The sequence below is a fragment of the Phocoena phocoena genome, chromosome 8 (genome assembly GCF_963924675.1).
Source record: "Phocoena phocoena chromosome 8, mPhoPho1.1, whole genome shotgun sequence".
Classification (NCBI taxonomy): domain Eukaryota; kingdom Metazoa; phylum Chordata; class Mammalia; order Artiodactyla; family Phocoenidae; genus Phocoena; species Phocoena phocoena.
The window spans coordinates 99,094,066-99,211,371 of NC_089226.1; the positions used below are offsets into that span (position 1 = coordinate 99,094,066).

Consider the following 117,306-nt stretch of genomic DNA (forward strand, 5'->3'; position numbering starts at 1 on the left):
GGAATAAACCCCACTTGATCATGGTGTATGATCCGTTTAATGTGCTGTTGGATTCTGTTTGCTAGTATTTTGTTGAGGATTTTTGCATCTATGTTAACCAGTGATATTGGCCTGTAGTTTTCTTTCTTTGTGATATTCTTGTCTGGTTCTGGTATCAGGGTGATGGTGGCCTCGTAGAATGAGTTTGGGAGTGTTCCTCTCTCTGCTATATTTTGGAAGAGTTTGAGAAGGATAGGTGTTAGCTCTTCTCTAAATGTTTGATAGAATTCGCCTGTGAAGCCATCTGGTGCTGGGCTTTTGTTTGTTGGAAGATTTTTAATCACAGTTTCAATTTCAGTGCTTGTGATTGGTCTGTTCATATTTTCTATTTCTTCCTGATTCAGTCTTGGCAGGTTGTGCCTTTCTAAGAATTTGTCCATTTCTTCCAGGTTGTCCATTTTATTGGCATAGAGTTGCTTGTAGGAATCTCTCATGATCTTTTGTGTTTCTGCAGTGTCAGTTGTTACTTATCCTTTTTCATTTCTAATTCTATTGATTTGAATCTTCTCCCTTTTTTTCTTGATGAGTCTAGCTAGTGGTTTATCAATTTTGTTGATCTTCTCAAAGAAAATGCTTTTAGTTTTATTGATCTTTGCTATCATTTCCTTTGTTTCTTTTTCATTTATTTCTGATCTGATCTTTATGATTTCTTTCCTTCTGCTAACTTTGGGGTTTTTTTGTTCTTCTCTCTCTAATTGCTTTAGGTGCAAGGTTAGGTTATTTATTCGAGATGTTTCCTGTTTCTTAAGGTAGGATTGTATTGCTATAAACTTCCCTCTTAGAACTGCTTTTGCTGCATTCCATAGGTTTTGGGTCGTCGTGTCTCCATTGTCATTTGTTTCTAGGTATTTTTTGATTTCCTCTTTGATTTCTTCAATGATCACTTCGTTATTAAGTAGTGTATTGTTTAGCCTCCAATGTGTTTGTATTTTTTAACAGATCTTTTCCTGTAATTGATATCTAGTCTCATAGTGTTGTGATCGGGAAAGATACTTGATATGATTTCAATTTTCTTAAATTTACCAAGGCTTGATTTGTGACCCAAGATATGATCTATCCTGGAGAATGTTCCATGAGCACTTGAGAAAAATGTGTATTCTGTTGTGTTTGGATGGAATGTCCTGTAAATATCAATTAAGTCCATCTTGTTTAATGTATCATTTAAAGCTTGTGTTTCCTTATTTATTTTCATTTTGGATGATCTGTCCATTGGTGAAAGTGAGGTGTTAAAGTCCCCTACTATGAATGTGTTACTGTCGATTTCCCCTTTTATGGCTGTTAGTATTTGCCTTATGTATTGAGGTGCTCCTATGTTGGGTGCATAAATATTTACAATTGTTATATCTTCTTGGATCAATCCCTTGATCATTATGTAGTGTCCTTCTTTGGCTCTTCTAATAATCTTTATTTTAAAGTGTATTTTGTCTGATATAAGAATTGCTACTCCAGCTTTCTTTTGGTTTCCATTTGCATGGAATATCTTTTTCCATCCCCTCACTTTCAGTCTGTATGTGTCTCTAGGTCTGAAGTCGGTCTCTTGTAGACATCATATATATGGGTCTTGTTTTTGTATCCATTCAGCCAGTCTGTGTCTTTTGGTGGGAACATTTAATCCATTTACATTTAAGGTAATTATTGATATGTATGTTCCTATTCCCATTTTCTTAATTGTTTTGGGTTTGTTATTATAGGTCTTTTCCTTCTCTTGTGCTTCTTGCTTAGAGAAGATCCTTTAGCATTTGTTGTAAAGCTGGTTTCGTGGTGCTGAACTCTCTCAGCTTTTGCCTGTCTGTAAAGGTTTTAATTTCTCCATCTAATCTGAATGAGATCCTTGCTGGGTAAAGTAATCTTGGTTGTTAAGTTTTTCTCCCTCATCACTTTAAATATGTCCTGCCAGTCCCTTCTGGCTTGCAGAGATTCTGCTGAAAGGTCAGATGTTAACCTTATGGGGACTCCCTTGTTTGTTACTTGTTGTTTTTCCCTTGCTGCTTTTAATATGTTTTCTCTGTATTTAATTTTCGACAGTTTGATTAATATGTGTCTTGGCATGTTTCTCCTTGGATTTATCCTGTATGGGACTCTATGTGCTTCCTGGATTTGATTAACTATTTCCTTTCCCATATTAGGGAAGTTTTCAACTATAATCTCTTCAAATATTTTCTCAGTCCCTTTCTTTTCCTCTTCTTCTTCTGGAACCCCTACAATTTGAATGTTGCTGTGTTTAATGTTGTCCCAGAGGTCTCTGAGACTGTCCTCAGTTCTTTTCATTCTTTTTTCTTTATTCTGCTCTGCAGTAGTTATTTCCACTATTTTTTCTTCCAAGTCACTTATCTGTTCTTCTGCCTCAGTTATTCTGCTATTGATCCCTTCTAGAGTATTTTTAATTTCATTTAGTGTGTTGTTCATCATTGCTGGTTTCATCTTTAGTTCTTCTAGGTCCTTGTTAAATGTTTCTTGCATTTTCTCTATTCTATTTCCAAGATTTTGTATCATCTTTACTATCATTATTCTGAATTCTTTTTCAGGTAGACTGCCTATTTCCTATTCATTTGTTAGGTCTGCTGGGTTTTTATCTTGCTCCTTCATCTGTGGTGTGTTTTTCTGTCTTCTCATTTTGCTTATCTTACTGTGTTTGGGGTCTCCTTTTTGCAGGCTGCAGGTTCATAGTTCCCGTTGTTTTTGGTGTCTGTCCCCAGTGGCTAAAGTTGGTTCAGTGGGTTGTGTAGGCTTCCTGGTGGAGGGGACTAGTGCCTGTGTTCTGGTGGATGAGGCTGGATCTTGTCTTTCTGGTGGGCAGGTCCACGTCTGGTGGTGTATTTTGGGGTGTCTGTGGACTTGTTATGATTTTAGGCAGCCTCTCTGCTAATGGGTGGGGTTGTGTTCCTGTCTTGCTAGTTGTTTGGCATAGGTGTCCAGCACTGTAGCTTGCTGGTCGTTGAGTGAAGCTGGGTGCTGGTGTTGAGATGGAGATCTCCGGGAGATTTTTGCCGTTTGATATTACGTGGAGCTGGGAGGTCTCTTGGTGACCAGTGTCCTGAAGTTGGCTCTCCCACCTCAGAGGCAGCACCAAGAGCCTTTCATCCACACAACTCAGAATAAAAGGGAGAAAAAAGTAGAAAGAAAGAAGATAAAAGAAAATAAAATAAAGTAAGGTAAAATAAAATTAATAAAATAAAAAAATAATTATTAAGAAAAAAATTTTTTTAAGTAAAAAGAACCAAAAAACGGACGGATAGACCCCTAGGACAAATGGTGAAAGCAAAGCTATACAGACAAAATCTCACAAAGAAGCATACACATACACACTCACAAAAAGAGGAAAAGGGTAAAAAATCATAAATCTTCTCCCAAAGTCCACCTCCTCAATTTGGGATGATTCGTTGTCTATTCAGGTATTCCACAGATGCAGGGTACATCAAGTTGATTGTGGAGATTTAATCCGCTGCTCCCGAGGGTGCTGGGAGAGATTTCCCTTTCTCTTCTTTGTTCTCACAGCTCCCGGGGTTCAGCTTTGGATTTGGCCCTGCCTCTGCGTGTAGGTCGCCGGAGGGCGTCTGTGCTTCACTCAGACAGGACGGGCTTAAAGGAGCGGCTGATTCGGGGGCTCTGGCTCACTCAGGCCGGGGTGGGGGGGAGGGAGGGGCACGTTGTGTGGGGCGGGCCTGCGGCGGTAGAGGCCGGCGTGACGTTGCACCAGCCTGAGGCGCGTGCAACTTCCCCGGGGAAGTTGTCCCTGGATCACAGGACCCTGGCAGTGGCGGGCTGCACAGGCTCCCCGGAAGGGGGGTGTGGATAGTGACCTGTGCTCGCACACAGGCTTCCTGGTGGCGGCAGCAGCAGCCTTAGCGTCTCATGCCCGTCTCTGGGGTCCGCGCTGTTGGCCGCGGCTTGCACCCGTCCCTGGAGTTCCCTTAAGCAGCGCTCTTAATCCCCTCTCCTCGCGCACCAGATAACAAAGAGGGAAGAAAAAGTCTCTTGCCTCTTTGCAGCTCCAGACTTTTTCCCAACTCCCTGTGTCTGATTCTTTACAGCAGAGTGAGTCTCAACTCTCCTATCTTGAATGAGTTTTTGGTTTTTGTTTTTTACTTTGAGATGGAACTCCATAGATGGATCATGTTCAGAAAGACCTTACAGAGATTTGGAATCGGGAATAAGAAACATAAATAGTTCTCTTCTCTCCCATGGATCCAACTGTTTGGTTTAAAGGCGTGAAAGAGAAGGAAAGGGAGAATGAGAGGGTAGAGGCAAGGGTAGAGACAAGGGTAGAGACAAGGGTAGAGACAAGGGTAGAGACAAGGAGGAAAAAACAGGGAGAACTGGGCGAAGTGTGTAGGAAACTTTGAAAAGATAATAAACTGATCTCCCCAAAACACACACCGAGGAGTCCTTCCACCTTCCTTCACCCCACTTTGCTGTCTTATCTCTCAAAATGTACAAGAAGAGAAGTAATTTTTGTTTTGTAGCCAAGACACTAAGGTAGACTCAGCCATTGTCCTTTGATCCTCAAGGTCTGGTTTTTCTCTCCCCAGACACTACATGGGAAGGACATCTTAGAAGGGATAGAAAAGGCCAGGCTATTTTTAATATATTAGTTGTGATGTATTAGAAATAAGGTCTACTCATGCTTCTAACATGTCTTTAATCTGTTTATTCCCATCCAACCCTCTTTTTAAATTTTGCACTTAGCTGTATGTGACAGCTTAAAGAGAATATTTTTGAAATATTTTCAAAGTTTTACCTAATATATTCTTCCCCACATATCTAACCATTCCCTTCTTTCAAGCAGATAAGTTGTTATGTTTTTGAGCCTCAGAGAAGAGATGTGACAGCAAAAGGAGTTTGAAGCAGAGGTGATGAGGTCAAAACCATGCGTGAGTCTTCAGGATGGCTTATAGACACAGCCCAAGGGCAATAGCACAGCTATCAAATAAGTTTAGAGACACCAAGAACAGAGAGACCCTAACCAAAAGATGGATAGAGTCTGGGTCGGCAGGCAGAAACTTAAGAGAATATAATCATAGTGGTTCAGGTCCACTGGGCAGTGACGGCTTGGGTTCTACAGAGTCTCCTCAGCAGCCATAGTCAAGGATGGGAGCAACAGTTCCCATTTAGCCAAGAGTAGCTATGAATAGTCATCAGACCTAACATGTCTTGATCATGGGGATAAATGGCATTCAGCAGCAGAATTCCATTTGTGATTTGACAGCCAGGAATCTGATGAGGCAATAGATATTTCAGGAGATGCTGCTATGGAGAGAGGTCAAGGACCTGAGCCCCCATTGTCCTGGCATCATTCAAGCCCTCTAGAACTTAGACACAAATGTAGGAAGAGGAGCAAAGGACACTTGAATCAACCAATGTTTTTTCCCAGTAGAGAAGTAAGGGGAGCGCAAAGGAAAAATAATGTTATGGAAAAATTTTTTAAATTATTTCTTGAGTCCCTAAATTTGTGGATTGATTGATTATCAAAACCTCATGAGTTCATTACAAATATTATTTTCCTCCATGTGCATTGTAATAGACCCCTGACTTTACCTTAACGTATTTAACCATTTTCTTCATGTAGCATATAAATTGTTTCCAAATTTTCAATGAATGTTTCGAATATAGTTACTCTGAAACATTTCTAATGAGTGGGACAGGCAGCCTTCAAAACGGTCCCCAATGATCCTTGAACTTACGTAGACCCTTCCTATATATAACAGGGCTAACCCATGCAACCGAGAATATTGGTCTCTGTCATCGGTCAGCACCAACTTGCGAGCTATGTGAGAGATCTATTTGGAAGTGGATCCTCCAGCCTCGATCTAGCTTCAGAAGCCTACGCCTTGACCAACTACTGAATGCAACCTCATGAGAGACCCCGAGCCAGAACCACACAGCCAAGTTGCCCCTGGATTCCTGATCCACAGAAACTGTATGAGATAATAAATATCTCTTTTTGTTTCAAGGCACAAAGTTTTGTAACAATTTCTTGCACAGCAGTAAGTAATTAATATATTAAGAATAGCGTTGACTTTCACAAAAAGAATCATATTTTTTTGATTCTTGGTATATATTACAAAATTATTTCCAGAATCAGGAATCTTTCATTTTTAATGACAGAAAAAAAAGAACTGATCAAAACAATCAAGTGAATCTATTAGCTCATAAAACTGAAGTAGTCATAATATGTTGGACTGTAGAAGTGGAAGTTGGTGAAGAATTTAACAAGAAATTAAACGCAGATCTTTCTTCGAGGGATATTACTGGGTACATATTTTGGACTCTTGAAATGACTAAAGCTTCACTTTTAAAATGCAGTTCATTTCATTGATATTAGAATCACAGATATATACTATGTTGTTTTCTTTTCTCCGTCTCCTGTATATTTGGCTTGCTGGTTATTTATGTACCATTCTGCTAGTCCTCTTAGTTTCTTTGAGCTTTCTGCCACCTGTTTGCTTAGTTTAAATACTCTACATCCAATTTAATGTGTCAGTTAGTAGATCAGTATCAATCTGTTTTATATAATTTCCGTTCAGGTTTTACTCTTTAATAGGAATTACCGGTGCGTTTCTCTCTTCATTTTAACTTCATTCATGTACCTTTTGGCAATTAAAAAATAACCTTTTATAATTGGTCTATTCAATAAAAGATGTGCAATTTGAAAGCTTAAAAAAAAACAAGTAATGAGAGAAATTCTGATCCAGTGGCTCAAACTGTATCATAAACATCCAGTCTCTTCGTTTTTGTTTCATTTGCCTTATGCAGAAATGTTGCATCCCGTGGTAACAAAATTGTACAAGTTCTAGATCTCACAGAGTCACTTCACATCATCCAAAAGAAGAGAGCATCTCTTCTTGTAGCTTCCACAGAAGAGAAAAATATTTCTCCCCAAAAGGCCCAGCAAACATCTCCTTGCATCTTTCTGGCTTTGACTGGGCTATACCCCTCATTCGACACTAAGCTAGTTGAAATGGCTATCAGATATTTTCTTTTTTTTAGTTGAAGTATAGTTGATTTACAATATTGTGTTAGTTTTAGGTGTACAGCAAAGTGATTCAGTTATATATTTTTTCAGATCATTTTCCATTATAGGTTATTACAGATATTGAATATAGTTCCCTGTGTTATACAGTAAATCCTTGATGCTTCTGTATTTTATGTATAGTAGTTTGTATCTGTTAATCCCATACTCCTAATCTATCCCTCTTCCCTTTCCCCCTTTGGTAACTATAAGTTTGTTTTCTACATCTGTGAGTCTATTTCTGTTTTGTATATACATTCATTTGCATTATTTTTAGATTCCACATATAAGTGATATCATATAATATTTGTCTTTCTCTGTCTGACTTACTTCACTTAGTATGATATTCTCTAGGTCCACGGATGTTGCTGCAAATGGCAATATTTCATTGTTTTTTTATGACTGAGTAATAACCCATCTTCTCAAACCAATCTTCTGTCGATGGGCACTTGGGTTGCTTCCATGTCTTGGCTATTGTAAATTGTGCTGCTATGAACATTAGGGTGCATGTATCTTTTTCAGTTAGAGTTTCGGTGTGTTTTCCAGATATATGGCCAGTAGTGGGATTGCTGGATCATATGGTAGCTCTATTTTTAGTTTTTTAAGGAACCTCCATACTGTTCTCCTTAGTGACTGCGCCAATTTACATTCCCACCAACAGTGTAGGAGGGTTCCTTTTTCTCTACATCCTCTCCGGCATTTATTATTTGTAGACTTTTTGATGATACCCATTCTGCCAGGTGTGAGATGATACCTCATTGTGGTTTTGATTTGCATTTCAGATATTTTCTAATTGTCCTAAGCCCGTCGGGGTTCAACCCTGAAACCCAGAGTTGGAACCAATCCCGCTCAAGCAATGATGGCTGAGGACAGAAAAGGTTATTTTCCCCTTCAAACTAACAAATATTTTCCCCTTCACAGTGAGTTACACCTAATTGTAATTGTTAAACAAAATTAAATCAAATGAATAAAGAAGGCTAGAGTTTTCCTCAAAGGTGTTTAACTAGCCGAAGCAGGAAAATCTCACATATGACCTTCTGTTGAAAAACTACCAGAGATAGCACGTATGATGAAAAACAATTCCAGAACCTTCAGAGATCTGGAAGCCACAGACACCAAAAGTGTGAAACAGAGAAGGAATACTTGCTTTGCCTTTGGGTAAAAAGAGGAACTGCAAGGAAAAAAAAAAAGTGTCATCCAGACAGATAGCACAGATGATAACAGCAAATTATAAATAGTGTATGTCACAGGATACATGAAATAAGTAAAGGAAAGATTGGACTGGTAGGAGTGCTAGAGGCAGGACTTCCCAGAACCCACCTCTTCTTGATTAGGCTCAAGGACACCTCCCAGCTGCTTCTCAACCCCAGAGAGGTTGTATTCTAGACTGGGGATCAAGTTGAAGGGTGAAACGATCCCTGCTATGCTGCTTCCTTAGCTTATAGTTGTTAGAAAATGGACTATGGGTTTTATTGTGTGTCTGATATAAGGATCTCCTCCCTCTGGTCCACATGGATCAATTTTGCTTCTTAAGGATTCCGTAAGATGAAAACAACCCAGCCTTCCTTTGCATAAAAAAGAGGTTTTATTAGAATAAAGAATATACCATACAATATCAACGTGATACTTTACACATGCCAGTTTTTCTACTTACGTTGATATATAAGTCTAATCAGACATCGTGATTCTATTTCAGAAGAACTTGGAGAGAGATGAAACCTCTATTCTTCCGTGAGGTCTCCCTGGATCCCAGATGCCTGTTTATTTCTAGAGTGTGGTCCCACCAAACTGTGTGGTTTTTCTGTCTTCCAACCAGATGGTGCCAGCCATCTAGTCTGGGAACACTGATGGGAGATGCTGCCACACCCAGTTTATAACAGTTCCAAGCCATGACTGCAAGAGCCCGCCATGGCTATTTCTTTACTTGTAGGAATGAAGGGAATCTCGTCCCTGGCCAGATCCATATGTGGTATTGCACATAGATTTGGGCCATCATTACAAAGGGATAGGGAAGCATGAAGAGTGAGGTTGGAATAAAACCAGCAAATGTCAAAAATAAACGGTTGGGGGCTTCCCTGGTGGCGCAGTGGTTGAGAGTCTGCCTGCCGATGCGGGGCGCATGGGTTCGTGCCCCGGTCCGGGAAGATACCGCATGCCGCGGAGCGGCTGGGTCCGTGAGCCATGGCTGCTGAGCCTGCGCGTCCGGAGCCTGTGCTCCGCAACGGGAGAGACCACAACAGTGAGAGGCCCACGTACCGCCAAAAAAAAAAAAAAAAAAAATTCAGAGAAAGTAGACTTGAGACAGGCTGGGGCCTGGAACCCTTTGCTGCAGTGCTGCAACGCTTGCATGGGGACACACCTCTCCTTGGGCAACAAAATACAAATAAACTGTATGGGACTAAAAATAACTGCATGCATGCACGGTTAGGGCAAATTCTGGACAAAACATACAAAGAGACAAAAAACCCAACTGCCACTTTTGAAGAGCCCAGAGCAAAAGCAGGGTACTGTGCATGCCCCTTGCACACAACACTCCACCTAAGGGGTGGGCAAACCACCTAAGCGACCCCCCCAGCCCAACCCCTGGACACACCCCTACACTCACCCATATAAGGAACAAGCTCGCCCCGCCCCCATGCCCCTCCCCCACTCAGGGAGCTGGCAAGCAAGGGAATCTCTTGCTTGTTCTCACTCCCCTCTGTGCTGCATCAGGGGCCCCAACAAAGCCTTGCCTGAATTTCTTGTCCGGCCTCTGATCAATTTCTATTAATTAAGGAGGCCAAGAACCCTGGTTGATAATAGTGGTAGATCAAGATAATGGGAGAATTCTGGGATACATGTTTTATCTCCTTGCAGGCAAGACCTCAGACTCTCCCTGCTCCGTTGTAGGTCAGGGAAATCCAGATCAGTTTTCTGGACACAGGGAAGTGAAATGCAAATGTTTCCTTATTCGTGTAGATCAGCGCTAAACAAGCAAACTCTAGGTTTGCCGAGGTTTAAGGTCAGAAACATGAGACTAGTAATCTTTAGAAAAAAGTTGAAAATCTCATCAGAGCTCATTGAATGCATCAGTTACTAATTTGTGAATGAGTGTGTGTATGGAGAAAAATTGGTAGCTCCCTGGCCCAGGGTCTCAGCCTATCTGGATGCGGTAGCCGGACACATCAGACGTTGATATACGTTATCCACTTTGCTTTGATTCCTGTCTCTACAAACAGACTTTCAATTGTAATTTGCCTTTCCACGTGGTTTCATCAACTAGAGGGAAAATTGTGCCACTGGCACAAGTACAAACTTGGGGGCTTTGTTCTTCACTGAAAACTAAAAATGGCATACTGGCTTATGCAGCCAGCTATTCTGAGCGTGGTTAACTTCAGGCCATCTGGAAAATATTTTCAGACGTTGCAAAATGAGCACCACACCCTGAGTTGTGGTAATGTTACTAAAGTGAATTTATCTCCAGCTAGCTAGCCGCCCCCTGGAGACAGATGTACCTCGTCCTGTTTCAAATAGCTATAAAATATCTGATTCTTTTAGTGACAAAAATATTCTGTTTGATGTATATCTGATCTGTGTATATGCTCCATAATGAATAAACTTCTTTGCAAAGTTTTATTTAACACTTGGCTTACTGTAAACCCCAGATCATTTTTGCTTTATTCGTCTTGTGCCAATCCCCATCTTAAGCACTAGATTTAATTATTATTAATGAATGAGCATTACTTTCTCCTGGGTAGTTGGGTAAACTGCAAAAAAGCCTATCTTCTCGGGCTTCCCAGGTGGCGCAGTGGTTGAAAGTCTGCCTGCCGATGCAGGGGACACGGGTTCGTGTCCCGTTCCGGGAAGATCCCACATGCCGCGGAGCGGCTGGGCCCGTGAACCATGGCCGCTGAGCCTGCGCGTCCGGAGCCTGTGCTCCGCAACGGGAGAGGCCACAGCAGTGAGAGGCCCGCTTACCGAGGAAAAAAAAAAAAAAAAAAAAACCCAAACAGCATGGTTACAACTGAGATAACTATTAACAAACCATTATGTTCAGAGATGCCTACTAGTTTAGCCCCACTATGGAATGTTGCTACCACCTGGTAGAAGTATGCCTAAATTGTAGGGTGAGTTGTTTTTTTGTTTTGTTTTGTTTTTGTTTTGTTTTGTGGTACGCGGGCCTCTCACTGTTGTGGCCTCTCCCAAAATGCTCACTGGCATCTTCCAGGAGCAGAAGACCATATCATTCTTGGGCTGTGCTGCTCAGTTCTTTTTCTTTGTCGGCATATGTCTAACTGAGTGCTTCCTCCTGATTTCTATGGCGTACAACTGATACGCCACCATTTCCTGTCCCCCTGCTGTACACTGCTGTCATGTCCCAGGGCCTCTGTACACGCATTGTGGTTGGGGCCTATGTCAGTGGCTTCCTGAACTCCCTGGTCCAAGCCAGCTTCATGTTTCAGCTCCACTTCTGCGGACCCAAAATCGTCAACCATTTCTTCTGTGACCTCCCACCAGTCCTGGCACTTTCTTTTTTTTTTTTTTCTCATGTGAGTGAAGCCATCCTTATTTATTTATTTTTCTAACATCTTTATTGGAGTACAATTGCTTTACAATGGTGTGTTAGTTTCTGCTTTATAACAAAGTGAATCAGTTATACATATACATATGTTCCCATATCTCTTCCCTCTTGCGTCTCCCTCCCTCCCACCCTCCCTATGCCACCCCACTAGGTGATCAAAGCACTGAGCTGATCTCCCTGAGCTATGCAGCTGCTTCCCACTAGTTATCTATTTTACATTTGTTAGTGTATATATGTCCATGCCACTCTCTCACTTTGTCACAGCTTACCCTTTACCCTCCCCGTATCCTCTATGTCTATGTCTGTGTCTTTATTCCTGTCCTGCCCTTAGGTTCTTCTGACCATTTTTTTTCTTTTTTTTTTTTTTTAGATTCTATATATATGTGTTAGCATAAGGTATTTGTTTTTCTCTTTCTGACTTACTTCACTCTGTACGACAGACTCTAGGTCCATCTACCTCACTACAAATAACTCAGTTTCATTCCTTTTTATGGCTGAGTAATATTCCATTGTATATATGTGCCACATCTTCTTTATCCATTCATCTGTTGATGGACACTTAGGTTGCTTCCATGTTCTGGCTATTGTAAATAGAGCTGCAATGAACATTTTGGTACATGACTCTTTTTGAATTATGGTTTTCTCAGGGTATATGCCCAGTAGTGGGATTGCTGGGTTGTATGGTAGTTCTATTTTTAGTTTTTTAAGGAACCTCCATACTGTTCTCCATAGTGGCTCTATCAATTTACATTCCTACCAACAGTGAAAGAGGGTTCCCTTTTCTCCACACCCTCTCCAGCATTTATTGTTTGTAGATTTTTTGATGATGTCCATTCTGACCGGTGTGAGATGATATCTCATTGTAGTTTTGATTTGCATTTCTCTAATGATTAATGATGTTGAGCATTCTTTCATGTGTTTGTTGGCATTCTGTATATCTTCTTTGGAGAAATGTCTGTTTAGGTCTTCTGCGCATTTTTGGATTGGGTTGTTTGTTTTTTTGTTATTGAGCTGCATGAGCTGCTGGTATATTTTGGAGATTAATCCTTTGTCAGTTGCTTCATTTGCAAATATTTTCTCCCATTCTGAGGGTTGTCTTTTCATCTTCTTTATGGCTTCCTTTCTGTGCAAAAGCTTTTACTTTTTATTAGGTCCCATTTGTTTATTTTTGTTTTTATTTCCATTTCTCTAGGAGGTGGGTCAAAAAGGATCTTGCTGTGATGTATGTCATAGAGTGTTCTGCCTATGTTTTCCTCTAAGAGTTTTATAGTGTCTGGCCTTTCATTTAGGTCTTTAATCCATTTTGAGTTTATTTTTGTGTATGGTGTTAGGGAGTGTTCTAATTTCATTCTTTTACATGTAGCTGTCCAGTTTTCCCAGCACCACTTATTGAAGAGGCTGTCTTTTCTCCACTGTATATTCTTTTTTTTCCTCTGTATATTCTTGCCTCCTTTATCAAAGGTAAGGTGACCATATGTGAGTGGGTTTATCTCTGGGCTTTCGATCCTGTTCCATTGATCTGTATTTCTGTTTTTGAGTCCTGCCACTTTCTTGCTCTAACGCTTTCTTCAGTCAAGTGGGCAAGCTCCTCGCGGTGGTCACTGCTGGGGACACACCATTCCTCATCCTCGTCAGCTCCTTCAGTTACATAGTGGCTGCTTTCTTGAAGATCTGCTCTGAGGAAGGTCGAAGGAAAGCCTTCAGCACATGTGCCTCGCATCTGACGGCCGTGACTCTGTTGTTTGGGATGACCCTTTTCACGTACCTACGACCCAGCTCCAGCTACTTACTCGGCAGAGACGAGGTGGTATCTGTGTTCTGTTCGCTGGTGATCCCCATTCTAAAGCTTCTCATTTACAGTTTGACGAGCAAAGAGATCAAAGATGCCCTGTGGAAGGTGTTGGAGAAGAAGAAAGTGTTTTCCTAGTTCGTGATTGAAAACATATTTCTCCAAACTGCTAGAGACTTAAATGATCCATGACACCTACCTCCACCTCTGGCTTAGGTAAGTGATATGTTTTGTGTGCATTTTGCAAACGGAGGCTCCTGCCAGACTCTCTCACCGTTCCTCGTGGTCGTCTGTCTACTGACCCCAATGTGGAAAGTCAAAAGGAGAAAGAGATTACTTCAGTAAAACAAACAAACAAATTCCCCAGGATAACCTATTCTCACAATTGGTATTACAAGCACCTTTTATTGGGTACTTACTATGCACCGGGCATAAAAGTTATTTAATTAAATACACATTGAAGTGCTACAATGCACATGGCACTATCCCTAGGTTACAAATGAGGAAACGAAGTCCCAGCAAACACAAAAAACAAAAAACTGACATGCCCAGGGTCATACAGGAAGTAAGGTGCAGAACTCCCATTCGGACCCAGGTCTTCCTGACTCCAGAGCCCATTCTCTACCCAAATGTTGCCTTCCACGTTCAACAACAAACAGCCCTGAATTTTTACAAGAGTATAGCTCTTATTATTAGAATATGGAAGAATCCAAAAAGATACACTATGTGTAGTTGAGATAAACTGCAAAACAAGATGCCTACTCCATTAAACACTCTCTCTGAGCTATCCCTCTTGGACTCCCATTGTGGCTACTGGAAAATTATTTAAGCAAATACTGAAGGACATTACCCATTGCTGCCATTTCTATGTCACCTACGGAGGGACCTGGAAAATCTGAGTCCAGTGGCATCACATCAATGCTCTTCTCTTCCCAGTCTCAATCACCTGAACTGCCTACTTTTCTATCTCCTTGATTTCAACCCTATCATTCCTTTACCACCACAGGACTTCATTTCACAGCTCCATCCCCCTTTTGATCACCACGCTCTGAGTTCCTCTTTTCTCTTTGAGCCTATTGCTCCTATAAATTGTTTCTGTCCCCAAATGGATTATCCCTTGAAGCCCCACATTCAGTATTATTTGCCTTTATCTCTGGAAGGTATATCCCAGGCTATCATTACTTCTTCATAGAAGACACTTACAGTGGAGTTGTCAGGGACAAATATTTCTGCTGACAAACCCCTCTCTCATTGCTTTGTGGCTCTGTCCTCTCCCCTCTGTTGTATATTGGATATGGATTTGACTTTACGTCATTGTTCATATAAGTGGATTAACTATTTCCTTCGTATCTGGAGGAGCATAAATGACTCATGGCAGAGGAAAGACCTCTGTTTAGGTCTCCTGGGTTTTTCAATCTCCTAAATCCATTCCCATTCAAGGTCAAGCAAATTTAAAATGACTCATACGGATAATACCCAAAGGTATTACCCAATAGGTAATTTCTCCTGAAATTCCTTTATCAGTTACCCTTTTGAACATTAGAAAGGATCTATATGGCACCGTATTGGAAATTCTAGGAATCATCTCGATTGATGGATGCTATGCCCGGGACCCTTCTAGTTTTCTGTTTCCTCAGCTGGCTGAGTGTAATATGAGGAAGTCTTTGGGATTAGTTCAAATGTAATATGGAATGGAGGGACCAGACTGACCAAGCAGAGCAGATTTAGAGACATAGGGATACATTAGTCCTTTGAAGTTTTGAATTGACCTGCTAGAATTCTGTTATATATCAATCCAAATGAATACTTTTGATTAAGTATAATTAGTCTTTCTCCCTAAAGAAAGTGATTCAATTTATGAAAATTTTGGAATGAGTTTACCTTAAAGGAAATCTGCAAATTTTTCAATATCAATTAATTTTACCTTCTTCTCCTCCTTTAAGTTAAAACACACACACACACACACACACACACACACACCTTTGTTCTTCCTCATCTGCCTTACTTGCCAACCCGTCTCAGTTCGTATAGCCTAGACTCCCCATCTGATCTCATGAGACAGCCTTACGTGGAAGCAGAATAAAATGTGGCCTCTACATAGTTCTATCTGAAGAAGCTGAGTGTGTGAATTTACTATCAATCACTGCTGTAACTAATTACCACAAACTTAGTGGCTTAAAACAACATAAATTTATTATCTCATAGTTCTGTAGGTTAGAAGTTTGACAGGGGTCCTACTGGGCTGAAAGCAAGGTATCAGCAGGGCTGCCTTCCTTTCTGGAGGCTCTGGGATAGAATCCATTTCCTTGGTTTTTCCAGCTTCTTTAGAGGCCACCCACATTCCTTGGTTTATGGTCCCCTTCCTCCCTCTTCAAAGCAAGCAATGTCACACCTACTCTCATCTGAAACATTCTCTGCTTTTAAAGACTCTTGTGATTAGACTGAGCCCACCCAGATAATCCAGAACAATCTCCCCATTTCAAGGTTGATAACTCTTGTACATCAACTATACTCCAATAAAATTAAAATACTTAAAAAAAAAAAAAAAGACTGACAATCACATTTGAAAAGTCCCTTTTCCCTGAGAGGTAATCTATTTGCGATTTCCTGGAATTAGGACCTAGGCATCTTGGGCGGGGGGGGGGGGGGGGGGGGTGTGTGCGGGGGGTGGTGGAGCGTGGTTGGGGGGTGACTATCCTGAATTCTTAGTTCTTTTAACACTTGTCACTTTATTAATTTGAGTTTCTGAGGCCAGCTCTCAAGAACATTCATGAGCTCCCCTTTGCGGCCAAGTTAAAATGTCCTCACCAGGCACTGCAAAGTCCATTTTACTTTTTGCTATACCTCTCCATCTTTCACTCCTCACTACATCTCCCCCAGTACCATGGGATCTGGGCAGCATGCTATCCCATGACTTTTTTTTTTAACATCTTTATTGGAGTATAACTGCTTTACAACGGTGTGTTAGTTTCTGCTTCATAACAAAGTGAATCAGTTATACATATACATATGTTCCCATATCTCTTCCCTCTTGCATCTCCCTCCCTCCCACCCTCCCTATCCCACCCCACTAGGTGGTCACAAACCACCTACATGATCTCCCTGTGCTACACGGCTGCTTCTCACTAGCTATTTTACATTTGTTAGTGTATATATGTCCATGCCACTCTTTCACTTTGTCACAGCTTACCCTTCCCCCTCCCCATATCCTCAAGTCCATGCTCTAGTAGATCTGTGTCTTTATTCCCGTCCTACCTCTAGGTTCTTAATGACATTTTTTTTTCCCTTAGATTCCATATATATGTGTTAGCATATGGTATTTGTTTTTCTCTTTCTGACTTACTTCACTCTGTATGACAGACTCTAGGCCCATCCACCTCACTACAAATAACTCAATTTCGGTTTTTTTATGGCTGAGTAATATTCCATTGTATATATATGCCACATCTTCTTTATCCATTCATCTGTTGATGGACACTTAGGTTGCTTCCATGTCCTGGCTATTGTAAATAGAGCTGCAATGAACACTGTGGTACATGACTCTTTTTGAATTATGGATTTCTCAGGGTATATGCCCAGTAGTGGGATTGCTGGGTCGTATGGTAGTTCTATTTTTAGTTTTTACGGAAACTCCACATTGTTCTCCATAGTGGCTCTATCAATTTACATTCCCACTAACAGTGCAAGAGGGTTCCCTTTTCTCCACACCCTCTCCAGCATTTATTGTTTGTAGATTTTTTGATGATGTCCATTCTGAATGGTGTGAGATGATACCTCATTATAGTTTTGATTTGCATTTCTCTAACGATTAGTGATGTTGAGCATTCTTTCATGTGTTTGTTGGCAATCTGTATATTTTCTTTGGAGAAATGTCTATTTAAGTCTTCTGTCCATTTTTGGATTGGGCTATTTGTTTTTTTGATATTGAGCTGCTTGTAAATTTTGGATATTAATCCTTTGTCAGTTGCTTCATTTGCAAATATTTTCTCACATTCTGAGGGTGGTCTTGTCATCTTCTTTAGGGTTTCCTTTCCTGTGAAAAAGCTTTTACTTTTTATTAGGTCCCATTTGTTTATTTTTGTTTTTATTTCCAATTCTCTAGGAGGTGGGTCAAAAAGGATCTTGCTGTGATGTATGTCATAGAGTGTTCTGCCTATGTCTTCCTATAAGAGTTTTATACTGTCTGGCCTTATATTTAGGTCTTTAATCCATTTTGAGTTTGTTTTTGTGTATGGTGTTAGGGGTTTCATTCTCCTCATATAGCTGTCCAGTTTTCCCAGCACCACTTTTTGAGGAGACTGTATTTTCTGCACTGTATATTTTTGCCTCCTTTATCAAAGATAAGGTGACCATAGGTGCATCGGTTTAACTCTGGCCTTTCTATACTGTTGCATTGATCTATATTTCTGTTTTTGTGCCAGTACCATACTGTCTTGATTACTGTAACTTTGTAGTATAGTCTGAAGTCAGGGAGCCTGATTCCTCCAGCTCCAATTTTCATTCTAAAGATTGCTTTGGCTATTCGGGGTCTTTTGTGTTTCCATACAAATTGTGAAATTTTTTGTTCTAGTTCTGTAATATATGCCAGTGGTAGTTTGATAGGGATTGCATTGAATCTGTAGATTACTTTGGGTAGTATATTCATTTTCACAATGTTGATTCTTCCAATCCAAGAACATGGTATATCTCTATATCTGTTTGTATCATCTTCAATTTCTTTCATCAGTGTCTTCCAGTTTTCTGCATACAGGTCTTTTATCTCCTTAGGTAGGTTTATTCCTAGGTATTTTATTCTTTTTGTTGCAATGGTAAGTGGGAGTGTTTCCTTAATTTCTCTTTCAGATTTTTCATCATTAGTGTATAGGAATATAAGAGATTTCTGTGCATTAATTTTGTATCCTGCTACTTTACCAAATTCATTGATTAGCTCTAGTAGTTTTCTGGTAGCATCTTTAGGATTCTCTATGTATAGTATCATGTCATCTGCAAACAGTGACAGTTTTACTTCTTCTTTTCCGATTTGGATTCCTTTTATTTCCTTTTCTTCTCTGATTGCTGTGGCTAAAACTTCCGAAACTATGTTGAATAATAGTGGTGAGAGTGGGCAACCTTGTCTTGTTCCTGATCTTAGTGGAAATGCTTTCAGTTTTTCACCATTGAGGATGATGTTGGCTGTGGGTTTGTCATATATGGCCTTTATTATGTTGAGGAAAGTTCACTCTATGCCTACTTTCTGGACGGTCTTTATCATAAATGGGTGTTGAATTTTGTCAAAAGCTTTCTCTGCATCTATTGAGATGATCATATGGTTTTTCTCTTTTTATTTATTAATATGGTGTATCATGTCGATTGATTTGCGTATATTGAAGAATCCTTGCATTCCTGGGATAAACCCCACTTGATCATGGTGTATGATCCTTTTAATGTGCTGTTGGATTCTGTTTGCTAGTATTTTGTTGAGGATTTTTGCATCTATGTTCATCAGTGATATTGGCCTGTAGTTTTTTCTGTGTGACATCTTTGTCTGGTTTTGGTATCAGGGTGATCGTGGCCTCATAGAATGTGTTTGGGGGTGTTCCTCCCTCTGCTATATTTTGGAATAGTTTGAGAAGGATGGGTATTAGCTTTTCTCTAAATGTTTGATAGAATTCGCCTGTGAAGCCATCTGGTCCTGGGCTTTTGTTTGTTGGAAGATATTTTGTGTGTGTGTGTGTGGTACGCGCATCTCTCACTGTTGTGGAGCACAGGCTCTGGACGCACAGGCTCAGTGGCCATGGCTCATGGGCCCAGCCACTCCGCAGCATGTGGGAATCTTCCCAGACCAGGGCATGAACCGTGTCCTCTGCATTGGCAGGCAGACTCTCAACCACTGCGCCACCAGGGAAGCCCCATGTTGGAAGATTTTTAACCACAGTTTCAATTTCAGTGTTTGTGATTGGTCTATTCATATTTTCTATTTCTTCCTGATTCAGTCTCGGAAGGTTGTGCATTTCTAATAATTGTCCATTTCCTCCAGGTTGTCCATTTTATTGGCATAGAGTTGCTTGTAGTAATCTCTCATGATTCTTTGTATTTCTGCAGTGTCAGTTGTTACTTCTCCTTTTTCATTTCTAATTCTGTTGTCTTGAGTCTTCTCCCTTTTTTTCTTGATGAGTCTGGCTAATGGTTTATCAATTTTGTTTATCTTCTCAAAGAACCAGCTTTTAGTTTTATTGATCTTTTCTATTGTTTCCTTCATTTCTTTTTCATTTATTTCTGATCTGATCTTTATGATTTCTTTCCTTCTGCTAACTTAGGGGTTTTTTTGTTCTTCTTTCTCTAATTGCTTTAGGTGTAAGGTTAGGTTGTTTATTTGAGTTGCTTCTTGTTTCTTAAGGTAGGATTGTATTTCTGTGAACTTCCCTCTTAGAACTGCTTTTGTTGCATTCCTTAGGTTTGGGGTCATCGTGTTTTCATTGTCATTTGTTTCTAGGTATTTTTTGATTTCTTTGATTTCTTCAGTGATCTCTTGGGTATTAAGTAGTGTATTGTTTATCCTCCATGTGTTTGTATTTTTTACAGATATTTTCCTGTAATTGATATCTAGTCTCATAGCGTTATGGTCAGAAAAGATACTTGATACGATTTCAATTTTCTTAAATTTACCAAGGCTTGATTTGTGACCCAAGATATGATCTATCCTGGAGAATGTTCCATGAGCACTTGAGAAAAATGTGTATTCTATTGTTTTTGGATGGAATGCCCTATAAACATCAATTAAGTCAATCTTGTTTAATGTATCCTTTAAAGTTTGTGTTTCCTTATTTATTTTCATTTTGGATGATCTGTCCATTGGTGAAAGTGGGGTGTTAAAGTCCCCTACTATGAATGTGTTACTGTCAATTTCCCGTTTTTATGGCTGTTAGTATTTGCCTTATGTATTGAGGTGCTCCTATGTTGGGTGCCTAAGTATTTATAATTGTTATATCTTCTTCTTGGATTGATCCCTTGGTCATTATGTAGTGTCCTTCCTTTTCACAGAACTGGAACAAAAAACTTCACAATTTGTATGGAAACACAAAAGACCCCGAATAGCCAAAGCAATCTTGAGAAAGAAAACAGAGCTGGAGGAATCAGGCTCCCTGACCCCAGGCTATACTACAAAGCTACAGTAATCAAGACAGTATGGTACTGGCACAAAAACAGAAATATAGATCAATGGAACAGCATAGAAAGCCCAGAGAGAAACCCACACACATATGGTCACCTTATTTTTGATAAAGGAGGCAAGAATATACAATGGAGAAAAGACAGCCTCCTCAATAAGTGGTGCTGGGAAAACTGGACAGCTACATGTAAAAGAATGAAATTAGAACACTCCCTAACACCATACACAAAAATAAACTCAAAATGGATTAAAGACCTAAATGTAAGGCCAGACAGTATAAAACTCTTAGAGGAAAACATAGGCAGAACACTTTATGACATAAATCACAGAAAGATCCTGTTTGACCCACCTCCTAGAGAAAAGGAAATAAAAACAAAAGTAAAAAAATCGAACCTAATGAAACTTAAAAGCTTTTGCACAGCAAAGGAAACCATAAACAAGATAAAAAGACAACCCTCAGAATGGGAGATAATATTTACAAACAAAGCAACTGACAAAGGATTAATCTCCAAAACATACAAACAACTCATGCAGCTCAATATCAAAAAAACAAACAATGCAATCCAAAAATCGGTGGAAGATCTAAGCAGACATTTCTCCAAAGAAGACATACAGATTGCCAACAAAAACATGAAAAGATGTTCAACATCACTAATCATTAGAGAAATGCAAATCAAAACTACAATGAAGTATCACCTCACACCAGTCAGAATGGCCATAACCAAAAAATCTACAAATAATAAATGCTGGAGAGGGTGTGGAGCAAAGGGAACCCTCTTGCACTGTTGGTGGGAATGTGAATTGATACAGCCACTATGGAGAACAGTATGGAGGTTCCTTAAAAAACTAAAAATAGAACTACCGTATGACCCAACAGTCCCACTACTGGGCATATACAAGTATATGAGAAAACCATAATTCAAAAAGAGTCATGTACCACAATGTTCATTGCAGCTCTATTTACAATAGCCAGGACATAGAAGCAACCTAAGTGCCCATCAGCAGATGAATGGATGAAGAAGATGTGGCACATATATACAATGGAATATTACTCAGCCATAAAAAGAAACAAAATTGAGTTATTTGTAGTGAGGTGGATGGACATAGAGTCTGTCATACAGAGTGAAGTAAGTCAGAAAGAGAAAAACAAATACCATATGCTAACACATATATATGGAATCTAAAAAAAAAAGGTTCTGACGAACCTAAGGGCAGGACAGGAATAAATATGCAGACGTAGAGAAGTGACTTGAGGACATGGGGAGGGGAAAGTGTAAGCTGGGACGAAGTGAGAGAGTGGCATGTACATATATACACTACCAAATGTAAGGTAGATAGCTAGTGGGAAACAGCCGCATAACACAGGGAGATCAGCTTGGTGCTTTGCAACCACCTAGAGGGGTGGGATAGGGAGGGTAGGAGGGAGACGCAAGAGGAAGGAGATATTGGGATATATGTATATGTATAACTGATTCACTTTGTTATAAAGCAGAAACTAACACACCATTGTAAAGTAATTATACTCCAATAAAGTTGTTAAAAAAATACTAGGCCTAAATAACTTTGCAGGTGACTTCCAATAAATATTCAAGGAGCCAGTAATTTCCAAATTTTTTACATTTTAGAATGCTCCTTAACTCATTCTATAAGGATTAGCGTAACCCTATTGATAAACTAGATAATAGCACCTAATAGATCTAATAATATCACATATCTAATATAGGTGTACATACCAATCTCATCTTTAGAGATAGATGTAAAATTCTTGTAAAACATTAGGAAGTTACATAGCAATGTATTACACAGCAACAAGACTAAGTAGAATTTATTCCAGAAATTAAAAGAGAAATATTAATATAATTCACTGCAATTACAGATTAAAAGAAGAAACAAGGCAATTATCTCAGTGATGCAGAAAATATTCACTATAATTCAACCTACATCCCTAGGAAACAAAACACCTAAGAAGTCAGGAACTGAGGAAAAAAGTGTACCACCTCAATAAATAATATCAACAAGAACTATATAGCAAACATTATACTTAATGATTAAACATTAAAACAATTTTAATACTGTTCATAAATAGACAATAATGCCCACTATCACCACTAATATTAATTATTAAACTTGAATTCACTTACAATTCAAACACACTACAAAAATGAGAAAGTATATAAAGGTGGGAAAACTGGAGGAAAAAAATCATTATTCTCAGATATTGAGAAGATATACCCAAAATGCTATAAGGAATTCACTGAAACATTATTGAAAATAGTAAAAGAATTTAACTTGGTGGTAACATATAAAATCAAATTACATGCATCATTTTTTTCTATACACCACCAATATTCATGGAGAAAATATAATAAGTGCTATTTTAGGCAAAATGAAAGACCACATATCATGAAGTAAAGTCCTGATTTAAACACGCACATGCATTGCTTCTTGCAAATATACACTTCAGTGCATATCAGAACTCACAAGAAGTGAAGGGAAAGCCTCAAGACCAAAAATAAACATAAAGCAGAAAACCAGAGAATTGAATACTCCTCCATCAGTGGAAGGGTAAACTGGATAAAAATCATCCCATAGCAAAGATCACAATGAAATGGTTTGCCTCAACCTGAGCTTTGAGTGGAAAAAAAATCATCTCTTCTGAGAATTCAAAACCCTGACAGGAGTCTTGGGTTCAAGTTTGCATTGCCTACATGAAATGTGAAACTCCAAAGGGAAAAATTAACTAAGATTAATTCAGGGTTAATAATGACTTATGATGCCTGGAAGAAGCAAATATTTGCCTTCTCTGAAGGAATGCACAGTGAACCTGAGCCTTCCAAGATTTCCACATAAGTAGCTGAACATAAATTCATAATTCAAAATTAAAAATTCATGAAGAAACTAACCATTATTAGCAAGAATCAAAAGAAACAACCAAAGCATGACAGACTCTCAGGGACCTGAACACTGGAGTAGTCATATACAGAATGTAATGTGAATAAGAAGCTAAAAAAATTAAAGGAGTTTTTGTTTGTTTATTTATTTTTCGGCTGTGTCGGATCTTTGTTGCAGTGAGTGGGCTTCTCTCTAGTTGCTACATGTGGGCTTCCCTCTAGTTGTGGCATGCGGGCTCCAGGGCACGTGGGCTCTGTAGTTTGTGGCACGCGGGCTCTCCTGTTGAGGCGCACAAGCTCAGTAGTTGCTTAGTTGCCCCACGGCATGTGAGATCTTAGTTCCCCGACCAGAGATCGAACCCACGCCCTGTGCATTGGCAGGTGGATTCTTCTCCACTGGACCACCAGGGCAGTCCCTTAAAAAGGTGTTTTAAATGAGCAAGAAAAAAAGATAATAAAAGAAAAAAAGTAGATTTGTAAAAAGAATGAAATAGAACTTCTAGAAATGAAAGCTATAACCAACTGAATAACTCCCTGAAATTGGTCACATATATGCACAGAAGGATGGTTAGGAGACTTAGAAAAGAAAATGAACAAATCTAATAAGTAATATATCTGCATGAGTTCCAGAATGAAAAAATAATATGAATGAGGAAGGGTCACTATTTTATGGGATATAACTGGGAAATTTCTATAATTGATGAAAAATACAAATTCCCATATTCATAATATATCATCCTAGAATACATAAGAAGTAGTCCACATATAGTCACATTGTGGCAAAACCGTAAATCACCAAAGTCAAAAAGTACATCATTTCTATACACTAACAACAAACTATCAGAAAGATAAATTAAGAAAACAATCACATCTACACTTGCATCAAGAGAATAAAATACCTAGGAATAAATTTAACCAAGGAGGTGAAAGATCTGTTCACTGAAAACCATACAAGACTGATGAAAGAAATTCAAGAAAATACAACTAAATGGGAAGATATTCCATGCTCATGGTTTGGAAGAATTCTTATTACAAAATTTCCATTCTATCCAAAGATAGCTACAGATTCTATGCAATCCCCATCAAAATTCCAAAGGCAATTTTCACAGAAATAGAAAAGCAATCCTTAAAATTGTGTGGTACCACAAAAGACCCTCCATAGCCAAAGTGAACTTGAGAAAGAACAAAGCTAGAGGCATCACACTTATCATTTGAAACTATACTACAAACCTGTAGTAATCAAAGCTACATAGCAGTAGCATAAAAACAGACATATAGACCAATGGAACAGAACGGAGAGCCCAGAAACAAATCCATACAACTACAATCAATTAATTTATGATTAACTGATTAATTAATTAATTGGAGAAAAGCCAAGAATATACAGTGGAGAAAGGATAGTCTCTTCAATAAATATTTTTGGGAAAACTGGATAACCACATGCATAATAATGAAATTGGACCCCTATCTTATACCACTCACAAAAATTAACTTGAATGGATTAAATATTTAAACATAAGACATGAAACCATAAAACAGCTAGAAGAAAAACTGGGGGAAACCTCCTTGGCATTGGTCTTGGCAATGATTTTTTGGATCTGACACTGAAAATACAAGCAACAAAGCAAAAATTAATAAATGGAACTACATCAAACTGAAAAGCTTCTGCACAGCAAAAGACATAATCAACAAATGAAAGGACAACCTACACAATGAGAGAAGATATTTGTAAATCATATATCAGATAAGGGGTTAATATCCAAAATGTATAAAGAACTCATAAAACTCAATAGAAGGAAAAAAATCCAATTTTAAAAAGGGCAGAGGAACTGAATAGGTATTTTTCCAAACAAGACAAATGGTCAATAGATACATGAAAAGGTGCTCAACATCACTAAACGTCAGAGAAATGCCAATCAAAATCACAATGAGATATCTTTCAACACCTATTAGAATGACTATAATCAAAAAGACAAGAGATAACAAGTGTCAACAAGGATGTGTAGAAGAGGAAATCCTTGTACACTGTTGGTGGAAATATAAACTGATACAGCCACTATGAAAAACAATATAGAGTTTCCTCAAATTAAAAACAGAACTACAAATGATCCAGCAATTCCACCTCTGGGTATATATCCAAAGGAAACAAAATCAGGATGTAGAAGAGGTATCAGAACTCCCATGGTCCTTGTAGCATTACTCACAATATCCAAGAAATGGAAACAACCTAAGTGTCTATCAGTGGATGAATGGATAAATATGTGGATAAATATGTATATATTATCAGCCATAAAAAAGAAGGAAATCCTGCCACTTGCAACAACATGGATGGACCTTGTGAAATAAGTCCTAATGAAATAAGTCAGACAGAGAAAGATACATACTGTATGATCTCATTTATATGTGGAATCTAAAAATCTGAATTTATAGAAACAGAGTTGGTCACCAGGTGCTGGGGGTGAAAGAAATGGGGAGATGTTGGTCAAAGGGTATAAACTCCCAGTTATAATATAGATAAAAGTTTGGGGGGTCTAATGTCCAAAGCGGTGATCATAGTTCACAATACTGTATTATAGACTTGAAAGTTGCTAAGAGATTACATCTTTTATTTTTAGTATAACTCCAATTTTGTTTCAAAAACATGGATGCAGAAAAGAAACTGGCATGCCAAGATATTTATTTATGAGTGGTTACATAATTTTTATTTGCTTCTTTGTGTTTTGATTTGGGATTCTGTCACATGCAACCCAAGAATCCTCATTAACATGGGGCTCAGTGAATATTTATTGAACGGATTAAAAAACATCAGAAATTTCACTGGTAGGAACCTTTAGAAATCTGAACTCCGTTCACTTTGTTCCTATTTTTCACATCAGGAGGTTCAATGTGACACCTACTGTGGCATCTACTGGCTCTTCATATTGACCTTTGCAGCTTTAAAAAGGAATCTTATAGGGGCTTCCCTGGTGGCGCAGTGGTTGAGAGTCCGCCTGCCGATGCAGAGGACGCGGGTTCGTGCCCTGGTCTGGGAAGATCCCACATGCCGTGGAGCGGCTGGGCACGTGAGCCAAAAAAAAAAAAGGAATTTTATGTATGTTCACAGTCGTGAAGCACAAGAAGTAAGACATGCCCTCTAAGTTTGTTTAGATATTGATTTTAGTATGTTTCAAAAGTAATACATGTTCACTCTAGAATACGGAAGAGAGTATGTCTTAAGTGACCTCACCTCAAAAGAGAATTAGTATATATGTGAGATAATGGAGTTTTTAGTTAACACTACTAGGATAACCATTTTTGCAGTATATATATGTATCAGATCACAACATTGTCTATACCTTAAACATACACAACATATATGTCCATTATATCTCAATAAAGGTGGAAAAAATACCCATCTCAAGCACCCTAATCCAGGCAGTTTTTATTTTTGTAGACTAGTTTAACATACTAAAACAAAATCGAAAAGCAGGTAAATCCAAACCCATCATCATTCTAGAAACAAAGTACCTTCCATATGAGATGAAACCATTTAATAATTGAATTAATCTTAAATAACTACAGTAATTGTGTGGACAGCAGCATTACTTATCTAGCTGTATGGAACTTGAGAGATTCCATGTGAGTAGAGGGTTGGAAAACAAGAAAATCGTGCATTCCCCAAACACCATCTAAGTCATATTTCCCTACCTGAGGGGACACATGAGACTATAAGCAACCTGTGTATAATCAGAAACTGGACTAATAGTAAAGGATTTGGGGGCCATTCTCTTCTTCTAGTTTTTTGGCAATATAATTAAAACTCACTTCTCTGTGGTGTCCTCTGAGTCTTGCACGCCAACAAAATTGGACCCTTTTATTAGTGCAGGAACAGCAATTGGCATGTCTTAACAAAGTTCTGATTGAGCTGTCGATAAAGGTATAGGTTTCATCTGTTGCCTCTAAATAATTTGGACGCCGACCAAATTATGTTCGTGTGTGTGTGTGTGTGTGTGTGTGTGTGTATCTTGGTGACTTTTTAATAACTCCCATTGAAAATTCGTCACAAACGGCACAACCAGGCATTTGACTTCCCCTCCCTGTCCAATAATATTCCCTTTTCAATTCTTATATGAGACCTGAGGCTGAGGGATTTGTACATAAGGCACAGTGAAAGAACCTTGAAGATGTGATTCTTTGAATCTACCCTTTTTTTCTTGAGAGGGGAGAAAAGACACTAAGATATTTACTCCTCCAAAGGGCTTTACCTTCAGAAACAAAATTTCCAAGAATTAACGTCACCAGTGTTTTGTTCTGCGCTCAACCTAAGGACATACAATTTGTACTTGGAGTTTCAGGATCAAAGGAATGAGGTAAAGACATTCAACTCCTAGCTAAGGTTAAGGTTACGCATAGTGAAACTGAGATGTCCTTATTGATTTTGTAAAAATAGGTTGACTTTAATACTTCTCAGTTGTATTAAATGTTTCAGAGCCAAGATGGTCTTCTCAGTGACACAGACAGCAAAGGTGGGTGTTACCAATGGGACGAAAGATGTCGTGGTAAGAGGAATGTAGAAGTGTGGTCCATTCAGTGTGATTCTCAAAGCCCTTTCTGCCAAATGCTTACCTTCAGACAGACTTCATCAAACATTTTTGTTATACAAACTTAGACTATATATATACATATATAATCATATATATATATATATGATTGAAGGTTTAAAAAAATACTGTTTCTTTGTTTATTTTCATCCTATTTCCATCTCTTCCTTCCCTTCAACCAAACATAAATTCATAATGTATTCCATATGAAAACCAAGAATAACATTATCCCTTACTAAAGGATAGTGGTAAAATTAAATACTTTTAATACCTCTCCACATAGAGTAAGCTCAAAAAATAGTAGCTTTAGTTACTGTTGAAAATCATGACATCTCCTATCACCTCCTATCATATGTCCTGCTCCACCCAATTCTACTTCTTCTCTTCTCATAACACATTTCACACTTGATCATGTATTACATTCATCAATTTACACAATCATTCATTTCGTTAGCCTGAAAACACTTTGACAATGTAGTCCGATTTATCTACATGCATCTGAAGATTGCAATAAATGGTCACTTGCTAAGTATAAGGAGAAACAAATAATGATTAGAGGAGACTTCCCTGGTGGCAGAGTAATTGAGAATCTGCCTGCCAATGCAGGAGACACGGGTTCAAGCCCTGGTCCGGGAAGATCCCACATGCCGCAGAGCAACTAAGCCAGTGTGCCACAACTGCTGAGCCTGCGCTCTAGAGCCCCTGAGCCACAACTACTGAGCCCAAGTGCTGCAGCTACTGAAGCCTGCATGCCTAGAGCCCGTGCTCCGCAACAAGAGAAGCCACTGCAATGAGAAGCCCGCGCACCGCAACAAAGAGTAGCCCCCGCTCTCTGCAACTAGAGAAAGCCCGCACGCAACAACGAAGACCCAACGGAGCCAAAAATAAATTAATTAATTAATTTTAAAACAATAATTATAAAATCTCCTGAGAATGCTTTATAACAGCTTACATAAAATTGGGCATTATTCTAATAATACCAATGTCTCTTCCTGCTGTGTGATTCCCTCCACTCTTTTATCTTTGATCCACAAAAGGAAAGAGGCAAAGAAGAGCATGCCTGATACAGTACGGACCACCTCTCAGAAGTGGCTCACTATCTTTCTTCTCTCCCCCAGGCTCAAGCAAGAATCACGTCAGTTATACAAGATGAATATGTTCTAGAGATTTTTTGTAGATAACTGTGGCCACAGTTAACGATACTGTCTTGCACACTTAAAATTTTTAAGAGGGTAGCTCTCATGTTTGTGTTTTTACCACAATAAGTTATGATATTCTTTGAGATTTGGATTTACACGTTGTTTCAATCTGTTTTCCAATAGCAAATTTTAAGTATTTTTAAAGAATTGTTAAGTAAATTATCTCATTAGTATAAAGTAACCACAATGACAAGTTACCTACACAAAATAAGAGGCTGCAATTTTACGAAATTCGGCAGAAAACAGCCAAGAGCAAGGAAACTGACCCATGCACAGCAACACTGTGACCAGAGACAGAAGACAACTGTTTTTAACAAAAGTCAACAGAATATTTGCTAATAGGAATATTCAACTTGTAGACTGTAAGTCCACAATGGCTGGAGCCGTGTCTTACCTATCTTTGAATACAAAGATACGGTTTGAATACCAAAAAAAAATGCTTCAGACAGCTCTTGACATCAATAAATTTGTGTGAAATTAAAAATAATCATAACATTTAAAAAACCAAAATAAATTAATTAAATAAAACAGACTGCAAATGTCACTACTTAACACAAACGCTTATTCTTTCCAAAAATAGATTTATAGGAAAAGAAGTATTGAGTGATTTCCCATGTGATGATTTGATTGGATCCCCAAACTGATTGCAATCTTAAAAATGTGGACAATTCAACATACTGCGAGCACTGCGGCCACATGAGGAACGCCTGAACCGCATTCACAGGGTTTAAGAAGAAAACAAAGTAAATGGCTGAGCACTTTTGTATGAAGTAGCTTCAAAGAAAACAGAGCAAAAGAGGAGGAGTCCATGGAACTGAGAAACTGCACCAGGGTAAAAGAATTTATTTTCCTTGGCCTAACCCAGAATCAAGGACTGAGCCTGGTCTTATTCCTTTTCCTGCTTTTGGTGTATGTGACAGCTCTGCTGGGAAACCTCCATGGTCACGGTGACCTGTGAACCTCGCCTGCACACCCCCATGTATCTTTTGCTCCGTAATTTATCTATTGCCGACTTCTGCTCTTCCTCCATCACAACTCCCAAAGTTCTGGTGGACCTTCTGCCCCAGAGAAAGACCATCTCCTTCAGTGGCTGCTTCACGCAGATGTTTTTCTTCCGTCTTATTGGCGGGGTGGATGTATTTTCTTTGTCAGCTATGGCATTGGATCAGTGCGTGGCCATCTCTAAGCCCCTGCACTATGTGACCGTCATGAGTAGAGGCCGATGCATTGGGTTAATAGTGGCCTCCTGGGTGGGGGGCTTTGTCCACTCCATCGTGCAGATTTCCCTCTTGCTACCCCTCCCCTTCTGTGGACCCAATGCTCCTGGCACATTTTACTGTGACGTCCCCCACGTCCTCAAACTCGCCTGTACTGACATTCTTATGCTTGAGCTGCTGCTGATTTCCAATAACGGACTGCTCACCACACTGTGGTCACTTTCCTCCTGGTGTCCTATATGGTCATATTATTATTACTAAGGTCTCAGGCGGGGGAGGGCAGGAGGAAAGCCATCTCCACCTGCATAGCCCACATCACCGTGGTGACCCTGCACCTTCTGCCCTGCATCTATGTCTACGCCCGGCCCTTCACCACCCTCCCCATGGATAAGGCCATCTCTGTCACCTTCACTGTCATCTCCCCTTTGCTGAACCCCTTGATCTACACTCTGAGGAACCAGGAGATGAAGTCAGCCATGAGGAGAACGAAGGGAAGACTCATGCCTTCTGTAATGGAATAGAGTAAGACTCTCCAACCTCTTCATCAGCAAGGACACCTTTCATTATTTTGCCCATGGAGTCATATTTATATACTCAGATATATTGTCAATAAACCAACTACACTTACTAGGTAACAATTTATTTTGCACTTTAAGTTAATAGGTTGATGATAACCCAAGCTTCTGGTGAGCACAATGTACCAGTGTTATAGGATTGAGTTGATTGATGTATTTCCACTCAAAGACCAAAATAACAACGTGCCAATCATGGAAGGTATATGGCAGGTAAAGACACTGACTGAATCTAACCCCTTTTTCAAGACGTAAGTAAATAGAAGAATAGAGTGGTTTTCCCCATGTCTTATATCGAGTTAATTACAGACATAAGTCTTCAGATACTCAGTCAATTGCTCTCACCTTATGAATGTAATTTATCTCATTACTGGACCTGTCCATGCCAAACTTCAATCTTGTTCTAGAAAGATCTCATGGTCAGTGCCTCTGAGATACACATATATGAATACATGTGGCCTATCACAGATTAAGAAATTTCTTCCTTCTTAAACTCCTTATGGGTTCGTAACCTAGTGAGAATCTCAAAGGTACAAACTGTTGTACTCTTGCATTCCTATCAGGAATGAAGAAGCTTGGGAAGATTTCCCATAATGGCCTCCAGGGATTTATCTTATGCAGAACTAGACATGCCACATTCACGTTCTTATGATAAGTTTAGACAAAGACAGACAGAACCTCAGGGATGCTACACAAAGAGCAATCCATTCTCATTATTCAAGAACCGGTTTTCAGTTGCAGCCTCACCAGGGCCAATCTCAGATTGGCTTCACTGTTGACGATTTACGTTTTTCCTACTGGAGAGAGAAAGAGGAGGTGGTAAAGAAGGTAAAACTCTAACCAGGCTGTCTATGTTGCACCACTCTACTAGTGTTTGTGAAGAGGGAGTATAAGCTAGTTCTCGTGTCTGGGAAAATATGATTAAAATTAAAGTCAAAAGTAAAGCACTGTGGCTGAAAGCTCGAACTTCAGAGTTATACAGACCTGGGTCCAAATCCCATCCTGCCATCCATCAGCTATGTGATCTTGAGTTAGTTGAACTCTTCACAGGTCAGAGTTCACCTATACAAATGTACTTATACGATCCATCTTATAGAGTTGCTGTGAAGGTTAGGATGAGATCGTATATATGAAACATACAATGCCTGGCAGATAGTAAATGCACTGTCAAAGGCAAATGGGTCCATTTAATATTTTTATACTAGTGTTTGTATTTCTCTCTTTTCCAAAATGAAAATACCTTGATTTTAAAATTATGCTTATTACATATTTCTTATCTAAAATGCAGAAAGTTTAGAAAGTGTAAAGCAGTTAGTTAAAAATCTCCTAGGGCTAACTGCTTTCTACATCTCGTGGTAAAAACCACAAATGCATCCATTTTAATATGATCCTTTTTGCTCTGCCTGACACATTCGATCCCCCATCATCCTGTTATATTCTTCTATGTGACCCATTTTCATCATTATTAGAAAAAGAAGAAAAAAACATGATGTGCAAATGATGGGAATGTACATTGAATTCAAAGCACCTATCATCTTAAAATTTCTAGCTTTCTGTCATTAAAACATGACAACAGGTCTTCCTGTTATTTATACAGGTTGAAGGGTCACCCTGAAGCTGATAAGGTACAGCACAGGAGAGTTTCATAGCAAAAGAATGTAATGGGTCAAGGATAAACCTTGGGTTTGAGCATAGAGATGAGGGATCAGACCACGAAAGCAGACTCGGAGGGATGGAAGAGAGTCCCAGGGGAGTTAGCCAAAAGATAGTGAGTGTTGAAGACAAACTTCACTTACGTCCCTCATTGGATCTGGGCTAGCCTCATAAGGATCCATTAACTAATCAGCTCACTTGCTTGTCATTTCCTGCCACCTGATCGATCAATTCTACTGATAACTTTTTACAATATTAATCCAGCTTGCAAATTCTAAGAATAATCCTCACTTGTCAAGTCACCACTCATAGGGTCCTGCTACATTTGCTCGGTTAGCTCTGGTCTCCAGACTCCCTAAGCTTTTCTTTATGAAACTGCCTATGAAAAATGCATACCACAAGCCACTTTATAGTCCATTTCATGCAAATGGACTATTCCTTTCCTTTCCTTCCCATCTCTCGAGACTCACTCAAGTCAGTTTTATCGCTGTGTTGAAACTGGATGGCACCGAAGACCTATAGAGTCTGGATCACTGTATCTCAGAAGCATAGTCCCAAGGGAGCAGGAACTCATGAACCCCTGCCACACCACTGTCCCTGACACTTCCTCAAACTATGTATAAACACACAGCATAACCCGATCCAGTAATTCAGAAGAAGGGGAAAGCAATTGCATCTCATTACATGGAGATGTATCATTTCTCTGGATGACATAAAATCACAAGCTGAGCTGCATTTTTCCCATTTAAATCAGTTTTTATTGTTGTTTAAGCTCTGCTGCTAAGAGCCATAGAAAATTCAACAGACTCTGGGAGTAAACATAGCTTTCAAACTACCCTTTCCTACCTCACTCCCTTGAATCAAACATTTTAACTATAAACATCTCTGGGTACCCGTGAACCTAATAACATAAAATAATTCTGAAGTAATTAAATTGATAAATATCAAAAACTGTTACCATGCTGCCTCCCTAGGTTCTAAGTGAGCCATGGATCTCAGAGACGTAGATTAAAATAATTTCATAGGGGCAATATATATGTCTCATTATACAGAAATTTCATGTACAAATCTACACCATCCAGCCTCTGAGAGCTACCCTGACAGTAGTCCCAGAGCTTTGATTTTTCTATTGTTGCCCTTTTATTTAAGCTTCATTTCATTTGCATGAAAATGAAAGCATTTTCATTTGCTTTGCAAGCAAAGCAGTTTTGGTGAGGAGGAAAATTGCATGGTCCATGGTGTGGTTTAACACTACATGTTCTTCCTAAGCCAAGGAGGATAAAGCACTGTCTCATGTGCTTCCTCTAGAGAAAAGGATATGTTCTGAATGTGCACTAGTGTCTCTGCAGATACATGTGAGATGGGGCAGAGAGGGGGTGATGGAGGGGAAGAGAGAGAAGGAGGAGGGCTTGGTGACATTTTAATGACTCCCAAGAGAACACAATTGAATTGGCCACTCAGCCTCCACATTCATATTCAACAATATTCCCTTTGCTAATTCCTTTATGAGGCTTGTGGCTGAGGGAATAATAGTGGTGGCCAAGACACCGTAAGGCAATGTGGAAGAGTCAGAATGATGTGATTCCCTGAGGTTGCCTTTTCCCGCCTGAGGGAAAAGTATAACAAAATCACTAGCCTTGAGGTAGGCTGTCCATGAAGCATAGAATTTCCCCAAAACCTACTTCTAAGAGGCATTGGAGCATCGTAAGAGGATTGATTTATCACTTGGAGACTGAGTCAGTTAAGTGCTGATGTGCGAACTTCTGAAACTGAAAAGTTGTTAGTGTTGATTTTTCAGAAATGCTGCAAGTGCATAGGACCTTCCTACTGAAACCAGAAGTCTCAATGAAGCCAAGAAAAGTGGTAGTTTTTCATTATTAGGAAGAGGGGAATTGTGCCTTGCAAAATACAAGAAGGTCTGTTGGCCCCAGGAGGTATGATGCATTTCAGTTGGTAGGATGTTGAGGTATGAGTTGTTTTGAAGGGAGTCTAGAAAGTGCTGATACCCCAGGTCTCAGAAGGTGACTACCGTAGAAAAACAGCTCTTAAAGACAGCAATTCCTGAATTCAGAATATATAGGCTGGCCAGCTTTGCTTCTTAGCTGGGAATGGAATTTGTGGGGCTTTGAGTAAGGTGTTTTCATGGCTAATCTGTGCACTCATGTGCTACTGAATATGAAAAATGTTCCTAAAACTTTTAGGGATTCAATCAAGAGTAGAGACTTTTCAGTATTGGGAAAGAGAAAATTGTGACATGGGAGATCTCTCAGAGATTCAACTCAGTGTAGAGAATGGAGCAGCATTCTTAGTAGGAAACTGGGATATGGGTGTAACCCTGAGTTTGCAGGTTCTTTCAAAGATGTTTAGTAAGCTGGTTTCTGAAGGATGGTCCCCCTTGGGGTGATTTCTAAGAAGCCCTCATGATCCTTCTTTTGACCTCGCAAAAACACATAAAATTGTATTTATTTTCTTTTTTTATTGACGTATAGTTGATTTACAATGTTGTGTTAGTTTCAATTCAGGTGTACAGCAAAGTGATTCAGTTATACATACATATATTCTTTTTCACATTCTTTTCCTTTATAGGTTATTACAAATCTTGAGTATAGTTCCCTGTACTATACAGTAAGTCCTTGTTGGTTATCTATTTTATATATAGTGGTGTGTATATGTTACTCCCAAACTCCTAATTTATCCCTCCTCCCCAAACTGTATTTCTTTATCCCTTCCCCCTCCCTCTCTATGTGCCTGTGTTTCAAAGCAATGTACGTAATCTTGCGGTTTCAAAGTATCCTTCCCGGGCTTCCCTGGTGGCACAGTGGTTGAGAGTCCGCCTGCTGATGCAAGGGGACACGGGTTCGTGCCCCGGTCCGGGAAGATCCCATATGCCGTGGAGCGGCTGGGCCCGTGAGCTATGGGCGCTGAGCCTGCGCGTCCGGAGCCTGTGCTCCGCAACGGGAGAGGCCACAACGGTGAGGGGCCCGCGTACCGAAAAAAAAAAAAAGCCTGAATAGAACAAAAGAGGTAGAGGAAGGAGAAATGTACCCCCTTATTCTTGTCTCACAGCTTGAGTTGGGACATCTCATCTCATCATTTACACCAGTGGCTCCCCTGGTTCTCAGGTCATTGAATTAGGACTGAATTACACTCTCAGGTTTCCTGGGTCTCCGGTTTGCAGAAGGCAGATTGTGGGACTTCTCGGCTTCCATAACAGCGTGAGCCAATTCTGCATGATAATTCTCTCTCTCTCTCTAAATGTGTATATATACATATATATGGTGGATATAACTGATGTAGATATAGACATAGATCCTATTAGTTCTGTTTCTGGAGAACCCTAATACTGTCATGGAAATGGTATATAGAGGAAGGAAAGAAAATAGAAATAGTAAAGAAAAACAGGAGAAAGAAAGAAGGGAGGGAGAAAGCGCACAGGTGACACAGAAGCTCTTAATCTTGTCATGTGGTTTCCTGAGCAGAAGATTTGAAAACCATTCACTTATCATTCCAATATACAAAAGAAAGATTCTAGAATAAGATGCTGTCATCAATTAAAATATTTCTATGTTCCAGCTTAACCAAAGACTCCTTTGGGAATGATTTCTCCACTGTCTAGTTATGGTAAGTAGTTAGTGTGGGGAATTTTAGGATTCCGGGGAGCTGATCATTATTCTGAACATGTATTCTTATCACTCCATGTTGTTGACATAGACGCCAAAAATTAATGACAATGAAATGAAAAAGGGGCTCTTATTCTTCTGTGTGAATAAAAAGGAAAGTCGTCTTTAAAGGATTTTTCTAAGGTTCAAAGAGCAAAATGGGGGAAAAAAGAAATAGAAGAAGTAAAACCAGAATCAGAGAAAGAACTACAGCAGGGCAACTGCATAAGACAAGAATTTGGGGGCTTCCCCGGTGGCGCAGTGGTTGAGAGTCCGCCTGCCGATGCAGGGGACACGGGTTCGTTCCCCGGTCTGGGAAGATCCCACATGCCGCGGAGCGGCTGGGCCCGTGAGCCATGGCCGCTGAGCCTGCATGTCCAGAGCCTGTGCTCCGCAACGGGAGAGGCCACAACAGTGAGAGGCCCGCGTACCGCAAAAAAAAAAAAAAAAAAAAAGATATTGGAAATGAGGTAGACAGACTTCCCTAGCAATCCAGTGGTTAAGACTCTGAGCTCCCACTGCAGAGGGCACAGGTTCAATCCCTGGTAGGGGAACTAAGATCCCACGTGCTGCACGGTATGGCAAAAAAAAGAAAAGAAAAGAAAACAAGAAATGAGAGGAGAGAGAAAATGGAAATCTTTGGGATTATAGGGCCTGGAACATGGAAGGTACTCAGTAAATATTTTATAATTAAATATTTAATGGATGAATGGTACCAACCCATCCTTTGTCTGCTATATTCCCTCTTTGTGTGAGAAGTTTGGTGGAAAACAAGGAGAAAATGCATTTCCCAGTCTTTATGATGCATCTGATTATGTATATTATTAGGACAACAAGCAAACCACCTGCCTAAAAAAAAAAAAGTAAGAAAGAAAAAATGAAATGGACTGAGACACACCCTCCTGGGAGTTCTATTTATTTTCCCTACTTTCCCGCCTCTTAAGGAGACAGACTCCTCTGTTTGTCCCCTATAACCCTTCAGGCAAATATATTTGGGCTCTAATCCCAAGGTCTATGAGGATACATCTCCTCCCCTGCATTAGGAGAATTTCAAAACCAAGATGTGCGTGTTTGCATACCCCTTCCGGTGTGTGTTCAATTTCTTAATAACACTCTAGGGAGCTGCATCCCAATAGGAAAGTCTGGCTACTCAGGTTCAACAATCACTTCCAAAAGTGTTCCCTCTGGGGATCCTTCCATTGGCTGAGAGACTGGTGCTCACAGCAGCGCCACCGTGGGACAGTGTGTTAGGACCACTCAGAGGCAATTCTGGGAGCCTACCCTTTGCCTCCTATATCAGGAGAGAAGATACTGTACCAACCAACCCCCAGAGGCATGTCTACCTTAAAGAGGAGTATTCCTTGATAATGAATCATTCCTAAGGTCAGTGTACACAACCGAATGGCTAGCACTGCTTCTTGGGTAGGGATTAGAGGTCGGGAGCTTTAAGGGAGGTTATTTTGTGACATTGGGGGCTTTTGACTATGTGCTTGTGTGTCTGACTCTATGTCTGTTCATGTGTGCCCATGCACTACCAGTTTTGAAATATTATTGTGGATTTCAGAAATGTTTTGAATGTTAATAATGCTTCTGAAAGGTAAAGGATGCTGTATATTAAAGCTAAAAACTTTAGTGATGCAGAGCAGAAGAATTAGTCCTTCAGTATTAGGAAGGGAACTTGAGGAGCATAGAGAGAAGGTCAGCTTGTCAAGAGGGATAGGGGAACATATGCTTTGTGGACAATTGGGTTGGGGATTCCCTCAAGTTGGGGACTCTATGAAATTCAATAAGCCTGTTTTGGGGGGTTTTGGGGTTTTTTTTTCTGGTTTTCTGTTTGTTTGTTTGGCCAGCTGTACGGTTTGCAGGATCTTATTTCCCTGACCAGGGATCAAACCTGGCCCGGCAGTGAGAGCCCTGAGTCCTAACCACTGGACCGCCAGGAAATTCCCAAGCCTGTTTTATTAGAATGGGTTTACCTCGGCCTATTTCTAAGGAAGTTCTTGAGATCTTGAACTCGTTCTTGCCAAAAGCAAGGTCAAAAGCAAACTTATAAACAATAGTCCTCTGTTTTCTCTTCTTCCTTCCTGTTGCAGACACACATACAGAGGGATTCTCATTTGTCCTCCCACCCTCCATCTTTACTTTCTTAGTTGTGCATGTATTTTGTGCAGGGAAGTGTACCCATTTTTCAGTTGCATTGGTGACTTGATTACTTTCACGACTAATTTCTGCACAGAACCTTGTGCATTTGGGTTACAAAGCCTATTCTCCTAACCACTACGGTAGACTGCCCCTGGAAATTCTTGATCGCAGCCGTTTTTCTTGCCACCACTAATAAGCCATCAGTTAACTATCAAGAAACAGTTGAGGTTTACAGTTAATTGAGGTTCAAATGTTGGTAAAAGCAATGGACGGAACACAGTCTTAGACTCGTCGCAAGGTAATTGAGGGCAACGTTATTTAAAACAATTGAGTATTACAACTCCAAAGATGGGGGGGTCATAAATTGTGAATGTGGAATTAACAGATGCACGCTACCATACATAAAATAGAATAAAAAACCAAGGATTTACTGTATAGCACAGGGAACTATATTCAATATCTTTTAATAACCTATAATGGAAAAGAATAGAAAAAATGAATATAGATATATACATACATACATATCTCCAAACCACTTTTTTATATACCTGAAACTAACACAATATTGTAAATCAACTATATTCCAATAAAAAAATTTATATTTATATATATATATATATATCTTTTTTTTTTTTTTGCCACACCACGCAGCACGCAGGATCTTAATTCCCCAACCAGGGGTTTAACCCGGGGCCCCCTTCAGTAGAAGTGTGGAGTCCTAACCACTGGACCTCCAGGAAAGTCCTCCAAAATGTATATATTTTTTAAAAAGCTCTGTGGTGACCTAAATGAGAAGGAAATCTGAAAAGGAGGGGATGTGTATATACGTGTAGCTGATTCACTTTGCTGTACAGTATAAACTAACACAACATTGTAAAGCAGCTATACTCCAACAAGAAACAATTTTTTAATTTAAAAATTAAAAAAAAAAGCTCCAAAGGTCTAGAAATCACCTAGATCAATGGATCCATTTACTATTGTGCAGAACTTGCCTACTTGCAGAGGGACTCAAGGCAGTGAAGGCTCCCATTTCACTCACGAAAAGACTGAACATCCTGGAGTTTACACGCCTTTAAAGATTCCACTATTGTTCCATGAAGGCCTCAGAGCTCAGATCTCCCAAGCTGGTATCTTTTCTCTGTGCCACAATGCTTCCCACCATAGTCCAACATTAAAAAAAAAAAAGAAAGAAAGAAAAAGAAAAATCCTCTGTGCATTATCTAAAAAACTTCATGTGTTCTGATCATTTTCTTTTAAAAATCTGTAAAAACCATTTACTCTGAAGAAAATAACTGGCCTTTTTTTAAAAAAAATAAATTTATTTACTTATATATTTGTGGCTGCTTTGGGTCTTCGTTGCTGCACGCAGGCTTTCTCTGGTTGTGGCGAGCAGGGGCTACTCTTCTTGTGGTGCATGGGCTTCTCATTGCGGTGGCTTCTCTTGTTGCGGAGCACAGGCTCTAGGTGCACGGGCTTCAGTAGTTGTGGCTCGAGGGCTCTAGAGCGCAGGCTCAGTAGTTGCGGCACACGGGCTTAGCTGCTCCATGGCATGTGGGATCTTCCCGGACCAGGGCTCAAACCCTTGTCCCCTACATTGGCAGGCGGATTCTTAACTACCGTGCCACCAGGGAAGTCCCTAACTGGCCCTTTTAAAAACTAAAAATATTTGAAAAGGATGAAATCTTCTGGGAGTTATTGATGGATTCATAGATCACTGGGAGTGAGCTAAGAAAATTAGCTTTGTGTTGCTTGGGCTTCAAAAGAAAGGGAATAGGAGGAAAGTTAGTAACAGAAGTTCTGTTCTGATGAGAAAACGAAAAATAAAGTACAGTGGGATCCGGAGAGCTGAGTCATGAACAGCAGGATGAGAGGTTGGCTTCAATACAGACAGAATACAGAGGGAAGTGGTACAAAGAAGTGTCAAAGGTGAACACAGCCCAGTGTTAGTGAAAACAATAGTGAAAAGGCTAAGCTCCAAGCCTATTTGCCCAAAACGATTGGGTGCTTTAAAGGGAGAGTGAGGGGGACAAGCTGGGGCTCAGTAGAGCCAGAAAAGTGAAAAATTACAAAGAGTTAGTCAGTGTCAGTGTGACTAGGCTGGTTGTGTCTGGGAGCTGGAAGTAATCCCCCCACGGAGACTGGGAGACAGAGACCCCTTCCTTCCTGTTGATCATATTTAGAGGAAAGGCTCTCAGTCCTTGAGAGAGACACTTGTTAGTCACAAGGTATACATATTCGCGATTACAAGGCCTTTCCCATAAATGCTCTAAGTAAAGGAGGTCAGCGGCCTATCTCAGATGTTGGCTGGAACAAACAGTAAATTCACCTGGCAGCTTTGTGCTTTCCCAGGAAGGCATTTTAATGGGGGTTTGGGGTCATCCTAAGGACACAGCCTTGCGCCGCCAGAGGCCATGCTACAGTCTGGTCACCTCTTGGTGCAGGTTTGGACAGAGTCATTAGGTGCCGAGATCCTGCAGTTCTCAGGGGCACAAGGAAACTTTGGGGTGATGGAGATGTTCCTTATCCTAATTGTGGTGATGGCTTCATGGGTGTACATGTATGTCACATCTCATCAAATTGTACCTCTAAATGTGTGCTGTTCATTGTATGGAAGCTACACCGCCACAAAGCCGATTAAAAAAAAAAAAGCTACAAAAGACAGTTTTGCTTTAAGCAGTCGGCAAAATCACAATAGCCGGATGCCTGTCAACACCCGAACTGGAAATTATTCTAAATGTTTTCTTTAAAACAGGAGAAAAGCATCGAGTAGGAGTTATAGGAAATGAAGCTTGGTAATAAAAGTTTTTTAAAAATTGTGCTCCTGGGCTTCCCTGGTGGCGCAGTGGTTGAGAGTCCGCCTGCCGATGCAGGGGACACGGGTTCGTGCCCCGGTCCGGGAATTATCCCACATACCGCGGAGCGTCTGGGCCCGTGAGCCATGGCCACTGAGCCTGCGTGTCTGGAGCCTGTGCTCTGCAACGGGAGAGGCCACAACAGTGAGAGGCCCGCGTACCGCAGAATAACAAAACAAAACAAGTGTGCTCCTTTGCAAACTAGAAATGTTCTAAATTATTTTATCCTTTGGTATACTTTTGTTTGTTTCTTTTTAGAGTAACAGATTTTACTACTTAGAGCAGTTTTAGGTTTACATAAAAATTAGAACGTACAGAGTGCCCCCTCTCCCCACTGCCACCCCAGTTTCCCTTATTAGTAATGCATTTATTATTAATTCATCTTGCATTAGTGTGCTACATTAGGTAACAATTGAGGAACCAATATTGATACATTACTATTAACTGCAGTCCATAGTTTGCATGAGGTCTCTCTCTTAGCGTTGTACATTCTATGGGTTTTAGTAAATGCATAATATTATGTATCCACAATCAGAGTATCATATAGAATAGTTTCAATGCTCTAAAAATCCCCTGTGTCTCACCTATTCATCCCTCCCCACCTCCACACCCAGCCCCCGGTAACCGTTAATCTTTTCATCATAATTTTATCTTTTCCAGAACGTCATATAGTTGGGATCATACAGTATGGACATTTTCAGATCCACTTCTCTCACTTAGTAATGCAACTAAAGTTTCCTCTATGTCTTTTCTTGGCTTGAGAGCTCATTTCCTTTTATCACTGAATAATATCCCATTGTATGAAACGTACCTGCTTCTGAAATGCTAGATTTGATAATAGTTGCAATTATCTCAAAGAATCATATTTTATAAGAAAAGAATTAAAAAGTGTATTTTTGTCAGCATTTCTGAAATAATGTGTATAAAAGAGTGGCTCTGCAAAATGTTAACTGTGCTATACGTAGCGGAAATGTGGTCTGTGCCAACCTCAGTTTAAGTGAATTAAACAAGTTTCTTTAAGCTTCACAATCCTGTAAAACAAACATGATTATACGCATTTTTACTGATGATAAACTGAGGCTCAGAGCTACCTACCAATTAAGTGACAGAGTCTATCAAATTCAGGTCTGCTGCATAGAGAGGAGACTTGTGGCTGCTGGGGCTTTGGGGAGGGGGGATGGAGTGGGAGTGTGGGATTAGCAGATGCAGACTATTATATATAGAATGTAAACAAAAAGGTCCCACTGTATACCACAGGGAACTATATTCAATATCCTGTGATAAACCATAATGGAAAAGAATATGAAAAAGCACATATATATATATATATATATATATATATATATATATATATATATATACATGTTTAACTGGGTCACTTTACTGTACAGCAGAAATTAACACAACATTGTAAATCAACTATACTTCAATAAAAATTTAAAACACACACACACACAAATCCAGTTCTGCTGATACTAACATCTTTGCTCTTTGTGCAAAACTAAAACCTTTACAAATATTGAGGCGGCAAGGAGTGACGTACAAATGTAAGTGATGAAAGGAAGGGAGCCTCAGAAAGGAAAACCATTTGTCCAGTGTCCTGGAGGGTGAAGTCCTTGCCAAGAGCATTATGGAGAGCAGGGACTATAGCTATCAGTTGCCAAGTCCCAATCTTGGGCCATGGAAATCAGAGGAAAACAAGACACCAAAAGAAGGGAGACTGGAGAAAAAAAAAAAGAAAGAAGAAGAAAGAAACAGTGATTTACTCAATTAAATTGTCTTAGCTGCTGCAAAGCTATTTATCCTAGGGAGACAGTAAACCGTAAACTGGTTTATTTGGCCTTAATTTAGAGCTGATCACCGGTATGAAAATCTGGCCAGACTACGCCAAGCAGATGGTCTCCTGTGGAAGAAGATGAGAAAAGAAACTACAAGCTTCCATTAGAGCCACAGGCTGTGTTTTATATTTTTCCCCTGCGTGTGTTTCCCACTTCCTAACAATGAGATACATGAGTGTGCATGCAAACAAAAGCAAAACTAGTCTCTTCACTTCTCAGAGCATTCAGTGACTTTTTAAGAGGCATATAGAATCTATAAAATGATGAGCCTGTAAAATTTTTAATAAGAATTTAATAACGTACTGATTTAGGAGCTTCAATTAATTACACCCGTTGGAAACCCACTCTCTGGTTTGCTCTGAGAGAACTCAGAAAATGCCATCTACTAGAGATAGAATTGTAGGCATCCCTGCCCAAAAGAAAAATAATCATAAAAATAACCCCCAAGGCAGCCTGGTCATATAACTCCCACTCCTTTTGTTTTTAATGATACATTTTCTATATTCTATTTTCTGTTTTCTCTCCAGGTAATTGAAGAAGATACATGACCCGATGGAGCAGGGAAATTACACCAGGGTGAAAGAATTTGTTTTTCAAGGACTGACCCAGCCCAAGAGCTGAGCCTGGTCTTATTTCTTCTGTTATCCTTGGTGTACACAGCTACCGTGATGGGAAACCTCCTCGTCATTGTCACCGTGACCTGTGAGTCTCGCCTTCACACCCCCATGTACTTCCTGCTCTGCAATCTCTCTGTCTTGGACATCTGCTTCTCCTCCATCACTGTTCCGAAGGTCCTAGTAGACCTTCTTACAACGAGAAAGACCATCTCCTTCAATGGTTGCACTACACAGATGTTTTTCTTCCACCTCCTCGGTGGGGCAAATGTTTTCTCTCTCTCTGTGATGGCCTTTGACCGCTACATGGCCATCTCCAAGCCCCTGCGTTATGTGACTATTATGAGTAGGGGGCAATGCACTGCCCTCATTGTGGCCTCCTGGGTGGGAGCTTCGTCCACGCCATCGTGCAGATTTCCCTCTTACTCCCACTCCCCTTCTGTGGACCTAATGTTGTGGATGGTTTCTACTGCGATGTTCCCCAGGTCCTCAAACTCGCCTGCACCGACACCTTTGCCCTTGAGGTCTTAATGATTTCCAATAATGGCTTGATCTCTACCCTGTGGTTCATCTTCCTCCTTGTGTCCTACACGGTCATCTTGACAATGCTGAGGTCTCACACTGGGGAGGGCAGGAGAAAAGCCATCTCCACTTGCACAGCGCACATCACCGTGACCTTGCACTTTGTGCCCTGCATCTACGTCTACGCCCGGCCCTTCATTGCCCTCCCCATGGACAGAGCTGTCTCCATTACCTTCACTGTCATCATTCCTGCCCTGAACCCCATGATCTACACCCTGAGGAACCAGGAGATGAAGTCAGCCATGAAAAGACTGAAGAGGAGATTTGGGCCTTACGAGAAGAAATAGATGCCATAGGGGACTTCCCTAGTGGTTAACGATTCCCTCTGCCGGGCTTCCCTGGTGGCACAGTCGTTGAGAATCTGCCTGCTAATGCAGGGGACACGGGTTCGAGCCCTGGTCTGGGAAGATCCCACATGCCGCGGGGCTGAGTCTGTGCGTCTGGAGCCTGCGCTCCACAAGAAGAGAGGCCGCGATAGTGAGAAGCACGCACGCCGTGATGAAGAGTGGCCCCTGCTTGCCACAACTAGAGAAAGCCCTCGCACAGATAAATAAATAAGAAAACCCCAAGATCACTATTTAAAAAAAAAAAGAAAGAAAAAAATAGAATCCACCTGCCAATGCAGGGGACACAGGTTTGAACCCTGGTCCGGGAAGATCCCACATGCCCCAGAGCAACTAAGCCCACCACGGGCCACAACTACTGAAGCCCATACGCCTAGAGCCCGTGCTCCGCAACAAGAGAAGCCACCGCAATGAGAAGCCCGCGCACCACAACGAAGAGGAGACCACACTCTCCATAACTAGAGAAAGCCCATGCACACCAACGAAGGCCCAATGCAGCCAAAAATAAATAAATTTATTTAAAAAAAAAGAAATAGATCCATGAAGTCCAGATTGGAAGAGTCAGAATTGCAAAGTATTTTCTCACAACACAATAGAAGACCCCGATCAACAGACCATCGTGAGACCAGAGTCTTCCCTTTGCCCTACAGCAGAATCCTCTCATAAGGATGGTCTGAAATAATCGTCTCATGGCGTGGTTGTCAGCAACGTAGAGTCTCAGATCCGTAACTTGTCAGCTCTGAAAGGGACTCTAAAGCTTATATCACTCAAACACCTCACTTTACAGGTGAGGAAATGAAGTCTGAGAGAAGATTACCTCTCAGTTCTTGAGTTGTGGCTGTACCATGTGTGCAGCCCCAGCAGTAATTAGTAAAACGATCTCCAGGGACCAGGAGTCCAGGCTATAAAATCCAGCCACCCCTCCCTTTGTGGAAGTTTTCCATTGCCCACCGTGGAGGATATGAGTTCTGTTTTTCTAAGGAAACCTTTGGGTTTCCCTTACAGAAGCTGAGATAACTTTCATATGTTTTCAAAGTTTTCATAGCTAATAAATGGCTCAGGCAAGGCTAGATCTGAGATCTCTGACCATCAGCTAAATGCACGTCTGACTACTCCTGTTGCCTCAGGCAGGATTTGAGGGCATCAAGCTCGTCTATAAAAATTTATCCTCTATTGTAATGTCATGAAAGACATTTTGTTGTCATTACCTGACCGAGGAGTATATATGATAAGGCTTCTGTACCTCTAAGAATTTCAACATCATTTTCCTGCCATTTATTCTGGGCCAGCCCTCAAGGGAGAAAGGAACCCTATCCTGTCTGCTTCGCTAGAATATGCCTGAGTCACAGGTTCACAAGAAGCAAAGGCTTAAGAACAAACTGACTTTCCATTATTCAGGGACTGATTGTCTAGAATATTACAAATCAGCCCATTCTAAATTCTTCCTCGTTCCTCTTTCTAGCATTTTCTTTAGAGCCTCCGCATTAAGAGAATAGAAACGATAAATAAATAAATTCCAGTGGGTCTCCTGGCAACCTATTATTTTTGTCGAGTAAATAGATGAAAACTGTAGTCAACTAAAATTTGGACTGGAAGTACTGATTGGCCCGTTATATCCCAGTCTAATCTCCCAGCCATGTCTGATGGACAGATGTTAAGGGAAGTAAAGAGCCATTTGCACAGAGGGATTCAGGAGGGAAACACAAACAAGGGGAACTTGCTCCAAAATCCAGCCCCTCCCAACCAGCTCTATCACTGCCTACTGCTGCTGCCTTGGTGTTGCCCTGAAATTCCTGTTCGCGGGATATTTCATAAATTAGACACAGTTCATGGGGTTCAAGCTAGATACAACGCCACTGAAAGCACACAACTCACGCCAGCACTTGAACCCTGCCAAAACTCAGATTGGGTCTTGAACCCACTATCTTTTTTTTTTTTTTTTTTTTTTTTTTTGCGGTACGCGGGCTTCCCACTGCTGTGGCCTCTCCCGTTGCGGAGCACAGGCTCCAGACGCGAACCCACTATCTTTTAATTGAGATCACACACCTGGCTTCAGGACCTGCGGAAGTTCAGGTTCTTTGTGTCTCAGAGCAGAAAGAATTCAGTGAGAGGCAAAGTGATAGGTAAGAAGTGGATCTACTTAGAGAAATATACACTCCATAGACAGAGTGTGGGCCATCTCAGAAGGCGAGAGGACCCAAATATGGGGTCGCTAGTTTTTATGGGCTGGGTAACGTTTTCTTCTTTTTTTTTTCTTTTGGCCTTGGCATGCAGGATCTTAGTTCCCTGACCAGGGATCAAACCCATGCCCCCTGCAGTAGAAGCATGGAATCCTAATCACTGGACCACCAGGCAGTTCCTTGGCTGGGTAATTTCAAAGGCTAATGAGTGGGAGGGTTTTTCTAACTGTTTTGGGGAAGGGGCGGGGACTTCCAGGAATTGGGCCACCGCCCACTTTTTGGCCTTTCCTGGTTGGCCTCAGAACTGTCACGGTGCCTGTGGGCATGTCATTTAGATGCTAATATATTACAATGAGCACATAATGAGGCTCAAGGTCCACTGGAAGTCAAATCTCTAAAACCATTCTCAGTATTATCTCACTAGGGATTAATTTGAGGTGGTCTACTGGCGCAGCCAAAGGCACCAGGTGTCATCCCAGAGTGGAAGAGATGTAGGACAGGAAAGCTGCAGTGGGTGCATGTGAGGGAGGTAAGTCCAAGTCCGGGGTGTAAAGGTAGCCCAGAGACCCAGGTACAGAAGGGTGGAACACTTCAGCAAGGTGGCAGGGGCAACACAAGACAGATGCTATTGACGAAATTCACATTTGCTCGTGTCTGATCCTGGACTCATGGATGCTTTACTAAAGTTGGAAGATCTTTTAAAAATCTACATTTGCTTCTTTGGGGTGGTTGTTACTTCCTACCTAGAATTAAAACCATTCACCACACTTTTGACTTCAGCCTTGAATTTTGTACCTAATTTACCCATGTAACAAAAACGTCAAAAACAATTCAAGCTTCCCTTGGAACCAAAGAATACAGAATCATATTCTACCATAACTAGTATGTTCCTTTATCAACAGTAGCAGCTACTTTCTTCCTTGTGAATCATTTTTTATTACCAAAAAACAAAACCAAAAAACTTCCCTTCCACATACGGTTTTTCTTCTTCTTTTTTTTTTTTTTTTAGCGGTACGCGGGTATCTCACTGTTGTGGCCTCTCCCGTTGCGGAGCACAGGCTCCGCTGCCCAGCCGCTCCACGGCATGTGGATTCTTCCCTGACCGGGGCACGAACCTGTATCCCCTCCAGCGTCAGGCGGACTCTCAACCACTGCGCCACCAGGTAAGCCCTCACATACCTCTTTTAGCACTTAATCTTTACTTTCTAGAGGCAAATAGTGAATTGAGGATTCATAAGAGACTAGTTCCAGGAAAAAAAAAATACACACACACATGTATACACACTTTTTACTTTGAGACTATCCCAGGATACACACACATACACACACAAACACACGCACAAACACACACACACTTACTTTTAAGAGACAATTAATTGATTACTGGGTTCCTAAAAGACCAGAGTACTTTGGAGAGAAGCAGTATACATTAAAATCTATTTCCCATGAAAATGTGTTCCTTCTCCTTCCATGTAATGAGAACGCGTTGCTTGACAACAATCTTTTAACATATGGATTCTAACACAGGGTATTTGCGTTTTGGCTAAATGTTCAACATCTCCCACCTTGGGAGATGTTGGGAAGCTGTATTTCAAAGAACCTCTTAAATTTAGGAGCAGTGTCTACAGAGCAAAATGTTTCATAATGTCTTCTCACCACTAGAGGGACCTATTCCTTTTCCATGATTCTCCCTTTGGCAGACGTTTAAGAATTTAACTGAGATTTTTATTTCCAAAGACGAAGCCTCAAAACCTACGTCGAATGAAAAAAAAGAAAAGAAAAAAACACAACCTAAAAGTGGAGAATTATGTTTTATTCAGAGGACTTAAGCCTGAGATACAGCCTCTCAGATAGCTCTGAGGGACTGTTCTGAAGAGGTAAGAGAGAGCCATGATATATTGGAGTTTTTGCAAAAAAACAAAACAAAAACAAAAAAACATAGTCAAACATCAAAAGAGTACTGGTGATTAAAGAAATAGACATCTCAATTAATGAATTTAGCACCTTTCTATGTATGAGAAAATGCAAGAGTCTGGGCTTACTGAAATCGTTCCTTTGATCTGCACCTTAATTGTCTAGGGCCAGTGTGTGACCTTGGGCCATTACGTAACTTCTCTGTGCTTCCTCTTAGTCCTTTGTAAAATGGGTTAGATAATAATGACTATTCAAGATTTCCGCTATTATTGTTCTACATAGTGATCCACCCCAAAACCAATGACCAAGGAATTCCACTACGGTATCGTCTGTAAGACTGAATACAATTTAGTCGCTCATCAAAAAGCACAGACTAAAGAATTAGGATATATCCAAACACCGGAAGTGAAAAGATGAGTGAAGGCTTAAGAAGGAAATAGAAGGATTTCTAGAATATTGTTGGGGTGGAGCAGTACCTCTGGCAACGCTACCTTTGTACACTAATCATAAGTGATTTATAAAGAAAAAGTACAGTTATACTGCTGATCCGGGCCCCCAGATTCAGCTGTTGGCTGGAACAAACAGTAAATGGGGCTGGGGCGGCGGCAGCATTCAGTTTTCTCAGGCTGACACTTTCACTGAAACTAGAGTCACTTTAGGGATGCAGCCTTGAGCTGCTAAAAACTATAGTAGTGCTGTTTTTTCAAGTCTTATAGGCCGCCTAGTTGAGAGGAGGGCTCAGAGGAGCCCAGCTAGAGTTTAGTCAAAGGGAAATTCTTTGCCAGAGGGAAACAGCACCGTAAAACACGTGGGGCTGTTTGAATTCTCCACCATGAGCATATAATTTTTCAAAAAGTTTTTTAATTTAAATAGAAGTACGAGGTCAGTGGACTTGGAAGTAATCAACAAAGGAGAGAGGTGACCTTCGGGATAACCCCTAACTGAGTGGTGGCAGCAACACTGAAAGATGGCAAAGCAGGGTTTAGAAGGAGCGGGATCCGGACTGCTACCCAGGCACCTGGAGGCGGAACTGCGCGGGGTAGTCGGGAGCGCGCAGGCGCAGAGACGCGCGATGACTTGAGCAGGGCGGGGCCGCTTGCACCTCCCTAGTGGCGCCACGAGGGGGCAGCCTTGGTGGCCGATGAGCGCGGGCACCTCTGGAGCCTAGCCTGCGCTTCGGGGCGCAGCGCGGAGCCCGGTTGGAAACGGCAGCGTCTCCCACTTCCTGGAGTAAAACTGAAGTTCCGACTGGCAAAAAGAAACGTTAAAATATCCCTGAAAAAGGTTAAATCCATGCTGTGGTTCCACTGGGGCTCGAACCCAGGACCTTCTGCGTGTAAAGCAGACGTGATAACCGCTACACTATGGAACCTCCCGCTGCATTTTGGCGCCAGGATACAATAAAGACATTTTATTCACACAAAGACTTTCCTCCCGATGTGTAATGAAGTTGAGAGTTGATGCCTGGCGATCGCTCGCGAGAAGAAACTTTCAAACATTTCAGACTTTCAAGCGCAATGCCCATCCACGCTTCTCCTTGGCGACGCGGGCTTCCCAGTTTGTCCGAGAAAGAAAGCGTGACCCGACGTGCCGGCGACCGTCCCCCAGACAGACGCCGCTCCTGCCTTGATGTAAGCAACGCGGAGGATTTTTGACTCGTCGGGCTCTGTGGCGCAATGGATAGCGCATTGGACTTCTAGATTAGATGGAGGCATTCAAAGGTTGTGGGTTCGAGTCCCACCAGAGTCGCTTTTGTTTTAATAAGGAAAGCTCTAGGAGGAAGACACATTACCTACGATTTCCGAGGAGACTCGCCCACTTTGAAAAGGAGCCCATTCCAGTACCCTGTGGCGTCCTCAGACGTGAATGTGTTAGGAATCCTGCTACTTGAGTCTTCATCGCTTTCGTGTGGCTCCAGTTTCTGGTGACTGGACATAAGGAAATCACAGGATGTGATGAAAGTTACCGAGTTTCCCATTCCCCCCAATCCCCGTATTGTTCTTTTACATAAGGCATAAATTTTTTTTTTTTTTAAGGCATAAAATTTTTAAATTGTGCAACTTTTCGTAGCTCAGTATTAGTCAGGTTATGTAAAATTAAGGATGATTTCGGCGGATACCAGAATGGCCGAGTGGTTAAGGCGTTGGACTTAAGATCCAATGGATTTATATCCTCGTGGGTTCGAACCCCACTTCTGGTACAAGAGAGTCTGGTTTTCTGAACATGACATGCGTCATTTTTTCTGAATTCCTGAGGACTTAATCTGAAAGATTATAGCAGACGTAGAAAGTGTAGCAATAGCTTCAGAACCGACGGTTTGGAAAGTGAAAAGTAAACGTCTGCGTGAAACTATACTACTTTGTAGGGGAGGGGGCGAGGGGTACATTGCGCAGTAAAAACGTTCCTTTTTGAAATAGAGATTATCTAAGATCATGCTATGTGCCAAATACCGTTCTAAACGCTGAGGTTGTGGGAATGCAAAGATTTGAAAGAAAAGAAAGTAAACCAAACAGAAAATCACATTAAGAAAAGAAAAAAAAAAATAGAAGGTCCTTAACCGACAAGGTTTTTGTCCAGAAGCACTTACAGGACAGAGGGACAGAGGGAAGAGGTGGTTCATAAACAGGAGGATTTCAGATGGCGATAAGCTCTTACAAAGACTTAAGTGGGGTGGCACGATAGAGTGGCATAGAACTTTTTCAGGACAAACTTATTCCATTTGATTATGGAAATCATTCACCTTGACAGGAATGTTCTCCCCCCTCTCTACCAAACAAAAACTTCCAAGGACCAGTTCTACCCCCTCCTCCTCCACGAAAAGCCTTCCCTGACCCCTGGCCCTCATTCATTCAGCAGTTTTTGAGAGCTTGCTTGGATAACAGTGGAGATGCACAGAGAAGTCCTGTCCTCACAGCAGAGACATTCTAGGAGGAAAGACAGACCATTAAACAGGTGTTGAAGGAAGGTTGTGGTGGGAGCAGCAATACGGAAAGTCTCAGAGTCCTTGGACCCAACCCCCTCTGGAGAGGATCAAGCAGAGATCTCTGCGGCAAGTTCTGATCCCTGTCTTTAAGGATCAGAGGGAACTTCCCAAACCAAAGAACTTAGAAAGTGGGAAGAGGGGGCATTTCAAGATGGCGGACGGAGGGATGGAGGGGTGGTGCGTAGGAAAAAAAGACAGGATAGTTTGTTAAATGAAATTACACACAGCTCCAGTTAACTGTCTCTACGTTAAGCAGCCCGGTTCCACACCATTAACACTTGATTATACACAGTTTGAGACTTTTGTTCTCAGGGTTCAATGCCTGTCAATCTAGTCTGCCTTAGGGGAACAGGAAACAAATCTTCACGCTCTCCTGCGTTACATTCAAAGCTGAGTACAGAACTGTTGTAGGAAGCTGAGGTTCGACCAAAGGCTCACTAACTCCCCCAGAGGATTGGCTTCATCTTACAGGCAATTTTTTTTTTTTTTTCCGGGGGGGAGGCTCTTTTTACTTTTCTTGGCTAAATCCAGCCACGTCATATGATTCTTAGGGACCTACATCTTTATTTGTGAAAAGCGCACCTAATTCACTGGTGATTTTTCAATACCAGTGTAGGGGAGCAAAATTTACCACCCCAAAATGTCTCTCTGGCATGCGGATTGTTTAGAGCTGAAAACAATCAAGGCCCAAAAGACTCAGGAAGAAAGTTTGACTTTGGACCTTCTCCCTAACTGCCTAAAGAATGTAGATGAAGGATCTGTTCCAGGAAAGGAGTTATCACCATAGATTACTATAGCACGAACCAGGTGGGTAGGCAGGGAGAAACCTAGAAAAGTCTAAAAGTGTTAACATTCCTCTCTGTGTCCCATGGTCTCTGCACGGCCCAGCAAACCGTGTTTACCAAACATTTGCTTTTCCATATTCATGCCAATTCCTTCTTCCCCTTTGAGGTTCCAAATCACTATCCCCAACATCCTCTTTTGGCTTTAGCTGAAGATAATATTTAAGGTGAGGTTTTCAGACATTTCGGCAAGTTACTTAATTTTCCTGGGTCCCTTCCATGTACACATATTATTAAACTTTTGTTTAATTTTCTTCTGTTAATCTGTCTTGTCAATTTAATTCTTAGACCAGCCAGAACTAAGAAGGATAGAGGGAAAAAGTCCTTCCTCCCCAACACCAGATACTCCCCTCCAAAACCCTGAAGCATGGAGGGAGCCTCTACTGGGAAGGAAATTTGCTTTTCACCTTCCTTTGCTGGGATCTGTAGAAAACACAGGATCAGGGATGCTTTGATCTAAAGGGCTGCCTACGTGATCTCAGAAGGATGGAATAATCTAACTGACAATTTTTTTCTTCTTCATTTATTTTATTATTGAAAACAATACATGCTTTTTTAATGCAATAATACAGATGTACGTAAAGGAAACAGTGAGAGACTCTTCTCACACACTTCATTGCCGTTCCTCAAAAGGTGGTCATTTTTATCAGATTGTTTTCTACCCTTAAACATCTCTTATGGGGCTTCCCTGGTGGCGCAGTGGTTGGGAGTCCTGCCGATGCAGGGGACGCAGGTTCGTGCCCCGGTCCGCGAAGATCCCGCGTGCCGCGGAGCGGCTGGGCCCGTGGGCCATGGCCGCTGAGCCTGCGCGTCCGGAGCCTGTGCTCCGCAACGGGAGAGGCCACAACAGTGAGAGGCCCGCGTACCACACACACACAAAAAAAATCTCTTATGTATATGCAAGCAACAAATATACAATTATATATATAATTAAAGGATATATATTCATATACACATCGTTTGACTTTTCCACAAATATTATATCATACGTATGGTTTATTTAGCACCTTCTGTCATTTTTGTTTAACATAACGTGACTATCTTTCCCTAGTGGATTACTTTTTAAACTTTGTTCATAGTTCCTGAGGTTACCAACCGGAGCCGGAACCGAGCTCAGTTTCAGCTGATCTCACTCAAAAGTCAGTGTTCAAGAGACACAAGGGTTGGTGCTTTATTCAGGAAGCCGGCAATCTGGGAAGATAGCAAACTAGTGTCCCCAAAACCATCTCCAAGTTGCCAGTTAGAGGGAAAAGGGTTTTATAGGGAAAAACCAGGAAGTTTCAGGGGTGTGCGGGCTATGTGCAGAACAGCACAGACGGCTCCGATAATCATCTCAAAATGATCCATGCGGTGGTCTGGTCGGAATCACCACGTTTTAAGCACAGTTAATCTTCAACTCCAGGGTCTGTTTGGTTCCACTTCCTTGAGGCGAATTTCTGGAAGTATGCATGTCATAGATTCAGTACTGCCCAAGATGGAGCAGCTTGTGTCGAGGCTACGGTCTGGTCATCATGCAGTTAGCTTTTTCCCTCTGGTGGTGGTTTTAGTATCTGCAAAACAACTCAGGAATGTGCATCAGACACTGTTGTCTATGTCCTTCAGGGAAGAACTAAAGATTCTGTGACTCCTATATGGCTGATCTGTTTACATTGTTACCAGTTCTCCTCGCCCAACTGCTAGCTTTTGTTACTATAGGTTCACATTCTTCCAATCCTTACCTCTTGAGCTAGCTTTTTCTGACTCTTGGGAGGCCTGGTAGACTAAAGCTTTTCTACAAACAAGAGACAGGTGGAGCACACTAGGTGGAGTTCGGGGTCTCTGTTTCAGGAAGGCCCCCTAGGGTCCTGCTCGGTTACACGGATATATTTCTCCATAAAAGACTGCAGACGTCATCCTTCCCCAACAGAGTTCAGAGTGTCTCTGAAATCCGAGGGCAGCTAAAATGGCTATGAGGCTCTACCCCATAGGATTCCTTTCCCTTCCCCTTCAAGGGATCTTATCCAGAGCCTCAATGAATAACATGGCAATGAAGAAACAGGAGTAATGAAAAAATGCGCCTATTAGTGACAACTGAAAAAATACACAACCTAAAACTTGAGAGTTTCGTTTTATTCAGGGACCTTACTGAAGACTAGCCAGGGAATCGGCCTCTCAGCTCTGAGGAACTGTTCCAGGAAGGTAAGGGAGGGGCCAGGATATATAGGATTTTTTGCTGGGAAAAAAAACCATGTAGTTGAACATCAAATGATTACTGCCAAACACACACACACACACACACACACACACACACACACACAAAACAGACATCTCAAGTTAATTATTTTAGTGCTTTTCTAAGTTTGGGAAGACGCAAGGGTCTGGGTTCATTGAAATTATTCCTTTGACATGCATCTTAACTCTCTAGGGCCAGTATCCTGTTTTTCTGCATCCTGAATTCCCCTCTGGGCGCACCAACAGGGAAGGTGCAGTGGCTGGTGGCTTGATGGCTGCAACATTCGTTGTTTAGTGGAATGGTAGGCAACATGGGTTGTTTACTGAAATGGCAGGAAACTTTTTGTTTTTTGTGTGTCCACATTAGTTATATTCAGGACACAGCTGCCAGGGTAATGGGACTTCCTAAAAATATAAACTCCAGCCGGATCCAAACCTTTCAATGGGAGCTTCAAGGAAAATGTTCAGATTCCCTGGCGGAGGTCCTTTTCCTTTTGTTGTTCCCTCTGCTCAAAATTCTCTTCCCGAGCCTTCAGGGCCCCAGTCACCATTGGTAGCTCATCTGGGCATCACCTCCTGCTTGAATACTTGGCAGGACGCTTACTTCTGGCGTTGACCTGCTTCCCACCATCAAAGCGCTTGACTTCTGTTTTGCGTGCCTTCCCGCCCCACTGAGGACCAGGACCGGGTCTTGGTCCTGGATGTGTTCTGACTAATAAAGATTGGAGACCTAATCAATTACTCATAAGATTCCACCCGCAAGACCCTCCGGGACTCTTCACAGACCAAGATTGGATTTAGAAATCCAGACGTCCTAAATCTGGAGAATTCCTCCTGGGATGTTCCCTTTAGGACGCGAGGGGCGGGGGCGCTGCTGGCGTGGAAGCACGGTCTATTTTCTTTATAGTCTTTCTGTAATGGGATCAGAAAAGATTCCTTCGCCAAACGCCTTCCCGACCTGGATTTTGCAGTTTCACCACTCACGTAATCAACAAAAAGACTCAGGATTTTAATCGAATAGGAAAAGAATAGGGCCACGTGGTCTATTTTCTGTGGATAGACTAGGAGCCGCGATGCCTTCCCGAGCCCGGGTAGCTCAGTCGGTAGAGCATCAGACTTTTAATCTGAGGGTCCAGGGTTCAAGTCCCTGTTCGGGCGGTTATTTTAAACTCCTAAAACAAATTTGAGCGTGTGTCCACACCACTCTCGCTGAGCAGGTGTGAGGTTACGCAGAACACACTTGATTCAGCCCTCCTGGAGTTTACAACCCAGGCCAGACCAAAGGTGGATTTTGCAGAAAAAGTGAAAAGTGAGGAAAGCAACTGATAACTTTCTCTTCCAACCTCAGTCTTTTCTCTTCCAACCTTGTATGATAGATACTTTGTCTTCAGATATTTTTTCCTTAAAATTAACATGTATTATTTTATATAGAAACATCAATAAACATCGTCAGAGTCACGGATGGTAATGCTCCTGGCAGTAAATGTGCAAATTTTGGCACTAAGTGATAATAGTTCACACACTGTTTATTAAAAGCGCGGTGAGAAGACTGGGATTCCAAGAAATATTTCAGGTCAACACACGTGCTTATAAATCACATCTTCAGCCGAGAACCATTCTTCACCAAATTTCTAACACGCTGATAGGACCCTGACTTGCGTGTATAGACAAACGTTTTTGAAGTCTTCATGTCTGTCGTCAATGAGAAACGCTTGCAAGCCCAGCGTAACTATACTTGGCATCAAACTCAAGACCTTCTACGTGCAGACCGGAAGTGGTGGCCATCACACTATGAAACATCCGACACAGTCTAAGTGGACTGGGTCCAGGTCATTCCATGACTTGTGATATCTTTACGAGGTTTAAGCTCTTAGGATCCTCGCAGTGTGTGGGATCGGGGAGGGAGGTGAGCCTTCATGGGAGACACTGTAAGGAAAGGAAGGTACTCCAGACTCCAGTCCCGTCCAATGATGCGTCAGCAAAAGCTCTGCCGAAACCCGGGATCGAACCAGGGACCTTTAGATCTTCAGTCTAACGCTCTCCCAACTGAGCTATTTCGGCGAGGGTGCTGAGTCTCTCGACCCTGTTAAGGAAATAAAAAAAAAAATTATTTTAAACTAAGATTTTTCTTTCATCTCTACCTTTCCAATTCCCAATTTCACCTTCCAAATTGCATCTTATTTTATCTCTGAGATTTCGAGGGCAGTGAGTGAGAAAAAGAATTTCTGTCAATGTGGGGAAATTGTCCCAGGCTACATATTCTTGTCTTCCTAAGGCTTTTTTTTACGTCTCCCCAGGACCCTAATAAGAGGAAAGACAGCCGCCTACTAAGTGCCTACTGTGTGCCCAGCACGTCCTCTACGTGGTGTCAGTTCAGTCCCCACCCCCCCAACCCTGCCTTAAGGTTGATATAATATGATAATTTTTAAATGAAATAACTAATTTGCCTTCAAATCATCCAGAACCGAAGCAGAGCTATTCAGCTCCAAAGCTCGAAAGGTCTTGGTAGAGAGAGACTTTGATTTGTCTTTTCCTTTTAATTTTTGGTGTTTTGTTTTGTTTTGCTTTTTTCTCACTTTTCACCCCCTGGTGAAAGGGAGAGGGAGTGAACTTGAGGACAGGACGGAGGAAAGAGCCAGGAGGTCTCAGTGCTCTCCTCCTCTTGTCCTCTCCTTTCCCCCACCTGGTGTGTTCTTGTTCAGTCAGGAAATGATCGGAGCAAAGAGACTCCACTTTTCAAGGTTGCCAGAAATGGACTTGCTCACTTTCCAGGGGACTTCCTCAGGAAGAAGAGGCAAAATCCGAGTGTTTGCCTCAGCTCCCTTACTTTGTTCCCCTGGAACGCCACCTGAGTGCCATGATTCACTTCCTTCCAGAAAGAATCCCACTCTTCCTTGGGTCGGTGACCATTGCTGTCGCCTGAGCACATACCAACCAACACAAGTCACATGAATACGGGTTCATGATCTTCACATATTGGGAACATATTTCTTTGAAATGGTTTCTTACCTGTTTCAGTGTGTCTTTTGTTCCCTCCCTAGACTGAAAGCTCTTTAATAGTAATAGCTGCAATGTACTGCATGCTCGCTTTGGGGCAAAGACCCTACTAAGCACCGTTGTATGCATTGTTACCTCATTTAATCAGCACAGGTTTATGAGAGGGATGCTGTTACTATTATTCCCTTGCTCCTGATGAGGAAGCTGTGCTTTGGAGAGAAGAAAATTGTGGGTCTGTGTAGGCACAGGGTAAGGCATTCAGCTTGGAGGGTGAAGGGGTGAAGGCCCTGCCTCCCACTTGAGGTCTATGTCCACCTTCGCCCTGCCCCACCGATCAGCGTCCTTTGGGTACGTTAGGTACCATAGTCCATCACCTAAGAGGGCAGCTGACTCAATCAGCCCACATCCCCATCCTGTTAATGAGTTCAAGATCGACTTTCTTCTGTTGCCTGGCAGAAGCAAGGAAGGCTCAGTCTCCAGGTAGGCAAGGATGTACCTGGTCCCTTCACCTCACAGGGAAGATTAGTTTAGTCTTGGTGAATCCATGCCTGAGCTCTTGCGTCCACAACCCGACTTCCTCAAAACTTCTCAGGAGCCAAATGCTGTCCTTATTAATTTGTAGTCAGCGGCAGCTAACATTTTTGTTTTTCGAACTCCAGGACACTTCGCATTCCAGCCCCTCAAACGCACGCACGCTCTCCCAGCAGGCACCCTCCTTCTCCCACCAGCAGAAGCTGCCATCTCAACCTCAACTTCTCCCTGGATTCAGGGTCACACTTTTGGGGTTAGCGGAGAGACTGGACCTCGGTAGAGAGGGGGAGCTGCCCTGCCTGGTGCTTCAGTTTCTAGATGGCACCTCTTCCTTTTCAGAGCGCAAAAAATATTCTCTAGAAGGGTAGCAAGGTGGAGTGGAAGGGTGCGGGATCCGTCCCACAATCCTCAGGCACCCAGAGGGAGGGATCCCGAGAGAGAGGGTCTGCAGGGCTCGCTCACGGAGAGCGAAGGGAGGCGGCGACTGCGGGAGCCCCAGCGACTTCCTGAAGGCTTCGTCCCCCTTTCTTTAATTGCAGCAGTAGTTGAGACCAAGCAGCCCAGTCAGCGGCTGCCGAGTAAGCCAGCTTATTTAGACCCTACAGCGATGCACTGCGAATCTCCTGGAGGCCTTTGCACAAAGGCCCGTGGTGTCTGCCTGCCTTTTACCCCCGGGAAGTGGTTGGAAACGCAGGGTACACGCTCCACATTTTACTCCCTTTTCCAAAGGCAACTGGCTAAAAATCAGAGGCCCCTAAAGCTAGTTCTCACTTTTAAAATACCTGTTAAAAAAAGGAAACTCCGCCCGAACAGGGACTTGAACCCTGGACCCTCAGATTAAAAGTCTGATGCTCTACCGACTGAGCTATCCGGGCTCACGGCGAAGCTTTGCACTGCGGTGAGTGAAAGGCATGTAATCGTTTGCGCTGCAGCTAATGGGCGGGATACCGGGTGAGTTTCCGGGCTCCTCCTTTGTGTGTGATTCAATCCAATTGCAGTCCAGAGATCCCACGGCGCCGGGCAGGCGAAGTGGGGAGTATGGAAAGAAGGTGATTAAGTCGTTCTCTGGCAGATGAATACAGATTTCTCAAATAAAACAGAACACGTCCTCTTTTATATAGAGACCCCTTGGCAAACGTGAATCCTGATTTCTGCAAAACCCTGCGGAGGGAGGAGAAGCCGCTTACTCACTGTCCCCGCCCCTCCGCGATTCGTTGCCCCAAACCCAAAGCGCACAGGGTCGGAGACCACAGTTCAGTGTTAAAGGTACCAAGCTGCTACTTCTCCCGAGAAGCGCCACTTCGCAGTTCCTTGTTCCCATCCTAGGCGCCCACGAAACTGATGAGCTGAAAGAGACGATCCGGGATCCAGCCAGAAGTGGTGGCAACCACCACCGCCCTGGGCTCTAAAAGCGCGCCCACGCCCCGCTCGCCACCCTCGCCAGCCCCGCCCCCACGGGCCTGGCCTTTGCGCACGCGCGCTCACCCCACTCTGGCATGGCTGAACCCACCTCCCTCCACTTCTCAAGCGTACACGCCACTATTGTCGTACTACAGATCCCGCTATACCTTTTCAATCCTCCGGGCCTTGGCTCACGGGTTCCCTCTAACTGGAATGCAACCACCCTTTCACTTCTACCCCCTCGTCCGCCCAAAGCACTTTTGAGGACTCAGCTTAACCGCCATCCCACCGGGGAAGCTCTTGGTGACCCGCACCATCCCTGGTCTCCTCCCCTGCACTGTGGAGCTACTATAGAGCTGGTAGCAGACCTTTGGGACCGTGTAATCAATGCTTTAATAGAGGAATATATACTTTGGTAACACCGAGGAATGACTAGAAGGTGGGTAGAGCAGAACCTGGCAGGAAAAAAAGACATTAGAACCTTGCCTTGAAAGGTGAGTAGGGGTATGCCAGGCTTGCGAGCTTGGTGATGCAGGCAGACACACCTGTATTCTTCTCGGAGCTTCTTGCTTGTATCCAAATACTTCCCAAAGGGATTCCTCAGGCTGGAAACTGGGAAGGGTTTGCCCTTTCAGGGCAAAGGCCCAACATTTCCTAGGAGTATGGTGCCCACCTTCATGGTCCCGAGGTGGTTGACCTTCGTTCAGAGCACTTTTTCCTCGGGAGCAATAATAAAAATCTCACCCTTCCCTCTTACCTTTAAAGCATGCTGTCTGGGTGGATAGAGATTTATTTATTTATTTAAAAAAATTTTTTATTGGCTCAGGGCATTGTGGGGGCCGTCAAGTCTAGAATCTGTTGGGTTGGCCAACAAGCTGGAAATTTAGGTAAGAGTTGATGTTGCATCTTGAGTCCAGCTTCAGCAGCGCAGCCAGCTGGAGGCTCAGGTAGGCTTTCTGTGTTACAGTCTTGAGGAGAATTCCTTCTTCATCAGGAAACCCCAGTCTTTGTTCTTAAACCTTCACCTGATTGGACGACGCACACCCGCATTATGGAGGGTAATGTGCTTTACTCAGAGTCTACTGATTTAAATGTTAATCACATCTAAAGAATACCTTCACAGCACCACCTAGACTGGCATTTGGGCACCATAGCTAGCCAAATTGACACATAAAATTCACCATCACACGTGCCGACATGCATCATGCAAAGTTTGAACTGCCCCATCTATTCATCCACCATTTTGTTTTCCTTCCTTTTGATGATCATTGAATTTTTCAAAGAGTCCCTTAAGCAAAATGCATCCTTCCACCCAAGAGCGCAAAGTTTTGGGGGCTGAAGCCCCACATCAGCAGGCATCTTGGCACAGATTAACAGAAAGGGGAGGACAAATAATAGGTCCAAAAACAATAGTTCTCCATGTTGCCTTTTATGTGAGGACTAGGTCTCATTCCTCTCTCCCCATGTCCCAGCCAGGGAGCTGGCAGAAGAGAAAGCATTCCCTGAGCGTGTGTTCCATTGCACTGCCTTGAATGGAGTGGCTCATCATCTTAACAAGATTTTTTTTTTTTTTTTTTTAAGATTCATTCCAACTTCCAAATCTCCCTTTCCTCCACCCCCATCCCAGGCCAGAGCGGACAGTTCTGGAAGCCTGGGACCAGGTGAGATGGCTGATTCCTGGGGTGTTTCCTGGTGATCCCCACCAAGGTCTCGTCCGGTGGTGGTGAGAACAAATTAGCTGATGGACGCAAATGCATTTTGAAACCTGAGAGATGAGAATAAGAAATTACCAGTCTCTTCTGAAATTCATGTCGCCCTGACTGTAGTTTCTGAGTATCTTTCCGGGGACGCGGTGTGGGGTGGAGGGGCGCATCCAGAGATGTGTGGGGGCATGATGTACAATAGTGGTTTGCGATTTAGCGAATAAAAATACAGTTAAATTTGAATTTCAGAAAAATAACTAATACGTGTATTATGTCCCATGCCAATCTTTGGGAGGCTTATACTAGAAATAGTCATTGTTTCTCCGAAATTCAAATTTAATTGGGCGTCCTGTATTTGATTTGATAACGCTAGTGTAGGCATAAACCAGAAAGGAATTCCAACCCTACCCCACCCCGCCGCCGCCACCATCAGCAAAAGCTGTCCTTGTTATTGTTAAACCCCAAGCTGAAATCGAGGATTTCTTTCTGTGCAGCCCCGCGCCCCGCACGTGGTGGCTCCATGACCGCCAAATCCCCCTGCGGAGCGTCGGCGCGCCCGTCCCAGCGGGGAGAGAGTCCAACACCGGCAGCTCCTGGAACGTGGTGGGAAAGAAGCCGGCGGGCTGGGATGAATTCGAAAGCGAACGGCGCACCGTGTGTGGGGAGAGAGAGCCCGCCGGCCACACAGAGCAGCCACACAGAGCAGCTTAAAAGCAAAGACATAAATCCCTTTACGGTTTCCTCCTTCCCAGAGAAAAGAAAGAAAGCCGGCCTGTTCTTCCGCATCCACCCAAGCACGTTATCATCCATGCTCAAGTGAGACCTGGGTAACAGCCTGAGATGCTCCCCCTTACAGAGAGGGGGACGAGTACGCACGTTATTGAGAAGAGGAGCGTCACGGAAACCCGGGATCGAACCAGGCACCTTTAAATCTTCAGTCTAATGGTCTCCCAACTGAGCTATTTCGGCTTTCCTTGGAAAAGGTTCCTCATATCTATAATGAAATAATATCTGTTCCATTGCAGCAAAAAAGGATTCGGATATAGGTTCAGCTGGAGGTAGGCACTTAAATATTAGAGGTGATGAGGCAAGGCCTCTGTTTATAAGCTAGATGTGATAAATAATTTTACTTTTCTCTGTGTTTTAACTACCCTGCAATTTGCTTTTCTCATTTAAAACTAAATCGTGGCGGGCTTCCCTGGTGGCGCAGTGGTGGAGAGTCTGCTTGTCGATGCAGCGGACACGAGTTCGTGCCCTGGTCCGGGAAGATCCCTACATGCTGTGGAGCGGCTGGGCCCGTGAGCCATGGCCGCTGAGCCTGCGCGTCTGGAGCCTGTGCTCTGCAACGGGAGAAGCCACAGCAGTGAGAAACCCGCGTACTGCAAAAAAGAAAAAAAGTTAAAAATAAATCATGGACTTCTTTTTTTCATGTCAGCTATGTATGTAGACCTATCTCCTTCTTTTTAACCCATGCACGATATCGGATTGTATGGATATAACACAATCCATGTAATCAAATACCTAATGATGGACATTTTGACTTTTTCCCCCTAGGTTTCATTATTAAAAACAATACTGCAATGACTATCCCTTTGTATTTGTTTTTCTTGTGAGAAGGCAGATTTCGCAAGGCCAAAATACATGAACATTTTGAATTTTTCAGATATTGTCAAAGTGGTCTCAAGAAGTGTATGCGAGAGGACAGACAGGAAGGCCATTTGTAAAGATTTCAAATGTCAATTTTCAATGTTACCTCCTGATGAAGTATACATAGAGTCATTGTATCTGTATGCTAAAAGCATTGATTTGCTAAACCTATTTAAAGTATACCTCAATTTTTGTAATCTCATCTTGACGTTTAAAAAATTTGAAACATATAGACATTGTCAAAATGTGGAATTGGCTCCGACCTCTCAAACTCTGAGAAGCGAGCTGTGGTTTAATAATATCCCCTAATATGCTGATTTATCCCACCTCCTCCTCTCACTTCATAATTTTGTGACCCTTGCGTTTATATATAGATATAAAATTGCACTAGCCCTAACCCTAATTGAATCAGAATCTCTGCAGATGGGGCTCAGGATTATATATTTTTTAATTTGCAGGTGATTTTAATGTGCAGCCTCTCTCGGCATCTCATTCCTCAGTTCTCACAAAAATGTAGCCATTACATTTGGACCCATGTTTTAAGTCGCTTACTCAACCTCTCCACAGGCTCCTCCAACTCAGAATGCCCCAAAACGAACCCATCTTTCCCTCTAGACTTGTTTAGCTTGCTACCACCTTCCTTCTAAGTTTCCTGAGCGAGAAAAATACAAGTTCCTCCCTCCCTCCCTCCCTCTGCTCTCCACCAAAAATCATACTCAAGTGCTGTTCATTCCAGTCAATACCGGAATCCCTGCACTTCTCTTCATTCTCACAACTTCTCCAATCTCTTAATTGATCTACCTGTCAATCATTTTCCACACTGGAACCCATCACCCTGCTTACAGATCTTTCACTGGCTCCCTTGCTGAAAACGAAAACCAAGGTTTCTTTATGTGGTATATGAAGACTTCCATGACTTGGGCCTTACCTCTCTCCATCACTGTATCAGTGCCCTCTCCTTGACCTTAAACTCCAGCCATTCATACAGCCATCCAAGAGCAGGATGCTTTCCTCGACTTTGCTCTCCATCTTTATCCATGCAGCATCTTACAGGGTGCCCTTTCCCTAACCCCTATTAAACCTGCAACTCTCAACTCAGATACATCCTCCTAGTTGTATTGAATAGAAGGCTTCCCTGACATGTCTTTATCCCCTCCCTCCCCACTCTCTATAGGCTTGTTGCCCCTCTACAGTGCTTTCATGCCATTTATCAAACTAGATTGTAATTGCCCGTTTATCTGAGCTCTTTCTTGCCATTTGTATCTCTAATGTTATGTTATGTAACAAGCTGGAAGTCAATGTTGAATGAATGAACGAATGGAGACATTCCTAGCCATACCTCTCTCAGGGCCAACTGGTTCTTTACTAACTTCTTAAATCACCTGGTCAAACTCAGGTGTGACCTCTGCAAGGCTACTTACAGAAGATTCTGAGCTCCTTAGTTCTTGCCTTTAAAGATGCCTCATCTGACCAGCTTGCTTCCTTCCCCTGGGGGATCATTGTGAACCCCAAAAGGAGCACTCTACTTGAAAAGACAGTAGGGAGGAAAGACTGAGGAGAACATAGCCAGATTATTTTATGAGCTTCAGAAGGGAAAGCCAGGGAAGGCTTGAGGGATGCTTCCCACAGGGCAGGGCACAGTACTGGGCAAAAGCTTTATAAACTTTTTTTTTTTTTTGGCGGTACGTGGGCCTCTCATTGTTGTGGCCTCTCCCGTTGCAGAGCACAGGCTCCGGACGCGCAGGCTCAGTGGCCATGGCTCACGGGCCCAGCCGCTCCGCGGCACGTGGGATCCTCCCAGACCGGGGCACGAACCCGTGTCCCCTGAATCGGCAGGCGGACTCTCATCCACTGCGCCACCAGGGAAGCCCAGCTTCATAAACTTTTTTTAGAAGCAAGCTCTAAATTTTGATAATCTTAGGGTTTCACAAGGTATATACCTTATAGTGAATAAATTCTAGACTTTTCTACACTTCCTTTTAGGACTATACTATAGGTTGATTTTCACTTATCTTGCAGAAAGTAGAGCAGACCTTTGAAATGTATAGGTTTAACATTTTTGTGGGACTTCAGAGGTCCCTGACAGGTGTAATTTTGAATCATGAGTAAGCTACACTCCGCGGGATCCACATCCCAACCCATCATGTCACAGGAGCCCATTAAAGGACTAAAGGAGGGATTATTCAAATGTTTCAGGTACATTGGACTGACCCTATTGGAGGAAATTACATACCTTACGGTATTCAAAATTGCAGGATGCAGCTCTCACAAGCGTCAAGGGTCGACTACCATGGTTTTTAGCTTGCCAGAAAAAAAAAACGTTGCCAATACTTAACATCAAGGCTAAGTGGCCTTCTCAAGAACCAGGCTAGAAAAGACGACCCCTGACAACATAGCTGATTTTGTGGGCATGAGAGCCTTGAGAAACCAAGGAGCCAGGAGGCTGAACTTCAAGAATGCTCCTTCTGGGACATCCCTGGCGGTCCAGTGATTAAGACTTCATGCTTCCAATTCCGGGGACGGGGGTTCAACCCCTGGTCGGGGAACTAAGATCCCGCATGCCACACGGCATGGCCAAAAAAAAAAAAGAATGCTCCAATGCGCCTTCCTTCACGTGGGACTCCCAAAATAGCATTATCGACGTTAAGAAGCTTCTGGAAACAGAGATACGCATTTCTGCACGATGCATAATCCAGGAGGAAATGACTTAACTACCAGCCGCCTTCCAACCCAGTTTCTCACAGAGCACAAGTTTGTAAAGGTCACAAACTCTGGGGTTAAACCAACCCAGCTTTGAATTCCAGTACTGTGACTAAACCAATCAGCTATGTGACCTTGAGTAAATTTATTTTTTGAGCGCCTTTCCTCATATTCAACGTGACAACTGAAAAATATACTTCTTGAAATTGTTTAAGCGGAAGCCTGGCAATACTGAGAGCTCCAGTCTCAGCACTGTGGACGCAGAAGCAGATGCTCAGTGACGTGCGGGCCCCCCCTCCAGGCAGGAATTGGCGCTCACCCTCATCGGAGGCCTCTCCATGCCCCTTCGATCACTTTGGCCACCTTCTCCCCTCCCTGAACTGTGCAGAGAAAAACTGAACAAGCATTTCCACTGTCCTTTACTTCTCTCCAAAGGTCTTCAAGTCAATACTCAATCGCTTATTTCAAAATATAGAATTTGAATCCTTACACGGAACAGCTAACTAAGATCCTAAAAATCTAAATGGGCAAGAGAGATGAAATTCAAGAACTTTTATTTTTTGAGGTGAAACAGGCCCAGTATCAAAAACACTAGAAACCGTTCCCCTATGGCAAGGTGGGACCCTGACAGTGACATGGCACTGAAGCATCGGGGGCCGTTAAAACTACTCATGTGGTCATTAGGTCCTCTGGAATGTTGCTGAATAGTCGAAACATCTGGAAATCCGCGCCCAGTTTTTCTTTCCATCTCCCATGAAGATCAAGTTCCCAGACTGCCAAGAACAAATCACCCAGGGGCCACTTCTCCACCTCTTCCCACTGCCTCCTCCTTAAGTAGAAGTGAATCAGACAAACAATATGACTTTTTAAAAATTATTTAATTTAGTAGTTTTCTTGGAAAAAAAACAATAAGGCAAAAAAACCGAAAATATATATAGTTTTGTTTTGTTTTCATGTGACTTTATTTCACCTGAAGGACTCGAAGCCTCCTCCATTAGCAGGAACCTCACTGGGGATCAGGCTGGAAACGTAGTGCAGACAACGGGGAGGGGGGCGGGAGACAGAGCAGGGAAGTTCCATCTGTTTGGAGAGTTCCCGCTGTCTAAAGCTCCGCCCCCCACCCCAGTTACATCAACGCTTTTATGGGCCTCCTTGAAAGAAGCAGCCCTGGAATAATCCCTTGCTTACGCTGGGATCGAGTTGAGCTCGCAGGAGGAACTTCCCCAGGAGGTGTCCCTCTCTCAAGTTCATCACAGTTAGGAAGGAAGGGATGGCGGGGAAGGAATAAGAGTGCTATTTACCCAGTATAGATCCAATTTCCCTGCTGGGATGGCTTCCTCTGGAATGATTCTCCCCGCTAGGACCCACACTGGCTGAGGCTCGGCAGTTAACAGAAACAAAAAGCACTAACAAAAAGCATACAAGGAAGGCACCTCGATTTGTGATCCTCAGCCAGGGGTGGGTGGCACGGCGGGGTTAGATTTCTGAACAAGACAACTTAAACAAATACAGAACAAAAAAATGAAGGAAACCAGGGCCCAGCAGGAGCAGTTCTCTTCCCCACCCCACGTGACGGTGCTTTTAGCCCCAATTCCTAGGAAGAAGGTTCTTTTGGGGATCAGCTCTGTGTGCTGAGATTTGGACAGAGGCAGGCTCAAACTGGAAATTACCCTCCTGACTTTCTACCCATACTCTTCCTAGTAAGAGAAGGAAAAAAGGTAGGAAAGAGGTTAGGATTTCATTTTCAAGAGTCAGGTAATTAGAAGAGCAGAGTTTAGACAGCAGTGGGCACCTCATGATACAAACCATGGACAAGGTCCCTGCTCAGTAACCGCTGGGCGGGATCCTGATCAGGTTTGGAATCTGTCTGCCCCTGAAAGAGGGAAAGTAGAGGGGGCTCCAATCCACATCAGTGTGTCCAAGAGAGAGTCCCAGGGAGACAAGTGATATCAAAAATCAAGATTCTTAATGGGAAGAAGGAAAATCAAACCAGAAAAGAATTAGATTTTTCTCTACATATATATACTATACAGATACTTAACGCACTATTCCAGAGGTGGCTCCAGTCCATGGGGCTTGAGAGATGGTGAAAACTTATTCCAGATACACTCCTTCTCTCAGATTCTGAAGTATATCAGAATGGGGCAGGTAACGCTTTGCTCCACAGGGCACAAACCCGAAGCAGTACTGTGCGGAGGGAGAAGAGAAGAAAGGCAATGGAGGATGGGGGAGAGGAGGAGCGGGGAAAGCAAGAGTGGCCAGCAGTGTTCTTCCATCCTGCCTCACGTTCTCAGAAGTTCTCCGCCTGAGCAAGTCCGTAAAACCCCTTTGTGAGGATAACGCAACCCTCCTACCGACCACCCAGGTGGTCCCGGGCGCTGTCAGAGAAGATGGGGAACAGCAGCAGGGTTTTTCACGCGAGTGAAGATCGAAACTTCCAAGAATTTAACTCTGCACGTCCCGGCCTTGCAGAACAGTCCCTCTCGCAAGTGTTCCAGGGCCACGGTTTTCTCCGCACCGACACCCCGTTCAACTGACCCCATCTGTGAACACTTCATGACGTCACGCCCAAGCTCCACCACGAGCATTCACGATGCCTCTGTTGGTTAAGTCTTACGTGGTGTTTCTTTTTAAAGGGAACCTCTGAACTGCATGGGAACGCCCCCGCGTCATCCTCCTTCGCAGGTCCTGGCTGGGCAGGCTCTGTAAGGGGAGCGTGAGGGACAGCATCTCAAACCGGGGCAGAGGGAGAGGGTCAAGAGCACGTGACTCTGCAGAAGCGGGACGACACTAACACTCAGCCAGGACGCCTCTCCCTCACACACACAGTATCCAGAATGTCGATTTCAGTTTCAATCAGCTAAGGCAACCAGCCAATCACCACCAACTGTGTCTGCTTCTGGTGATTGATTTGGAAAAAGTGATTGGTTAAGACAGACAAACTTGAGGAAAGCTCTCCGTAAGAGTCACAACTGCCAGCTTTCCCGCGCATCCTCTGTCCTCTTCTCCTTTGGATCCGCCTCCTTCTGTCACGGCCGGTTCAGAAAATGTCCGGGCATGAGCTCCAGTCCTGTTTCTCTTTACACTCCCAGTATCCTCCCCTATAAATATGGGTTAACTCCTTGGTAACAGGGTCCTTCTTCCGCTCGAACCACAGTGCCTTGTAGGGATCATAGGGCGTGCCTAAAAGGGAAAGAGGGTGAAGAAAAACAGAATCAGAGCCGAAAACACATGGGCATTTGCCACGCGTCGGGACTGGGAAACAGAGTAGAAGGCGTCCACTACCATCCTCCGTGGCTTTCACAGCTTCGGCTTCTCTCTTCTTTCTGGAAAGTCTCTGTTTTTCCTCCAGGCGCTGCTTCTCGGCATTTGCTTCATCCCAGCGCCCATTCTCCATCAGTCTCTGGTCGGGCCGTAATCGGCTGTCTGTGGGGGCAGTGCCAGCTTCCCAGGCATTGAGAGTTAGAGCCAGCTCTGAGAAGTAGTACATGTTTTCTGCATTCTTCCTAAAAGTAAAGGGTGAGAAAGAGGAAGGGTAATGCCAGAGCTGAGACCCTTGTTAGTTAAAGAGCACCAACTAAGTTCACTACAAGGGCTACATCACCCTGGCCGTGCTACAGATGGAAAGACTCCAGGACCAACCACATCAGGTTCACCTAATTAAGAGACCCGACTGGACCATTCCCCATCCCCTCCCCAGGATCACTCAACTGGATAGTTTTCTGGGCCTGTGCTATGCTCAGGTGAAATTAGGAAGGATGAAACATTCTACTAAATAAAACTTCTTTCTTCCTGTTTCCTTTGCTTTCTTTTTAACCTCTTTCTGGGATAACCTTGGCTATTACTGAGAACTGAACATATTAAATAATGACAGGAGACAAATGGCCTCCACCTTAATTTCTTTCCAAAGTCCTGCACATTATCTCAGGGACCTTTATACTGCTGCTAGGCCTTTGGGCCACAGGTGGTGGGCATCTTTCTCCTCTAGCCACTTCTGAATAGTTCTACTCTAAATTATAGAAAAACATCCTTCGGAATCACAATCCAAAGGACCTTTAGGAAACACCAAATGTTTTTGGCAGACGTGGTTTGAGTAGTTTGAACTTTCCTGGGACAAGGCACGCTACAACCCAACCACACGGGGACCACCTTCTGGTCATATCTCCAGGTTCCGATGTCCCGTGCTCAGTCCCTCACAGAATTAAGTGGGAAGGAAGGCAGAAACGCCGCAACACTGCTCCAAGGCTGAGGTCACAGCAGGACCCGGGCGGGACCCACACTGATACTCACGGTAAAGGATTTCGCTTCCACAGCATGACCCTGCTTTCCTCTGCTTCGTGGCCTCGCTGCCGAGTGTCACCCCCATTTTCCCCGATGACTGGCTGTACTTTGAAACACTCCATTTTCTCATCCCATGTCCCCAGAAGGGCAAAGTGAACTTTTCCTGATGGATCTGTCACTTCCCCTGTCACCTACAAAGAGGGAGAGCAGGGCTCTGGAGTACGGCATTCGCTGTGTTAGCTTACCTGACTACTCTGGAAACCGAAGTCCTAGGGTAAATACTGGTTAAATCCTGTTATGACAAACTCCATAGAACCATTCAAATTATTTTGTTATGTTTTCTTGAGCTGCTTAAAATAAATGAGTCATGAGTTGGAGGATTCATTACCATTTTGTTGTACAGATTTTTGTTGTAATGATATATGTAGGAAAAGGATCTGACTGTACTCAGAATTATGTTATATTCTTCTCTCCAGAAAGCAGAGAGCGCCACAAACAGATTTCTTCACTCTCCCATCAAAACTCACGGCACAATTCCACTGCGGTGGTACCAGAACTCTCACTCAGACTTCAAAGTACCCATGCCTTCTTCTGGTAACCCTTTCCTTCGTCCTTCCTCGGTGTTGCCCATTTTCAAATCTCATTGCCCTTTTCATTTCTGGCCACGCCTGCACAGCTTGCAGAATCTTAGTTCCCCGACCAGGGATCGAACCGGGGCCCACGGCAGTGAAAGCACCCTAACCACTGGACCGCCAGGAAATGCCAATCCCTCATCGCTCTTGACTTTTATTCTCTAACTTGTTGTCTTTTGCTTTCTCCTTTATCTCTCCTTTTCTTTTGAACACACACAATCCATCCACCTACACCAGCTCCAAAGGAACAGACTTTCTATGGGATACACACTAAGTGAAAAACATTTAAATTTCAACTTCTCTTACCTTTCTTGCTACATCCCGAGAGAAGTAGCTATAAGGAACAAATTTAAGATTGCACTTGTCTCCTGTCTTGTGATTCACAATATCAATTTCACCAGACTATAAAAAGAAAAGAATCATGGATTGGTTTTATTAAGAATGGATGACTTGAATACATGCTAAGCCTCATGCATCATAATTCTTTTCAATCTTACATTCTAGCTTTCCTGTACTTAAGATTCAGGTCTTAGCCAACCTTGAGATGCTGTGGAATCCCTTTGTAATCTTGGTACGCCAGGTTGGAATCAAGGCCAAATGACCTTTTTTTAAAAAACTGTGTCACATGTTCAGTGGCATAATTCGACCTTCAGCACACACACTGATGATATTCACATAATTTACCTTCCCAAACCAATCCTCCACTCGTACCCTTCATGAACTCTGTGCTTAAAGTATTCTACTCACGGTTTCAACCCCACATATGGTGGGCCTTTCTACACTTCATTCATTGCATTTTCTCCTCCTTTCTATCTTGCAAATCCCAAAAAGCTCTTTAAGACTCAGCTTCATTCCCACATCTACCGTGAAGCCTTTCCTGACTGCTCAGACAGAATTCCCTCTCTTTTCTGAATTTAATGCAACCACTGTCTTAAGAGCAAGTTGACAATGAATTAGATAGTTTGACTGTTTGTTTGTTTATTTATGGCTACGTTGGGTCTTCATTGCTAAGTGTGGGCTTTCTCAAGTTGTGGCGAGCGCGCTTCTCATTGCAGTGGCATCTCTTGCTGCAGAGCACGGGCTCTAGGCACGCAGGCTTCGGTAATTGTGGCACACAGGCTCAGTAGTTGTGGCTCGAGGGCTCTAGGTTCAGTAGTTATGGCGCACAGGCTTAGCTAATCCGCGGCATGTGGGATCTTCCTGGACCAGGGCTCGAACCCGTGTCCCCTGCATCAGCAGGTGGATTCTTAAGCCCTGTGCCACCAGGGAAGCCCCTAGATAGTATTTTAGTACAGCTCTTACACTAGTCTATTTTGGCAAATACTTTTCATCCTACACGTATCTGTCATATATCTCCAATGATAAAATAACTCGTGGCAGGACAATGCCTCATATGACTTTGTATTCCCAAGACCTAGCACTCAGCTTGGCAACAAATGTTTGATGAATAACGAAAGGATGAAGGATGGGAGCCATGTTTATTATTTTCTTGTATTCTTCATAGTACCTAACACAGCCCTAGTAGAGTAGTCACTGAATGAATGTTGTAACTTGGTCATTTATAGGTAATAGTTTGTGGTATAGAAACTCGGGGAGTTTGGGGGTGGGATTACCGCCTGAGAGAAATTCCTTAGGCAAAACTGATAAACCAGTAACAGCAGTCTGGGGCCAGTTCACACGTCCTAAATACTACAAAGACGGACGTATTCTTCTGAACTTCAGAAGCATGCTGAGTCCCTTTACTCACCTGATCGATCCACAGTTTGCCCACGATAATGTTGTGCACTGTCGTGGTAACTTTCTTCCAAGTGTAGTGGTGCCCAGTTGCGTGGAAGATACAGTGGATGCTACCTAGAAGCAGAGAGTGGTACACAAATTAAGCCAAATATTAGAAAAACAGCACCATGCTGGCTAGAAATAATGATGGATTGATTTGATTTTATCAATATTTCTTACTTTTAAAAAGAAAACAATAAGTCAAAAAGGACTTATAGGGCTTCCCTGGTGGCGCAGTGGTTGAGAGCCCGCCTGCCGATGCAGGGGACAAGGGTTCGTGCCCCGGTCTGGGAGGATCCCACGTGCAACGGAGCGGCTGGGCCCGTGAGCCATGGCCGCTGAGCCTGCGCGTCCGGAGCCTGTGCTCCGCAACGGGAGAGGCCACAACAGTGAGAGGCCCGCGTACCGCAAAAAAAAAAAAAAAAAAAAAAAAAAAAAAAAAGGACTTATAACCTTTATAAATGTTGGAAGCACTGACTGAGTTTTCCACGTGATTTTAAAATTTATGAATAAAATATAACTAATGAGGACAAACATTGACAGCTGATACAGCTTAGCTGGGAAGTAATATTCTGCAGATGTAGAAATAAAAATGAAAGCAAAACCCCCAATCTTTTCACTAACTGTACCTGCCATACTAGCTGCAAAATTTACAGGAACAGGTCACATCTGCCCCAACATGAAAAATAAAGCAGCATATGGAAAAGAGCACACACTGGTGGTCAGTACTGGGGACAAGCCCTGTTGTGAGTAACTAGCTGTGTGACTTTAAGCAAACCACTTGTTTACCTATGGGCCTTAATAGTGGAAAAAAAAAAAAAGGGGGGGGGGAGCAGTGGATAGAGCAGGGGCACCGGCTCCAACACTCACTCGATGTGTGAGCACGTGTTGCATAATAAAGAATTTGTCTGGTCTTTGTCCAACCTCTAAACCCTTGCAATTTCCCTAGTGACAGTAGTGTCTTTGTTACTCATGAGGGCCCTGGTGATATATGCCAATGAGGTGCCTCAGGTGGGCCCCTAGATAGCTTATGCCAACAAGATGACTTAGGACGAGGATGGGCCAGAAAGACCAACCATGTCAATAGAGAGCAGCGGCTGCGGGTCACCTGATACGGGCTAGATCTGGCCTCCTGACCTCCTGGGAATGATATTTCCTTCCTTCCAGGGAGGGAAGGAGGCCGGGATATTGAGTTCAGTCACGTGGCCAAGGATTTGATCAACTGTGCCCACATGATGAAACCCCAATAAAATCTCTGGACAAGGAAGCCTGGTGGAGCTTCTAGGATGTTAAACACATCAATGTGCCAGGAAGGTGCTGGGCCCTGATTTAATGGGGAGAGGGCATGGAAACTCATGTCCAGGATCCTCCCACACCCCCTGCTATGTGTCTCTCCATGGGGCTGGTCCTGATTTGTACCCTTTATAGCACTCAGTACGTAAGGTCTTCTCCTGTTCCTATAATCTCAAATGAATACCAAGCCAAAATCAGTGGCTTCAACAGAGGTGAGTGGAGATTCAAAATAATCCAAAAAATTCAGAAGATATACACATTAAATAATACAGTTAATTCCAGTAACGGTATAACTCTAAGCTCCCTCTGTGACCACTAACGAAACGAACACTAAACGTGGCTGACGCGTGTCCTTCTTGGACAAAAAGGTTAAAGTAGCCCTGGTGGCTGCAGCAGCAGTCATGCTGACGAGGATAACACTGGTGACAACGACACTGACAGGAGCAGTAGCAACTCTGCTGAGAACACCTGCTGTGTACCGGATACTGTGCTAGGCTCTCCTCACTCATTTACTCTTCACAGCCATCTTCAAAAACATTTGCTCTGCCTAACTATGGCCTAAATCGCTTGTTCTTCACCACTGCAGTCTAAGCCACCAGCAGCTCTTGCCCGAACCTCTTTTCGGCCTCCCGGCTTCCACTCTGGCCCCCCTTCAAGTCTCTGGTCAAAATGATCTGTTTAAAACATGTCATATCAACTTTCCACACCATAAAATCTCTCCATTACTCCCCACTGTAGTTAGAATAAAACTCAACTCCTTTCACGGTGTACAAGACGCTACAAGAGCAGGCTCCCGCCTACCCTCTGGTCTCATCCACCGCGTCCCCCTCCTCACTCTGAACCAGCTGCTGTGGCCTTGCTGTTTCTCATGCGTGCTACGCTTGCTCCATCCCCAGGGCCCTTATCTTTGGGGTTCTCTCTGCCAGTCATCTTTTGGTTTCGTTTCTTTTTGTTCTCACGTCTCTGCTCAAATGTAACCTTTTCAGAGAAGTTCCTGACTGTGCTACAAGGGAACACACAACACTCTCCTTCCTCCATCATTAACCCCATCTCTGCTTACTCTATTTTCTTCACTGAACCACCACTATATAAAATCAAAGTACTTGTTTTATTTACTTTTGTGTCTACTTAAGAATGCAAGCTAAATGAGGGCAAAGGAGCTTTTGTTCACCATATGTACCCAACTAGAAATAGTTACCAGCATATAGTGGGCACTCAAATATTTGTTGATACCTTAGCTACAGGCTACATTTGTATCCTACTGCTGCTGAAACCAGCTATGACAAACTTTGTGGCTTAAAATAACACAACGTGGGACTTCCCTGGTGGCGCAGTGGTTAAGAATCCGCCTGCCAATGCAGGGGACACGGGTTCGAGCCCTGGTCCAGAAAGATCCCACATGCCGTGGAGGAACTAAGGCCGTGCGCCACAACTACTGAGCCTGCGCTCTAGAGCCCGCGAGCCACAACTACTGAGCCCGCGTGCCACAAGTACTGAACCCTGTGTGCCTAGAGCCCGTGCTCCCCAGCAAGAGAAGCCACCGCAATGAGAAGCCCTCGCACTGCAATGACGAGTAGCCCCCGCTCGCCGCAACTACAGAAAGCCTGCACACAGCAATGAGGACCCAATGCCGCCCCAAACAAACAAATAATAAATAAATTTTAAAAAATAACACAACTTATTCTCTTACAGTTCTAGAAGTCAGAAGTCTAAAATCAAGGTGTCAGCAGGTGTGTGCTCCTTCTGAAGGCTCAAGGGGAAAATCCATTTTCTTGCTTTTTCCAGTTACTACAAGCCACCTGCATTCTTTGGTTTGTGGACCCTTCCTAGCGTCACTCAAACCTCTTGCTTCTGTTGTCACTGACTCTGAACCTCCGGCCTCCCTCTTATAAATACCCTTGTTGATTACATTAGGCCCACAGAATAATCCAGGATTATCTCCCCATCTCCAGATCCTTAACCACATGTCCAAAGTTCCTTTCACTGTGTAAATTGATAAATTCATAGGTTCCAGAGATTAGGATGTGGATATATTTGGGGGCAGGGGGGCATCATTCAACCTACCACATCCTCATTTTACCAAATGAAGACTCTGAGCTTAGAGAGGTCCAATAATTTTCCCAAGGTCACAGAGCTAGTGACAGCTAGAGCTGAAGTTCAAAATAAGAGCAGAACATGTGTACAGTCCAATACCATAACCCTATATCCCGACCTGATGATGTACCTGTTGTTCTGCAGTGTCCCTTCCAGTTCACTGGGATAGTGGAAAAATAAAGAACACCCTACGACTACCTTCGTTTATATATTATTTGTGTGTTGAAAACTTGACAATTAGTTAACGATCCCAAAACTGAGCCATTTAAAATGTATAAAGGGGAAGACAGCCACTTAAGAGAATGGCAGAGTAAGAACTTCCATGTATCAGCTCCCCAGTAAAATCAACAAGAACACACTAACAAAAGTGATCAGAATCAACTTTTTCATAACTCTGGAAATTAACCAAAGGCTTACAATACTCCAAGAAACATTTACTCAAGAAAAATGGCTGACTCTCAGTAAGCAAAATGAGCTTTGTGGCATTTTAACTTGCCCCATTCCTATCCTTCTCTCCCCAGCTCGGCAGCAGCCTTGAAAACTGGCAGCCTCACAGTCATGGTAGCCGTGAAAACCAGCAAGCAGTCTAGCAAACACTGGAGGGAGCAGAACAGCGTGAAGCTCCCAAAGCCCAGCTCCAAAGCACTGTCATTAGCTGACCTATCTGGTGGCTCCCAGTAAACTCCCACTCACTGGGCTTATCTTTTTTTTTTTTTTTCTGTGCGCGGGCCTCTCACTGCCGCGGCCTCCCCCGCCGCAGAGCACAGGCTCCGGACGCGCAGGCCCAGCGGCCATGGCTCACGCGCCCAGCCACTCCGCGGCACGTGGGACCCTCCCGGACCGGGGCACGAACCCGTGTCCCCTGCATCGGCAGGCGGACTCCCAACCACTGCGCCACCAGGGAAGCCCTGGGCTTATCTTTATTTGATCTGATTCCACACCCGCTGGGGCAATTATCAAAACAATCCGTGGCAATTATTTAACACAATAGCTGCCACAGGTGGTGATAACAGTTGGAGCACCTGAAGAAATAATGGCCCCAAATCCCCTAGATTTGACGAAAAGCACTAATCTCCACTTCCGAGAAGTCCAGTGAATGCCAAGTGGATCAACTCAAAGAGCACCACACTGAAACCGACCATAATCAAACTAGAAAGACACAGACAAACAGAGGATCCGGAAAGCAGTGAGAGAGAAGTGATGCGTCACACACAAGTGATCCTCAGAAACCACGAAGGCCAGAAGGCAGTCGGATGACGCATTCAAAATGCTGAAAGAAAAAGACCATCAAACCCAGAGTTCTATGTCCAGCAAAATTATCCTTCATAAACAAGGAGAACTAAGACATTCCCAGAAAAACAAAAACTGAAAGAATTCCTGGCTAGCAGATCTGCTCTTCAAGAAATGCTAAAGGAAGTCCTTCAGGCTGAAATGAAAGGATACTAGGCAGTAACTTAAATCTACCTTAAGAAATTAAGAGACCAGTAAAGGTAACAGCAATTAAACTACATAAAAGACACCAGCATACATCTATTTTTTTGCTTATATAACTTTTTTCTCCTATATGATGTAAAAGACAACTACATAAAGCAACAGTTATAAAACAATGTTGATGGAATTATAATGCAGAAAAATAGTTTGCATGAAAATAAAAGCACAAAGGAGGGAAAAGGTAATAGATCCATGTAAGTGCAAAGTCTTTATATCCTGTTGAAATTCAGCTGGTATTAATCTGAACTAGATTATTAGAAGGTGTTAATTTTAATACCCAGGATAACCATAAAAATACCTTTAAAAAATACAGTAAAAGAAATAACAAGGGAATTAAAATGGTAAACTAGAAAAATATCTATTTAACACAAAAGAAGGAACGAATGGCAGAGTAGAGGAGGAACAAAAAGGACATAAGATGTACAGAAACAAAATACCAAAATGGCAGATATAAATCCTAACTAATCAGTAATTATAATAAATATAAATGGATTAATCACTCTAATCAAAAAGTAGAAATTGGAACAATGGATAAAATACATAAGGAGGACTTTCTGACTAAAGTGCTGCTGGGGCAAATTCAAGGTGCATGGAGCCCAGCAGTGTCATTGACACAGAGATCAACAGGCTGAGTGGCTGTTTCATTCATAATATCAAATTGCGATTCTTCTTGGGTTAGAGAACTCCAAACTATAAAATAATCCTCTATTTAAATGTATCTCTTTAAACTTGAAGCTACCACCCAATTCCAAAATGAGTGGATGAGCAAACTCATATTTACCCTCTACCGCAGTCTTCATAATTTTGCAAACTTCAATTATATTTCCTAGAAGCATTCTTTTTTCCAGACTGCAAGAATTCTAACCTTTTCAGTCAATTTTACTGGAAGACTCAGACTACCTTCCACCACCTCAAAAAACCATCCATCTGCCTACTCACTCACACCCCTGTCCACCTGTCTTTCTTCAATGGCATCTCTTGGCTTAATAATTTACCCTCTGAGGGTTGAACACCACTGAAAATGGATCGAACCCATGTCCCCTGCATTAGCAGGCGGATTTCTTAACCACCGCACCACCTGGGAAGTCCCACTATGTCAATTCTTGTTCAATCTCCCTACAAAGGCTGGGATCTTTGTTTTGTTCACTTGCATTTCCCGAGCACCTTAGAACCATACCTAGTACGTGGTAGGTATATTCAGTATCTAATAGATGGGGTGACTTAAGATAATATATCCTGATGAATCCTTAAACAACCAAAGGAATGAAATCCTATCAAAGATTTTTTTAACTCTAAAAAATTAGATCTACCACTTATATCATGTTCCTATAGTTATTTACCCCTCAAAGAATTCTAGATTAGTCAAATTACAGAGAAAATGCACAGCACATCGCTGGTAATTTAGGTTTACTGCCGTTTTTAAAATGTATATAAACTTCCTTAGAATTAAATACATATAACCCATCCCTTTAGCAATCCTCAGGGGGCCTCTGAAACCCTCCTGCATGGATGAACGTTATACTGCAATATGACCACTGACACCCTAGTTCTGCAGATTAGGTGTGAACATCTCAGGTGTTTACTACTCTTAACCTAACACACTTCGGAAGCTATCAGCTTCAAAGACAGTTAAGCAATTAGAACCTTTTCAAAGGTTCTCAGTAAAGATCAAGACCAAAATCACTTAGTCTCCTTTTCATCTAAGGGCCTCTTGCATATTAACCATGAGGCAACAGAGTTAACATTTCAGTTTCTTGTCTTTTAATATGTTACGAACATCCCTGGATTTTTTTCTGGCTAATTTCTAGTTTGCACTGTACCTGCTACATTGTTTCTGAGAGAAAGGGGGATTTACTAAAGCAGAAGACTGTACTGCGATAACCCAGCACTGCAGCTCTGCCACATGAAAGACTAGAACCAGGACATGGAACGCCATCGAGAGCTCAGGAGTTACTACCAGCGCTGGCTCTAGGGAGCCACTTGCTTTCTCTCTACCTGCTTTGTGTTTCTTTTTCTGCAGACCAACGTTCACTCTTCAGTACACACGTGGCCAAACGTGGCTGGCTCTAGTTCAAAAGAGCATCAAGAATCTGCTGCCCTTTCTGAATAATCTCACTTCCCCTAAAGTACGGACACACACACACTGCACACTAGGATTCCTACTCCCAGGCCTGACCTTTCTGATCTCGGTGCAAAATTAACTTGTAATCCAATAAGACCTTTTAAAATAGTTTCACTTTACCTGGAGTTCAGCTGTTACATAAATGACACCTAACCCCTCCGGTGGAGGAAGAGAGAGGGGAGAAAGGAGAGGAGGAGGAGGGCTACCCAGGAACCCTAACCTTTTGCAGTCACAGGAGTTCTGATCTATAGAGAGAAGCTGATTGCTAGGGAACTGGGGTAAACACCACCAACTAAAAGAATTTTTTAAATGCATGCTAAAATGTGTATTCTAAAATAGTACTTAAAGATGCATTAAATATAGCTAAGACGACGAAGAACTTATGACCGGATGGGTCCTTAAAGAGTCTCACACACACCGCCCCCCACCCAGCAGCTGAGAAGTTAAATGACCTGCACAAAGCTAGCTCGTAAGGTTCAGTGCCTGAATCAGACCTCCAGGTTCCTGACTACTGAACCAGTAACCGCCTCCATCCTGCCAGAAAAGCTTTCCTTCCTGGAGCACAAATTCTTACAAAGATGGTGGCCTTACCAAGGGGCATAATGGAGAGGTATTTGCCTCGAAACTTGCTGGTGATTTTGATTTCCTGACGCAACGTCCAGCCATTTTTGGACTCAGCGTGGTGTGCAGCTGCAGGGGGATGATGACTCACCTTGAAGAAATCAGTGGTTCAAATTAAAAGGAAGAAAGGAGGAAAAAAAGATACTGCCTATTAACTGGTGATAAACACCCCAAATTCACACTTGACATTTTTACACCCATAGCAGTAGATGAATACCAGGGCCTCCAGTGTTGAAGTCCTGAAGGAAAAGAAGGCAGTTGGGGATGACGGGGTCTGGAATTTCTGCAAACGTTAACACCCAGGGGTATCAACCAAAGAAATCATCCCTTTCTTCAAAAAGGAAACGTGTCACAGTCCTGAGGCTCCTTTACCTGCTCACAGAGGGATCGGTACCCATTCTCCTCTAATCGGTCTAGCTCAAAGGTCTCCCCAAGGAGTGGGTTGAACGGCTTGCTGGTACGGAAGACAGTAGTGGAGTAGGAGGACACGGTGAAAGCTGCAACATAACAGAGCTGTTCTAGAGAGTTCTCACACTTTGCAGCTCGGTCTAACAGCTCGTGGTATTCCAGATCTTCAGTAAGGCGCTGAAGCATGGATAAGGGCTCATTAAAGTTTACCTGTCAGGAAAAGAGCAGATATAAAAACTCTGTCCGCACATCCAAATGAGACAATTTCTTTCTTTCTTTTTTTTCTTTCTGCAGTCGGAGGGAGACACATATCAAGATGTCAGGATGATAAAACAAATCACTGGGAAAAGAAGAGGTCTTTGCTCAGTAGAGCAACTCCAAGATCTAGCCTGAAAGCAGCCCATTCTCCTCGGCCAACTGTTCCTGTCAATGAGTGGTGGAAATTCCATTTTCATTTATTTCACTAACTGGAAGCACTCTGAGATGGGAACCATGCCTCTTCTGCTTACCACTGCATATCCAAGAGCCACTGATGCCTGGCCCATGAGAAACTGTCATCAAATAGGTACTGAATGAACGAATAAAAGGGGAATGGACTTCAGCACAAGTATACACAGAGAAGAAGTTAGGTATTTAACATTTTTGAGGGAGGAAAGAAAGGGTAGTAAATGCTAAGTGCAGTCGTGTCCTGACTAGCGGAAAAAACATTAGTTAGCTTCCACTCCCAGGCTAGACCATTGCTGAGTCTCAGTTCAGTTCTATATCAGGCAAGGATTCTGCTTTCTTCTCTGAGGCTGGACAGTTGTGTTTCTGCAGCTGGAGTATTCATGATGGGGGCTAAGAGAGGGCTCTGAGTGCTTCTACCTTTCAAGTTTTGGAGCCAACTTAGGGCACTCAGCCACAGGATGAAGCAAGTGTGTGTCTGCGTACCTCTGTCGGGCAGAAGATGTCCATTCGTGCCACATATATTTATTGAGCCCTCATGTGTGCCAGACCCTATACAACTCAGCGGGTATAGAGAAGTGAACAAAAGAGACATTGTCCCCTCATCCCCCAAAGAATGAGCTTCTAAGTTGACTGTCTGGAATTTATGATGACTTTACTACTTTAAAAACTTACTATAAAAAGAGGCTGGGTTCCCAGGCTAGTCCATAAAGCTTATTTAACCAGCAATACAGCTAAATAAGCCTGAATATCACTAGCCTGAGATGAGTCCAAAGAAGAGAGGAAGGAAGAAAAAAATGTCCTTTGTACTGAATGGAGCTGACCTAAAGCAAAATTTCAGTTAATGAAACAAACAAAAACAACACTTTTCTTTCCTACAGTCCTACCTCTTTTTATTTTTTCATTTTTATCCAACCTTCTACCCCCCAATCTCGGAGTCACATACTACCTTAATGCTTACTGCCCTCCCAATTATGAAACATCTTGTAATTTCCACTATAACAAACTTTGGAAACAAAGTATAAAGGAAAACATCTACTTGGAATACCATCACCCAAAGATAACCACTATTAATAGTTTCATATTTGTTTCTAAGCATTTATACATTAAAAAAAATACTAGAGCCTGCTTTTTCTGAGAAATATACTAAGCATTTCTGTGAAAATTTCCCAAGGGGGAAGTAGGATCTACCCTGCCTCAGCTAAAAACACTGTACCACACTCCAAAGCCATGCTGTCCGCAGAGAAAAGCACTATGATAAGAAAAATGCACACCGAGGGGAAACGGCTGGACAGAACTCAAATCCTCAAGTGTCTTTTTTTTTTTTTTTTTTTTTGCGGTACGCGGGCCTCTCACTGTTGTGGCTTCTAGCGTTGCGGAGCACAGGCTCCAGACGCGCAGGCTCAGCGGCCATGGCTCACGGGCCCAGCCGCTCCGCGGCACGCGGGATCTTCCCGGACCGGAGCACGAACCCGCGTCCCCTGCATCGGCAGGCGGACTCTCAACCACTGCGCCACCAGGGAAGCCCCTCAAGTGTCTTTTTAAAAGACGGTACTTATTAACTATGCCAACAAAATCTCTCCGTGGCAGAACTGCAGGCAACATGCAGTAACATTTCCATACATTTCGAGGAAAATGAGACAGGTGATGTGCTCCGCTGGTGGCTACAGGACAGATGAGCACCACCTGGGCCTAGAATCAGTATATCCTTACTTAGCCCATCACCGCTTATCACACACACACAGCCCTGCCCCCCAACAGCTGTTCCAGGAACCACAGTTTCTCTGAAAGGGCCAAGCTTTTTATACTGGTCATTTTATCCCTCAGAGGGCTAACAGGGAAACAAACAAATCTGAGAATTTGCAGTGGAAAGAAGCAGGGCGTCAGTTATATGGCTGATGGAGAGCTGCACAGCATAACATGAGAGCCTGGAGATTAGCAGCGGCAGGAAGCCGTAACTGCTGACAGGCAGGAGGAACAAAGAGCAGCGGTGGTATTACCGCAGCGCAGAGGCCAGAGGCGTGCGCAGAAGCTAAAGCCTCAGGGGGGCCTGTCCAGTGGAAACTAGAGCCACACAGCTGCTGCCAGAACATTGCCCAAGAGAATGTAGCCGGGGCGGGGAGTGCCCTGGGACTTCTCCCATCCTCCCGCTCCAAACTCCTTCTGGTGCCTTGCACTGGTGGAGCCCAGCCAGAGTCAGCAGGCATGGAAGCCTGAGAAACACAGCCTGGAGGGAGGGATCAGCTTTCCTGTGACACAGCACAGAGCAGGGCAGGGGTGAGGACCAGATCCACAGGCCAGCAGGTACCGGAATGCACATTCCTTGTAACGATGTCAACAAGGAAATAATGGTAAAGTAGGACAGAGAGGTCACCTGGACTCAGAACCTATCTCTAAGCAGGAACTGCATTTCTGAGGCTGCAATGACTTGCCTTTTCAGCCTACCTCTCCACCACTTCCTTCAAGGCACTAGGCAAAGAAGCGGGGCTTCTTTTCAGGCCCCTAGTCAACCACTTATTTTATGCTTCTCCAGTGTGCTAACTCATGGCCATTTCCTGTCTGGAGGTCAACATTTTTCTAAAAGAAATCCTATGCACTTACATACAAATCTATTTTTTTTCCAAGACTCAGTTAACTAATTACTTTAACATTTGCTGAATGATATATATGTGCCAGGCACTGGCTAAGCATCAAGGATATAAAGACCAGTCTCTGCCCGTGAAGAACAGTCTATGGAGAGAAAGAAACCACTCACTGGTCCATCAGCCCCAAGAGGCTAGGAGAATGCTGTCTGTATGCCGTGCAACCGGCTATGGGCAGAGCCTGCAGCCATTCCTCACTCTCCATTCTTCCCTTCTTCTACAAGTAGTTGAATCCCCAATTTTTAACAGAAGTCTTCATTTCTAGTCTCCTCTCCAGCTAGCTGAGGCCATATAACTAAGTTCTGGCCAAAGAGATTGAAGGCAAAATGGTTCATGATATTTCCAGGAAGCACCCTTAAAAGGCAGGACATGCCCTTCTCCTCTTTCCCTCTTCCTGCTGACTGGAATGCGATCCTGACGGCCCGAGTTGGAGCAGCCACTTAACACCTGGGAATTGAGGCCACAGGCAGCAGAACAACAGGACAGAAAGGAGCCTGGTCATGACAGTGTGGAGTATCGTACCAGCCCTGGACCACCTACTTCTGGACTTTAATGTGATAATGAGTTAAGCTAATATTTGTTGGCCAGCTTTTTCTGTGAAAGGTTATATAGTAAATATTTAGGCTTCAAGGGCCATACGGCCTCTGTCACACCTACTCAACACTGCTGTTCTAGGATGAAAGCAGCCACAGACAATCTGTAAATGAATGAGCATTTACTGTGTTCCAATAAACTTCACGGACACTGACATCTAAATTGTATATAATTTTCACATCACAAAATATTATCCTCCTTTTGATATTTTTCAACCATTTAAAAACATAAAAACTATGCTTAGCTGGTAGGCTATACAGATGGCAGCCAGATGTGGCCCCAGGGCCACAGTTTGCTGCCCCCTGGTCTAAACCAACATATTTTGGATTCTTTAAACTGAACCTATACCTGATACACTGATACAACCCCAGGCAGCTAGGCAGTCATTAAACTCTTGGGGAGTGAACCAGCAAGTTAAACCCACTGTCCAGAAATAAACAGTGGCACTTGTTGGAACACAGGGAAGAGACGGCTCACCCTGACCAGATGCACGGGTGAAGGTCTGCTGAAAGAGACGACACCACAGTCGAATCCTGAAAAAAAGGGTCTCAGCCAGGACAAAAGAAAAGTGGCATAGGTGGGTGGGAAGCTGATGAAAGTTTGGGCAGAAAGAGCAGTGTGTGCAAATGCCCTGAGGGGAAAAGAAAAAAGATGCCGGTGAGTCCCTGAAGGTAACTCCCGAAGACCAGAACACGGGCACATGTATGGGCGGAGCCTTGTCCTTGGTGAGGAAGTATCAAGCCCACTAAGGGATCGGGACTACTCTCAAAGCAGTAGGAGCTAGTAAAGGACTTTAAGCTAAGGAATGACATGACTACATTTGCAATATTGAAAAGATCCCTTTTGAAAACAGTGTGGACAGACTGGAGGAGGGCATGACAGGAGGCAGGGAGGTCAGTCCAAACACCTCCTTCACCAGGGAGATGGTCCATGGCTTCCTGGTTGGAATGAATTGGTTTTGCTTTGGTCTCCCCAAACCTTCGTATGCACAGTACTTCCCATCATAGAAATGAATGTTTTCTACCTGTTTTCATGTCTGTCTCTCGAACTACATGCTTCTTGAAAACAGAAACGATGCTGAATTTTATCTTTGCAGGTCCTCAGCACATCTGGCATAGGAATTTGCTCATAAGTAACTGTTACTGAACAAACGCATCTGACTCTAGGTGATCTGGAAACATACGAGATCCCTAGCGAAAATTAAAGCCGCTAGTTTTAAGGGATCGTTTATGACTGTAAGGGTAACAAGGACCATGCCACAAACTGCCACAGGAGTGGGTGGAGGCTGTCCCGGCCGCACTCCTCTGGCTGGGGCCTGCGAGGCCTTCCGGGCAGAGCCTGGCTGTGCGAGACCCTCACCGGCATGGGGATCTTGGAGAGTTCTTTCCCAATGCAGTTCTTCATGATGCTCCACAAGTTGAGGCTATAGTTTGGCTTGTATGGTATCCTCGTTCTCTTTTCCTTCTTGGTCTCTTCCAGCTGATGCTTGTACTAAGCGCAAAAACAAAGCCATTCAATCACTCACAAAGAACAGAAAACCCAGTATTTATAAGCTTCCCTTCCCCCATGCTAAAAAACAAACAAAAAAAAAACCAGTACTTTCTGTTTCTCTTAGTACTTTATAAGCAAATCCTTGGGAATGACACCTAAGTCCCCCAGTCTTGGTAATTCCCAAATAAGAGTTACCTGTTCATCAAGGCTGATGTCACTGCTGGCTCCACTGATGTTGCTGCCAGTACGTCTACACAGATGGGAAGCGTATGAGAATTACCATAAAGATCAGAACTAGAGTTTGGTCCTCACCATGTCTTTACAAAGCAGAATGCTAAGGACACGGCACAAACTTATTGATGAGTGATCAAACGACGACACTTAGAAAGCAGTACGTATGAATAGACATCTCTGGAGAACTTGTTCATGTAAAAAAGCTGACAGTCTTCCACTTACGTAAGGAAAAGAGTCCATATCTTAGTAAACAACTATGACACTTCCACATTTCTAACCTTTCCATGGCGAGATATGCTCATTTTGCGGGGGGTGGGAATCAAGAATGACTTACTTGTGGCCCAAATTTTCAGGCATGGTGATGATCTCGGGAGCATCAAAGAACTCATTCTCGTCATCCTCATCACTCATGTCTCCTTTGCCGGAGCAGCACTGACCTACAAGGAGGAAAGCCGCATTTGTTTCCTTGGGCCGCATTTATCAAAACCTGGCACAGCTGGAGCTTTCAAATATTAACCACAAACCTAGTAACAAATGGTAGAAAGCAATGGGGAAGTCAGAAGAATAAAGGGCTCGAATTCCATCTCACACGAGTCGCTGATTCTGGAGAATCTGGAGCTCTCTCTATCAGCTGCAGAAAAGCATGTGGCTGGGATCAGACAGGCCGTCCAAGAGCCAAGCCAGCAGCTCACCTTTGCCAGAAGCAGCGCCGCCAGGAGCGTTTGCCGGCAGCACCGTGGCTCCTCGGAAGGCTCTCTCCAGGTGATTGTGCTGCTTTGCCAGCTGCTCCAGGGTCTCTTCCAGGCGGATACGCTGGTCCCTTTCGTACTGCAGGGACTTCTGCCACTTTTTACTGTGGGTCTGGGCTAACACAAGGAAATCTCTGCAGGCCTGTATGGAGAAAGAGTCAATATAGGTCACCTCAACTCAGCTAGTCAGAGATTCCCCTCAGGCCTCTGTAAGCCCAGTAAGTAACCTTATTCTGGGAACCTGAACTAGCAAATCACAATGAAAGGCCTTCCCTGTTATTCCACAGTATCAGGGACAGCCAGCTCCATGACACAGTCAAGGTCAACTCCAGAAAAAAGTATTGAATGTGGTTGTCGTAGTTCTTTCATATTTTCCTGGTCATGAGGACCAAACAACAAATGCCAAGTGAGCAACAAACCTAGACAAAGTATTTGTGCAACATCACAAAGGGCAGCTATGTGAACTGCTCCAAAGAAGCAACCTATTGACTAAAAGGTGAGGAAAAGCATGGGATAAGCATGTATTGCTTTCAATACATTGAGTTTCAACTAAACTCAAGTCACCTAAAACTGAGGAATTCAGACACTGAGAACAGAGAGTCTGCAGTGAATTAAACCAAATATGGGGAAAGTTAATTGGTTTTTATTTTGGTCACTAAGATAATAACTGATCTTAAAAATTAGAAGCCTACCTGATGAATCGAAGAAGGAATCTAGAGACAAAACACAAACCTGACCATATTAGTCCCTTCACTGGCTCCCCATCGACATTAGGACCAAATCCTAACTACTGGTCATGGACATAAATGGCCCTTGTATCCTCCTGTCCAGGCAGCTGGACCCACCCCTGCACCCTGCCATGGAGCCACCCTGAACTGCTCACCCTTTCTCAGACATGCAGATTTCTTTCAGGCCTGCCCATCGGAGCACGTGCTATTTGCTTGGCCCAGAATGCCTTCCTATCCCCTTTCTCTGCTTGGCCAAGTCCTCTTCATTCTTTAAGATCTATGGCAAATGTTACCTCTTCTGTGACACCCCCCCCAACCCCCATCTCATAAGTGGCCAGTCTCTCCTCTACTTTCCACAGCACTTTGCACATATTTCTATTTTACACCATCCACAGCAGTATCGTGACTTTCTCTCCAGATGGATTATGAGCCACTTGAAGACACCATTTATAGCTTATTCACATACTTATCTCCAGCTCCTAACTGAGCTGCTTTGTACATAGTGGGAGCCTGATACAGTTTGCTTAATAAATAAATGAAGGAAGGGAGCAATGTAAGCTTAAAAGTCTATACCCTGTTAAAGAGAAACTAATAGGTAAATAGAACATCTACTCCCACGGTTTCAACCTTTGCCTATGGGCTGATGCCTACTAAATCATAATTCCAGCTCTGCGCTCAGGGAGCTGCAGACCAGACTATCCAATTGCCTACTCAATGGCTCAAAGTAATCTCAGAATCAGTGGGTCCCATATGAACTCACCACGTTCCCTTTCTGACTCTGCATCTCCATCCTAAGAACAGTTCCAGGGCCCTTCCACCTGCCCAAGCCAGAAAACTAAGAGGGATCCTTGATTCTTAGTCTTCTTCCCTCCCCACATCCAATGATCAAATCCTACTGATTTTTCTTCGATATTTCTGGACTCTGTACATTTCTTTTGGTCCTCCACACTCAGAAGCAGTATAGAGGACATACTCTGGAATTGTCACAGCTCCATCCTACTATCTATGGAATTTTTAGCAAGTTACTCATCTTCCTCATCTGTAAACAAAGAATGACAACAGTAGCTATCTCAAAAGTTGTTGCTTAACATGTAAAGCACTTAGACCAGGCTCACAGTAATCATTCAATAAGGTGTTATCTATTAAGAGTTAAGCCTGCATCAAAATCGGTCTTATCCTCTTCTAATCCAGTACTACCAAGCCCATTTAGTAGGATCTGCACACAGCCCCCCACCCCCCATACTTAACTCCTCTTCAGCCTTATCTCTAGCTACTTCCTTGCTTGGGTAACAGTCAACTGCAAGTGGTTCCCAGACTTTGGGGGAGAGGGAGGGATCCACACACACCACACCTGGATCAACTCTCTTCCCTCACTTCCTCTGAAGAACAGGGGTCACAACTCAAAGTTAGTGAGAGAAGATTATATGCCAGGCACTTTACTGAACACTCGACATCCATTATCTAAGAAAAGCCTCTCCACACCCTGAGAGCAGCTACCAGGATCATCACCATTTACAGAAAAGGAACTGGGGTCACCGAGGGACTAGGGTGCCCCAGGTCACAGAGATGGGAACTGGGGCAGTTGGACTTCAGGACCCCAAACTCTTTGTTGCCTTTTCTTCATAAGAAGACTCTCTTGGGTCTTTCAGAATTTATCTCGGGGGTTACCTTCTCAGATCCTCCTGGTCTGAGCTAGACAATCCCACGGTACTACAGCACAGCAGCCTGTGCTCACATCTCTCCTGGCACGCAGCACACTCCATAATGATCTGTTCACTTCTCCGGCCCCTCACTGGACAGTAATCTCCCTGAGGGCAGGGACCACAGCCACATTAGTTTTACATCCCCAGCACAGTGCCTAGAACACAGAAGGTGCTCAACAGGTGGTCACTGCATTAGCAAATGCATACACTAACAGTGTCAAATGTGCTCCCCTGCTTAGACTCACTCTGATAATAAGAAAAGCTAGATCCTAAGCAAGCAAGCAACTGAGTGAAATGAGTGCATTCTTCCTTTGCTATAACACTGCCTGTTTAGAGATGTGATGTGCTAGCATGTCAGTTTTAAGGCCTTGCCATCATCCCCTAAAAGGTACAAAGGAAATAACACAGGGCTAAAAAATGCATTTCCTGCAGTAACTGGCTATAAAAGGGGCAAAGACAGTGCACCCAGGGAGAACAGAATGAGAACTGACACAAACTCTGGATACCTAGAACTCAGGGAAAAAGAACTGTCGCCAGGAACGAAGATAAGCATATTTTCAAGAGAAAAGTCCAAAATAAAGTTCCAGTTTTATGAGACATGTTTAAATCAAGAGGTGTTTTATTTAGCAAATTTTTCCTATCAGAGTAGGAAAAAAATTGTCATGGAGCAGGGTGTTCACCTGACATGGATAAAAGGTTAACAGATGGTTGTGTCCTGAGCTGTTCTATTTCAAAAGTGTATTTATTTACTACTGATTAAATGACCTGTATGATTTATGAGGTTTTCCTGATCACAGGAGGACCAGAAAAACAGGCACACAGGCACCAAGAAGTACGAGAGTTTGGAAAGAGAGCACACGACCCAACATCAGAAACACAAGCGCCAGTGCTGGTCTGCAGAATGGTGCTGGGAGACACTGATCTGCCTGCAGTCCTTAAGGGGACAAAATAATTTCTCTCCTCTACTTCGTGGGAGTCGGAGCACTGAAGAGTGTTCAACGCTTCAGAAAATGACATGAAAGTAAAAGTTACTACAACTTTCTATTAAGAAACAAAGGGGTTTTAAATGCAAAAAAACAAATTTTCCCTTGGTCATAGGAAAAGACCTTCGATCTCTAAGAGCCACGTGGACACAACTAATTCTAAGCAGATGCCTTATTATCACTCCTCCAACAAGGAAAAATCTGACCCTAGTAAGTTCATCCCATTTGATTAGATAGGAAAACAAAAACACCCGCACAAGCCCCTCCTGAAAGAGCAGTGTTCTCACGTGCCGTATGAAGCATCCTCTCGTGTTCCTATGCGGAAGCTGACGAACCTGCCGGGTGATGATCAGTCGCCAGCAGAGGAAGAAGGGCGCTATTTAAACTGTGCACTCACTCCATACCTATCACCCAGTATCGGACACACGTCACCAACGTCAGTGGCACGTTGGGTTTACCTGGAGCCCTGCACCCAAGCAGCCAAAGTATTCCCTAAAGCAACGACAGCACCCGAGCTAGGAGTCATAAGGAGGCAGAAGCACTGGCCCCTTCTTTTGAAAAGAAAAGTACCCAAAGTTGAATATTTTGTCTTACCCAGAATTACCCCTCAAATCCAAGACTCAAGATGGGACTAACCAGGATTACAAGGTTCTCACTAGTACTTAATCCAGCTCCCACTTACCACACTGTAGGCCAGGTGCATTACCAAAGTAGGGGTCAGACTCCAACCAAAATCTCACAGAACGTGGAAGTGGAAAGGGCCCATGAAGACCTTTTAGTTCCAATAGATAAAGTTAGAGAAAAATAGATAGATAGGTAGATACATAGATAGATAGAACCACAACCCAGAGAGGTGAAGGGACTCAACTAACATCACCATCAGATGCCCTGCTGGTGGCAGACGCAGGGCTGGAGCAGTGTCCTCCTGACCATTCAAGCAGAGCGGGAATGTCATTCCATCTGTGCACCCTGTTCCATTTCATGCAACAAAAAAAATGTAACTCAAATCCCTTGAACGATTAAGCAGGACCTAACGTCCTATGCTTTACCAACTACAATTTTCCAGCATTTGGGGAGAATTACATTTCAAAGAGGGAAAGAATCAAAAAGCAAGGCAGACATGTGCGCGCTTACGTTGATCATGGCGTTGGACGTTATCCTGAAGAGCGTGGCCCGCTCGTTGACCTGTTTGATCTTCTCGTTGCTCTCGGCCGGCAGCCGCAGGGACTCCAGCTCGCTGAGTGAGCGCTGCAGTGCCGTGCCGTGCTTGGCGATCAGGTCGTTGCATGTGCTCAGGTCCTCCACTTTGCTGGACAGGGTCCGCAGGGTGTTCTGCAGCTCGGTCTTGTCGGTTTGTGAGACGGACTCTTCATCTCCTGACTCATCTGTACGGGCGGAAAGGTGAGTGATAGGACTCCAAGCCCAGGGCTGAGAGTCGGAACCCTACCCACTCTGCCCACAACCAAACTGACACTCCTCAGGCTGTGCGTTCTGACCGACTGAGAGCTCACCATTGCCAGACGATTCGCCTACAGGCGGTCCACAGCCCACCTGTGTCACAAACAGCTGGGGTACTACTACTTTTTTTTTCCTGGGGCAGACAACAATAAGCAATTTTTCTGCTCACGCTTTTTTTCCTTCTAGTTTTATTGACATATAATTGACATATAGCACTGCTACAAGTTTAAGGTGTACAGCATATACACCTTACATATATTGTGAAATGGTTAAAATAAGTTAACCTCCATCATCTCATATAGATACAAGAAGAAGGTTTTTTTCCCTTGTGATGAGACTTTTAGGATCTACTCTCTTAACAACTTTCAAATACACCAAACGGCAGTGTTAACTACAGTCATCATGTTGTATTTTCATCCCCAGGACTTATTTATCTTATAACTGGAAGCTTGTACCTTTCTTTTTTAATCTGTTTTTTTAAATCTGTTGTTTTTTTTTTTTTCTTTTTTTTGGCTGTGTTGGGTCTTCGTTGCTGTGAGTGGGCTCTCTCTAGTTGCGGCGAGCGGGGGCTACTCTTCGTTGCGGTGCGTGGGCTTCTCGTTGCGGTGGCTTCCCTTGTTGCAGAGCACAGGCTCTAGGCGCGCAGGCTTCAGTAGTTGCAGCACGTGGGCTCGGTAGTTGTGGAGCACAGGCTTAGTTGCTCCGCGGCACGTGGGATCTTCCTGGACCAGGGATTGAACGCGTGTCCCCTTCATTGGCAGGCGGATTCTTAACCACTGCGCCACCAGAGAAGTCTCTGGAAGCTTGTACTTTTTGACCACCCTCCTCCATCCCCTCATGTCCCAACCCTGGGGTTCTTCTTAAAGGTGCAGTCTCTAGCCCCACCCCCAGAAAAACCTTGATTTGGCTGGTGTGAGGCAAGGTCCAGGAATCTGTATTTCGAATAAGCTGTCTGGGTAACTCTGATGCACATTGAGGTTTGCGAACCAGTGACCCAGAGGACAGGATGGAGAAGCTATATGGCTCTTGGGGCTGGGAATGAATTACTGAGCCTTTTAACCCTAGCTTGAGGGTCCCAATCCAGTCACACTGATTATTAGTGCAAATCCACTATCATCTGTTGGGTGATCAGTGGGCCTGTATGACATGGGTTGAGAACTGCAGTCTAGATGCTCTCTGTAAACCATGTCCACATCATCAAAAGACTCATCAACTTATCTTTTCTAAAGGAGAACTCAGGAACTTCAGGATGAGCTCATCTGACACTAAAGCCACCCCTGCACTGAAAGCTGTGCAAGGTCTTCTGTTAAATGACTTTCAAATAATAAGTCAAGCAGAGAGCTGTGTTGTGCCTCTTGCTATCAGTTTTGTCCTTAACACTCTGTAACTGCAAAGTTCTTTTCCAGCAATGTCACTTCCTTTGGGGGAGGTAAAATCAGCACTAAAATCAAAACAAAAGAAACAAGGAAGGACCTGCCCTATCTGTTAGGCAAACAGGCAGGGCCAGAGTCAAAATATAACCTGTTACCCGGAAATTTACAAAGCAGTAAACTTTCCTTTCGTTGCTTAAGAGATATTAAACACAGCATGGGAAAGAACAAGGGATAAGAAACACAAGAGATGAACAAAAGTTAGCAGGTGAGCATCTTGGTCAGCTCTAAGTGAACAAGCTCAGAATGACTAAACTATCAACAACTGCGGGGAAATCCTACCATTTTCCTTTAAGAAAAATCAAAACATAATTAGATTGTTCTTTTTAGTGAGACTATGGTAGCAAAATAAAGATTTTTCACAGAAAATAGCACATATAATTATTTTTTTTTTAATGTGCCTCAAGCATGAAACAGCTCTGGCCACCAGCCCAGGCACCAAGCTGGGCTGAACAAAGGGCTGGGCACTCCTCTGCCCAGGCTGATATAAGAGCAGCACCACCCATCAGGTGTCTCTTTGTCCACTGCCAGGGGGTTTCACATACAATGTTTCTGGCCATCTACGAAGACTGTCGGTTTCAATTCAACCAGAAAAGAGTTAAGTAAGAAGATGTCAGGAGAAAAGAAAAAAGTAAGGACAGATCCAAAGTGTGAGTTGTAATAATCCTGACTGATCTATCAATAAAATAATTATTTCTCAAAATTTTAAGGTAGTCAGTTGGCATTAAGAGCCAAAAGGATAACTGATATGCTCCTAAGACAGAGTTTCCCAATCTGAACAACTCTGGCATTTGGGGCCAGCTACCTCTCTGCTGTGGGGCTGCCCTGTGCACTGGCAGGAGGTTTAGCAGCATCTCTGGCCTCTGCTCCCTAGATGCCATTAGCACCACCAATGCTCAGCCTTCGCCAAACGTCCCCTTTGGGGCAGAATTGCCCCCAGCTGAAAACCAGCACTCCAGGAGAAATTCTGCCTGGTGAGCAGAAGCCTGAGACATCCAGGAGATAGCTGCTAATTAAATTAGGGACAATGAGGGACATTACAATGAGGGACAAAATAAGATTCACGCATAAGAGGGGCAAACAGAATGCTCCCCAGACACAATATTCTTTGCTCCCTACCTGATTCTGCCAGCATCTTCACAGCCTTGGCCTTGGCCAGTTCTAGGGCTGTGACCCAGCGCTGCCGCTCTACTTCTGAGCTCGCCTTCAGATGGTAGGTCTGGGCACCCCCATTGGAAATGATGAAGTTGCAGGAGTCCTCCACTGTGATGTTGGCTGTGGCGAGGTTGATGGTACCACGGCAGGTATGTCTCATTTCTGCCTTTGACCTGCAATAACGAGCCAAAGACAAGCTAAGTAGAAAGTTGATGCGTGGTTTATCCTTCATCACATTCCATTTCATAACTCTAAGCCTTTCGAAAATACAGCAGTCTTAGGAACTAGCAAGTTCTAATATTTCCCTCAAATGGCTCCCTAAAATTCAAAAAACAATCAGTAGGGATTTCCTTTCAGAGCCTGTAAGCTTTTATTGCTCTGCTGCTGTCCCTCTCACCCTTAGCTTTTAAAAAATAGGCTTCACTGACGGATAACTGCATACGGTATTAACCCAACAATTTAAAGAGTACAATTTAGTGAGTTTTGACAAATGTATACAATTGCGCTACCACCTCCACAATCAAGATGTAGAACATTCCCATCACCCCAGAAAGTTCCCTCATGCCCTTTTGCAGTCAGGAATTACCTTTTACTTAGCAAGACATAATTATGAAATAGTGCTTTATAAACTCATGCAACAAAATTCTGTAAAATAATCTTATTCTCTAAGAGAAAGAATAGCTCCATTTTACATGTATTGAACAACCCATTCCCCCAACTATAACTCAGCCCAAGTGAAATTCTCATATTACTCTTAACTATCTTGCAGAAGTGTAAGGCACCCTTAGACACTTAGAATATTAAACACTGACTACAGCTCAAATGATATGAAATAGGAATAACTAGCTTTCTGTGGGAGTAAAGAAAGAATAATCATTAAAGAATCACCAGGGGGTATAATCTTTCTGGAATATATTCTTTCCTAAGGTCCACTGACCTCTATTGGTGGGAACTCCTAAGCCATCCTATTAATAGCTAGGAGAGATTCAGCAAATCTGTTCTCAGAGGACTGGGTATAAAAATTTTCCCCATTTCTACTGACTGACAGTTCTATTAATAGACTAACTTTTGAACTTTACAGCACTGGTTGGTGACAACAAGCTGGAGACCTGGCATAAAAGATCAAGCTGCTAGCACAACTGAGAGTACAGGGCAAACTGTGCTAATTTCCCCCACCCGCTGATTATGCCCAGGGACCTGCATGTTGAGACTGCAGTTTTTCCCTGACCAACTTGGAACATAAAGAGGTCAAAGTCCTTTGCCAACTGCCACAGTGCAAAGCAGAGCCGTTTCTCTTTCACGAGTGCCAAATGGCCAAACATACCTGGCACGTCCAGAATTCCTGCATGCCAGAGATGACACACACTCCATCTCTGGAAACTAAGATTTGGTGGCTTTGAGAAAGTCTGTGTGCTGTGTTTAGGAAGACAGATTTGCTATCGTTCGGTTTGTCCCATGAAACTGGTTTTTCTTCCTCAGATGATGCACAAATGAGCAGTATGGGATGGCCGGGGCGGGGGGAGGGGGGTACGGATCCTCAATAAACCAGGCCATCTTCCATCGTGCCCGCACCTGCCACACTGTAACGTGAATCCCTGGTTTTTCTATTCTTACCTCCCCTCCCCTGCCCCCAAGCTTCAGTTACATTATGAATAATGCAGGCTGAATTACAGACCCGCAGCTGACAGGCCAGCTCACCCTTGCTTTCTACTCCAAAGGTGTTGCTTGGACCGTCTACCACACTCCTCACAACGTGTTGGTATATTCCACAAGCCACTTCCTAGGAATCTCTTCTGCTTGGGTCATCTTCATGAACTAAAGAAGTTTCTCAAATCACATAACGTCTGCAGCAGTTTTTAAAATACCAAAGAACTCTGGAAGTAGGGCGGGCTGAACTTCGGAGCTCTTGGGTTCAAGCAGGTACATCTATGCTTATAAATGGTGAGTGCAGAAGTGAGAAAGACCTGCTTTTCAGAGTGCAAGATAAGTTCTTTAGGCACCTCAGTATTAGGTGGTATTTTCTGGTTAGTAAGGTCTTCCCTGAAAAGGCCAGCCGAAATAGTAACTCAGTCTCTAGAGGCTAGCCAGGAAAACTAATACTATGAGCTTGTCATGATGTGTCTAGGAGAGCTGGGGTTCTACATATGGTTTTAAGTAACCGGAGATCTGTGTAACTTTGTGAGGAAGAACAGGATAGGTAAAAAGAAGGCTTGCCAAAGCCTATTAGGACAGTTCATCAGAGCATGGGTCTAGGAAGTACTCAGCTAAAAAGAAAACAGTATTTTGTAAAAGGCATATACAAGATACGATTGGTTTTGGAGGCATGAAAAGCAGGAGGAAAGACGAGTTGGCTAACTAAGGAGATGGGGACCCAAAGAACCTGTTCGAAAGAATAAACTACCAATTCGTTGATAGGAAGTACTTCAATGTGATTTTGAGGGTAGTGCGTAGATTTGATAACTTTGGATCCTGTTGCTTGGTTGGTGTGTGGGTGGAACCATCTTAGCTGGCAAGGACAGGCCCGTGGTATATTTCCCAATATGTGGTTTGATATGTTTTGGAAGTAGTTTTAGCTGTAGTCAGACAGGTACCACTAGCTACTGTAAGAGAGAAGTGAAAAGGGGTTACAAGTACTTAAAAGACAGCAACATATAGGTTATTACTGTCCAACCAAGATCAATACTGATCAAGACTGGTACTGATCAAAGACTCAACTGGGCTAGAAAGTAGATTTGATCAGGAACTTGGATGAGGAAAAATGACCACACATTAAGGCCTTCAGCCAACACACAACTTTTGAAAATGGGGAATCAGTGTTAACAGTGACTTACAAGCCGAGTTAGGACATGAATCAATTGAACATCAGAATGATGGCCAGTGTAACAGGAAAACATGAAGCTGAGTAGGGGAAAAACTTTGGAGCAGACTAAAATTTTAGATTTGTGATTTAACCTTAAACTAACTGATAGTCCTGGATGAGTAATTAGAAAGGGTTAAAATGAAAATCAACTCTGAATATAATAATGCAAATGATATACATAAGCCAAAGCAATCCTGAGAAAGAAAAACAGAGCTGGAGGAATCAGGCTCCCTGACTTCAGACTATACTATGGAGCTACAGTGATAAAGACAGTATGGTACTGGCACAAAAACAGAAATACAGATCAATGGAACAGGATCGAAAGCCCAGAGGTAAAACCACACACATATGGTCACCTTATCTTTGATAAAGGAGACAAGAATATACAATGGAGAAAGGACAGCCTCTTCAATAAGTGGTGCTGGGAAAACTGGACAGCTACATGTAAAAGAATGAAATTAGAACACTCCCTAACAGCATACACAAAAATAAACTCAAAATGGATTAAAGACCTAAATGTAAGGCCAGACACTATAAAACTCTTACAGGAAAACATTGGCAGAACACTGTACGACATACATCACAACAAGATCCTTTTTGACCCACCTCCTAGAGAAATGGAAATAAAAACAAAAATAAACAAATGGGACCTAATGCAACTTAAAAGCTTTTGCACAGCAAAGGAAACCATAAACAAGGCAAAAAAACAACCCTCAGAATGGGAGAAAATATTTGCAAACGAAGCAACTGACAAGGGATTAATCTCCAAAATATACAAGCAACTCATGTAGCTCAATATCAAGAAAACAAACAGTGCAATCCAAAAATGGGCGGAAGACCTAAACAGACATTTCTCCAAAGACATACAGACTGCCAAAAAACACATGAAAGGATGCTCAACATCACCAATCATTAGAGAAATGCATATCAAAACCACAATGAGGGGGCTTCCCTGGTGGCGCAGTGGTTGAGAGTCCGCCTGCCGATGCAGGGGACACGGGTTCGTGCCCCGTTCCAGGAAGATCCCACATGCCGCGGAGCGGCTGGGCCCGTGAGCCATGGCCGCTGAGCCTGTGCGTCTGGAGCCTGGGCTCCGCAACGGGAGAGGCCACAACAGTGAGAGGCCCGCATACTGCAAAAACAAAAACAAAAACAAAAACAAAAACAAAAAAACCACAATGAGGTATCACCTCAGAGCAGTCAGAATGGCCATCGTCAAAAAATCTACAAACAATAAATGCTGGAGAGGGTGTGGAGAAAAGGGAACACTCTTACACTGTTGGTGGGAATGTAAATTGATATAGCCACCATGGAGAACAGTATGGAGGTTCCTTAAAAAACTAAAAATAGAACTACCATACGACCCAGCAATCCCACTACTGGGCATATACCCTGAGAAAACCATAACTCAAAAAGAGTCATGTACCACAATGTTCACTGCAGCACTATTTACAACAGCCAGGACGTGGAAGCAACCTAAGTGTCCATCGACAGATAAATGGATAAAGAAGATGTGGCACATATATACAATGGAATATTAGCTATAAAAATAAACGAAATTGAGTTATCTGTAGTGAGGTGGATGGACCTAGAGACTGTCATCCAGAGTGAAGTAAGAAAGAGAAAAAGAAATACCCTGTGCCAACACATATATATGGAATCTAAAAAAAATTGTTCTGATGAACTTAGCGGGAGGACAGGAATAAAGACGCAGACATAGAGAATGGACTTGACACAGGGAGGGGGAAGGGTAAGCTGGGACGAAGTGAGAAAGTAGCACTGACATATATAGACCACCAAATGTAAAAGATAGCTAGTGGGAAGCAGCTGCATAGCACAGGGAGATCAGCTCGGTGCTTTGTGACCACCTAGAGGGGTGGGAGGGAGATGCAAGACGGAGGGGATATGGGGATATTTGTATACGTATAGCTGATTCACTTTGTTATACAGCAGAAACTAACACAACATTGTAAAGCAATTATACTCCAAAAAAGATGGTAAAAAAAAAAAAAGAAACGTAATACACAAGTGTTCACAATTAATGTGGCTTAAGCAGTGAGGATGTGCTAAGGTATTTTCCACTGTTAGAGACCAGATAAGCCTGTGTTCCTACTTCAACAACCTCCAACTCCCATCATTTTTTTTTTTTTTTTTTTTAGAAACTGTTTATTCTCCATCAATCCAACTCCCATCTTCAATTTCCTCTCAAAATTCTTTAAGAGCCAATACAATGGAGTTGGTGGAAAAGAGATTCGTTCACCCAAACCCTCCTGGTGGCAAAGTGACTACTGGCAGAGGAAAAGAAATATAGAGTGAGCCGTTCTTAACAACACTGTTTGGGGGCCCAAATAGAATGGTCTTTATAAAAAGATTTCACTTAGAAATGCCATTATATTAAGCAAAATCTCCCTTAAAGGGAACTTCTATACATTTTGTATAAAATATACATAGTATCATGATCTATAAATGTACTAGCTATGGATAAGTAGTTATCTCTATATCTGACTGATCCATGTAACACTAACCTGGGTTTTAGGTTGTGTTGGTGTGAAAAGAATTAGTTTCAAATCCTGACTCAAGACCTTGGGAAAGTTGCCCAAGCTAAGTCTCCATTTCCTCATTGGTAAGATGGGAATATCTCCTAACTTCCAGATTGTTTGGGGGAGTCAAAGAATACCGTATGTTAAACACCCATCCAAACTGTCCAGCACTCAGGAAATGTTTATGTCCTGTCTCCAAATCCAGTGTCCTAACCTCTCTATCTATAGTAACATGAGTAGCCAAAAGCATGTTATGTTGTGGGAAGATTGTGGGTCACCGTAAAAATATATTGAACATCCCAAAACAAGCATTTTTGAACAGAAGTAGTCATACAAAAGACATGGACTCTTCTCTTAATGAAACTTAAACCTCACTGACCAGAGAGATCCCAGAAATACTGGATGGAACACTTAATGATTCCCACGGGAGGACGTGGGGCAAGCAAAAAGAAACACTGGAGTGCACTTCTCCATTCTGGTCTGTCCAGAAGGCGAAAGCCTAGGCAAATCTTGGAGAGATAAAGAGAGGGGACAGATACGGAGGCCACCCTACGCGTGGTGTCCTTGTGCCCGAATGTGGAGAGAGCAAAGGCGGGTACATCAAGGGCTGCTAATAACCTTGAATTCTGGAGACTAGGCACAGAGAGCTAAGCCTTGGGAGTTTTTACAGTAAGTTCCTTGCGAGCGGTGCCTGGACTTTGCCCTCCCATATGTGTCTCTTAAACATCTACAACAGCGCCTTCCTTGCAGAATTAATCACTGCACCGATGCGCTGTTGGAAACACAATGGAAGAGTAGATGCTCTCCGAACAACTGGAAGGGCCAGGACCGAGGGGAAGGTATGGCACCAAGGGTGGATCACCCAGGTGGAGCGGTAAGTCCTGGGGCGTTCACCTTCGTGATGGTGGACTCGTGTCGCGGGCTGTCAAAGAGCGCAAGTGAGGAAAAGGGGCCTGGGGCGACCTTGGCTGCTGCGCGGGCTGGAGAGGGTAACGGCACAGGGGCTGTGGGCTGCAGTGGGGGACGGCGCCCCGGAAGCAGTTACCTGTAGTAGCTCAGGAGCCCGTTGCTCAGCACGAACCACCGCCGCTGGTAGCCTTTGATATAATTGGTCCATTTGAAGAGCCAGCCCTCGCGAGCCGAGCCCGAACCCCCAGCGCCCGAGCCCCCCGCCGGCGGCGCAGGAGCCGAGCCCGCCGCCGCCACTCCCCCGGCCCCGGGGCCCGGGCCGCCCGCAGCCACCGCGGCCACCGTGCCCGGGGCGATCCCGGAGCTCGGCCCCGAGTCTCCGCGGCCGCCGGCGCCGCCTCCTCCCACCATGGGGGGACCGGCGCCGCCGCCGCCGCCGCCCGGGGCCGCAATGGCTGCCGGGCCCGGGCCCACTACTCCTCTCAGCTCCGTCGCCGCCATGAGCCGCCGCCGCCCGGAGATACAGGACCGGAACCGCCTACGAGAGCCGCCGTCGCCGCCCGGAGGGCCCCACTCAGCTAGCACATCAGCCGCCGCCGCGCAGCGTCCCCGCCCAGCCAGGCCGGCCGCGGGGAGGAGGGCTCTGCCGCCGGGAAGGAGGAAGTCGATTGGTGACGCTGAGTGTCACTTGCGGAAGACCCCTCGGACATTGGCATTTCTCTTGGGCCTGTCATTCCACCAGCGCCCAGTGAGAGCCCGTGGTGGGACGCTTCCGCCAGGCACGCCGTTGATTGGTGCAGGTGAAGGCCAATCAGACTCATGAAAAGCTCATTGGTGCTTTCCCGAAGTCTCCGGCGCTCAGGGAGGACTCTAGAATGCAGACTACCCAGCCAGTGTGATTGTCGATTGGCTAGTATTCCTGCCACTCATTTTAGTTTATGCCTCCGTCACCGCCACGTCACCCCCTCCCATCACTTTTCTCCTCGCCCCTCTTCCGCCCTTACGGATTGGTGGTTCGTATCAGCTGCTCAACCTTTTCTACCATTTGCAGAAAGAGTTGAGGAGAAAGGGGAGGAGTGTAGGCTCCACAGCCTCACTTTCATTTTTTATTGGTTGGAATGGATGCCACTCACAAGTCGGCGGAGAGACGGAGCGGTGACTGGAGATGATTGGTTCCGGGAATTGTCTGTGAAAGCAGGAGCATATCAATGCTAACCAATGAAAGAAACAGATTAAGAAAGGGGCAGGCCAGGGCAGCCAATAAAACCAGGGAAGGGCACTTGCGGGGCGTGCTCGCCTGCTTCCACCTTTGTGGAAGTTTGTGAGAGGCGGAAGCGAGTCAGCTTCTTAAAAACGTTTTTTGATGTATGGGCAGTGTTGGGAATCCCTCTCTCTGAGTTAAGATTTCCATAGTTTCTTGTTGAGAAAAGTGTTTCTCCGTAGTCAGCCCCTGCCTATGTCTCTCCCTTCTAGGGCCCCTTTCTAGCAGCTGGCTCCAAGCCGGAGGCCTGAATTCCTGGGGAGCCCAGAAATGTCTTCCCCAGTTTCCTCCTGAATCCACCATCCTAATTCCTTTGCCTGGTTTGCTCATCGTCGCACCACACCCCTTATCTCTTGATTGTAGACTGTTATAAGCTTCTCCTAATTCTGTTCCACGAATTTCTGACCCAGCTGTGAGGAGAAAATAGACTGTAGAAGACCTGACTTTACGTGTAGTTCCGAACGGCGTCTCTAACAGTCCTAAAGGCCCTTGTTGGTTTTAGCATCATAAGCGCACATGCGTATGCTTAACTTTGCACAGAAAATAGTTATTTTTAGATAAATTGACTTTGTTTACACATTTATGAAAGTCATAAATTCAGTAACTCATTTAACATTTAGACGTTGTGAACTGTTGTTACAAACGTAGCTTTGGGAGGAACCTGGTATCTGTTACATTTTGCTAGTTTTGCTAGACAAGAGAAATAGCTGTTAGACGTTGTAAAACAAATTGCTTTTTCTTGGCAATGTGCTTCACGGTATCAGGAAAATAAAATATTTCTTAAAAGATCCTTTTTCTGGGCTTACCTGGTGGTGCAGTGGTTGAGAGTCCGCCTGCCGATGCAGCGGACACGGGTTCGTGCCCCGGTCCGGGAAGATCCCACATGCCGCAGAGCGCCTGGGGCCAGTAAGCCATGGCCGCTGAGCCTGCGCGTCCGGAGCCTGTGCTCCGCAACGGGAGAGGCCACAACAGTGAGAGGCCCGCGTACCGCAAAAACAAAACAAAACAAACAACAACAAAAGGTCCTTTTTCTGAAAACGTTTTTAAAAGAAAAGAAATATCTATTGAATTCTGGAGAGAGAATGCACTTTGAAAATCTGCAGTTAGATGTAGGCTATTTGGGATTAATTGTTGTTGTTTTAACTCAACTAAAGTGAACCCCTTTATGCTTGAGTCCTGCCTTTGCTACTTACTGGCTCTCTGGCTTTGGAAAAGTCATTTAAGCACTCCAAGCCTCAGTATTCGTTTCTGTTAAATAGGAATAAAGCCTTATAGCGATTCTGTTGTGATTAAATGCATACGAACGTGTTTGATAAACTAAACAGCTACAAAAACGTAAGGTGTTACAGGGACTGGAGGAACCAGATAAACAACACCCCCAAGGAGACAATCAAGTAAATAAAAAATGTGAGACATTCTATAAGACAACTGGTTTCACAGAAGATAAGATATAAAGATTAAGGAAAAGTGATATCATAACAAAGAGTCACGTGGTGATTGTTGTAACTTTTTTTTAATTTAAAAAAGAAACCCACACAATCAAATGCTTGACTGGATTCTGGTTCTGAAAAAACAAACAAACAAAAAAACCCAAAAAACTGCTTTTCAGACATTTGGGGGATAACTGGGGAAATTTGAAAATGGACTGGTATTAGATGACCTAATACCAGTAAAAAGCAGTTATTACATTTGTTCAATGTATTTGTTCAATGTATGTATGTTCAATGTAGGTATGATGGATATGAATGAAAGCATCTTTAGAATCTGGAGAAATAGCCTCTTCAATAAGTGGTACTGGGGAAACTGGACAGCTACCAGCAAAATAATCAAACTGGACTACCCTCTCACACCATATTGAAAAATAAATTCAAAACGGATTAAAGACTTAAATGTAAGGCCCGAAGCCATAAAACTTCTAGAAGGAAACATCGGCAGTATGCTCTTTGACATAAGTCTTAGAAATATTTTTTGGGATATGTCTCCTCAGGCAAGAGAAACAAAGAAAAAATAAACAAATGAGACCTAATCAAACTTAAAAGCTTTTGCACAACGAAGGAAATTATCAACAAAATGAAAAGGCAGCCTACTGAATGGGAGAAGGTATTTGCAAACAATATATTTGATAAGAGGTTAATATCTAAAACATACAAAGAACTCATACAACTCAACATCAAAAAGCCAAACTACCCAATTAAAAAATGGGCAGAGGATCTGAATAGACATTTTTCCAAAAAAGACATACAGATGGCCAACAGACACGTGGAAAGATGCTCAGAATCACTAATCATCAGAGAAATGCAAATCAAAACCACAATGTTATGTCACCTCACACCTGTCAGACTGGCTGTTATCAAAAAAACAACAAATAGTGAGTGTTGACGAGGATGTGGAGAAAAGAGAACCTTTGTGCAGTGTTAGTGGGAATGTAAATTGGTGTAGTCACTTTGGAAAAGAGTATGGAGGTTTCTCAAAGAATTAAAAATAGAACTGCCATATGATCCAGCAATCCCACTTCTGGGTATTTATCTGAAGAAAATGAAAACACTAATTCAAAAAGATGTCTGCACCCCCGTGTTCACTGCAGCATTGTTTACAATAGCTAAGACATGGAAACAGCCTGTCTACTGATGGATGAATGGCTAAAGAAAATATGGTATACACACACAATGGAATACTACTCAGCCTTAAAAAAAAGGATGAAAATTTGAATTTGCAACAAAATGTATGGACCTGGAGGGTATTGTGCTTAATGAAATAAGTCAGAGAAAGGCAGGAAAGAAAGTATGTTATCACTTATACGTGGAATCTAAAAAAAAAAAAAGAACAAACATAACTAAACAGAAGCAGAGTCATAGATATAGAAAACAAACAGGCAGTTGCCAGAGGGGAGGGGGCTGGGGGAAGGAGAGAAATAGATGAGGGACGTTAAGAGGTACAAGCTTCCAGTTGCAAAATCAATTAGTCATGGGTATGAAATGTACAGTGTGGGGAATAAATAATTATGTAATATCTTTGTATGGTGATAAATGGTAACTAGACTTATTGTGGTGAACATTTTGAGATATATAGAAATATTGAATCACTATCTTGTGTAACAGGAACTAACATAGTGTTGTCGGTCAGTTATACTTCAAAAACAAATGGGGCTTCCCTGGTGGTGCAGTGGTTGAGAGTCCGCCTGCTGATGCAGGGGACACGGGTTCGTGCCCCGGTCCGGGAGGATCCCACATGCCTCGGAGCGGCTGGTCCCGTGAGCCATGGCCGCTGAGCCTGCGCGTCCGGAGCCTGTGCTCTGCAACGGGAGAGGCCGCGGCAGTGAGAGGCCCGCGTACCGCAAAAAACACACAAAAAAACAAATGAATAAACAAATTTGTAGAAAAAGAGACCAGATTTGAGGTCACCAGAGGCAGGGGTGGGGGAGGAGCACTTGGGTGAAGGCAGCCAACAGTTACAAACGTTCAGCCATAAGATAAATAAGTACTAGAAACTGTAATGCACAACATAATCGATATAATTAATACTGTATTATAAATGAAAGTTAAGAGAGTAATTCCTAAGAGTTCTCATCACAGGAAAGAAAATATTTTTGTTCTATTTCTTTCCTTTTGTACCTATATGAGATGACAGATGGGTTTTAAACTTACGGTGGTCATCATTTCATGACGTATGTAAGTCGAATCATTATGCTGTACACCTTAAACTTACACAGTGCTGTGTGTCAATTATATCTCAATAAAACTGGAAGAAAATAAATAAATAAAAACAAAGACAAAAAAAATTTTGAACAAATGTTAGGAGTCTGTTGATTTCTTTTGAAATGTTCAGAAAATGAAAGAAGGAAGGAAGGAAGGGAGGGAGGGAGGGAGGGAGGAAGGAGGAAAGACGGGAAGAAAGAGAAAAGTAACACAAACTTTGAAATGCTCACACACACATATCTATATATCTACATCTGCGTAACTGTATATCTATATATAAAGCAAATAGGCAAAATGTTAATTGTTGAATGTTGGTGAGAAGCATGCAGGTATTTATTGTACTAGTATCTCTACTTTTACTGTATACCTGGAAACATTTTTAAAAGGTTTTCAAAGGGTGAGTTGAGTTAATGTTGTTGCCCCACCGCTGCCTCCAGAATACAGTCCAGACTTCTTAGCCTGGCAAGTGAGCCCTTTGACAATCTGGTGTCACTTCTTTCCCAGCTTCTCTGACTCTTTTGTCTTGATATACTCCACACTCCAATTAAGTTGATCCCTATGTCTTATCCACATTTGCCCTCCACTTTCCCTCCCTTCAGGCCCAACATAGTACTCTCCCTCCGCAGAGTCTGCTCTGAATTCCCTGCCTAGAATAATGCCCCTTCCTCGGGACTCATAGAATTTCCTGTGATGCTCATTGTCTCGCTCTACAGTTATTTATGTTCCTGCCGTATCACCCCTACTCGAGGGTGAGTTCCTCCAGTGTTTCGTCTTTGGTTCCCGCATGACAGCACACAGCCTAGCATATTCATTCATTTCAGAAATATGAATTGAGCATCTCCAGGCTTTTGCCAAGTGTTGGGGGCAGAGTAGCGAATGTACCGATAGGCTCTATTTTCTCATGGAACGTAAAGGATCTTGGGGACAGGCAGGTATTAAACTAGAAGCATACAAACGAATATATACAGTATTTGCATAGAGAAAATATGTACAGTAATGATATACCTGAGGTAACATGGAGAACAACCAAGGTGCTATGAAAGAGAATGACGGTGTAACCTGTTTCAAACAGGGATTAAACTCACTTTAAGCAACCGGGGAGGAGTTAGAAAAGAAAGGAAAGGATGGAGATAGTCTTTCTTGTGTGAAGACCTGAGGGGGAAAAGAGAGGCAGTACCTGAGGTAGAGGGATTAGAGGTGGAGAGTGTAGATGTGAAAGGCCTACAAGTCCTCCTGAGGAGTGTGGGTTTTGTTACAGGTACAACAGGAAGCAACTGAAGGGATTAGGAGAGTGAGCCCGTTTTTTTAGACCCACCACGTGGCATGTGGGACCTTAGTTCCCCGACCAGGGATCCAACCTGCACCCCCTGCAGTGGAAGCGTGGAGTCTTAACCACTGGACAGCCAGGGAAGTCCGTGAATTTGGGTTTTTAAGATTCTACATATAAGTAAGGGGCTTCCCTGGTGGCGCAGTGGTTGAGAATCCGCCTGCCAATGCAGGGGACACGGGTTTGAGCCCTGGTCCGGGAAGATCCCACATGCTGCGGAGCAACTAACCCCGTGTGCCACAACTACTGAGCCTGTGTGCCACAACTACTGAAGCCCACGTGCCTAGAGCCCGTGCTCCGCAACAAGAGAAGCCCGCGCACCGCAACCTTGCCACAACTAGAGAAAGCCCCGCACAGCAACAAAGACACAACGCAGCCAAAAAAAAAAACAAGATTCTACATATAAGTAAGACCATACAATATTTGTCTTTCTCTATCTGACTTATTTTACTTAGTCCATCCCTGTTGTTACAAGTGGCAGGATTTCCTTCTTCCTCATGGCTGAATAATATTCATATGTATATATAACATTTTCTTCATCCATTCATCCATTGACACACAATTAGGTTGTTTCCATGTCTTGGCCATTGTGAATGACGTTGCAGTGAGGGGTGCAGATCCCTTCGATGTACTGATTTCCTTTCCTTGGGGTACATATCCAGAAGTGGGATTGCTGGATCACATGGTAGTTCAATTTTTAATTTTTTATGAACCTCTATACTGTTTTCTATAGTGGCTGCACCAATTTACATGCCCACCAACAGCTATGCATCCCTTTCTTTACAGGTCCACTTGTGCTCTTTTTTTTTTAATATCATTTGGAATTCTACCTGGTCTGGTGTTTTATTTTATTTTACTTATTTATTTTAATATTTATTTATTCATTTACTTGGTTACGCAAGGTCTTCGTTGCAGCTCGCAGGCTCCTTAGTTGTGGCTCACAGGCTCCTTAGTTGTGGCATGCAAACTCTTAGTTGCGGCATGCATGTGGGATCCAGTTCCCTGACCAGGGATCAAACCCGAGCCCCCTGCATTGGGAGGACAGAGTCTTATCCACTGCACCACCAGGGAAATCCCCCCACTTGTGCTTTTTACCTGCTTTTTCACTACTCTATTTGCCTCCACTCTATCTTCCCGAATTCTCCTCACACAATAGCAGCCAGAGGTTTATTCCTACAAGTCTGTTCTTTACCTGAGTTCCCTGCTCAGTAATCCTCAACAACCCCCGCTGACTTACAGGCTAAAGTCCCAATTACCCACCTGACTGTCTAAGGCCCTTCACTACTGGGTTCAAACTTTCCTTTCCTATCCCATTGTTTTACTCCTCTGTTTAGTCCAGACTGTTTTACCTGACAATCACCAATGCTTTGGGTACTTTCATGCTTTTTAAACATAGGCTTTTAAAGAGCAGTTTTAGGTACACAGAAAAATTGAGCCAAAAGTACAGAGAATTCTAATATCCCCCATCCCCGCACACGCACAGCCTCCCCTACCATCAATACCCAGAGTAGTACATTTGTTATAATTGATTATCACCCAAAGTCTATAGTTTACGTTGGGGTTCACTCTTGGTGTTGTACATTCTGTGAGTTTTACAAATGTATAATGACATGTATCCACTATTACAGTATCATGCAGAATCGTTTCCCTGCCCTAAAAATCCTCTGTGCTCCTCCTTCTCCCTGAACCCCTGGCGACCAGTTATCTTTTTACTGTCTCTATGGTTCAAATCCTGCTTGTGCTAAGTGAATGCAATCTTGGACTGCTGGGAATTCCCTGGCTGTCCAGTGGTTAGGGCTCCGAGCTCTCACTGCCGAAGGCCTGGGTTCGATCCCTGGTTGGGGAACTAAAATCCCACAAGTCGTGCCGTATGGCCAAAAAAAAAAAAAAAAAAGTCTTGGACTGTATACTTGACCTCTCCTAGTTTCCTTATGACCATATTAATAGCATCTATTTCTCAAGGTTTGGGGGAAGGATTAAATAAAAACACATGAAATGTGCCTGGTCTATAGTAAATGATCAATAAACGCTCACTGAAATTATTAATTATTTAAGATTATATTTGCAGCACAACATAACTCATCCAGGTGGGACCCACAGGCCTTCCTTGGGGGTATGACAAGCCTAGAAATACTGGAACTTTATATGAGGTACAAATGGATTAATAAAGTGAGGGAATATTCTTTGTCACAATCCCAGTTGTTTTTGCCATCCCTTTTACAGACGGGGAAATTGAGACTCAAACAAGTAAAATAATTTGTAAAAGCAAAGCCAGCATTCAAACACAGATATGAATAGGCCTTCAGCCTTGGCAGCCTTCATACTGCTGGTGGCTTGGAATCTTTTTTTTTTTCTTAATAACAGAAACTATTCAAATAGTTAAGTCATGTGTCGTCCACACAATGAACTGATGTTTAGTTAAAATTGATAACAGAAAATAGAATTAGTTTCTTTTATTTTTAAAAAGTTATCACTAGCCCTGCCCCTGTTCTTGTTCCTCCCGGGAACTTGTACCAACATTTTAACCACCCTCTTTAGGCTACACAAACCCTCCTGTTTCACATCAGATAATCAAGCATTGCACTTCAGGGAAAATGGAGGCTGTGGGTGGAGAATTCCCTCAAATTTGTAATAATTTTTTAAAAAGATTACTTAAAAAAACTTTTCCCCAATAGCACTTAATGAGCTCTAATATCGAATGACTAAAAAAAAATCCTTTGGGTTTCCCTGGTGACGCAGTGGTTGAGAGTCCACCTGCCGATGCAGGGGACACGGGTTCGTGCCCCGGTCCGGGAAGAGCCCACATGCCGCGGAGCGGCTGGGCCCGTGAGCCATGGCCGCTGAGCCTGCGCGTCCGGAGCCTGTGCTCCGCAACGGGAGAGGCCACAACAGTGAGAGGCCCGCGTACCGCAAAAAAACCAAAAACAAACAAACAAAAAATCCTTTGTAATAATTAAGACTAGGTTTATTTGCAAGTAACAGAGGTCCAATTTATGTTGGTTTAAACACATAAGAGTTTATTCTCACATCGAAAAGAAACGCAGAGGTAGGCAGTTCAGGGTTGGTATGGTAGCTCACTGAAGTCTTCAGAGACACAGCCTCCGTCTTTCTCCTCCACTGTGCATTGTTACTATTGTTGAGATTATCTTTTGCTCCAAGATGGCTGCTGGAGCTCCAGTCATTACAGCTCCATTCTAGGCAGGAAGAAGAGGGAAGGAACGAGGACAAAAGGGAATTTCCTTTCTTCCTCTCCCGTTGCGGAGCACAGGCTCCGGACGCGCAAGCTCAGCTGCCATGGCTCACGGGTCCAGCCGCTCCGCGGTATGTGGGATCTTCCCTGACCAGGGCACGAACCTGCGTCCCCTGCATCGGCAGGCAGAACACTCAACCACTGCGCCAGCAGGGAAGCCCCTCCTTTCTTTTAAGGAACAGTTTTGGAAGTCCCATACAACATGTCTGCTTCTCTGTTAGATGGAGAAATGTTGGGAAATGATTGTAAATGTAATCCAGTTTTTCTTTTTCTGTCACTCACTCACTACAGTATTGGACAAATCATGTCCATGCTCTCTCTCCCTTTTCTTCCTTCCTTTAAATACAAACCAAAATATACTCATTATAAAAGATATGAAGGGTTCAGAAATGTAAATATAGAAAATCAGAATTCCCCATAATCACACCTTCCAGAAATGACCATTGTTAACAGTTTGATACATACTTTTCTACTATCCTATGGATTTTTAAAAATTAAAAAAAAATTAATGATGGAATATTTGACACCTAAACTTATTAGTTTTCCAGGACTGTCATAACAAAGTACCAAAGATGGGGTAGCTTAAACAATGGAAATTCATTTTCTCACAATTCTGGAGGCTAGAAGTCTGAGATCAAAGTGTTGGCAGGGTTGGTTTCTTCTGAGGTGCTGACTTATTTATTTTTAATTTTTTTTTGGCTCTGTGGCATTCAGAATCCTAGTTCACCTACAGGGGGTCAAAGCTGTGCCCCTTGCAGTGGAAGTGCAGAGTCTTAACCACTGGACCACCAGGGAAGTCTTGAGGTGTTGACTTTTAGATGGCTGTCTTCTCCCTGTATCTTCATATGGTCTCCTGTCTGTGCCTGTGTCCTCACCACCACTTCTTGTAAGGACGCCAGTCATATTGGATTAGAACTCACCCTCATGACTTCAGTTTTTTGGCCATGCCATGCAGGATCTTTCTTCCCCGACCAGGGATTGAACTCACACCCTTGGCAGTGAAAGCTCAGAGTCCTAACCACTGGACTGCCAGGGAATTCCCCTAATGACCTCATTTTAACTTAATACATCTTCAGATGTGCTGTCTCTAAACATGGTCACGTGCTGAGGTACTGAGGGTTAGGACTTCAACTTTTTTTTTTTTTTTAATTTTTATTGGAGTATAGTCAATTTACAACATTGTGTTAGTTTCTGCTGTACAGCAAAGTGAATCAGTTTTACATATACCTACATCTGCTCTTTTTTAGATTCTTTTCCCATATGGACCATTACAGAGTATTGAGTAGAGTTCCCTGTGCTATACAGTAGGTCCTTATTAGTTATCTATTTTATATATAGTAGTGTGTATATGTCACTCCCAATCTCCCAGTTTATCCCTCCCCCCTTCCCCCCTGATAACCATAAGTTTGTTTTCTACATCCGTGACTCTATTTGTGTCTTGTAAATAAGTTCATCTGTATCATTTTTTTAGATTCCACACACAAGGGATGTCGTATGGTATTTGTCTTCCTCTGACTTACTTCACTTAGTATGATGATCTCTAGGTCCATCCACGTTGCTGCAAGTGGCATTTCAGCTTGAGTTATGAGGGACAAAATTCAGCCCATAACATTCACAGAACACATGATATATAAAAGTGACGAAGCACAAAAATAAAATGAATCCGTCAACCCACAACTCAACGTAAGAAATATAAATGACCCATTTCCTACATCTTTATACCAATCCCATTCTCTTAACGACAGCCCCCCACACACCCCAAGGTAACATCCGTCCTAAATCTACTTAAAAAAAAATTAGTCCCTCGGTCACTTTGCCTTTCAAAGGCTCGCTCTCCTCATTCTGTAGAGCAGGAACAGTGTTGTGAGGCCTTCTCATAAGTGGCCCCTTCTTTTGCCGATTTCCTTTTCCATACAACAAAGTGATTTTTATTTTTTATTTATTTTAAATTTATTTTATTTTTCGCCGTGCAGCGCGACTTGTGGGGTCTTAGCTCCTCGACCAGGGATTGAACCCCGAGTCCTAATCACTGGATAGCCAGGGAATTTCCAGCAAAGTGATTTTTAAAAAATTGAAGTAGAGTCGATTTACAATGTTGTGTTAGTTTCAGGTGAAGAGCAAAGCGATTCAGTTATACACCTATCTATCTATCTATCTAATCGTTCTCAGGTTACTTCCCTTATAATTACAAGATACTGAATATAGTTCCCTGTGCTATACTGTAGGTCCTTGTTTATCTATTTTATACAGTAGTGTGTATCTGTTGATCCCAAACTCCTAATTTATACCCCCCAGCTAGCAAAGTGACTTTTAAAAGCATAAATCAGATGTTTTGTACTTTTTCCTTAAGAACTCTGCAAAGGCTTCCCGTTGCAATGTGAATAAATCCCTTCAAGGTAGTGTGGTCACTCTACCAGCTCCCTTCACTCTAGCGACATTAACCCGCCGTGGTCCCACGAACTCCTCACCCATTCTCATCTCAGGGAGAGGCCATCTCCTGCATTTTACTTGGGATGCTCTTCTGAGACCTTCGCATGGCTGTCCTCTTCTCATTATTCATGTACCTGTTTAAATATCATATGCCCATCAAGGCCTTTCCTGGCCTGTCTAAAGTACAAATCCCATCACTCTTCATTCCTTTACCCTCGTTTGTTCTCTTCTTAGCACTTATCACCAACTATCCTCCCAGGGCAGAGCCTTTGTTTTTGTCACCACTGTACCTGGAGTAACGCTGGACATTCACAAACGTTTGTCTGATTTACCTTATCGAATTGTTCCTGACCTAGGGGTTGTTGTGATAAAATGGGTGACAATGTAGTGTGGAATGGGCCTTGCACGCACAGATTAACTTAGGACATTAAGGTCTGTCCTCTGAATAACCCCTTTAAGCTGTTTCTTCACAGCCCAACTATTTTATGGACAAGACGTTTGTTGGATGCCTGCTAGGTGTTGCCTTGTGCTGGGAATTGGGGCACAGCCGTGAACAAGGCAACTGCTGCATTTGTGGAGTTCACATATTAACGCAGTGAACTAATGAGTGAGCCAACCACCTGTGACCGAATATATCTAATACAAAAAATGCATTTCAAAATATTGGGATGAAGTGGTGTGGAAGGAAATCTCTTCTTAAATCTCCTGTTCAAGATGCTTAAACCAAAAGGATCATACAGATGCCTGACAGCTGCCTTTCTGTAATTCAGGTCCTTATATATTGCAATTGGCTCCAATAGTTAAAACCTGAATTACCCTTTTTGGGCATTACTGAGAGGGAATTATTTAATCTGTCTACTGAAAATGAAGGCATTAGAACCCAATCAAAAGGGTTTGCAGATGTGTCCTTCAATGCTTGTAGCTTCTCAGGTGGCTCTTACATGAAACTTGAGTCCAGGAACAGGAGACTTCTTGTAGCCAGGACGCTAGAGGTGGAGCTTGAAACTTCACGGGTTAAATCCTAGTGTTAGCCCTTACTAGCTGGATGGTCTTGCTGATCTCGTTTTGGTACTGCACAATTACAGTTGCCCGTTCTATTTCAAAAAGTTACAGAGAAGATCTGAACTAGTAAATGAATGTTAGTGTTCTTTTTACACTATAAAAAAAACCTACAGAAATGTAAGGCGATATTGTGGGTTTACCTTTGTTCACTGTTGGATGAACAATAATGACTGGCAAAAAATATTTGGAGATTGAATCTATTAATAGGGGAATTATGGCACACAGTGGAACACCACACAACCATTAAAACAAACATGATACCTCTCTATATACTAACACAGAAAGATATCCACAATGTACTGAGAAAAAAAGTAAAAAGATCTGCCATTCTGTCTATGTATGCAATTGCATAGAAAAATCACTTAGAGGACGATATGCCAAACTGTTAGCCATGGTTTTTCCAGGGTGGTGGTGGTGGTGGAATTCTTTTTAGATTGGTAAAATCTAAGCAACTTATGAGAGATTCTATTCGCAACTGGCAAAGTGCACACATCACTGATTACCTAGCCCCCTTCTAGACGTTTCCCAGCTCTCAGGTCTGATTTAGGTTAATACTGCCTTGGAGAATGAACTTGCCTAAATTGGGGAGCTTAGAGAGTCACGCTGAATAATAAACGACAAGCTCCTTGGAACAGCCTTACATGCAACATTCACAAAATAAAAGGCAAAGTGGAGGCTGTTATGAGACCTGCAATCTATTCACAACTGTGCCTCTGCTTCAAGAAGGTAAATGGTGATTTTAAGATACGGATTCCTCAGATTAAAGACTTGTTGCCTGAAAACCCATATATAAATTTCTTAAGGATCACAGTATCAATATATTTAACCATAGCTGGGTGAAGGAAAGTATAAGACGCCTTCCAACCTCCCACTTCGACTTTTCACACAATGGACATTATTGCTCTCCAAAAGTAGATGGTGGAGGGCATCCAGTGACCTCTATCAAATTCAGAAGATCGTCCTGGCCTTCCTGCCGACTGACAGGGCAGGTTTGGTGAAAGCTAGCTGACTGGAACTTAGACCAAAATGGACTTGAGCAGATCATTCTGGAGATGGAGCTGGGATCCATCCATCTTGATTTAGCAGTCAGGAAAAAATGCAATTTCGTGTACATATGGAAGCTTACTGGGAGATATGGCTTGGACTTATCAAAGTGGTTCTTCGACCCCCTCAACTGGTACATCATTTTATTTTTTCACCATGCTGAATGGCATGTGGGATCTTAGTTCCCCAATCAGGGATCGAACCCGTGTCCCCTGCAGTGGAAGCACAGAGTCTTAACCACTGGACAGCCAGGTAAGTCCCTAGTATATCATTTTAAATGGTCAATAGTGGAATACCTGACCACATCTCAGGATAATTGCCTTGCTTTCACATATTTTTTTTCCAGCGCATTCATCTGCTACAAAGTCAAATGCACTGGCTCTGAAATCAAGTACAACTAGGTCAGACATTTTTGTCCCACTAGAACTTATTTTCTCACCAGAAAGTTGAGGGTTTACTAATTTTAGCTGTTTTTAAAAGAGAATAACCCCCTTTTGGTTGTAACAGCAGTACATGCTCATTGAAGACAATTTGGACAATGGAAAAGCAGGAACAATCAACTACACACAAAATCCTCCACAACCCTTCCCCTTAAAGGCATCCACTGCTCTCTGATCACCCTTGATTGCATTCCTTTCCCATTTTTTTCCCCACACAGATTAAGTCATATACATATATAAAAACTATTTATACTTAACATTATATTAAGTATTTTCCCATGTAACTAAGCTCTTCAAAGACAATATTTCCTCTAAGAATATAAGCAATGCATTTTCTCTATAGAAGACTTGGAAAATACTGAAAGCAAAAGAAAGTTCCCCATAATCCCGCCATCTACAGATGGACACCTTCGGGGGTAACTGCAGGGGCATATCCTCCCAATTTTTTTCTCATCATATATACATTTTCTTAAAAAAAGAATTGGATTCAAAGCATATATACTTTCTGCTTTTCCCCCATACTAGATCATAAACACTTTCCGTGGTTAAATATTCCAATTGTCCATGACACAGATTATCATTTACTTAGCCATTATTGTGATCTTGGGCATTTAGGCTATTTCAAATTTTCTATTATGAATAATGCTGTGATAAGTTTGAAATAATTAACATGAATTTACTATAAAGAATGACCAACTTTTTTCCACCTCTTTTGAGGAGATATGAATGAGAGCTAATGAAATACTAACCATGAGGGCAGCTTAAGGCCAAACTGGGCTACGTGAAGTTTCTTTAAAAAGTCTCATATGCCGGGACCTCCCTGGTGGCACAGTGGTTAAGAATCCACCTGCCAATGCAGGGGACATGGGTTTGATCCCTGGTCCAGGAAGATCCCACGTGCCGCGGAGCAACTAAGCCCACGCACCACAACTACTGAGCCTGCGCTCTAGAGCCCGTGAGCCACAATTCCTGAAGCCTGTGAGCCTAGAGCCTGTGCTCAGCAACAAGAGAAGCCACCGCAACGAAGAGCAGCCCCCGCTCGCTGCAACTAGAGAAAGCCTGCACACAGCAACGAAGACCCAACGCAGCCAAAAAATTTTTTTAAAAAGTCTCATATGTCTAGAGATGAAGATGAACTGCAGTCCATCTATTGAAATTTATAATTCTGCTTTGTAGTAAAAAGTTGGAGAGGAGAGACTTCCCTGGTGGCACAGTGGCTAGGTTCTACCTGCCAATGCAGGGGACACGGGTTCGAGCCCTGGTCCAGGAAGATCCCACGTGCCATGGAGCAACTAAGCCTGTGTGCTGCAATTGCAGAGCCTGTGCTCTAGAGCCAGCGAGCCACAACTACTGAAGCCCGTGTGCCTAGAGCCCATGCTCCACAACAAAGAGAAGCCACCACAATGAGAAGCCCGCGCACTGCAATGAAGAGTAGCCTCTGCTCACCACAATTAGAGAAAAGCCTGCGCACAGCAATGAAGACCCAACGCAGCCAAAAACAAACAAACAAATAAATCTATATAAAAGAAAAAGTTGCGGGCAAATGACAATGGTCGAAAGCAGCCTAGGTTTTTTTTTAAAAGGCTTTTTGTTTTTTTAATATATTTATTTATTTATTTTTGGCTGCATTGGGTCTTCGTTGCTGTGCACGGGATTCTCGCTGCAGTGGCTTCCCTTGTTGTGGAACACGGGCTCTAGGGTGCACGGACTTCAGTAGTTGCAGCACGTCGGCTCAGCAGTTGTGGCCCCTGGGCTGTAGAGCACAGGCTCAGTAGTTGTGGTGCATGGGCTTAGCTGCTCCACGGCATGTGGGATCTTCCCAGACCAGGGCTCGAACCCATGTCCCCTGCACTGGCAGGCGGACTCTCAACCACTGCGCCACCAGGGAAGCCCTGAAAGCACGCTAGGTTTTTAAAGGAAAGTTATCATGTAAACCTAAGATCTTCATGTGTTGTCTCCCGTATGACAAAATAAAAAAGATAAAAAATTAGGTAATAATATCCTTACCAATCCACAACACCAAGAGGTCTATCTAAATATGCTAGAAACACATTACAAAGCATGTTCATAAGTAATAAACAGAAATGGAGGCACATATTTTTTCAAGTATACAATTTATTTTTATTTACAATACCCTATAAAAATGTAAATTTAGAAACTTTAATTTTTATTAATTAAAACCAAACAAAAAAGATAAAGCACAGAAAAGAAGAAATGATAATTGAGCCTTCACTTGATCGGTTGTGAAGGGAAGGTAGGAAAGGCGCCTAGTGGAAAATAATGGCAGAGGGCAAGCTAGGGAATGTCATGGGGAACAGCTGGTGGAACCTAGGGCCACTGGATGGGAAGAAATGGAGGTGGA

General features: G+C 43.0%; 5 protein-coding genes and 7 non-coding genes across 12 annotated transcripts in view; 6 read left to right on the top strand and 6 right to left on the bottom strand.

The window, feature by feature from the left end:
• The window catches only part of LOC136127020 (olfactory receptor 5AN6-like), an 11,890-nt gene extending 4,083 nt beyond the window's left edge, over positions 1–7,807 (bottom strand). The window contains 1 exon segment of the mRNA XM_065882443.1: positions 7,803–7,807. Coding sequence (XP_065738515.1) covers positions 7,803–7,807 — 5 coding nt within the window.
• Positions 7,808–11,228: 3,421 nt separating this feature from the next.
• On the top strand, positions 11,229–13,536 carry OR5A1 (olfactory receptor family 5 subfamily A member 1; the record flags this gene model as incomplete). Its single annotated transcript, XM_065882444.1, is given in 3 exon segments — positions 11,229–11,378; positions 11,380–11,551; positions 13,154–13,536. Coding segments are annotated over 3 exon segments (705 nt in total), but the record flags the coding sequence as incomplete, so codon positions are not given.
• A 16,487-nt stretch (positions 13,537–30,023) lies between these two features.
• LOC136126608 (olfactory receptor 4D10-like) lies at positions 30,024–30,953 on the top strand. Its single transcript, XM_065881876.1, is given in 3 exon segments — positions 30,024–30,151; positions 30,153–30,646; positions 30,649–30,953. Coding segments are annotated over 3 exon segments (927 nt in total).
• Positions 30,954–43,700: 12,747 nt separating this feature from the next.
• Positions 43,701–44,631, top strand: LOC136126476 (olfactory receptor 4D9-like). The gene is given in 3 exon segments (XM_065881629.1): positions 43,701–43,755; positions 43,758–44,150; positions 44,153–44,631. Coding segments are annotated over 3 exon segments (927 nt in total).
• A 5,450-nt stretch (positions 44,632–50,081) lies between these two features.
• TRNAV-UAC (transfer RNA valine (anticodon UAC)) lies at positions 50,082–50,154 on the bottom strand. Its single transcript has one exon. It is a non-coding gene; the product is annotated as a tRNA-Val (tRNA).
• Positions 50,155–50,444: 290 nt separating this feature from the next.
• Positions 50,445–50,531, top strand: TRNAR-UCU (transfer RNA arginine (anticodon UCU)). The gene is given in 2 exon segments: positions 50,445–50,481; positions 50,496–50,531. It is a non-coding gene; the product is annotated as a tRNA-Arg (tRNA).
• A 368-nt stretch (positions 50,532–50,899) lies between these two features.
• Positions 50,900–50,982, top strand: TRNAL-UAA (transfer RNA leucine (anticodon UAA)). Its single transcript has one exon. It is a non-coding gene; the product is annotated as a tRNA-Leu (tRNA).
• A 4,921-nt stretch (positions 50,983–55,903) lies between these two features.
• On the top strand, positions 55,904–55,976 carry TRNAK-UUU (transfer RNA lysine (anticodon UUU)). Its single transcript has one exon. It is a non-coding gene; the product is annotated as a tRNA-Lys (tRNA).
• Positions 55,977–56,806: 830 nt separating this feature from the next.
• TRNAF-GAA (transfer RNA phenylalanine (anticodon GAA)) lies at positions 56,807–56,879 on the bottom strand. Its single transcript has one exon. It is a non-coding gene; the product is annotated as a tRNA-Phe (tRNA).
• A 2,269-nt stretch (positions 56,880–59,148) lies between these two features.
• On the bottom strand, positions 59,149–59,221 carry TRNAK-UUU (transfer RNA lysine (anticodon UUU)). Its single transcript has one exon. It is a non-coding gene; the product is annotated as a tRNA-Lys (tRNA).
• A 9,616-nt stretch (positions 59,222–68,837) lies between these two features.
• Positions 68,838–100,936, bottom strand: OSBP (oxysterol binding protein). The gene is made up of 14 exons (XM_065881756.1): positions 100,572–100,936; positions 94,091–94,299; positions 91,218–91,468; positions 86,613–86,811; positions 86,255–86,357; positions 85,882–85,936; positions 85,555–85,686; positions 80,480–80,725; positions 80,078–80,198; positions 72,458–72,561; positions 71,017–71,112; positions 70,088–70,269; positions 69,083–69,303; positions 68,838–68,980 (listed from the first exon to the last, which is right to left on the bottom strand). Exons 1-14 carry the CDS (start codon positions 100,934–100,936, stop codon positions 68,838–68,840), a joined length of 2,427 nt encoding a protein of 808 aa, XP_065737828.1.
• LOC136127690 (small nucleolar RNA SNORA48) lies at positions 93,365–93,506 on the bottom strand. Its single transcript, XR_010656148.1, has one exon. It is a non-coding gene; the product is annotated as a small nucleolar RNA SNORA48 (small nucleolar RNA).
• Positions 100,937–117,306: the final 16,370 nt, after the last annotated feature.

What these genes read in the sequence shown, in the direction of transcription:
- OSBP (XM_065881756.1), bottom strand. Translation starts at nt 100,936, where the DNA reads ATGGCGGCGACGGAGCTGAGAGGAGTAGTGGGCCCGGGCCCGGCAGCC. An exon ending in GAAGATGCTGGCAGAATCAG is followed by an intron (nt 91,469 to 94,090) that starts GTAGGGAGCAAA and finishes CCGCCCGTACAG; the next exon opens with ATGAGTCAGGAGATGAAGAG. An exon ending in CGGCGCTGCTTCTGGCAAAG is followed by an intron (nt 86,358 to 86,612) that starts GTGAGCTGCTGG and finishes TCCTCCTTGTAG; the next exon opens with GTCAGTGCTGCTCCGGCAAA.